Below are 131781 nucleotides of genomic sequence, written 5' to 3'. Positions count from 1 at the left end.
AAGAGAAGAGAAGAGAAAGAGAAGAGAAGAGAAAGAGAAGAGAAGAGAAGAGAACAGAGAAGAGAAGAGAAGGAGAGAAGAGAAGAGAAGAGAAGAGAAGAGAAGAGAGAGAGAAGAGAAGAGAAAGAGAAGAGAAGAGAAGAGAAGAGAAGAGAAGAGGAAGAGAAGAGAAGAGAAGAGAAGAGAAGAGAAGAGAAGAGAAGAGAAGAGAAGAGAAGAGAAGAGAAGAGAAGAGAAGAGAAGAGAAGAGAAGAGAAGAGAAGAGAAGAGAGAGAAGAGAAGAGAAGAGAGAAGAGAAGAGAAGAGAAGAGAAGAGAAGAGAAGAGAAGAGAAGAGAAGAGAAGAGAAGAGAAGAGAAGAGAAGAGAAGAGAAGAGAAGAGAAGAGAAGAGAAGAGAAGAGAAGAGAAGAGAAGAGAAGAGAAGAGAAGAGAAGAGAGAGAAGAGAAGAGAAGAGAAGAGAAGAGAAGAGAAGAGAAGAGAAGAGAAGAGAAGAGAAGAGAAGAGAAGAGAAGAGAAGAGAAGAGTAAGAGAAGAGAGAGAGGTAAGAAAGAGAGAAGAGAAGAGAAGAGAAAGAGAAGAGAAGAGAGAAGAGAGAGAGAAGAGAAGAGAGAAGAGAGAAGAATCATATGTGTATATAGATACAGTTCAATAAACCAAATTATCCTGTCCAAACAAACCATCCATCAGATTCCTCTTAACATTATCTCCAGTTTTATAGCCTCTCATTGCATTTCACTATCACTCTCCAGTCCACGTGTCCAAGTTTCAAATTGAAGGTGCAGCTTGTAAAACAAGCTGAAAGTACTATGGACAAAGTGTGCAGCGATGTTTGGCTGACTTTATTCCCACTCTCACACAGATTTCCAGTTAATATGGAGGGGAAAAAAAAACATTACAAGCAAAGCTTGCAATATTCAGAAACTGAAATTATGTTACCACCTTTTCTGTTAAAGACTGCTGTTGGCAGAGAGGAATCACACCTGTATGTGTTGAACCCTCCTGTAAACCATTAATGAAGAATAAAACCCTTCTACAGCTCCAATGATTACAAGCTACAAAACACCTCTATTGACTAATCAGAAAGCAGAACTGTGCTAAAGGTACAAACTGGTTAGCTCATGGGAAAGCTCCCCTATCAGCAGCAAAAGCTCACAAACTGAAATCAATGTAGCTAAGTCCAGTGTGTAAACCAAAACGTGAGGCCACAACTGAACAGCAAAGTCAGCAATTGACTGAAGTCCAGGCTGGTCCTGAGTATCTGGATGCTGTCGCTGAATGCTTTATGCTGAAGGAATCACTCTTTTACACATTCCTCTCAACAAAACTAGGTCTTCAATCCTGTGAATCATAACAATTTGGGCAAAAGGAGTATCTCTGTGGATGAGTATACTTGCTTGAGTAGCCAACAGCTTTCACCTCAATCCCAGCCTGAGACCTGAGAGCCATGTGCTGCATTTCTGAGTCTCTGAAAGTTCTGTAAATAAGCAACAGCTCCACAATTCAGAAGCACATACAGAAGAAGGTTATATTACCTGGGGTGTATCAAAGAGGGATTTAATTTAGTCTAACCAATGCTACTTTTATAGAATAGAATAGAATTAGACCAGGTTGGAAAGGTCCTTTGAGATCATCAACTCCAGCCTACCATCCAACACTATGTAATCAACTAAACCATGGCACCAAGCGCCCCATCCAGTCTCTTCTTAAACACCTCCAGTGATGGTGACTCCTCCACCTCCCTGGGCAGCACATTCCAATGGCCAATCTCTTCTTTCTATGAAGAACTTCTTCCTAACATCCAGCCTAAACCTCCCCTGGTGCAGCTTGAGACTGTGTCCTCTTGTTCTGGTGCTGGTTGCCTTGGAGAAGAGACCAACCCCCACCTGGCTACAACCTATATCTACATACACACACATAATTCTGAACAGTTAATAACATTAGCCCCTAACTTGGCAAACAACATGGTTTATGTGGATTAAGTTAAAGGCTGACCAAATCATGGCGTGTGAGCACATCCAACTGGCAAGCAATTCAATGTGCCTTGAACAGGTGAGAAACTTCTCATGTGTTTTAGTCACATAAAAGCTGAGTAGACTCATTCAGTAAGCAGTTGGAGAAACAAATGAGTAAATTGCATACCTTAATTCATCTGTCCCTAATTTAGGCATGGCACCACCAGAAGGTGGTCTACCTCACCTGTCCTTGGACACCTATTCAAAGATGTCATAAAACACCAGATGAAAATTTCCCTGCCTCACCATGGACTTTCAGGTGGGAGCAGAGCCAACCAGTTTAGATAAGACAGCCTAACTTATCAGTGTTTTCTCCAGGCTATAAATAACTCTCAGTGCTGGCATCCAGAAATAGGAAAACAACTCTTCTTGGCAGTGAGGCACATGGGAACGGAATAATTAGCCCTGGGTGATCAGAAGTCACTCTTCACAGAGGAGGCTGGTTGTTGCATGTCAATTTGATGGTGTGATAGCTTGTAGATGTTAGTAGCAGCCTGCATCATTTAAAGGAACCTAAACATGGCTGAGAGTTGAGTTTCCAAATAGCTGGGAATAGAGGAACAGGTAGTTATGACAGGCAGTGGAAATACAAGGGAAGGATTGAGGTAACCAGGGGACACTGGAGAACTAGGGGAAAGTTGAAAATGGGAGGTTGAGCTCTTGGCTGAGGAGGATGCATTGAGTGCATGGCAGTGGTGAGCAAGAAAATTGCCACAGAGAGATATTAGAGCTGGAACCATAGAACCAGACAGTTGTGGTTGCATTCCTTAAAACAGACAACTGTTATTCCCCTGCAGTAATGTCACAGTAGGTAATACCTTACACTTGGATTGCGCTGAAGCTTGTGAACAGATGAAATGAACTTTCAACAACCTATTGGGGATTTTTTTTTTTTTTTCCCTTCAAAATACATTATTGTGTATCAGCAAAATTCCTGCCTGCTACAATAAACCATCACAAAATGCCAGACTTCACTACAGAAAGACACAAAATACAAAATCTCACCTGAAACCTCTTGGTTTAAATAGTTCAGCTGGATTTGAAGGATAGAATAGAATAGAATAGAATAGATAGAATAGAATAGATAGAATAGAATAGAATAGAATAGAATAGAATAGAATAGAATAGAATTAGAATAGACCAAACCAGGTTGCAAGAGACCTTCAAGATCATTGCGTCCAACCTATCACCCAACACCATCTAATCAACTAAAACCATGGCACTAAACACCCCATCCAGTCTCTTCCTAAACACCTCCAGTGATGGTGACTCCACTACTTCCCCAGGCAGCACATTCCAATGGGCAATCACTCTCTCTATGAAGAATTACTTCCTAACATCCTAGCCTGAACCTCCCCTGGTGCAGCTTGAGACTGTGTCCTCTTGTTCTGGTGCTGGCTGCCTGGGAGAAGGGACCAACCCCAACCTGGCTACAACCTCCCTTCAGGTAGTTGTAGAGAGCAATGAGGTCTTCCCTGAGCCTCCTCTTCCTCCAGGCTAAACAACCCCAGCTCCCTCAGCCTCTCCTCACAGGGCTGTGCTCCAAGCCCCTCCCCAGCTTTGTTGCCCTTCTCTGGACAAGTTCCAGCAACTCAACATCTTTCCTAAACTGAGGGGCCCAGAACTGGACACAGGACTCAAGATGTGGCCTGACCAGTGCAGTGTACAGGGGCAAAATTACCTCCCTGCTCCTGCTGGCCACACTGTTCCTGATACATTCCGGGATGCTATTGACTCTCTTGGCCACACTGCAGGCTCATGTTCAGCCCACCACCATCCAGCACCCCCAGGTCCCTCTCCGCTTCCCAAACACATCCAGTGGCTAAGAGGGTATTGATTTCAATATCAATAACATGAATAAACAAGCAAACAAAACCCCATACTTCCATTTAATTATGGAGCAGCAAAACTAATTGTAATACTTATCTTGGTTCTAAACCCAAACCTGCTCTTCTGGTAATGGTACTTTGAATGCTACTGGACATTGTGCTCAGATGGGGAATGCAAGAAAAGCTCTCCCCATCCATAGCCAAGCTTGCTAAAATTAGCAGCACCCCAAGGAAATGGAAATCATTCTCTCTCCTCCATGCAGATGCCAACTGCAAAAGCAAACATACTTAAATCTTTTCCTCTCAACCTCATCTTTAGCTGCATTTCCTCCCCTATTATCTAAAGAAGACACAGGCTTTGTTTACTTACCTGGCTCCAGACCACCTGCAGAAGAAGCCAAGTTAGGAGAGCAGGCACAGAAAACCAGCCCATGTTGTTCCCCTGACAGGAGTGGCATGGAAAGAATTTGAGATCAACTTGGTATTTAAGGCAGTAAAGATCATAAATCAAAACCTTTGTCCTTTCATCAACTATTAACTTCCCTACCTCACCTTCTTACCTGCCTTACTGCCCAGTAAGCGAAGTCCATCATCACTGTGTTACGATAACTAACATATTCACAGGATCACCAAGGTTGGAAGAGACCTCAAAGATCATCAAGTCCAACCTGGCACCACAGACCTCATGACTAGACCATGGCACCAAGTGCCACGTCCAATCCCCTCTTCTTTATGTTTAAGCATTGCAGTGAGAAGCAGCAACACTGGACACAAGTTGACACACAGGATGCAACGGACACAAGAAAACAGGGATGCAGAGGAAACAGACAACTTGAAATGCAGGGAATTCCATTTTAACTAAGAAAACTTTTCACATATCCTAACTAGACAAACTCCAGAGGTGCCCTCCCACCACAGCCATCCTGTGATTCAGTGAATAAAACACAGAATACAGAGTACAGAATTAACCAGGTTGGAGAAGACCTTTGAGATCATCAAGTCCAGCCTATCACCCAAAGTATCTAATCAACTCAACCATGGCACTAAGTGCCTCATCCAGCCTCTTTTTAAACACCTCCAGTGATGGTGACTCCACCACCTCCCTGGGCAGCACATTCCAATGGCCAATCTCTCTTTCTGAGAAGAACTTCTTCCTAACATCCAGCCTAAACCTCCCCTGGTGCAGCTTGAGACTGTGTCCTCCTGTTCCCTTTCTGAACACCTGACTTGGCGAGACAATATATTAATGAATATGTATTAATAGACAGCATGTGGAAGTGAGAAATGTGTGTACTTAAAAAAAACCCCAAATCTGTCAGCCGCACCTTTTCAGTACCTTGCTTTCAGAGAGGGCCATGTCACTTCCCTTTGTCTGTGTCTGATGCAATAGGATCCTTCTGGACTATTTAAAAACTCCATATAGAATCACTTTTTTAATGTACTGACCGTGGTGCTGTCACCACCTGTGACACTTTATCTTTATTGATGATCTGGATGAGGGCATTGAGTCCATCATCAGTAAATTTGCTGATGACACCAAGCTAGGGGCAGGAGTTGATCTGCTAGAGGGTAGAGAGGCTCTGCAGAGAGACCTCGACAGGCTGGACAGATGGGCAGAATCCAACAGCATGAGATCACACATCCAAGTGCCAGGTTCTGCACATTGGCCACAACAACCCCATGCAGTGCTACAGGCTGGGGGCAGAGTGGCTGAGAGCAGCCAGGCAAAGAGGGACCTGGGGGGTACTGGTCGATGGCAGGCTGAACATGAGCCTGCAGTGTGCCCAGGCAGCCAAGAGGGCCAATGGCATCCTGGCCTGCATCAGGAACAGTGTGGCCAGCAGGAGCAGGGAGGTCATTCTGCCCCTGTATACTGCACTGGTTAGGCCACACCTTGAGTCCTGTGTCCAGTTCTGGGCCCCTCAGTTTAGGAAGGAGGTTGACTTGCTGGAACGAGTCCAGAGAAGGGCAACTAAGTTGGTGAGGGGTTTGGAACACAGCCCTGTGAGGAAAGACTGAGGGAGCTGGGGCTGCTTAGCATGAAGAAGAGGAGACTCAGGGGTGACCTTATCACTCTCTACAACTACCTGAAGGGAGGTTGTAGACAGGCGGATGATGGTCTCTTCTCCCAGGTAGCCAGTACCAGAACAAGAGAACACAGTCTCAGGCTGCGCCAGGGGAGGTTCAGGTTGGATGTTAGGAAGAAGTTCTATACAGAGAGAGTGATTGCCCCTTGGAATGGGCTGCCTGGGGAGGTGGTGGAGTCGCCGTCATTGAAGGTGTTCAGAAGGAGACTTGATGGGGTGCTTGGTGCCATGGGTTAGCTGTTTGGGTGGGTTGGATTGGTTGATGGGTTGGACATGATGATCTTGAAGGTCTCTTCCAACCTGGTTTGGTTTATTCTAATAATTCTAACTTCAGTGTCCTCCTCTTCTACCTATGGGTTGCCAGAGAGTGCTCAAAGTGCCACAGTTTCTTCTCACACTTAAAATGAAGCTAATTCTGGCAACTGCATGATCACACTTGACTAACAGTTCACTTTCCTAGAGCAATTACCTGATTAGGATGCCATAAAAAGACTAGAAATGGCATTTAGATTCTGCATGGTAAATATTAGATCAGGATTAATAACATTTGCCATACTATTTCAGGTATTAGAGCTGATAAGAAAGAACAGGCTGATCCTAAGTAATGAGGATGCCTGATCTACTTCCTGCTACTTGTTTGATTGCTGATCCATTCAGAAGTGGCAGCTGTAGATAGTGTTGGTCTTAGAATGCTGGGGCTTGCTCATAAAAGTAACAGTGGATGTTGTAACCCTCTCCCACCAATAATGATCATAGAATCATAGAATCAACCAGGTTGGAAAAGACCTCAGAGATCATCAAGTCCAACCTATTACCCAACACCTGAAAACTAAACCATGGCTCCAAGTTTCACATCCAGTCCTTTGTTGAACACCTCCAGGGACAGTGACTCCACCACCTCCCTGGGCAGCACATGCCAATGGCCACATACTCTTTCTGGGAAGAACTTTCGCCTCACCTCCAGCCTAAACTTCCCCTGGCACAGCTTGAGACTGTGTCCTCTTCTTCTGGTGCTGGTTGCCTGGGAGAAGAGACCAACCCCCTCCCGGCTACAACCTCCCTTCAGGTAGTTGTAGAGAGCAAGAAGGTCTCCCCTGAGCCTCCTCTTCTCCAGGCTAAACAGCCCCAGCTCCCTCAGCCTCTCCTCGCAGGGCTGTGCTCAAGGCCTCTCCCCAGCCTTGTTGCCCTTCTCTGGACACGTTCAAGTGCCTCAATGTCCTTCTTAAACTGAGGGGCCCAGAACTGTACACAGGACTCAAGGTGTGGCCTAGCCAGTGCTGAGTACAAGGGCAGAATGGTTTCCCTGCTCCTGCTGGCCACACTATTTCTGATATTGTCCACGATGCCTGGGAGGTGGTGGAAGCCTGATCCCTGGAAGTTTTTAAGGCCAGGCTGGATGTGGCTCTGAGCAACCTGATCTAGTGTGGGGTGTCCCTGCCCATGGCAGTGGGTTGGAACTAGATGATCCTTGAGGTCCCTTCCAACCCTGACAATTCCATGATTCTAATGGCCTTCTTAGATTGTATCTTTATTCTACAATTACCAGGGCATAAAGCAGCCAAAAGTAACTCTCACCCTTTCTTGACACAGTCAGGGGCCTGTGGGATTCACAGGATCATACTTCCATTGCCAATTTGATCTGTGGGTACAGTCCACCTGTGGCTTGCCTACAAGGTCTGTGTTTGAGGAAAAGTAGAAACATTAAACACAAAGCAGAAGAAGCAGGTCTTTGGCTGGTTGATTGCTCTTTCCTTCCTTCCTTACAGTTCTTTCCCTTGAACATGTGGCACAACTTTTATGGGTACAGAGTTATCCAATGATCCCTGAGTAACTATAAGGGATACCTGCAAAATCTGAGCTTTTGCCAGTTAGTTCTGTTTCTTTCCCCACAGAACCACATGCTCCCATACTGTTAGTAGAAGCAATGGAAAGGAAAGGCAGGAGAAGCTGATGTGGAGCTTGCTGCAGGTCTGTTGCAGTGACCACTCGGCACTCCAGACAGATGGGGAGCACCATGGAGCAGACTGTGTGTTCCCTGGGGCAGGCACCATGCCTTTTGTCTGCCCAGTGTCACCACTGCCCGTGGGCACAGCTGCAGCACAGAGAGCAGCAACACTGCAGTGCTTATCCCCTGCCTTGCTGCAGAGCTAGGAATATTCATCAGGAGTTGTCCAATGCAGATGGGAAGCAACACCTGCTCTGCTCTTCTGCATAAAGATAGATCTGTGAACAACAGGCACAGAGTCATAGAACTGTTTTGGCTGGAAAAAAAGACAGAAATGGGAGGAAAGAGACTGGGACAAATGAATGAAGTCCAGGAGGGCAGGAATGCTCTTTTCAAAAGCCAGAGGATCTTAATTTCAGAATGCAATGCCAGCTCACTCCTGAGAACCACAGAAGCAGTTAAAAATAGCCCTATCCATACAGACCTTTTCTAGCATTTTTGGCAGGTAGTTTCCTGTTTGGGTGGGTTTGTTGATCTCCTGTATCTCAGCACAGATGCTTTGATAATGTGCAGATCACAGAGTGCTCAGTGAACAACTCTGATTCATGGTTGCTAGTTGACATTTGGGTGAATCTGACTAATGAGGAGTTCCAGTGTCAGCTGCAAGTGATATGAGTTCATTCACTAATCTTGAGCAGCGCTGGCTTGTAGAGCATTACGGAGCTCACTTAGCAGTGCTCATAGAGCAAATGTTAAGGAGTAGGAGGATATTCAAATGCTGCATTATCCTCAGCACATTGTTCCTGTGTCTCAGACTTCCTGCATTGTCTTGCACAAATTAGTTTCAGTTATCTCTTAGCTGGGGATAACACTGCAATAGTGTGTCCTTGGCTAAGGAGACAGAAAGCACCAGTGAGGATAAGGGCTGCCAGGCAAACCTGCAAGATAAGAAGCCCTCAATCGAACCCAAAATATTTTGAGCTGAACAAATGTTTCAAGTTAGGAAACTCCAATGTTTACAAACTGAGCAGGAGTCATATGGAAAGTGAAAATGACAACACATCTTCAGTTTCCTCTCACTGCTTAGCTACAGGTAAAATAAAGAGGCAAAGAGCAGAAGCTTGGGTGCATAACATCCCAGCCCTTCCTACCCACTGTCACATCAAGTGTGAACTGCAACCATTAGCACAGAATGCCAGGTTGGAAGGGACCCCAAGGATCATCTGGTCCAACCTTTCTAGATGATAGTGTAGTTGAAATGGTAACTATGAATCAGATTGCAGTGTAAAACACACTATGACTGCTGTGTGGCTACCAAAGCAGCTGAAGCTGGCCACTACAAAACCATACTGCAGGGATACTTGGTTTTCTCTCAGATGATGGAGCCTTAGCTGGGACACCTTGAGTACTCTGTCCAGTTCTGAGCCCTTCAATTTAAGAAGGACATTGAGACCCTTGAATGTGTCCAGAGAAGGGCAGTGAGGCTGGGGAGAGGCCTTGAGCACAGCCCTGCAAGGAGAGGCTGAGGGAGCTGGGGTTGTTTAGCCTGGAGAAGAGGAGGCTCAGGGGAGACCTTATTGCTCTCTACAACTACCTGAAGGGAGGTTGTAGCCAGGTGGGGGTTGGTCTCTTCTCCCAGGCAAGCAGCACCAGAACAAGAGGACACATTCTCAAGCTGTGCCAGGGGAAGTTTAGGCTGGAGGTGAGGAGAAAGTTCTTCCCAGAGAGAGTTGTTAGCCATTAGAATGTGCTGCCCAGGGAGGTGGTGGATTGGATGTGGCACTTGGTGCCATGGTTTAGTAGTCATAAGGTGTTGGGTGACAGGTTGGACTTGATGATCTTTGAGGTCTTTTTCAACCTTATTGATTCTATGATTCTATGACAATGTCTTCATTCCAGAAGTCTGCAGCAACTCCAAACTATTGTGTGTGCTGCCAGAGAACAACTTCAAACACCTAAGAATACAAAGGGACATTGAAGCATACCTGTATTGGTACCTCGTGGACCTCATCGTGGGTTGGATTAGGCAGGTCGTTGATGAGTGCAGCTTCAGAAAGGAAGTCCAAACCCGGCGATAACCCCGCTGCTCCTTACCGCAGAATGCAACAGTCCTCAGATGCCCTCCTGCGACTCCCGTGTGCACTACAGCGCCTTGCAATTACAGACGACCTCTAAGGATGTGTTTGGGGAGGAAAAGGTCTTCATGCAAATGGAGTTTGCATGAACGTGTCACATTTTATGGTCACTCATGAACTGGAGAGCACTCAGCTCTTCCTAGAGTGGAGTCCTGGGACAAGCCAGATGATCAAGCACAGCAGCAGATTTGGAAGTTTGAGGTTTTAAAGGAAGTGAGAAATATTCTTTCTGCAGATTAGAGTGCCCCCAGTCAATATGTTAACCCCTAAAGCATACTTAAGATTTACCCCGTTTTATGAACCATCTGCATAGAAATCCTACACCTGACAGTGCCTGGGAGCGCAGCTGCTCAGCGCAGCAGCAGCCTGGGAGACCTCAGCGCTAACCCAACAGCGTTCAGCGCCCTCTTGTGGCTTCCCTTGGGAAAGAAGGAAAACCCATCAAAGAAACTGCTGCAGTTTGGTCTCAAAACTCAGGTGGCATATAAACCACACCCTGCATGACACTAGTGCCACAGCAGTCACCTTGGAGAGGAAAAAAAAGCCACCACCTTCCTACTGTCTTCTGTCTATTCTTGAACAAACAGAGACCTAAATGCAAGGCTTCCTGAGAAACAAATCCCTGGTACCATTAAAGAAGCAGTCTGCATGGGATGTTCATGAGTGCAAACATCATCCTAATCATTCCAACCCAAACAAAGACCTTTTCTCCCCCTAAAGAACACAATAAAGCAAAAGCTTTACAAAGCACTTAAGAGTTTAAAAGTCTCTCCAACTGTTAAACAATCTGAGAAATAAAAACTCCTCCAGAGAAGTGAACGTGGCAGCCCACCTCTGGAAATCACAGAATCATATCATGCACTGGGTTGGAAGGGACCTCTAGGGGTCTTCTAGTCCAGCCCCTTTGCAGTAAGCAGGGACATCCCCAACTAGATCAAGTTGCTCAGAACCCCACCAAGCCTGACCCTGGAAGTCTCCAGGGATGGGGCCTCCACCACCTCCCTGGGCAACCTGTCCTAGTGTTCCACCACCCTCGTGGTAAAGAACTTCTTCCTAAGGTCAAATCTAAATCTACCCTTCTCTAGTTTCAAACCAGTGCCCCTTGTCCTATTGCTACAAGCCCTTGTAAACAGTCTCTCCTAAGCTTTCTTGTAAGCCTCCTTCAAGAGCTAGAAGGCTGCTCACTCACCCTGGAACCTTACCTTCTCCCGGCTGAGCAGCCCCAACTCTCTCAGCCTGTCTTCACAGCAGAGGTGCTCCAGCCCTTTGATCATTTTTGTGGGACTCCTCTGGACTCTCTCAAACATGTCTGTGTCCTTCTTGTGTCAAGGGCTCCAGAGCTGGACACAGTATTCCAGGCGAGGTCTCACCACAGCTGGCCATACTTGGTTTGATGTAGTCCAGCATGCCATTTGCCTTCTGAGCTCTAAGAGCACGTTGCTGGCTCATGTCCAGCTTTTTGTCCATCAATACCCCCAAGTCCTTTACTGCAGAGCTGCTCTCAATCTCATGACCCCTCAGCCTGTGCTGATAATAAGGATTGTCCCAACCCAGGGGCAGAACCTTGCACAAATGATTAAATATTTACCCCTGAGGCATGTATCAGTCCTGAGATACTGAGGGCACAGCCAGAGGAACTTACAAACCAGCCAGAGTATGAATCAGTACTTGGTAGCCAAGTAATATAATCTTAGCTAATTAAGTAATTACTTTAAAGGACAAAAGGGGAGTGGAAGGGAAACAGAGAGTAAACACATGACCATTGCTATAAGGAAAAACATCCGGAGGAAAACAGGTTAGGTAGTGGAACAGATTGCCCAGGGAGGCTGTGGATGCCTCACTGTTTGAAGGCACCAGTGCCAGGTAGATGGGGTTTTGAGCAACCTGGGCTAGTGAAAGATGCTCCTGCCCATGGCAGGGTGGTTGGACTACATGATCTTTAAAGTCCCTACCAAGCCAAACCATTCTGTAATTCTATGGAGAGACACAGAAACACAAGAGTAGAGAAGGAATGCAAAGTACCAGTGAGGAGCACCTTCCCCAGTGAGCAGGTGCCCTCACAACCTGAAGCATTTTCATCAACTCCAATATCCTGTCACTAAGCTCACCCTGCTGGTCCAACAGTGCAACCAGCCCCAGCTTACTGACAACAGGATGCTGCTTCTCTACTGTTGCATGGGACAGAAACATGAACATGGAAGGTAGAAAAGAAGCCAAAGTTTTGGCCAACCCACCATCTTTCCTGCTTCATGGGAAGATCTGAAAATGTGACAGAAGGCGACTTCAGCTCATGAATGGAGCACGAGCCACCAGTCAAGGGCTCCAGCAGCACACACACCACTCTAAGCATTCAAACTGAGCATGCACTGAAGTTTAGAAAGCATCTGGAAAGGAAGAAGTGGCATCCAGGAGACTGATCTCTTTATTATGCAACAAAGACAAACAGAAAATAAAATACTTTAATAGGAGGAGGGGGAGGGGAAAATAGAAGGTACAATCCAAACAGAACATTGAAACCAAACACAACGCAACGTGAACACGAAAAGACAGTGGAACAGCCATCCCCTGGTGGTGATTGCACCTTTCCAGTGCAAGCACCACCCACCACAAGCACACAGCTTGTTGTGCATGTCTCAGCTTCAGTGAGAAAGATCACGACCAGCAGCAGCAGCAGCTTTGAACAGAATGTTTCCTTTCCAGTCAACGCTCACCTCCTGAATGCAAAAAGTTTTGTATGAAAGGTAGGGGGGGGAGGGGAAACAAAACTCTTAAGCAAGGCAGCACCTGCCAATACAGATTGTAACATATGGAAATAAGGAGGATAAACATTTTGCAAGGGCTTGGGGTTCTTTTTGTTGGTGATATTGCAGCCGTACACACCTGTTGCTTCGAAACGCGTATTCAAGTCTCCCAACGCTTAAACAGGACGAAAATGCTCAGCAACTACACATCAAGTGGTGACTAATTATTGCTATAGAAAAAAATATCTGTTTCCCAGAGCTTCAAAAGAGATGTCATTTCGTTTGCAACTCTCCAGACAGACAGGTTCAAGTAATAGAAAGAACTACTTCCAGTGTCCATGAGGTGTTTGGAATCTGTATTGGCTGTAAGCATTTATTGCCCAGATCATATAAATATTTTATTGAATCAAGTAGGGGGGGGAAAAAAAAGAGTTAACTAAACTCACATCTAGCTATTAAATCCTTCAGGAAAGGTAATGCAGTCAGAAAGTCACCATGGCATGTGGTTTCAGTTTGAAAGGCTAAAACTGCAGCATGGGGCTACCTTGGAATTCCTTCCTAAGGGCACCATTCCGGAGTTTGCTTTAGAGAGCAAAAAGTCACAATCCAAAGAAGCCTTTCAGTTGGATCAGTGAACCACTCCCATCAGTTTGTGGTCACACGAGCACTAGAGCTGACACAGGAGTGAGAATACACAGACAGAACCTGGGGGCAGAGAGGGAAGCTGGAGTACAAGACGGAAGCGTGGCCTGTTGTTAAAATGCTGTATTGAGCCAGGAACAAAATGCAAGGTGGGAAGTTGTTATGGAATGGAGAAAATCCTTAGACATTTCTGCAATAGCCAGCTTGTTCTGTGCTTCAGCCAGCTGTGCCTTCAGGCATGTCTTACATGCTTAAAATCTAAACACAAGATAGAAATGTCAAGTTACAGGGTAGAGTGGTTTAGTTCCACTAGCGGACGTGCAGAACCAAGACTCAGTCCTGACTCCCATTGCACTGCAGAAGGAGGCACTTCAACCTCACCACTCTGGGACTATGGAATATCCCAGCATTGAAAGAAGAACTTCTCTTTGGAGAGCAAATGGGAGCCAGGGCAGAAGAAGTAGATTGTACTTCAGCTGCACAGCTGATGTTATTACACACAAATTATCAAGCAGGTCTGAAATGACCGGAAATGTTTTCCACCATGTATGCAGGACCCAGCATCTGACAATGGGAGATGAGTGACATTTGATGAGGAATCAGTCCTAAAATGCATACATTCAGAACAGCCTCTCTTTAAACCTCCAAAATGCAAGCTTTATCCACTGCTGTGCAATGGGTAGGCCATGCAGCTCATCTCCACTAGGATTTAAGTAAATAAAACCCTCAGAGTTTTTACTTCTAGTTTTCACACACAGGTTTTCCATTTCAAGGCAAATTGCATTATTGCTCTGTTTTCTCTGATTTTAATGATGGTCTTCTTGGGCACATTGAAATCTACAACAGAAACCTCTTAGAATATGCTCTTAACTACTTCAGAGCAAGCTTTTCCTCTCAGGTGTTTTTTCAAGCCTTTGGGTGCAGATGTCCAAGGTTATAAAGAGTCTTACAAAACAAGATCATTTCTGAGTGTCAGTAGGTTTGAAACCAATTAGTTCTCTAGTTAGCCAGCCTTCCAGGAAAAACAGGACAGATGGAAACTAGGGATTCCAAATGCAAGAACAGAAGCTTCCAAAAAGCTCCAACAAAAGGGAAAAACTAGATGGTGTCACATAGAGGGGGAAAAAAAGCATCCCTCCAGCATGTCACCTGGGACTGCTCAGAACATATCTCATCTTCCTTAGTAGTTGGGAGCACAGGGAAAGCTCCTCAGCCATCACTTTAGCAAGCAAGCATCCTATTTCAGTTATGCTCCAAAGTGGGGGGAAAAAATAGATGTAATTACTGCTAGGCAATAGCATTGTTCTTGCCCAATGCAAAATGAAAAGAAACAACCCCTGCGCTGCAGGCTGATCTACAGGAAACAAAGATGTTTGTTTCTGGAGTTGTTATTTTCATTCCTCTGATTGTAATGGTAAAAACCAAATCACAACAAACAAAACTTTGTCCTTAGGCTGGAAGGTGGGGGGGAAAAAACCTATCACCATTTCAGAGGTATCATTGCAGATGACAGCTGAACTTAAAGGAACTCAACAGTGCAACAGAGCATCTCTGCATGTCCTTCTGCAGATACTGTCAAAGCTGGTGTTGGTGAATTAAAATGTGGTTAATAAAAGGAATGGTATCATTACAGAGTAGTAAAAGTTAAGTCTGTCAAGACACCAGTGAGATGTTCCAAAAAAGGTCCCTAATTCCACAGGGAGAGCTCTCAGTCAAGATGTCAAGTTTGAGTTTCAGCAAAATCATTTGTGAACAGTCCTTAGGAGAACAGAGAAAAGGCAAGCCTGCAAAGTGGTCGCTGAATACATTTCTATCAACAGGCAACTTCAGATCACCACCAGAATTCATGCAACTTTTCTCTCAGGTAATCAGTAAGATGAAGGGGGGACTACACTTTAGAAGTTCACATGACAGGATTCTTGAACTGCATTTTGGTACTGGGCTTCTTCATCGAGCTGAAGATTCTAAACAAAATGAAAACAACATCAAGATGGACAAATGCAGCACAGTCCTTACCTTAATCATTCATTTCCCACATCTTTACATAAGAATTGGCACCCAAGATGAAGGCTTTGCGTCTTTCTGTGTGCCAGCTGCTTGTTTATGTTGCACAGTGTGTTTTATTTAAGCAAGTACCAAGAGATACGTGAGACAGAAGCAGCAGATGAGTGGGACAAGGCTCATTAAGCAGGAGGGTCCACCTCCTCTCCCTGGCTCAATTACACTACAGAAGAGCCAGCTCAGGGAGCTGAGTGTGTCATGCCTTTCTTGTCACAGGGCTTCAGCCAGCCATAACATCCTCCATTAATAACACCAAACTGATCCTCAGACAACAGTCATCACAGATTGCTGAGAACATACTGCTTCAAATGAGGAAGCAAACACATCCCAGAAGATGGGTGGTTGAACCCTGCTACTTCTGAAGAGCTATCTCCAAGTTGTTAACATGGCAGAGCAATGCAATACACCTCTGGCAGCTTCCCCAAATCAGAATTCCAATCATCAGCTTTACACCCTCAAACAAGCAAGGTGCACCCATGTTGAAGAGCTTAATCATCTCTATCAGTCACCTGGCTCTTCAAGCCCTTGTCACAGATCACCCAACACAAACTACAACATGCAGCATCTTTGCCATCTTTAAGCAGTGAGGTTGCCTCTGCCTCAGATACTGTGTTGGCCCCACACAAAGCTCAAGCAGTCTGGCAAACTGTGGAAACTACCACACAAGCTCTGATCCCACAGGCAGATCTTACAATTCACCCCCTGACTACACCTGTTTATGCAGCTCTGCACCCACTCCAAGGTCATTTACTCAAAGTGAGCCTGAAAGAAGGCAACCAGAACAATGATTTAAAGGCACACCTCTATTTCACACTGCAACTTCTCTCTCAGTGTACTGGAAGAGAAGCTGCAGCAGCAATACCAGCTAGTCAAGCTGCACTTTTGAGTCCTGAGAATGATGATTTCACCCTTTCTGCCACAAAAGGTCAAAAATGTCAATAAAGCAGAGGAGCATGGATTTCATTTCCCCCAGAAGCAGCAGTAATAAACTGTTCTGGAGGAATAAATAGTGCAGATTAAGAACCCTAAACTTAAGCTCTAGTCCAAACCGATGACTTAACTGTTGACAACACCTATTTCCTGTAGCACTTCATGTTGACAGCAGAAAGTTTAAGAGCAGACAGCTTTACTTCTGAGCTCTGCACAGGGCAGGAACACAGCATGTACAGAGCACAAGAAGTTTGGTGTAGGTTTTTTATTTGCCTTTATAGACTATGTTACCATTTATCCCCCTCACCCCTCAAAGAAGAAAAAGCTTACCACGAATTCTCCGTAGTCAAACCGGTGTCTGAGGTTTAGATGGCTAACAAGATTTCTAGTGACCTGGTTAGTGTCTGCCCAAGGAAGAGATACACAAATGGGACAGATCTGAATTTGGAAGGGAGAGAGAGAGAATTAAATGGTTATTGGCAATGCAGGCTGCATTAAAGACATGTTCTGCAGGAATAACTGGTCTACTACTCAACAGCTACCAAACTACAGTGGAGATGTTCATATAAAACCATAGCTCTAAGTGTTCCTCTCCTCAGTTGTGCAACATTCAGGATTACATTTCAACTTGCCAAATTTTTATAAGTGTTTCTCTCAGGTGTGGAGGGTTAGCATGCCTGGCATTCTTTTTGTCAATCTCTGTTGCTTAAAATCTAGACAAGAAAATGATTCCTGCATCCTACTTATTGTTTGGGAGAACCTTCACACAACTGAGGTGGTCAAGTAAGTTGGAAGAAAAATTAGCACACCTTACACAGAAGAAAAGAACAGGAAAATAACCTTAGATTACTTATCTCAGGTTACTTTTCAAGGAACTGTAGGCTTCACAGGAAACAACAGCTAGATTACAAATGAGATGCTGTAGAAACAGATCTGATTTACTAAATGAAGAAGAGTGCCAGGCTCCAAACCTGAGCTTGGTTCACATCCAGATAAATGAAACAGCTACATCTGAAATGCCTTAGAACCAACAAGAAGGTTCTGAAGGGGGCCTACAGGAAGGCTGGGGAAGGACTTCTCAGGATCTCAGGTAGTGATAGGACTAGGGGGAATGGAATGAAGCTGGAGGTGGGGAGATTCAGGCTGGAGGTGAGGTGAGAGTGGTGAAGCCTTGGAATGGGTTGTCCAGGGAGGTGGTCGAGGCCCTGTCCCTGGAGGTGTTTAAGACCAAGCTGGATGGGGCTCTGGCCAGCCTGATCTAGTGTGGGGTGTCCCTGCCCATGGCAGGGGGGTTGGAATTAGATGATCCTTGTGGTCCCTTCCAACCCTGAATGATACTATGATACTAAGAAGCAGGACAGGAAACACTTTCACATGGAAGTCACTCCTCAAGTTTAATGTGCTGCATTAACTATGTTGTCTTTCTCAGCCTGCAGTGATTGTTGTAGATAAAGAGTAGCTACCTTGAGAATTGTTCACATAATGGAAGTAGCACACGTAAGTGACTCTACTTACTACAGGAACTATGTGGTAAAGATGTCTGTTGTTACAGTGATCCAGCAAGCGCTGTCTGGTAAAATTGGCTTCCTGACACAGAGGGCATTTGAAGGTTGGGTGTCCACTGCAAAGAGAAATACAGAGCATTGAATAGAACAGACTTTCAGAAGCAGTGCTACAGAAAGCTTCATTCACCTGTCACCTTGTCATTGTTTTCCTTTCTTTTAAGTAACAAAAGAACCCTCACTGACACAGCAGTGGATCTAATGTTCTTCCAGTGCTACTCCAAGCTGCAATTTGAAAGCACATTTATTGTCTGCACACCTAAATGCACCCTTCTGAGACTTGGGATTTAGGAAGGTCTTCTGTTCCAACTGCATCCTGTTCTTACTTACTGGTAACATCATTTAGTGCAAATTCTTGAGGGAAGTACTGAAATAAAACCCAATTCTGAGGTACAGATACAAACAGAAGAAACTACAGGGTGTGTGGGGGGTTTATTACAGCTTGTTGCAGGTGCTCACCTGGGGTCTTTTTAAGTTAGTAAAAGCTTACAGTATGACTGTGTGGGGATTCATTTGAATAGTAATTGTATATAAAAAAAATAAGCAGCCTACCTTGCTTCTCCTTGAAGGATTTGATTATTGGCCATCTCTCCATTACCAGGTATTGCATCGCTCCTGCTACTTTAAATAAAGGAGGGGGAAAAAAAAAAGTTACAATTGGTATTATTTTGGTACACTAGCAGTGTTTTTAAACATTTAACAGGAGGAGGAGGAGAAGGGGAGGAAATCCATTAAGGCCTATGAATTTCAAAGCAAAACATACAAAGACACATCTTGACTCTCACAACTCTTCCTTTGGATCAAGGTATGTCTCAGTAGTTAAGTTACCATGGTGACTCTCCGCCAATACTACACCACTTTATAGGAACACAGCCAACATGGCATTTAATTCAGCCAACAAGCATGGTAGGAGAGATGACAGCCAAGCAGCTCAAAATGCATCATGAATTACATGCAAAGTGCTACTTGTCTTACATGTGTTTTGACCTAGAACTGTGCAAGCAGGCACTGAACGAGGGGGTCGAGGCCCCGTCCCTGGAGGTGTTTAAGAGCAGGCTGGATGAGGCTCTGGCCAGGCTGATCTAGTGTGGGGTGTCCCTACCCACGGCAGGAGGGTTGGAACTAGATGATCCTTGTGGTCCCTTCCAACCCTGACTGATACTATGAAATAATTTACAACTTTCAACTATAGCAAGGTAAGATTTAGTATGACCAGGGAAGTAATTATCCCCCTATACCAAACGCTGCTGAGGCCACACTTAACTACTGTTTTCAGTTTGGGGGCTTTCACTACAAAAAAGAAATTGAGGTGCTGAAGTGCATCCAGAGAAGGGCAACAAAGCCAGTGAAGGGTCTGGAGAACAGGACTGGTGAGGAGCAGCTGAAGGAACTGGGGGTTTTTAGTCTGGAGAAGAGGAGGCTGAGGGGGAGACCTCATTGCTCTCTACAACACCGTGAAAGGAGTTTGGAGCCAGGTGGTGTTGGTGTTTTCTCCCTAGTAACAAATGATAGGACAAGAGGAAATGGCCTCAAGGTTTAGGTTAGCTATTAGAACGAACTTCTTCCCTGAAAGGGTTCTCAATCCCTGGAACAGGCTGCCCATGGAGGTGGTTGAATCCCCATCCCTGGAGGTGTTTAAAAGAGGCAGAGATGTGGTGCTGGAGGACATGGCTTAGCACCAGACTTGGTAGAGTTAAGAGTATGGCTGGATTTCATCTTAAAGGTCTTTTCCAACCTAAACAATTCTATGATTTTATAAATTTCCTTATGCTGAGCAGAAAATAAACTATTTCCTAAGTGACAGACAGGAACACTTTAGAAAGTAAACTTTACTATACGTGCACCTCTAGCCAAGCCAGAAGCTGCTGCTCAGACACGCTGACCATCCTAAGAGCTTGAACATTTACACTCCCAAATCTGGTCATAGTACATATTTTTTTATACTTCTGCAATATTTCAGCACAGGTTTCTGCTGTGGCATCACAGGTTTCTACTGTGGCATAGCCAGTAACTAGTGATATAACAATATCCTGACCACTTTGGTGGAAAATCGCTGCTGCAGCGAGTTGTGGTAACAGCTTGAATTTCCACTTTCAGCATTTTGATGGGTTGGAAACCAAACACAGAGGAGGTTGGAAACCAAACACAGAGAAGTTCAGACTGCTAAAACCAGAAAAGAAGAAAAAAAACATTGAAAAAAAAAAAATATGTCAAAAGAAAGTAAATACAGGGTCAGGCTATATGTAATAAAGCCTTATGAAACTAATGTGTGAACAAAGGTCTTCAGAAATAAGCAAAAATCCCCAACCAAGCCAACTAGAGCAGTGAGAAGGCATGAAAAACAAAGTTCTTTAGCTTTACTGCCTGAAAAACAAATGGAAAGTGTCATTTTTATTGTATGGTGTGAAGCATAATGGAGTTCCTTGTATGGGAGAGCAGTTCAAAACAAATTCAATCAGAAAGCAAAAACTCGCACGGAAATGTTTTGAAACAGGACACCCACTAAAACAGACTTGGGAAAGGAGAGGGGGAATAAAAAGAGGGAGGAAAATGAAAAGCCAAGGAAGGGAACTTCCCTGGGGCCAAATATTACGAAATAGGTTACAAAATGAGCTGCTCAAATGCTGCTGAGGCAAGAAAAGTGAGCGACAAATACTGCACACTTTCTTAAAGAGAGTCCCTGGAAGACATTTCAAACCATCAGGCAGAAAGGTTTCCTTCTGTTTGCTAAAGAGTAAAGGGAAGGACCTGGAAAAACTGTTGCTTTTTGGAAGCACTAAAAAAAAATCAAGCAGCATGCCCTGGGAAGAAAAAAAAATCCTCTCCTGGAGTAGGGTGGGGAAAGAAGATGATGCACTGTTTATACACAAAGCACCCTGATTACCTGTTCCCTGTTGAATCTTGGGAAATCTGTAAGTTTGGAATAACAGAAGAAACACCATATTCGTCCTGATACTTCTTACAGGTTTTATAATGCTGTCTCATCCAGGAAAACCTAACCTGTAAATGAAAGGCCAAGTTACTGAAACGATACAGTCCAGGGACAGAAGGAAGAGCTCATTCTGCCAACAGAAAGCAATGCATGCAGGAATTACACAGACATCATATGCGGCAGAAACCAGAACTTGTGTCTCCCCTCCCCGACAGAAATCTTCACTTCCTTTCTTCAGAGAGCCTCTGTCACACTGTGAGACTGAAGAACGTTCCCACTCCCCAAAACCTCAACAGCCAGGCACCTTAAGGCTTGCTCAGGGGTGAAAACAAGTGAGTAAGCTTCATTTAACTGAAACAAAGTCACAGGAACTACACCTCCCACATCCAGGATCAATAACTGATGAGCTACAACAGAGAAGAGCCATGAGGATGGGATAAGCACCACTGCTCCTTCAGTGTTCTCTGGCTTGCAGTTACCTTGTGCAGGGCAAAACCTTTTTGGATTAGGTGTGTTCTGAGACTATTTAACTACTCTTTGAGAGGGGAGGAGCAAAAAAGGAGAGGGGAGGGGGGAAAAGGGTGAATGAACACCACCTTAAGGTTGTCTGTCCACCTTAAATGCAAAGACAATGAGCTGCTTGGTGCTTTATCAGAAGACAGCTGTGCTGGACATGCCCCAGATCAGAATTTCAGGTCCAACAGCACTGTCAGAAAGTGCTCACAGATTGAACAAGATCACATCTCACACATCTGTGCCTACACTGCATTAAAATTCTTCTGGGGATTTGTTTGGTTCTTCCTTCCAGTTACCAGCTTGCTACCATTCCCTTTTCCCTGCTTTTCATCCTAGTGAATCATGTGGAACAAAGCAAGCAGCTTGGCTTTCCACTAGTGCTCAACTTCGCACTGGCAGACCTAAGTGCCAAATGGAAGGACACAAACATGGAGACTAGATCAAATTGCATCAAATCCAGCTAAACAAAATGAAACAAAAGAAGAAAGATTCCTCTTGATTTCAGTGGGGTCAAAACTTCATCCAATGTTGTGAAAATAATGACTCCTTTAAGGAGGGAATGGTAACAGAGGAATGGGGCAGGAAGAAATTAGATATGATTGGCTGTACACTTGAGGTAATCAAAATGGGTCCTTTTGGTTTAAAATTAAAACTTTACACTAGCTCCAAGAACTTCAATTTACTTAGAGAAAGTTTCTGAGGTTTTCCATTGATCTTCAACGGTGTCAGCTGCCTATTTTTCCCAGTTTGACAGCTCTCCACTCAAAAAGTCCTTACAGACAACACAAGCTCCTCTTTCAGTTTACACCTGTTAGGCATATCTAGCAGGGACTGCAGGCCTAGTATATGCATGTGCCACATGAAGCCAAGTTCACTACAGGCTCCTTAGCCTCAAAACAAGAATGACACACACTGCAAGTGTGTCTGGTCAAAAAGAAGGAACAAAAGGAAAAAAAGCATGGAACTTTTGGTAAAGTTTTACTCTACCTGCTTCTCACAGCATCTACAGCCCCCAGAAGCTTTCTTCATACTGTTTTCAACATCTAGAGCCCTTTTGGGATATGTTCTTTCTTTTTTAGTCACGCTCCCCCGGCAGAGAGGACAATGTGTTCCACTTTCTCTGATAGCTGTCAAGAAGCACTTCCTGCAAAACCTAAATTAAAAAAGTTACCACAAACACAGGTTAGCAAAGTGAAGAGAGTTGGATGCTTTGTCCTAGAAGAGAGATGGGTAATTATTAGAAAGAAAAAAAAAAACACCAACCCAAACCAAACACCATATAATCAGGCTGATAGTCTATTAAACGCAAACAAATATCAGCAAAATGAAAACACGCTGCTTTCAAAGGAGAATATGGAAATCAGGGGGATTTGGCAAGGCAGTTTAGGTTAAAATCTTGCTATTTACTGAGCAGTATTGCTGAGCTGTACACTGGATTGATCATTAATGAGATATTAAATGCTGCAGCAGGCACGTGATAGGGGAAAAGCTTATCAGAGTAATTCCTGTTTATTGTCCTTAAGCAGAGCCAAAAATACTGCAAAGCTTCACTTAGCTCTGCCTTCCCACAGCTCAGCAGCTTTTGCACTTCTCCTCGCTCGCTTCCCTCATGTGCCAAGTGCCAAAGCTACTTTGCTTTTCCTACAAAGTAGAACCAATGTTCCTCTGACAAACGCAGAGCAGCTGCGCTGGAAAAAAAAGAGAGCTACACGACGGTCCCGACAGGAAACTACAGAGCGGAGAGCAGACTTGGGTTAGACGGGCAGGATGTTTTCCCCGCCTGTGAAACTCGGCCTCCACCGATCAGCCGAGCGGGGGGGCTGGCTCCAAGAGGTGGCTTTCCTAACAGACCGGTCCTACAAAAGAAAGAGGCGAGGGAAGGCTGCGGGCAGCAGCTTGCATCCAGCCCCCCGCTAAGTCCCCGGGGCAGGGGCTGGTCCCGGGTGCCGCTGCGGCCGGCTGCAGGCCGAGGGTCTGTGAGCCGCGGAAGGGGGGGGGGGGGGGCAGAGAAGTCAAAGGCAGGGAGGCGGCGGAGGCGAGGTCAGGGGGCTGGGGGCGCGGGGGGCAGAGATACCCACACGTGCTGGCAGTTGGCGGTCCTCACGGGCGTTTTGAACACCTCCTGGCAAACCGGGCAGTAAAAATCATCCTCGCTGAAGCACGCCGCCGCCGCTCCTTCGGCCATGGCAACACGTCAGGGCCTCTCCGTGAGGATCGAGGACGAGAAGCGAGCTCCGCCCTGACGAGCTGCGCCCCGCTCAACTCCCGCGGGCCCGCCACGGGACGCGGCCAGGGGCTGCGGGCGCCGGGGACCCGGCAGAAGATGGCGGGTGGGCACCTGGCACAGGTGGGAGGCCGGGACTGCGGCGGAGGCAGCGGGGGAGCGGGCCCGGCCTGAGCACCGCACGTCCCGCCCCTCTCCTCCCTCCTCCCCTCCTCCCTCCTTCCTTCCCCGGGCCGGGAAGCGCTCCCGCCCCGAGCTCTACCTGCCAGCGCCCGGGGAACGCAGCCAGCAGCGGCCCAGCCGCAGCTCCGGCCGGGCTCCCGGCGGCACCCACCCCCCTGCTGCCGTCGCCGCCGCTCTCCTGGGGGAAGGCAGGGGCGGGACCGGGGCCTGCGTTTCCATGGCGATCGCCTCCCGGCCCGGCGGGACTGCTACGACACAGAAAGGCGGCCTCCGCTCCGCCCTGCCCAGGAGGTTTCCCCGCTCCGCCTCTCCGGAGGTTTGCGGGGCCTGGTGCCTCCTCTTCCGTAGGAGCCTAGGGCGGGTAGGGCTCAGGGCCTGCTGTGGCGGCAGGCGGCTGCCGGCCAAGGCCAAGGCCAAGGCGGGGCTCCTGGGGTCGCGAAGCCGGCCCGAGGCGTCCGGCGTTGGCCTCCGGCCCTGGAGGAGAGGGTTCCAGGCTCCTCAGCACCAGCAACCTTGCTGAGCTGTCCTCCAGGTCATTGATGAAGATCTTGGAACAAGTCTGGACCCCATACTGACTCCTGGGGAACCCTGTGAGCTACAGGCCTCCAACTGTGCTGCTTATCACAACCCTCTGAGCTCCATCGTGTAGCCAGTTCTCAATCCACCTCACTGTCCTCTTGTCTGACCTGCACTTCGTAAGCTTCCCTATGAGGATGTTACTGCAGACAGTGTCCAAAGCCTTGCTGAAGTCAAGGTAGCCAGCATCCACTGCTTTCTTGGCTACCCAGCCAGTCGTGCCATCATAGATGGCTATCAGATTGGGCAAGCATGATTTCCCCTTGAAGAATCCATGCTGACCACTCCTAATAACCTTTTCCTCCATATGCCTAGAGATGCCTTTCAGGATGAGCTGTTCCATCACTTTTCCAGGGATGGAGGTGAGGCTAACTGGCCTGTGGTCCCCTGGGTCCTCCTTCCTGCCCTCTCCATACTGTTGGCAGTATGCTAAAAGGAAGAATTACAGAAGCCTCAGTTCAGATGCTGCTCAACCACCCTGTGATAATCGCTGGAGAGAGGCAGCATGACCTTCAGCCTCAGCACATGAGAGACTGGAAGAAATAAGCTCCCACGTCTTCCTGTATGCTTTCAGCAAAGCATGTCCTTATGCCTCCACTTCTCAATCTGTAAAAGGAGAGCAGTTTTTAATCACTAAATAAGGCTGCTGTGAAGTTTAATAACTGCAGATAAAGAGGGTAACCTCTTTTGAAGGCAGAAGTTAAAGAAAAGCAAAGTTTTATCACTAAAGGACCATTAGAGGTCCATTTGAACTTTGTTTTGGAGACAATCGATTGATAGCTTTTGGCAGGGGGAGAAATTGCACAGGTGACCTCAGGGAGGTAAACTACAGGAAGGTGTGTGTGCAGGCATTCATGTTCTTGGCAACCTCATTGTAAATCTTGATCCTTTAATAAAGCTGTGACCTTGGAGTTGACAACTAGTATGCCACAGAGCAATATATAGCATGGCACCGGCCTTGTAAATCTTCAGTAGTTCTTGCCATTGCCACAGGCAGTATGTAAAGAGAAATCAAGCAGCTGGAGTTTATGAAACACTTTTATTAGAAGGAAAACATTTTAAATCAGACTTTTTAGATTAAATGAAACCAATGGCCCTGCCAACTTTTTATTCCTTGTGATATAAATGCGTTTGTGAAATGAGACCTCAGCAGTGAAAACCTGTGGAACTGCTCATAAAATCTGGCCCTTTGCAGGGGGCAGCTGCTGCTGGGGAGGCACAGTTTAGGTCATCTTTGCACAGCTAGTGTACAACTTTGTACCCAAACTACTTTTTGTACAACTATTATTTTAGTCACTTTCTTGACAACGCTGCTGCTGCCAGAACAGCACAGCTCCTTGCCAGTGCAAAAGGAGCAGGGGTTTGTTCTGTGGGAGCAGTCAAAGATGGAGGTGAACAGAAGAGGAACAAGAGTAGGCCATTTAATTGCAGGAGGTTCAGAAGGTGCCCTGTAAGAAGGGAAGGACATCCTTTGTTCTTGCCAGCTGTATCATTACCAACAAGACTAAGGACAGCACTCTGATGGCTTATTTCATACATATAAAATGTTCTCTATCCATTTTTCAGGTGTGCAGGAAGCCATAAAACCAGGAGCTTTTTTCCCCTACATTTTTTTACTACTTTGTTCTGGCAGACTAGGGTGGTTTGTTTTTTTTTCAGTCACTCAAATGTTCCCACAACTCCCAGCAGCAGCATCCATTTTTTTCTGACTGAGGAGTTGTCATTCCCAAGGACAGATGTCAAAGAGGGAAATGACTTTCTCAGCCACATGAAACACTGAATCTTTCTCTGCCCCAGAAGGAAACACTTTCTGATTCCATGAAAAACTAGTAAGGATCTAAAGTCCTTTGTTAGAATCATAGAACTATCTTAGTTGAAAAATACATTTAAGATCACCTAGTCAACCATTATCTAACTCTAGCCAGTCTGGTAAAGCTTCTCAGCACCTCTGCCTCTTAAACCCCTCCAGGGATGGGGATGCAGCCACCTCTCTAGGCAGCCTCTTCCAGTGTTTGAGAACCCTTTCAGTGAAAAGGTTTCTTGTAATATCCAACCAAACCCTCCACTGGTACAACTTGAGGCCATTTCCTCTTGTTACAAAGGAGAAGAGACTGACCCCCACTTGGCTCCAACCTCCTTTCAGGGAGCTGTAGAGAGCAATGAGGTCTCCCTTCAGCCTCCTCTTGTCCAAACTAAACAACCCTGTTCCCTCAGCCGCTCCTTCCCTGTTTTCCAGGCCCTTTACGAACTTCATTGCCCTTCTCTGGACCAGTTCCAACCCCTCAATGTCCTTCTGATTAACATGTTACCATGGGACTAAAGCTACTTTAATCACTTCCTCTATGTATGACCATGAATTCTCATTTCTTGCAGATCCAACTGCATCTTGGAAAGACACTGTGTTCCACCACACACTACCAAACTGCAGATACTTTTTGTAACTGCTGTAGAAGGATACAAGTTCGCTCACAAGACACTGTCCAGAGGGCAGGTTTCTTTGTTTCTCTTTTACAATAAACACAACAGTCACTACTTGCTGTCTTTTCAAGACAGCTTTCACTTGCCTGCCTTGCTAATTTTCAGTATTACCCTGCACTGCAAATGGAAACTTTGCTGCAGTCTCTGACAGTAGGTAGCATGCCTGAGACTGTTTTGAGGGGGAACTGGAAGAAATGGCTTCCAGTTTATTTAGTGCTGTAGCAGCTGAAATGCTGCTGTTTGTTATTGATCTGCAGCACTGCATTGTCATCATCAATGACTTCTGCACAAGACAGAAGAGAGCTGCAAGGAAGCAGAACAGGCTTCAGTTGAAGTCAGTGTATCTGCATATACTGAACCAGCAGCAAGTTCAGGACTGGTGACTGGTGGAGAATCTGAACGTTTTCTTTTATCCTCACAAAAAAATAACCCCAAGCCAACCCCAAATGATGTATTTTCAATGGCACTGAAATTTAATGTTTAAAAAAATTAATCATTTTAAATCAAAACAATGCTTACAAAAAATTAAAAGCAGGTTATTAGCACCCTGTTATTAAGTGCAAAAGTCAACATTTTCATGACCACGTTTATCCACAGCAAAAGTTCCTCCGCTCTTCTGCAGCAGTCCTTATGAGCTGTTTGGATGATTGACATGGACATAGTCTAAGAATGACCCACCTAGAACATTTTCAACAAGAACTTCTCCAACACTGTTTATGTCCTGAAAGGAAAAAAGGAGAGAATTACATTGACTATCAAGATAGTAATTCATAATTTAAAGATCTAATTTTGACTGCTTCAGTTACCAGTGAACAAAACACTGGTTTCAGTGGGTTTACATCTATGTGAAGTTTAACAGTTTCACTGCCTAACTTGCTGTTCTTTAGGGGTAAACATTGTACCACAAAGGAAGGTAAATCAGTCTGAAGCCTGAAATAAATGAGGGTGTCAAATGCTCAATTCAGTGAATATGCAATTTGCACCACTATAATATCCAGTGCGGAGTCTAGCACTATCTCCTTTCTTCCTCCTCCGTCAGCCGGTAACTGGGGGAGATGTCTCCTGGCTTTGGGCCTGGCTAGGCCCAAGGCCACAGGGGGATGGGCAGTCTCAGATCTGGCCAGCTGAGACTAGCCTAGCAGTGGGAGGGGGAAGAAGGAGCCCTGGGGGTCTTGGGTGTACCCTCAGGTGGGGATGGGATCTGTCTGGGTCTGCTTTGGGATTTTTCTTTGTCACTGTATTTTTGCTTTTCTGTAAAAGTTCACTGCTTTCTATTTAAACTTTCCACCACCTTTGCAATCCGTTTGTCTGAGTGTTTATTGTTGCCAGGGGTGGGGAAGGGGGCTGCCTCAACCCAGCACAATGTCCTGTTACCATGTATAGAAATAAATACCAAAGTCCTAGCTATACTTTCTGAAGCTGTATATGTCAGCTATCATTAAAGTGCTATCATACAGAGGTCTGCTTCTGCCATGTGTCCCTGGAGGTGTTCAAGAGGGGACTGGACATGGCACTTGGTGCCATGGTTTAGTAGTCATGAGGTGTTGGGTGACAGGTTGGACTTGATAATCCTTGAGGTCTTTTCCAACCTTATTAGAATAAACCAAACCAGGTTGGAAGAGACCTTCAAGATCATCATGTCCAACCTATCATCCAGCACCACCCAACCAACTAACCCATGCAACCAAGCACCCTGTCAAGTCTCCTCCTGAACACCTCCAGCGATGGCGACTCCACCACCTCCCCAGACAGCCCATTCCAATGGGCAATCACTCTCTCTGTGTAAAACTTCCTCCTGACCTCCAGCCTGAACCTCCCCTGGTGCAGCCCGAGACTGTGTCCTCTTGTTCTGGTACTGTGCATGAATTATAGGTTCAGATGACTAAGATGGTTCTTCACCCCTGCCCACCATTTGGACATCATTTTCTTCAGTAGTTTTACACCATTTGAAAACAAAAATGCTTTATACCTTTGGCATCTTGTCAGGATGGGTTACAAACACCAACACAGGAAAGCACTAGCTAATACTCTTGAGAAGGATGTTAATGCTTGTGCTGCATTTTCTATTGTACAGTTCACTTAGACAGCAAACAGCTGCAGCATATTTCAGAGGCACAACTGTGTCTTCTTGGGCTCTTACAGAATAAAAAGAGGTTGCTGAAACTTTTAAAGTACCTAAGTTTCCATTTGAGGATCTTTAGGTCATCTATTAACACGAGACAGATTCATAGATTTGTATAATGGTTTGGGCTGCAAGGGACCTTGAGGATTATCCAGTTCCAACCTCTCTGGCATTGACAGGGACACCTTCCATCAGACCAGATTACTCAAGGCCTCATCCAACCTGGACTTCAACAGGGAGGGGGCCTCCACAACCTCCCTGTGCAACCTGTTCCAATGTCTCACCACTCTCACTGTAAAGAAGTTCTTTCTAATATCCAGTTTAAATCTGCAGTCCTCTTCCTATTCAGAAGTGACATAGTGGAGGACCTTTCCCTGGTCCCACCATGGGACAACAACAGAAATGAGGATAGAAACCATAAGCTGATGCCTCTGAGTACCAGACAGTGCACTTTCTGTATACATCTACCACACTTCGTTACTCTGGTGCAGTTACCTGCTCAATTCTTTTCATGACTCCTTGATGGACAAACGTGTTGAAGAAGATACACATAAAGAACACTAGTCAAATACTTCACAAGTAGCACTACTCACTATGTAGTCTTCATAATGGAGCATATGTCTGACTTGAAGATGCCTCATAAAATTGCTGCTGAAATAGCTTGGATCTCTCCCAGGTGTTAAACAACAAATTGGACAACACTATAAATAAATGGAAGGATGTACTCAGTATCCATTTGGTTATCATTCAAATAATAAACTAATAACAGATAATCCACTTGTCTGTCATTCAAGCCACCATTTGGGTAATAAAGTGCCACAAGAAACTTGTAAGAATTCCCTATGTGCTTACAAGTGTCATCAAAAGAAAAGCTTAATTACTTCCTGTGTTCTCTAATATAAAAGTTGCACTTGCTGCAACATTTATTTCTTCAAGCAACAGCATGAGAACACTGTGTATGCTCAAAGATAATTATTATGGACTGCACCATGTGTAACTATACTATGTGTAGACTAAAAACCAGCTTTATGACACTTTAGGGTAATGAACAGCATGGTAAATCCTCTCTCTGTCTTTCTTGGAACTGAAAGGCTGTGTGTTCACTCTAAGTGTGAAATGAAAAGGCTGAAACACCCATGTCAAATCACAGATACTCCTGATAGCCTGAAACAGTTACCCAAAGCATTTCAGAATTAAAGGGAAGGGTCAGAGTGTTGGTAGCTAAACCACAAACCACACCTTTCAGCATGTTCCCTCTCTTTGCTTTGTGTTAATGATGTAGTGTGTACAATTTACAAACCAACTAAACCAGTTATGAAACCAGGATGGCTTTCATTGTTTCTCCTTACACTTTGTACATTATTGGTAGGCAAAGGTAGCTCTGAATATCCTTTCCCCCCCTCCCCCCTTTTTTTTTAATACTAGGTTTCAAAGAAATGTGCAACAGAGTCTGGATAATGCACATTGCTCCCAAGTCTCCCAGGATCAGCTCTGAATTGAGCAAAGGATTTAATGATTTTCTAAGTTTTCAGGTTTAATTCTGCCCTACAACTGCACAACACAGCTGGTTATTAATTTGACTCAAGTGGAGAAAATAAGAGCTGATAGACTGATAGGTGTGGTTAAAATTACTGACAATTATTTTAGTTGACCAAAATAAATTCAGACTCTAATCTGAAGAAAAAAAATAATAGAAGGTGTGGGGGAAATGTTGCAGGTTAAAGCATTAACTCAGAGTGAACACAGCAGTGAATGCTTCCTTGCATTTATTCACAGCTCTGGCTCCACAGTAACTGACCCAATCACGGTTAAAGTGGTGAAAACTAACACTGACCTGCAGTGTAAAAGGGAATGGAGTGCTGAGTTTTCCCCATCCTACCTGCTGCAGAAAGCAGGAGTGTTGGCTGATTTGCCTACAAGTCCTTCAGTCCATAATCTCTCAAAAACATCTCTTCTGTGAGATGTGGGAATCATGTTAAATGCCTCAGCAAAGAACAAGCAGGGAAGTAAATTATGCTTGTTGAGATCTGAGTCTGCAACCTATGGACCCCAGACCTATAAATAGGGTCACAGCAAGACTTTGCAGCCTCTGTGGACCTCCAGAATGAAGCCATTTATGTGGTGTTAACTTAAAGGAAATAATTAACCCTCTCAGTGACAGACTCCTATAAGGCCACATAAGCAGTTCTCAAATTATAACCTCAAGCCCCAGAGGAGAATACACTGCAAACACTGCACATAAATCTGAGCTATGGCAGTAGAAATAACGTGTGGGATTTAAAAGCAAGCAAGTCACTGAAGCTGAAAGTGCTCATTGTCTTGGCTGGTAAGTAACTTCTTGTATCCATCACAATACCTCCTATACCATTTTCAGTGCTTCTGCCAGCACCCACAATGGCAGGAGAGCTAAGATTTTAAATATTTTGTGCATATATACACATGGGGATAAGATGTGGCTATGGGCACCTTCTTCCTCCACTGTTAAAACCAATCACTTAAGGCATTTTCTCTTTGTTATCTCCTGTCAGTAATGCCTGCTAAAATTCATCAGTTTAACATATGAATTCAGTAAAATATATACTTATGTACAATACCACTGCTCTCCTTTCCAATCTGTGGTAAGTTAGACAGTGATCCATTAGCTCATCCTCAGCTACTTGGCACTGGCAGTAGGGACAGGAATACCTGGGAATAGAAGGTAGCGTATAGTTAGTGGGTGTAGATACAACAGATACATCTTTAGTACTACAAGCAATAAAAGGAGTATTTAGATTTCTCTGGCCAGATGTCATTAGGAACTTCTTTTGCCATAGCTAATATGCAGCATGGGTGTATGACATGTACCTGTGTGTGATCTATGCGGTGCTGGCAAAAGGTCACCTTGCTAATGGATACAGCAAGCACCGCATGGAACCGTGCCAGCACGTCAGGATATTGATCCAGAAAAGCACTCTTAACATCACCATGACCTTAGAGAAGAATGGATGAAAATACTGAACACAATCACTACAGGCATTTGATAAAAGCATCATTTAAATGCTCTGATTCACTTGGAGCATGCGTGACCAAACTACCAATTCTCAGGAGCCCTCATTAAGCATCGGCACTTTCTTGCAGAGGATTCCTATTTAGTTTTCAGCACAGTGCATGGTCTTGTTGCACAGTGGAAACTCTGCTTTCAAGGTTAGTGCAGCTTTCAAATGTGCCTGTGTAAATGTTCATGTTTTTCTGAGCATGAAAAGAAGAATAGCTGAGAAGGAGAAAGGTCTTCTGAGCAAGCAATCTGCTCAGTAAAGGATTCATGCTGAATTCTGAGACAGAATCAAGTGTCAACTGAAAAGGGGGGGGAGGGAAGTCAGAAAATCCTTCTATCTTTTACTTCACTCTGTCAGGATAACAAACTCAAAAGTGCTTTTGCAATGTCATAATCACCAAGGTCTACCTTGTTACAGCATCTCCAGGCTCCTGTATAGGTCCATAGTTTTCTATGTATTTCTCGCATGTTCTTAAGTGAGCTCTCATTTGACTCAAGCAAACCTAAGGAATAAGGAGGAGCAGCTTGATATGTTTTATACACTGACACATTCATGCTCACTTCAAAGCTTTATTACAACTTCATGGCTATACCTAGGGAAACATGTGCATCTCCTACTACCAGCTCAGTTCCTTGTTACTGGCTCAGTATTGCTCTAACGCATTCTGTAATAACAACATTCAACTTATGAAAACAAAGCCAACTGGAGTGAAATGATTCCTGGTTCATGGTTATTTTATTTGTCCCTTATGCTGGCTTTTAATATCTTGCAATGAAATCTGGGAGGCAAAAGGGAAACGTTTCTAGTTTGGGGAGGGAGACCCTGCCAGTTCACATCTTGCTCTGTTTTTAATAGTGAAGACCTAGAGCAACCCTGCTAAAAACCAAAATGATCCAATGGGAGGCCTCAGTGAAGTCATCAGCAAAACTTTTTCACAGATTCATTAAAGATAAAATTTGAGGTTTATATTGCTGCTGCTGCTACTGGCCATACCATTTCCTTCAGGTCAGAAACTCCATATCACAAACCTGATGAAGTACAATCATGAGGAAGTTTTATGACAAGAAACAAATTGAAATGATATGAAGCCACCATGTTGAGAGATTAAAATATTATTTGCATAGAAACAGTGCAGATACATTAATATTACTTGTAGTTTGTTCTATGTTCTTAACCTTTAAACATTGTTGACTGGTTCTGGTGAATCCTGGGAAGAGATTTAATGCTTTCCTGTCTCAGCTGTCTGTGCTATGGCTCCACTGCAACGATCACCCTGACTGCAGATGCAGCAGAATGAAAGTGCTCAGGCTGCAGTCTCTTAATTGCAATTTCTGCTTCTCAAGTCAAAACTGCAGATGAAGTTAAGTTTATCCTAACAAAGCAATCCATGCACTGGCGTGACTGAGACAACACAGGAGCACCTGCTGGGGTAGTCTGCCAGGTACCAGAAACAACATACAAAGGCATCTTGATGCTAGAATGCTTTAAAACCTCTCTCCTTCTCAACCTACCTTAGTGGCCTCACTGATGGCTTTACTCCAGAAACACAGCCAACACTCTCTATGGCCATAAGAGAGATGACAAACTCCTGCAGATAGCCATAACCAGGTCACTGGGCAGCAACAAGCAGTACTGCCAAGTACTTCAGCTCTGCCAAGTTCTGAGAAGCCTACCTGAGCCACATATAGCTCAGCACTTCTGAGCACACCTGGTACAGCTGGGTTCCTTCTGCAGGACCTTATTCAAAAAACAGCCCAGACTTTAAATTCAATATTTAGCTGCTGTTAATATCAAGGTGGTGCAGTTCATGTGTTTCATTATTGCTTTCAAGCACACCTTTTCCAAACAGTAAAAAGGTAAAGAACTAATAGTGTTAACCACAAACAAACTTCTTTTCTTCCTGCTGTTTTTTATGTTCTCTGTAATTCCCCACGAGGCTGCAAATAACAGTCTTTCTAAAGTTCACACACACACTTGCTTGTCCTTATTTCATTGTAACACTGCTGCTGCTAGGCAAGAAAGATTTAAGGGTATTGCTTGACAGTTAGCAAGGCAGGAGAAATTACAAAAGCTAGATGTGAATCTATTCAGAGGAAAAATGAGAGGGAGCCAGATCTAAACTGTACAATTTCCTCCCACAAAAACAACACAGGTATGAAATATGAGGGGAGAGCAGGACTGGAGAATGCTCATTATACAGAAAGAGGCACAGAGTAAATCTCTCAAACACAGGAGAAAATGCTTGGGTTTACACAAGTTTTCATTGTCAAGTATTTAAATTCAGTCTTGGTTAACTTTTTTCCCTATTCCTACATGCCCTGTTCTCCACCACAAGAGAACACACTGGACAGATGGGCAGAGTCCAATGGGATGGCATTCAACAAGTCCAAGTGCCGAGTGCTGCACTTTGGCTACGGCAATCCCATGCAGAGCTACAGGCTGGGGTCGGAGTGGCTGAGAGCTCCCAAACAGAGAGGGACAGCCACCTGAATATGAGCCAGCAGTGTGCCCAGGGGGCCAAGGAGGCCAATGGCATCCTGGCATGCATCAAGAATAGTGTGGCCAGCAGGAGCAGGGAAGTCATTGTGCCCTGTACTCTGCACTGGTTAGGCCGCACCTTGAGTTCTGTGTCCAGTTCTGGGCTCCTCAGTTTAAGAAGGACATTGAGACACTTGAACGTGTCCAGAGAAGGGCAACAAGGCTGGGGAGAGGCCTTGAGCACAAGCCCTATGAGGAGAGGCTGAGGGAGCTGGGATTGTTTAGCCTGGAGAAGAGGAGGCTCAGGGGTGACCTCATTGCCCTCTACAACTACCTGAGGGGTGGTTGTGGCCAGGAAGGGGTTGGTCTCTTCTCCCAGGAAACCAGCACCAGAACAAGGGGACACAGCCTCAAGCTGTGTCAGGGGAGGTTTAGACTCGAGGTGAGGAGGAAGTTCTTCACTGAGCGACTCATTGGTCATTGGAATGTGCTGCCCAGGGAGGTGGTTGAGTCACCATCCCTGGAGGCGTTCAAGAGGAGATTGGATGTGGCACTTGGTGCCATGGTCTAGTCATGGGGTCTGTGTTGATAGGTTGGACTCGATGATCCTCGATGTCCTTTCCAACCTAAGTTATACTGTGATACTGTAACACCACCCTGTTCTCTCACCGAAGCCAAGGCAGGGAATCAAGAAGATTCAGCTCCCATAGGTTTAGGCTTGAGCTTAATGTTTTCTCTGGCACTGGCAGGGTGTTTTAGAGCTCTTTTAGATAGGGAACCTGATAAATCACAAAAACCTATCCTTCCATCGTCATGCTGGTGGAGTTTCTCTGTTTAGACACGCCCTTAAAAAGGGATCTTAATAGAGTTACTCTTGTGCGTGGATAGAGGAATTATTTAGTAGCTTGTGTTCAAGGCTGCAAACCTGTGTTTCACATTCTGTGCAATTCTGGAACGTGCTCTCCATTTTCTTGGCAATATCAGTGGCTGGAATTCCTTCAGAAGGCAGATAAGCACGGCAGTAAGGGCACGTCCACGCATTATTCTTTAGACTTGCAGAAATACAGGAATGACAGAATCTACACAGGGAAAGAAACAAAACCAAATGTGACAATCCTCCCCGCCCCCAACAGGCAAACTATAAAACAATTAAGCAGAACTTTACACCACAGGACATCCCAAGGGTAACACTGCAGGATGTTTGTTCTTAGGATATATTGTTCAGAAGAGTGTGGGTGTTGGTCCTGCAGCCCCACTTGTGTTAGGCAGAGATCTGAAAAGCTGAGCTTCCTGGTAGCACTGAAGCACATGGCTGTGAGAGCAGAAGCAAGAAACTAGGAACTCGTCCCCCATGGGCCAGGCAAAGCCTCCCCCAGTCCTTGATTTGAAAACCTGCCATCACAGCAAAGATTCTTTAATTCCTGCAGGATTGCTGCTGGACGATATCGCAGATATGCATGCTGATAATTTAGTGCAAGCCTTCCTGAGCACATTAACTGGAGAATACTCCATGCCACTCCTATGAGAGACAACTATCCCGGCTGTAAAGAGGGGAATTCTCCAGTACGAGATGAAGTCAGCAGTCTGAAAGTGCAAGGCTGTTGTGCGATAAGTGGCTCTCTGATCCAGCCACCTCGGGGTTTGGGTTGGGCAAAGGCACACCTACCTCTGGGAACGTCTTAGCCACTTCACTTCTCTGGGTTTAGTAATAAAAGCAGATTGAATTAGTGGTCACTGCAGCTGCTTTTGAAAGTTTTTTTGTCAGTTAAGGACAGATAAGCTTTGGTAAATCTTCCTGTAGAGATGTAAAACATTACTGCCTTTCACTATCTGAGACCACCGCAAAGTCCCAGTGTTAATGGGACAGAAGATGACCTTCGGAGTAAATTACGACTCCCCATCGAGTTCAGATAGGGATCTGAAGGGCAGAGTGAGAGCCTGGGGCTGCAAGGAAGTAGAAAGGAACGGCTGCAGACTGACTGACAGCCCCTCTGGCTTTGGAGGAGCTAGCAGAAGCTGTTATGCCAGACTGCAGCTCACAGTGAGCACGTTGTGCAGCCTGGTGCACAGACGGCAAAGACATAAAGGCGAGGAGGTAGCAAAAGCCCTTGCACCTCTGCAATAAATTTCCACTTTATTAGAAACCTTTATTAGAATAAACCAAACCAGGTTGGAAGAGACCTTCAAGATCATCGTGTCCAACCCACCAACCAATCCAACCCACCCAAACAGCTAACCCATGGCACCAAGCAACCCATCAAGTCTCCTCCTGAACACCTTCAATGACGGCGACTCCACCACCTCCCCGGGCAGCACATTCCAATGGGCAATCACTCTTTCTGTATAGAACTTCTTCCTAACATCCAACCTGAACCTCCCCTGGCGCAGCCTGAGACTGTGTCCTCTTGTTCTGGTACTGGCTGCCTGGGAGAAGAGACCATCATCCGCCTGTCTACAACCTCCCTTCAGGTAGTTGTAGAGAGTGATAAGGTCTCCCCTGAGTCTCCTCTTCTCCAGGCTGAGCAACCCCAGCTCCCTCAGTCTTTCCTCATAGGGCTGTGTTCCAAACCCCTCACCAACTTTGTTGCTCTTCTCTGGACTCGTTCCAGCAAGTCAACATCCTTCCTTGTGTCCCACTGCCAAACCTCTCAGCCTTTCAGGAGAAGCAGCAGGAGCGAAAACATGTCTGAAGCCTCAGCTGCATGAATGGAAACTATCACTTAAGTAAATTGCTGACTTTGTACTCCAACGGGCAAGGAGCAGGGACATCTGGTTTGCCAGTCCTGCCTGGAGATTTAAATGCAGTGGCTTCCAGGAAAGAGGCACCTAAACCCACGAATCACTGGAGTCGTGGTTGGCAGATCACTCACACCAGTGCTGGCTGGTGGTCATGCTGTTACCAATTTAGGATGCTGCTACTCACACCGTGCTGTGCTACCCCTCTGTTGAACCACACAATCGTTTAGGTTGGAAAATACCTTTAAAATCATCGAGTCCTGCCATATACTAAATGTTACCCACTTTTCCTTCTGTCTCCTCTCCCAACCCTCCAGCCCAGCAGAAGGTATCACATGCTTATCTCTCAGATGCTTCTACTCAGTCTGTCATTTTAGTGCAAACCTACTAGCTTTGCCACTTGCTAAAATGCTAACTTTTGCACCAGATAGGCTAACTCGTGAGTCCACATTGCCCCTGCCAGCTCTGCTCTGTAGACAGCATCTCCAGCAGAGAAGTGGAGGTGGAAACTGAGGCAAAGCCTTAAAGCCACTATAAAACAGCTTGCCAAGCTGGCCACTGCACTCTGAACCATTTCTAACATACTTAGCAGCCTGTGATCGATCTCTAGGAGGATTTCAGATGTAATCTCTTCTTTGGAACCTTCTCAGTACATAGGTCCACAGAGCCATGTAAAATACAATCAAAGCCTAAGTCAGACAGAAGGTGGTGTTTTGCAGGTACTTCACAGAAGCAAAAATCATCACACAAAGTGCAAAGAGACTACAGCCAAGATCAAGCATCTCCCTGTCCAAAGATAAACTGAATTGTTACACAGAGTTTGCCCTCGGGCAGGTTTTAACTTGGATTATTCCTGTACTTTAGACAGGGTTGATAAGGTTCCTTTGTTTCCCTCACAAACGGAAGAGACTTCTATAAATAACCCTGTCCAAGGGTCACACGTGCTGTCCCACAGCCTTCCCCTTGTAATGTCACTGGACAAAAAAACCCCAGATCATCCTTTGCCAGTTTGTTCACCTTCTCCCTGAAACTGTCAGTTTGCAGGAAAAAGAGGTAACATAAAGGATACAAGGTCTGGCAAGAACAACTACACTCACACACACACAGAGCCTTTGGCTGTGAGGGATTTGTTCTATTGACTATAAAAATGATTTACAAGAATTTCAGGTTCAACAACCACCACCACCCTGCCCTTGACTCAGTTTATCGCTGCTTTATTTGCTCAGTCCATATCTAAACAGGGCAAACAAACAAACAAATACAGCAGTTCAGGCAGGTGAAATAAGGCCTAAGCATCTCAGAGTATTGACCTTGAACATGGCTAAAGTTTTTTTCCTTCTTCTTCTCCTCCATCTCTAGTCAGAAGCTGTGTGACACTTCTCACATCGAACAAAAGCTAACACACCTGTTCTTGAAGATACCCAGGGTGCTGTGAACAGCTGCAGTTTTAGATACACATGTATATGTGCACATCATTTTCCATGATCTGTGACCTGGAATAAATACAAAACAAATCTCCCCAGGTGAATAGCAGGAAAGGCACAGCTGCTTAGCTGGATTTCTGTTTAAAAGGAACAAAAGACAAAGTTGACTGTTGCTTCAGGGGGCCAACAAGTGGTCCTGGAAACTAAGAAGGGACTCAGAAGCATGCTAGGAAGGGGAGATTTTAGGGCATTCTTTTTTTTTCTAGAATCATCCTAAACAGTGGTTTAACCACACTTCTGACTGCTGTTATCACTTGGAGGATGCAGGTGCCAGGTGCCATGTTTATAAAGGGAGTCACTAGCAGATGGTTCACATTTGTTCCTCCATTTTCCACCTGTATCCATTGCTCTGTGCTGATTTCAGGGGGGACTTTTATGCTGTGCTTGCATCTGGAGAAGATTCAGATTAGGGGCAATACTTCTATCATGGCTCACATTACATTTGTGCTGAAGGCAACTATTACTCACTCGGGATGTGAGCCAGAAGCACACACTCACTCTAGAGCCACTGGTTTATGCACTGAGCTTTTAAGTGGTCCAGAATAACTGACCTTACCTAAAACTGCTGTCCTTTAAAGTTGCTATGGCCTTCTCCCAAAGCAGCTATCCCAAGATTGGCCTTCTGGCATATCCTAACCTCAAACAAATTTAGCTGGGATGAATCGAGATGTATTTCTCAGTATTTAACAGTAAAATAAAACTAGAGCACAGATGTCACAGCTTCTCCATACAGTCAGCAGAGAAACAGAGACAACTTGAGGTAACTGACTGCTAAACGGGCGGCTCTAGAGCTGCTTTACCCATGCCCATCGCCCCGTGCAGACGCAGGACTGCGGCTCCACCCTCATCTACACCTAAAGCACCGACTAAACACTATCATTTCCCATCGTTTTCAGTCACTTCAAGGCGGATTTTCCTAGCCCCTGGCGTCCGCACCACAAACTTCTCCCATTGCCAGACCCCACATCCCGACTTCCCACCTGCCTCCCCCGGGAAAAGCCCCGGGGGGCCTGGGCTGGGCTGTCCCGCCGGCCCCGGGCACTTACAGGTGTCCGCAGGGTGTGCGGACGGGCCGGTGCAGCACCTCCAGGCACACGGCGCACTCGAAGGAAAGGGCAGACGGCGGGACCGGGGCCGCCGTACGGGACAGCACCGAGCCCATGGCAGAGCGCAGCCGAGCCAAGCCAAGCCAAGGCGAACCGAGTGAAGTCGAGCCGAGCCGAACTGAGCCACAGGGAAGCCCTCGCCGAGCACCGCCCCGACTCGGGAGGGGAGCCCGCGGCGCCCCCACCTGGCCCTGCCTCACCGGCGGGGCAGAGCTCCCGGGAAGCGGTTGGCCAGTCTCCCCCGGGCTGGGAAAGCGGCAGAAACGCGCACACACTGGTTTTTAACAGGAGCTCACTTCCCTAAAAGCAGGGGGCGGTGGGGTGGGGAAGGGGCTGGGGGTCTCCAGGAGGTAGGCGTGACCCTGAATATTTTTAACCCCCCCAAAACGTCAAACAAACGCAGCGTGATTTGTTGGTGGCTCCCTGAAATGCGCACCCGCGAAACGCTACTATCTTCAAGAGAGGTGGGTTAGCCTTGAGGAACTCAGAAGTTGTTAAAAAGCAACAAAACGTGTTTCTATAAGAAATGTTACGCTGGAAATGTCTCTGGATTGTTTAGCCTTACTCTGGCGAGGCCGAGCAACCTTGCTGCCCTCTAGGCAACCCGAGGGGAGGTTGTGGTGAGGTGGGCGTTGGTCTTTTCTCCCCAACGACTGGTAATGGAACAGGAGGAAATAGCCTTAGCTTGCACCAAGGGAGGTTTAAGTGGATACTAGGAAATATTTCTTTAGTGAAAGAGTGGTCATGCATTGGAATAGGCTGCCCAGGAAGGTGATGGAGTCACCGTCCCTGGAGATATTTAAAAGAGGCAGAGATGCAGTGCTGAGGGACATGGTTTAGCACCAGACTTGGCAGAGTTCAGAGAATGGTTGGGCTCAATGATCTTAAAGGTATTTTCCATCTAAAATGATTCTGTGATTCAAATATGGCCCATTTCTGAGTAGGAAGTAAAAAGGGAAACGCAGTAGATTTGGCAGCTCCAAGATGTAAGCATCAGCAAGTTTGACATCTTTCAGTTTGCATCTGGCCTGCAGGAGAACCAGCAACCTTCTGTCAAAGTGCTTTTCTTGGAAATTTCCATCACAGGCTTGGCTTTGGAGGAAAAAATCACCAGTTTCTGGACCCAAATTCCACAGTGATGATTATCTCATATAAACAGCTTTGACAGTCGTGTTATTAACTTGCCAAATCAAATGTGTAATGATAACAGAAGGACAGTGATATTTCCTGTGCTATTTACTCATGCTACTCCCCTAATGAATAATAAAAGCAGATTTAAGAAGAATTGTACCTCATCATAGGTAAACCCCCACAAAAACCAGGACAATCATATACAGCATCCTTACAGAAACTACAACAAAGTGTGTTCTGGCATATGTGAAATCTTGTCAGTCAGAATCAAATGAATTGATTTCCTCTGTCAGTTATTCCTTGTAGTAAATCACAAGGGAAATATTAAACCCATGGCCCTGTCTGAACTCTAATTTTGTCTGCTGCTGCCTTATGTTTGGTGTCACTTGGTTGAGATTTAGATCACAGTTGTACCCAGTCTTAAGTTCTTTGCATATCATTGCATTAATAATATAATGTGCTAAAATGTAAGATAATTAAATGCAAAGGTTGTAAAAGAAAAATCAATCAGGGCCTAAAACTGCAGGGTTTTTCTGGCAAATCACACACTCATTTAAGATCTGATTTAATGCAAGTATGACTAATGTATGGCAAACATTAAATCATGGAAGAGAAAAAGTAAAATGCTTTTTAAGAAAGCATAAAAGCCCCCACCTAAGCCCCTAAGTGCCTGTCAATAATATGTGAAAATAAACCCAGCACTGTCATCACTGATGTATGGAGAATGGGTGTCTCATGAAGACAGCACTAAAAGTGCATTAGAGATCTTAGGAAATACTACTAATAATGTGCCAGTACTGAGTAGATGGCACACCCAGAGACCTGATTGTGGTGGGAAGGATTAGAATCATAGTATCATAGTATCATTCAGGGTTGGAAGGGACCACAAGGATCATCTAGTTCCAACCCCCCTGCCATGGGCAGGGACACCCCACACTAGATCAGGCTGGACAGAGCCTCATCCAGCCTGGTCTTAAACACCTCCAGGGACAGGGCCTCGACCACCTCCCTGGACAACCCATTCCAGGGTTTCACCACTCTCATGGGGAAGAACCTCCTCCTCACATCTAGCCTGAATCTCCCCACCTCCAGCTTCATTCTATTCCCCCTAGTCCTATCACTACCTGAGATCCTGAGCAGTCCCTCCCCAGCCTTCCTGTAGGCCCCCTTCAGATATTGGAAGGCCACAATTAGGTCACCTCGGAGCCTCCTCTTCTGCAGACTGAACAGCCCCAACTCCTTCAGTCTGTCCTCACAGGAGAGGTGCTCCAGCCCTCTGATCATCCTTGTGGCCCTTCTCTGGACACCTTCCAGCACCTCCACATCCCTCTTGTAATAGGGACTCCAGAACTGGACACTGTACTCCAGGTGGGGTCTCACCTGGGCTGAGTAGAGGGGGAGGATCACCTCCCTCGACCTGCTAGCCACACTTCTCCTGATACAGCCCAGGATCTGACTGGCTTTGTGGGCTGCAAGTGCACACTGAGAGCTCATGTTGAGCTTCTTGTCCAGCAGCACCCCCAAGTCTCTCTCCTCAGTGCTGCTTTCCAGCCAGTCACTGCCCAGCCTGTATTTGTGCCTGGGATTGCCTCGACCCGGATGCAGGATCCTGCACTTGCTCTTATTGAACTTCATGAGGTTGGCTTGTGCCCACCTCTCCAGCCTGTCAAGGTCCCTCTGGATGGCCTGCCTTCCCTCCAGCGTGCTCACAAGGCTGGAAGCTTGTGGTGATGTGAAGATTGGTGCTCACAACCAATGACACTGAGTAGACAGAGTACAGGCTCAGCCAGGATCCGTTACATGTGCACAGATTCAGGGCTGAGCAGGCATCCACAGATGTGTATTTACTTAGATACACACATAGTATCATAGTATCAGTCAGGGTTGGAAGGGACCACAAGGATCATCTAGTTCCAACCCCCCTGCCATGGGCAGGGACACCCCACACTAGATCAGGCTGGCCAGAGCCTCATCCAGCCTGGTCATACAGATACACTGTCCACATCTGCTTGGTTAGTTTCCTGGGGGGGGGAAAAATAACTAAGACATAAAAATATCTAAGAATGTATTAGAGGAGAAACTTAACAGGGTTAATGAAAACCAGGGTGTGTCAGAAGACTTCATCACGTGGTAAGTGTTCCACAGTATTGTAAATATTAAAACCCCTTTCTGGAAAAGGAAGGAAAGACAATAGTCAGAAGTAGATAGCAATCACAAGTATGTCAATAACAATTACCAAACAAAGCCAAAGAAAATCCAAGCCTAGTAAAAGCAGAGACAATAGAAGGAAATCTAAAGTTTAAACAAAAGAAGGCGAAACAGCAGCTAAAACAGGAGAGTGCTAATGGTGCAGACAAGGGCTCAACACTCAGCTACAGTATTTGGCAAGAAGCAAAAGGATGTTTACATCTGATTAGGGCTCTGGATAATTCACCAGCACAAAACAACAATGCAGGTATTAAGCCACATTAAGTAGGAATAAGTATGCTAAAGGGAAGGCAGAAAGAACTTTCACTCAATATTCCTAGAAGAGTTGGCTGGGTTTTCTGTCCTACTATCAATAATTGTTAATAACTCTTGAGCATACAATGGAAGTCCTTCAATGCTGGGCTGAAATGACCTGGTTGGCCTCAACAGTTGTAAGATGTAAAAGATGAAGTCCACTTAATAAAAGTAAATTGATGCTCACTGACATGGTTTCCCACTCTCAAAAGGGAGATACCAGAGCCTGCACGGTTGTCAGGCTGCACTGCAGTTGCCTTGAGATGTGAATTTCAGTTTCAGAGAGCTCCCTTAATGTCTTCACCTATTTGCCTGCTTTCAACGAAGCTGTTAGATGGGATAGTAATCTCTGACAACGATATTAATTCAGTACAGCTTTCTAAAACCTTAATGTCTTAACCTTTGGTAGAGTGAGTCACAAAATTAAGTAATTGGGTAAGGTTAATTGAAGTGGACACATCCTGCCTGGTGACAGCATGTGTTGCCAAGAAGCTGGCTTTATAAAATCGATGTGTAATCTCTAACTTCTGCTTGTACCTTGAGGAACTAAAGATGTTCCCCCAGGGAAAATTCAATTAAAAAGACAGGCCCTACAAGCACAGATACCTTTACTGGTCAGAATCAGAAGGTTTAAAATATTTGTGTCATTATGAAATGACTTTGCTTCCATGCTCCTTTGATGGAAAAGTGGCAATGAGAAAAACCAATGGATGAAATTCATTTTATTTTGTTATCAACTTGTATGAAAATAATCTGTCTAAAGCCAAATAACTTAAAACACTTCCTTTGGCATTTAGATTTTCCTGTTCCTCATATTGGCCTCAGTTCTGATCCTATCTGTAGCAGTGGCTTCCAAAGACTCACCAACCATTCCCCTGCAGCCTCCCCTTCTGCCTACCCTTCACTTACCCTCTAACTATTAAAGCTCTGTCCCTGTTATGTGAGATTTGGATCTAATTCTTTTTCCTTGCAGCATCGCCCTTTCATCTCCAGCTTTGTGTGATTTTTTCCCCTACAATCCTGGGCTGCATCAGGAGAAGTGTGGCTAGCAGGTCGAGGGAGGTGATCCTCCCCTTCTACTCAGCCCTGGTGAGACCCCACCTGCAGTACTGTGTCCAGTTCTGGAGCCCCTATTACAAGAGGGATGTGGAGGTGCAGGAACGTGTCCAGAGAAGGGCTACAAGGATGATCAGAGGGCTGGAGCACCTCTCCTATGAGGACAGACTGAAGGATTTGGGGCTGTTCAGTCTGCAGAAGAGAAGGCTCCGAGGTGACCCAATTGTGGCCTTCCAGTATCTGAAAGGGGCCTTCAGGAAGGCTGGGGAAGGACTTCTCAGGATCTCAGGTAGTGATAGGACTAGGGGGAATGGAATGAAGCTGGAGGTGGGGAGATTCAGGCTGGAGGTGAGGAGGATGTTCTTCACCATGAGAGTGGTGAAACCCTGGAATGGGTTGTCCAGGGAGGTGGTCGAGGCCCCATCCCTGGGGGTGTTTAAGCCCAGGCTGGATGAGGCTCTGGGCAGCCTGATCTAGTGTGGGGTGTCCCTGCCCATGGCAGGGGTTGGAACTAGATGATCCTTGTGGTCCCTTCCAACCCTGAATGATACTATGATACTATGATACAATGTTTCTTTGCCAGCTAGAAGCCCTGTATGCAGACTTAGCTTCCTAGATTTTTCTATTCCTTTTTCATGTACTATTGCCTGACCAGTAGCACTCACTGCTTTCCAGATCAATGTGAAGAGGAAATTATTTGCAAGAAATAAATTGGTTTATGCTTGTGTGAATTTTCAGTTTTCTGTGAACCCACACTGCATTTTCCCCTGAAGAAACTTCCCCCAGAAAGGGATTATCAGGCCTGAGCTCATGGCATTTGCCTAGTTCTAAACATCTATCAAAGCAAAACATACATTTTTTCCCCTCTGCAATATTTAGTAGCCCTTGGATCACATTTCCAGGACTCACTCCTGAAAAATAGCAAGCTGCATGGCATATTGAGATTTTTTTTTCCCTATCTGCCTACATTGAATTAATAAACTAATTTTTCATTCATACAGGAAATTGCTGACCCAGCTGATGTAGATGAGTGAATGAACACTAATTTCTGAATGACAGAATTTGTTAGTGAAGACAATCAGATATTATTTCCAAGATTCTGTTTGGTTTGTGTGGTCAGGTTTTGGTGTGTGTGGTGTAGGAGCTACAGGGGTGGCTCCCGTGAGAAGCTGCTTAGAAGCTTTCCCCTTCATACAACAGAACCAATGTCAGCTAGCTCCAAGATGGACCTGCTGCAGGCCAAGGCCGAGCTCATCAGTGACGGTGCTACCATACTTACAAAGGGGGGAAAGTTACTGTGAAAGTGCAATTACAGCACTGGAGAGAGGGTTGACAGTATGTGAGAGAACTCTGCAGACACCAAGGTCAATGGAGCAGCGATTCCTCTGAAGCCCATGGCAACGACCACGGTGAAGCACTTTTGTCTCCCTGCAGCCCATTGAGGTCCACAGCGGATCAGGTATCCAGCCCTTAGCGGACCCCACACTGGAACAGGAGTGATACCTGAAGGATGCTATGACCCCGCGGGAAGTCCACGCTGGAGCAGGCTCCTGGCAGGACCTGCAGAACCATGGCGAGAGGAGCCAGCGCTGGAGATGGTTTGCTGGCAGGAGTGTGACCTCTCGACCCTGTAGACGATCCACACTGCAGCAGCAGCCTGTTCCTTACGTATTCCACTCCGTGGAAGGGACCCAAACTGGAGCAGTTCGTGAAGTGCTTCCGCCGGACGAAACGCCGGCCCCAGTATGGGCGTGTGCGGCGAGGCGAGCGGCCCGCCCGGCGCTGCGGCTGCCACCCCGGGCACTGAGCCACGGCCCCGGCAGGGCGAGCACCGTGCCCCAAACACCACTGCAGAACAACTTCCCCGCGTCAAAAGGACCCCCAGGGACAGCTGCCCACCACGTCAGCCAGGCGGAAAGCACCGGTGACAGCTCCCCATGTTAGCCCACACAACACAGCGGGGACTCCGCAGCCACCCGGACCGCACCTGGCCACCTCCTCACAACCGCTTCCGGCCGTGCGCGGCCCGCCCCGTTCGGCCAATCACATGAGCGAGCGCGGGGGCTGCCGGGAGCGGGCGCTACCCGAGGGGCTCAGGCGCAACATGGCGGCGCGGGCCGGTTGCTGAGCGCTCGGTGGCTGCGGCGTCGGGGTGAGCTGCTGAAGCGGGAGTCGTAGGGAGGCAGCGGCAGGCCGCCGGGGAAGGGGGGAAACCGGCCGGGCCAGGCGGAGAAGAGCGGAAGAAGGTGGCGGGGCCAGCTGGGGCCCCAGGACGGCGGAGGCGATGGCCCAGTGCGTGCAGTCGGTGCAGGAGTTCATCCAGGACTCGTTCGTGCCCTTGGTGGCCGCGCTGTGCAGCGAGGAGGCGGAGAAGCTCACCCGCAAGAACAACCTGAGCTTCGCCGAGCTGGTGAAGCCCTTCTGCCGCCTCACTTCGGAAGGTCGGTGCCGGGAGCGGAGTGGGGCGGGCGGCTTGTTTACACGGCGCGGGGAAGGCGGTGCCGCCGTTCCCTTTCACCCAGCCGTGGGGGCGAGGGGTCCGGCCCGGCCTGCCAGAGCCACTGTCGCAGCCCTGCTGCCCGGCGAAGCTGAGCTGAGCGCATCCGGGAGGCGAGACGCGTTCCCTGGGGCCGTGGCGGCGGCCGCTGAGTCGGTGCTCTGCAGCTGTGACAGCCCTTGCGGAGGCACCCGTTTGCCGGGGTTGCCTCAGGTGCCTGCTAAGCCTGCTTAATTTTACTCACTCTGTTAGTCTCTGTGCGACTTGGGAAGTTAGGCTTCTCCTGGAGACAGAGCACGCTGCTGAAGGGAGAAGTGTCAGCAACCCTACCTCTTGCAAACACATGTTTTTCTTTCTTTAATACGACTTTACTGCTACCTGACTAATGCTTGTGTCTGACTGCTGCTGTGGATCTTGCTGAATCTCATTCTTGTGGTAAAGCTGTTAGTGAAGCACCCAGGTGTTGAAAACATGGTCAGTCTTTCAGAAATATGAATTGTAATTGCAGTTGCCAGTTTGACTTTCTCTCACCTGTATTTTTGTCTGATATACTTCTTTTTTTGGTTGATGTTTCTGTGAGTAAGACCTGTGCAGAGAGAAGAGCAGAGTTGAGTGGGTTATGTGGCATAGGTGGAATGAGCGTGGAGCCAAGCTGGAGATGGACCACAGAAGAGAAACAATAGGGTTCTTTAATTGTAGTGCTTTAACTTACTATTTGAAACTTAAGAAAAAGCTGTTTGCCTTTTTTTTTCCCCCCTATGTTTTCCGAGCCACAGTTCATCAGAATATTATGCAGGACAGCAGCTGGAATAGAACTGTCCATCAGAGTTGCATTGCAGTGACACTTGTCAGATTTGGTTTCTGGCAGACACCTAGCTCAGACTTCCATCTCCTCATATCATGGGTTGAAGAAAAGGCAAGAAAATGAAGCTAGATTTATGCACTGCTGCCTAAAAAAATGCCACCGACTTAAAAGCCTAGTATGTGTTAAAAATCTGCCTTAATTCTGTGGTGAGTCTTAAGAGCTTATTAACATAATTTGTTTATAAATGTTTAGAAACACTTAGGAGCTGTGTGAGAATACAGCAGAGATAAAAATAATCAACGCAGAAGGCTCACATCCTTGGAGTGCTGAAGTTACTTAAATATCTCTGGGTTCTTGGGTGAAAGGCTTTCAACATGCATCTAGCAAACAAAAGCAGGCAGGCTGTTTAAAATCTGGGGAATGCTTAGTTCTGTTGTGGCTAACTTGTAGCTGGTTTTGTTGCAACTACTGTTGGCAGCTGTGGAACTTGCAAACCTGAGTTGTCCTCGGTGTTCCCCTTGTGAGTGCAGACCTCAGCAGCATGTTGATGCTTAGGAACTAAACTTGTCTTCACCATCTTCTACTGAAGAGGTTGGTTATGGCTGACGATTAGATTCCCTCCCTTGATATAGTGTAATTTCTTAAGAGCCTGGTGCTGACTCAGTTTCTACATCCTACTACCAACTTCTGATGGAAAGCTCCCCTCATTGATTTTCATCATTTCAGAGTAATTTTTGATGTTTCTTAATTGATCTTCTCCCGGCTCTGACACTTATAAATGAGCACCCACATGAACTGCATCTAAACCCCCATGATAGTTTGAAATTCCTGGGTTTGCAGCTGTCAGCAGCGTGATGTAGCTTTGAGAAGGGATGTCCTTGCTGTTCTGTGTAGGCTGCCTACCTCTGACGGTCTGAGCCGTCCTGTTCATGTCCTGAACTGAAGGTCAGAGAAGGAAGAAGCTGAAGCTTCTACAGTGGGGTTTTGTTACTGCACCATTTTCTTTGTATTCCAACAGGCTGCAAGCCTGACTGCAGTTCTTCAAGTGTGACTTCCTCTTCTAGCTTCATGGAAAAAGCCCTCACTGGATGCCATATGTAACCTCTTGTGGTGAAAGCCAGCATGCATGGGGGTAGGGAAGGCAGTGCTAGGCATTTTCTTCAGGCAGAAGAGTAGTTCAGTGCAGTAAAATCTGCCAGGAGTTTTGTGTAGCAGTAAGCAGTTCATCTAGCTCCAGAAGTTGTGGAGCTCTGTGGCAGGGACACATGCTTGTTGGAGTCTGCACACACTGCTGCATAATGACACTGTTAGCTGTAGCCTGTGCAGAAGACCTGGAAGCACAGGATAAGTTATTAAATTGTTCTGTGTTCTGGTTTGACCAGTTTTTTTCCCCATGGTGTTTTTCATGTCCACTTAAGAGGAAGAGAGGCCTGATCAGTGATCTGGTCATGGTACAGCAGAATGTATGTACATGCATGTGCCTCCACAACTGGGAGTTTCACTGCTTGTGATTGTTTTGATGGCTTTGCTTTCAAGCAGTTTGTCTTTAGGGAGCATGAAGTGCTGTCTTTTTATTAATACTCCTGTCTTCACTGGGTCTTTCATTCAATTTGTAATGTAAAATTGGGTTGATTGGTATTTAATCTCTTTAGAAATAAGCTGTCCCTTGTGCAAAACTTAGCTGCATCTGTTATTTCCTCCTCTATAATTTTAAGAGCTTGATCACTGGTTTCCTACTGCATTTTTGGAGTCCTGTTAGAATACAGATTGTTCTCTCAAGTTTAGGATTTACATAACTTAGGAGCCTGCTGAAGGCTTTGTGTTCATCGCTGTTCTTGCTTAGAGAAGCAGTGCTGTTAGGAAATGAAACTCCTTGTTTATGTGCAAAACAGTGCTGGGACACAGGAACTAAGCTGAGCTTTCTACTGTCTCTGTATTAGTTGTCCTTCATTCCTTAACCTATCTGAAGACACAGAACACTGCTGCGTTCTTCCAAGTAGTGTTAGACCTTGTGCTGCTCTTGGTTTCTTCATGCAGAGAGACCAGATTATAGCCAATTTAAAATAGAACCCCACAAAGATACATAGTTTAGATATAGGGAGAGGCCTCTGCACTAATGAGCATTATTCTCTCCATCTACCTTTCAGCAACTTGCTAAAGTTGGTGTGGCCACAAATCCCTTGGAGTACAACGAATTGTTGATGGTAGGAAATCCTGAGCACAGGTTCAGAGTGCTCTGTATTGTAACTTTCAGCATCTTTGCTTGTGTGACTTATGTTTTTGAAGGAGAAAAAAAAAGTGAGAGAACAACCTTATTGTCATGTTAGATCTTGACTTTAGAGGAAACCAAAAGCACTCCCAACCTTACACATTTCTTTTTCTTTAATAAAGGAATCCAAAAGAATATTGTAGCTTTGATACATTCATTCCTGCTCTCAAAGTGACAGTGTAACCATTGTGTTTGGTGGTAGCTACTGATGCCCAACTTGACAAAGGTATACATTGTGTAGGTAGGTTTTCTTGGCAATTGCATCCTGATTTAAGGAATCTTTGGAATGGGTTGTCCAGGGAGGTGGTCGAGGCCCTGTCCCTGGAGGTGTTTAAGACCAGGCTGGATGAGACTCTGGCCAGCCTGATCTAGTGTGGGGTGTCCCTGCCCAAGGCAGTGGGGTTGGAACTAGATGATCCTTTTGGTCCCTTCCAACCCTGAATGATACTATGATACTATGAACTAATACTGGCTTGGTGGGAGGGAGGATGACAAAGCACACTTCAGCTAGCAAGTGTCACTTTAAGGTAGCTTTGGTTACTCTGTTTTATATCCTAAAACCCAAGGGGTGCTGCAGGAAAGCTGCAGAGGGACTATTGGTAAGGGTATGTGGTGATAGGGCAAGGGGCAATGGTCTTAAACGAGACCAGGGTAGATTTAGATGGGCCATTAAGAAGTTCTTTACTATACTGGAACAGGTTGCCCAGGGAAGTTGTGGATGCCTCATCCCTGGAAGTGTTTAAGACCAGGCTGGATGAGGCTTTGTGCAGCCTGGCCTGGTGGGAGATGGGCCTGCCCATGGCAGGGGGATTGGAACTAGATGATCTTTAAGGTCCCTTCCAACTCAAACCATTCTATGGTATTTTAAAAAAAAGGGAAGAGTTTTTGATAACTTAGTCTAAGCCTTAAATATATGCTGGAAGTAAGGAGCTATGATGGCAGCTCTGCATTTATTTGAGCTTAGTTTGCTGTTATGAGTTCCTTGTTCATGAAAATATTCAGATGTTGACTAAAAATACTCAACTTCTGATGAGAAAGACCTTGCTCTAATATATGCTACTACTCCCACATTTGGCAGAATGCTTTCTGAAATGATCTCATGAGCACTGGAAGGAAATGTGTAACACTAGAATTATTTATTAGGGATTAAAGCAAGAGCTTTGTGGGGTTCTAAATATCTCCTTTATGGCATTGCACAGGGGCCAGAAATGTCACCTGCATTCTATATGGAAGAGTGTTTGCTCTGCACTGTCATGGCTAGTATTTGAGGAGAGACATCAAGAATGAACTTTAGTGCTATAGCTGCACTGGTAAAAGGCCAACTGGTGTCTCAGTTGTTCTTCCTTTCCACTTCCCTTACACCTGATCTTTCCAGTAATCGTGTGGCAGAAGGGTTGATAACCTACATGATAAGATGGAAAAAAAACCTAATCCCCTTAAGCTTTCTGGTGGAAATGCTGAACTGGATGAATTCAGTTTAGTTCTCTAGTTCACTATTGTGGTCAGTCTGAAACTTACAGCTGAAAAATCCAGCAGTTCTTGAGGTGGTTTTATGCAGGATCAGTTCTCTAAACTGCTTCACTGTGTTTTCCCATGAGCTGGCTGAAGGCTGTGAGTGAATGGTTGACTGAGGAGGGTAAAACTATGCCAGTCTGGGTTCATAAGCCCTATGAGGAGAGGCTGAGGGAGCTGGGAGTGCTTAGCCTGGAGAAGAGGAGGCTCAGGGGAGCCCTTATTGCTGTCTACAACTCCCTGAAGGGAGGTTGTAGCCAGGTGGGGGTTGGTCTCTTCTCCCAGGCAGCCAGCACCAGAACAAGAGGACACCAGCACAAGTCTCAAGCTGCACCGGGGGGGGGGGGGGTTAGGCTGGATGTTAGGAAGAAGTTCTTCATAGAAAGAGAGATTGCCCATTGGAATGTGCTGCCCAGGGAGGTGGTGGAGTTGCCATCACTGGAGGTGTTTAGGGAGAGCCTGGATGGGGTGCTTGGTGCCATGGGTTAGTTGATTAGTGTTGGATGATAGATTGGACTCGATGATCTGAAAGGTCCATTCCATTCCAGCTTTAACAGATAAAGTGGACTGTGAGCACATTGTGTGATCTGCCTCAGGCTGTGTAGCTGTTACTTCTGAGAAGATGTGGAGTGGTCTCCAGGCCAGAGTGGGACAGAAGGCTCAGTTTTAAACCTTCACAGTGTGAATCTTGTGTTTAGTTGCAAGATGAGATGAACAAGAATTTTCCTTTCTGCTGCCCTTTATGAGCTACACAATGATTTGTGAAAGGAATCACAGAATCTACCAGGTCTGATGAGACCTCCCAAGATCAAGCTCAACCAATGAGAGTTGAGGGCTGTGCTGTGACAGGGGCACTGGGTGGCACCCAGTGTCTTTAGTAGCAATACTCAGTGTGTCCTACCTGCACTTAGGGTCTGGCTTGCTCGGTGGTGCTTGTGGTTTGAAAGAGGAGAAAATGACATGAAAAATGAACTGCAGTGCCTGTTGAAAATGGCTTGAATACTTTTTAAAAGAAACAGATGGCTTGAGGGAACAAGTTTCACAAAGGTTCTACAAAGTGAGTTCTGTGCTTCCCAGTCACATGAAGCTCTAATTATTGCTTATGGCAGAATGTGACTTTGTAAAATACAGAAGAGATTGCAGTCCTATCAAATTGTAGTGACAAGATTACACAGAGATAGACCTTAGGTTGAGAGATGGGACAGGACATGCAAATTTTTTATATATATATACACACCAAACAGACAAACAAAAGGAAGGAAAAAACCCAACCAACCAAACCCCACCACCAAAAAAACCCCAACAAAACAAACAAACAAAGGAAACATCAACCCCAAAAGCACAAAACCCAGACCAACCAAACAGCAACAAAAAAGACCCAGCAACCCAACCAAACCCCAACAAAACCTACCCAACCCTTTAGATTTCTTGTAGTTAGTTTTACTTTTCAGGAGACTGAGACTTTTCTTAATAAACCCAACAGAACCACCAAAACAAAAGCAGGGACTCAGGGAACAAAAGCAATCCTATATCACTAAAGAAAAAGTGGAATTTGCCTGGATGGTTTGGGTTGGAAGAGACCTCCAGAGGTCATGTAGACCAACTGCCCTGCAGTGAGCAGGGACATCCTCCATGAGATGTGGTTGCTCAGAGCCTTGTCAAGCCTGACCTTGAGTATCTCCAGGGATGGGGCCTCAACTACTTCCCTGGGCAACCTGTTGCAGTGTTTCACCACCCTCGTGGTAAAGAACTTCTTCCTAATGTCAAATGGTAAATAACTTGTTCCTAACATCCAACCTAAATCTCCTCTAATTTCAAATCATTGCCTCTCATCCTGTCACTGCAGGCCTTTATAAACAGTCCCTCTGCAGCTTTCTTGTAAGCCCCCTTCAGGTACTGGAAGGCTGCTATTAGGTCTCTCTGGAGCCTTCTCCTCTTCAGGCTGAGCAACCCCAGCTCCCTCAGCCTATCCTCATAGGAGAGGTGTTCCAGTACTTTGTTACTCTGGATATATTTATAAGCTACAATCCTGTGCTACATTTTCTCATCCTGCCTTGGTGAGCCCAGTGTTGAACATAAAGTAATTTTTCCTTCTTGCCTTATCCCCCCCCTCTATTTTTATCCTCAAGTATTGTGGACTGTGACCTAAAATTGATGATCGTAAAGCAAGTAATCTTTAAGGAAAAGGAAGAATCTGGGAGAAATGCTAATTCATGGTGAACTATTTTGACTCTGTTGGGTTCCTCAACAGAAGCTGTTTCTTTTTTCTTTTGTAGTTCACATGAGAGATCCTAATAATCAGCTTCACATAATTAAGAATCTGAAGATTGCTGTCAACAACATTATTACTCGCCCGCCTCAGCCCGCTGCCATTCGAAAACTCCTCAGTGATGTTGTGTTTTTCACTCAGCCTGCTGAAGGACTAGTAGCCAATGTGATCACAGCTGGAGATTATGACCTCAACATTAGTGGTATGTAATGGTTTTGTGACTTTCATAACTTAAACTGGAATTTTACTCTAGGGTTTCTAACCTTGCTTTCAGTTCTTGGCAGGTGTTAAAATTACTCTGAGAGCTGATCAGCTGAGTCATTGTTTCTGCTGCACTTCCAGCTTTACCAGAGTGTTGGGTTTATGTTAGGCTAGAAGAATGGTTGAACTTATTTCTTAATATTTCTTAGCATTGTAGGTCTCCTGAGCTTACAGACTCATAGACTGGTTTGGGTTGGAAGGAGCCTTAAAAGATGGCCTTAACTTGGGTTAAATCATCATGATACTTTAATGTAGCAAATGTTTGTGCTTTGCTCAATGTCATGCCATCAGGGGAGGAATTTTATAGAACTGACACACTGACTGGTTACACTTGGCTGCATACATATCAGAACTCATTTATAATGTTGACAGTAATGTATAGCTCTATGTTGAAGTTAGTCCTCCTGGTGTCTTTTGTTGTTTCCTTCTACTTGTTGCTTAATACACAGACTTCATAAAGTTGTCATTAAAAAGTTTGAGGAAAAGATGTTTTGAGGCAAGGGGTGTGTGCTTCCTTCTGGGTTGTTTTGTTGTGGGTTGATTTTTTTTTTGCCATGAAACTCACTGTCAAAATGGCTAGAGTATTCTAAAAATGTTTCTTCAGATCTCCAAGGGATAAGGCATTGTGAATAACACTAATTGAGACCTTATCTTGAGAGCTGAGAAGATTAAACTCTTCCCAATTAAGACCCTAATCCATCAAAGCCTTTGAGTACATGCTTAATTCAAACTATGTATGCATTGCCCTATTTAAACACGAGTTGAAACTTCATGAGGATTAGCAGTTGATGTTGTTGTAGTTTCTTGATGGTTTCTATGTTGATGATGGAAAACCAGCATTATTCTGCATCTTTGATATCTAATTTAGAAGCCTGATACCTAATTGAGAAGCCACATCCTCGGCTTGAGCCTGGAAATTGTGATTTTTGAGAGCTATTGGAAACTGCAACATTTTCATTTAGCTTTGAAATTGGTGAAATTGCCATGGTTTCAGTGAAGAGACTTTTCCATAACATCTCTAATGATCTCCATTTAGAAGTGAAGTTTTGCAAGGAGGGAAGAATGATAGAGCCTGTATCAAGCCATGCTTTGTAGTTGTGGAAGTTAGTAAGTCTCCTTTTGTTTTGCTTGCTGCTGGAGCCTTAGATGTACAAATTATGCTTGATTCTCCTGTCTCTGTGAGTAGGTTCATACAGGACAAAGTCATCTAACAACTTTGTAGTTGTGTGGTGCCTTGTTTTGGGGCTTTTGCACAAAACACTGGCTCAGTGTTTCTTGGTAATGAGGCTTGGATCCCATTACACCATAGGAGGGTGTGAGGAAGTCCTTAGCTTGTCAGGTAGAGTTCCTTTTCTGCTTAGAAAACTAGCTTTTTCTTTTCAACTTTTAGAGCATTTTATTTGAAACCAGTGGAAGACTTCATTCCTGGCAACAAAGCAAATCTTTTGGCACATGAATATAAACCACTCTAATCTGCTCTTTAGTTTGCTCCTTTATCTTTTGGTGAATTAGTGTTTTAGGATGTATTCACTTTAGTCTTTAATGATGATGAAGTGCAGTGTGTTTTGAAGGAGGACACAAACATTGTTTAAGAAGCTGATGAGTAAGTGTTTCCAACACTGGGATCACGATCCTGCTCATTTGTTAGAAACGTTTTGGAACTGCTGTGGTGAATTGTTTAATTGTTTGTAATCCTTCTTTGTTGCAGCTGTTGTTTTAATTAGTCTCATAGTTTTCCATAATCTTCTGCTGAGAGACCTAGTTGGTTGCTGAAAGGGTGCTTATGTTCAGCCATGCCTGCTTCTCCCATTAAAGACTTTGTTGCTGTTGTTGTTGTTTCTTTTCTCACAGAAATTTTCAGCAGGATCACTTCCTTGACTGTTTGTTCAGGGCTGCATAATTCTGCTGCTGGCATGCAGCAGTGCAGGAATGTGAATGGAGATAAGGGAGAATGGTGGGGAAACCAGTTTCAGCAGCTAATGTCTTCAGTTAACTGTAGTACTATAGGCTGAGAAATCTCAGATATTTCTGTCACTGCATTTTCCACTGAAAAAAAGTAGACATCATATCTAAACCTAACTCAATTTTTTTACTACTTTATAGATTTCCATTTTGATTCAAGCCCAGAATTTGGGCTGAACCCGAAATTAGTATTGAATCCTGTTAAAGTATGCTGTCAAATGTTGAGGAGTCTGAAATGTTGATGATTAAGGTTAGCTGGAATCAAATGTCTTCAGTCCCTGGTGGGCCTGCACAGTATGGATTTTCTAGTTCATGGTACCAGAGCATAAAAGCCAACAGTTTGTTTGCCTTTTAGTGTAATAATATCATGTTTTTTCTATCAGATCGCTCAGTTAAAGCTAGTGTTCCTTGGTACAATAATTGGAAAGAGACTCTGATGGAACTCAACACATCCACCTTTTATTCAGGTATTTTTTTTTTGTGGTTGGTGCCAATTTACCAAATTGCCCTTGATTCCTTTTCCATGTGCTCCATCCACCTTTCCTTACCATCTGCTGCAACTGTTTAGCACTTCTCCTGGCGTAGATGTGTGTTCCTCCATTTATTTATTTCCCCCTCTCCCCCCCCCAAATGAAACATTGTTGGTGATGGTCATTTGATTTTTTTTTTCCTTCTAGTTGCATTTCTACTCCTCTTAATCTAAATCATTTGGTCAATAAGTGCAGAGTGGTGGTGGGAGATGATCTGATGCTATAAAAGCTCTGTCTTGTTTGATCCTATGGAGCTGTGTAATGTCACTGTTCTGTATCTCAAGTGTAAATACTTTCTGTTCCTCTAGAAAACTTCCTTCTTGGGAGGTGGTGGTGCTTTTCAAACTGGAGCTGATATGCTGACTGTACTTAAAGCACATGTCTCTCTGCTATATTGGCATTTTCTGGAGTATGATTCTCTTCAAAACCTTTCTAATAAGTTTTCACCTAGTTTTTAAGAACCCTGTTGCTGCCAAAATGCATTGGTTATTGACCTCTCAGTTTACAGGGATGCTTTGTGTTGAGCTAGATTTTGATGGTTTTCAGATTTAGATATTAACAAGTTGATGTTATGCCTTTGGTTAGTCACAGCCAACCTTTCAGCAGTGCCTGTTGAGATGCTGCTAGATGCCTTCCTTTCTGAGCATGCTGGAGTACTGCAATCAGTGAAATTCATCTTGGTCAGTCATAGACTTGTAGTTTCACAGAATGGTTTAGGTTGCAAGGGACCTTAAGACACCTAGTTCCAACCCTCCTGCTGTGATCAGGGACAGCTTCCACTAGCCCAGGTTGCTCAAGGCTTCATTCATTCTGGCCTTGAACATCTCCAGGGAGGGAGTTTCCATGACGTCCCTGGGCAACCTGTTCCAGTCTCTCTCCACTCTCCCTGTAAGAATTTCTTCCTAATACCCACTCTAAATCCTCAAGTTTAAAGCCATTGTCCCTCATCCTAGCTTTACAAGCCCTTGTAAAAAATCTCTCCCTAGATTTCATGTAGGCCTCCTTAAGGTACCGGAAGGCTGATGTAAGGTCTTTAGGGAGCTGAACAGCCCCAACTCTTTTAGCCTGTCCCTGTAAGAGAGGTGCTTCAGCCCTCTGATCAACTTTGTGACCCTCCTCTGGATCCAGTCAGGTAGCTAAAAGTACAAAACTTCATGAATTAGGCTTCTCAATCTGGAGCTATTATATACAAATATTACTTACCATGATTATTACAGTATTTTTTAGTTTCTGAATGCATTAACAAATTTGCCTAAGCTTCTGTCCTGGAAATGTCCTGCAGGAGAAATACAAACCATAGAGGTTTGTGTACCTGAAAGACACAGTTGCTGTGCACTGCTGTAATATGAGTTACTACCTCTGTAAAAATGCTTTCAAATACTGACTGGTGCATGTTTATTATTCTAAGTGTCTACTATCAATGATTTACAGCCCTGTAAACGTTCTGGAGTGAATCCTGATATGCTGTATTGTGTAAAGGGAATCCAGTTGCCTTTGTAGCCACTTCCAAGGTTCTTAATAAGGCTGAATGAGAAAAGACAGCTGGGGGGGGGAAAAAACCCAAACCCAGCAAAACAAAGCAGTGTTTCTCTGTGAGAGCTTAACTTCTTTTGGCCATAATTCAGCTGTAAAACAGAAATGGAATACTGAAATCTGAGCTTGACACTCAAATGCAGTTGAAATTTCTAGCTTAAGTGGTTTACTGTAGTTTGGTTTGAACCTGAGTTACTCCAAGGCTTTGCTCCACTTGTGAAAAATATCCCTGTGAGTAATGTTCTCATGGTTTGTTTTAAAAACAAGCTGTATTTTCCTTAATTTAAATAGCTGTCATATTCACATGGAGGACTTAGTGAAGCCAAGAGGTCTTCACACCCCAGCTGAGTGCTCAGACAGTAGTTGCTAGAAAGGCTATAATCCAAAGCTGGAATTTCACCTCCCATCAATCTTTTCCATGTGAGATGTGCTGGATGCTAGGCTGAGCTCAGTTTCAAAGTGTGGCTATATCTGACTTAAGTGTGGAGGAAGCTGGATTAAGATGATCTGCCAATGTAAGATTAAACAAAATGCATTTAACATAACACTAAGAGATAATTCCAACATAAATATGAAGTCAGGTTCTTAAAGCAACCTAAGAAATCAAGATGGAGAAGTTTGGGGTTTTGTTTTGGGTTTTTGGTGGATTTTTTGGGGAGGGGATAGGGTTGGGGAGTGCAAACCTGCAAAGCATTAGAAATTCTGTAAGCTAAATCAAGGAATGTGTTTACTTGGGGTCATATAAAGCAAATACATGCCTTCAGCATTTCTTATTAATGCTTTTTTTCCCCTGTACTACCTACTGTTTTCTAGGTTTCAGGTGAGTTTACACTGAATTCCAGCTAGCTTCAGTGTGAAATCAGGTTATTGGAAGTGGGCTGATTTTGCTGTGGGGCCTTTTTTCCATTCAAAGGAGTTGCAGAATTGAGATGGCATAAAACAAGCCTGAAAGAAGAAATAAAGCTTCATTGCTGACTGATAGTTGGAGTGGAAAGCAGCAAGCAAGATTTGTACTTTCACATATTCCATGGATGTCCCAGACTGACTTTGTTTCCCTTGATTTGATTCTCTTGGACAAATGAAAGCCCTATTGTAAAGGGGCATTTGAAGATGGCAGGTTCACATTATAAGGCATTAGTGGCACAGCTCTGATCAGAGCTTTTAGCTTTCTGGATCTCTGCTTTGCCAGCTGACAGCTGAACTGTTTGTTTTGGCAGGGCAGAGGAAGGGGGCTACTGTCAAGCCAAGTCACACTTGCAGAAAGCTTTAGAAAAACTGGCAGGCTAGGGTTTTGTTAATCCTTAGCTCCTCCACATACTCAAAAACTAATTTTGCTTCTCAGTCAGTTCTTGCATCCCCAGCTGAGGCAAATTCAGTGACTGTTAGAAGGATTTTCATTTGGTTGGTTGGTTTTTTTTCCCAAGTGCATGTACATAAAGCTCTGGTAAGGAGAAGGTACTCTAACAAGGACAAAATACATGTGAGCCTACAATATTGAGGAATTTGGTGCCTAAGATACTGTTCAGTTGCACAGAATTTGATTCAGGGTATTCCTGCTCCTCCCACTCGTGTGTTCTTTAGATGCTTTCTCCTTAGACTGTTCCCTCTTCTTCCCCCTGCCATGCAAACCTCCTCAGAGTTTGCAAGCCTCACTTCTAGGTGTAGTCTTTCACATTCCCTTGTCATAAGTGAGTAAACAGAAGTTTTGCTGAAGATTAATCCTATGTCATTGTGTATTCCAGCTACCACTCCTTGGTTTGAGTCTTACAGAGAGTGCTTTCTTCAGTCCATGCCTGCATCGGATCATGAGTTCTTGAACCACTATGTTGCATGTATCCTTTGGGTGTTGCAGATCTCTGGTGAAGGCTGATGATGCAACTGGCTGCAGAAACATAATGTAGGAGGCTTTGAAGTTCTGCAATAACTCTTTTTGCCTTTATGATTTGAAATGTATCTTTTTTTTCAATGTGTTTAGCTGTCCAGACTCCTTCCCCCCACCCTTATGAAATGTTTGCTTTGTGCCTTTGTGGTTTTATTAAAAACACACTTGGTGTCAAACTGAACTAACTGCAAGCTAGCACTATAAACTGACCTTCCTCATCCTAAACAGCTTTCTGGCTCTTTAGGTTGACTGGGCCTTATGTACAGCAGAGACTTAAGTGTTTGGGGTGAACCTGCTGCTTCCTCTAGCTTTTTCTAGCAGATGGAAGGGGAAAGTTGGATCAGGTGTTTTGGAAAATTGGTGAACTTGGAGTGATTTTGGACCAAAAAGTCTGGAAAGAGGCCTAAGTGCTGTAACTTCCCCCCAGACTTAAGCAAAATGTATTTGTCTACTGTGAAAACAAAACCATGCACTGTTCCATGAGGTTTCATGTTACCTGTTCTATTCCTAACTCTTTGCTGTACTTTATCAGTTCAGTGTGGTGGAACACGTATGTGGGTAGCCATTAGAGAGAGATCTTTGTGCAGAGCTAACTTGGCAAAATATTGGTCCTGGCCTTAGAATGTTACTGAAATTCAGAAGTCAAAGTTACAACTTGCTTACTGGCTGCTATGAATTAGTATCTTTGATTCTGTGAACAGCTGTCACAGAGGAGAATGTTCCTTATTAATGGTTGTGTAGTTGCATTGAGGTAAATCTGAACCCTTCTGCTTTTTGCTCAGATGTTGCTGTCTTCATGAATATTGGCCATTATTGTTCCTCAGGTGATGAAGTCCTAACTCTCCTTCAGAGGTGAAAACTAAGGGAAACTGGGGCTGAATTCCCAGCATAGGTTTGTTGGGAACTGAACAGTTACATCTAAAATCTTAAATGAGCTCTTAGCTATTCTATATTGGCTTAAACTTGGATCCAGTGTCACAACTGGCGTGAACTCCTGTTTCATCTCAAGTTACAGATGTTGGTTAACTGATCATTCTGATTATTAAACTGATCATTAAAGTCTGCACCAAGACTTTAGGCCAAATACTTCTGTGGTAGTGTGTTTGTCAGGCTTAAACCTTGTACTCATCCCTCTTCTTTGGTACCCTTGCCATTTTATTATGTGATCAGTGGTTGTTGCTGGGTTCTTGTGGTGCAAGTCCTTAACTGGAATTTAGGTATGCTTGTAGTATCTTCTAGTGAACCAGAGCCTGTGGAGCAATTTCTGAAGCTGTCTCAAGAGCAACATCGAATTCAGCATAGTAATGAATATTTGTATCCCAAGTGGTTTATACCAAACACGCTCAAGTATTACGTGTTGCTGCATGATGTGAGCACAGGAGAAGAGCAAAGGTGAGTTGTCAGCCTTCAGTGACCTTACAGGTTAACTCTTTGAAATATTTGTGTTTATAAAGTCTATTGAGGTTAGACATACAGCAAGAATCCCTTAATTAGTGTGCTGACTATCAAGGCAAATTTGCTTAGGTATTATTTCTAGATCTATTTCATTTATTCATGTGAAAAAATCAATCCTAGCTTCTTGGGATAGAGGCTTTCTTTGCTAGTTTGCTGAACAAAGCTGGGGAGGGGTTTGGAGCACAAGCCCTATGAGGAGAGGCTGAGGGAGCTGGGGTTGCTTAGCCTGGAGAAGGGGAGGCACAATCAGAATGGTTTGAGTTAGAAGAGACCTTAAAGATCATCTCGTTCCAACTCTCCTGCCATGGGCAGGGACACCTCCCACCAGACCAGATTGCTCTGTGCACCAGAACAAGAGGACACAGTCTCAAGCTGTGCCAGGGGAGGTTTAGGCTGGATGTTAGGAGGAAGTTCTTCACAGAAAGAGGTATTTGCCATTGGCATGGGCTGCCTGGGGAGGTGGTGGAGTCTCCATCACTGGAAGTGTTTAAGAGGAGACTGGATGGGGCACTTAGTGCCATGATTTAGTTGATCAGATGGTGTTGGGTGATAGGTTGGACTCAATGATCTCAAAGGTCTTTTCCAACCTGTTTAATTCTATTCTATCTGATTCTCAAAGATTCTCCCTTTCACTCTTGCATAAAGGAGTGCTTTGAAAAACAGGAGAATTTCCCTTCTAATCCCTGTGGATAATAGCTTATAAGAGTTTGTTGCAGTACTATTTAAAACAGGATTGACTTGCTATTGAGAGAGGGTAAATACTGTTTTGTTTTTCCAGAGCTGACTCCATTTATGAAGAGATGAAGCAGAGGTATGGAACTCAGGGCTGCTATTTACTGAAAATCAATTCTCGGGTGTCCAACAGAGGAACAGATGAACAGATACCAGATCCTTGGAGTCAGTACCTTCAGAAAAACACTATCCAGAATCAGGTATTGTGGTATTCTGAAAGTCACTTGTAAGTTGCATATCAAAGCCCATTTTAGCTGTGTTAAATTTTGCCTTAGTGTTATGTGTGTTTCTCCAGAATGGGCTAACAGGCAGGCAGGATGCTTCCAACAAAGCTTTTTGTGAGGGCATAAAGTAACTCTCTCAAAGAGCTGTCCTCTGTGCTGCTGTAATTGACAGTGAGGAGCACTGGATACTGTCAGGAATGCTAATTGACTTGTGCTTTGTGCATTGACAAGAGCAAGTCACCTCAGAAATGCCCTATTCATAGTAACTTTCTACTTTCATTTTGATAAATCTTCTTTAGTCTTAAAATGACTTTTTTTCCAGATCTCTCTCTTCCACTGAACAGTGTGGGGGGGTGTTTTGTGGAACACTGTGTGGTTTTTCTGCTAACTTCTTTGCAGGCCAGTCTGGTCTGTCATCTGCTGTGATGGGAAATGATAGTGTGTGTTAGCTCAGACTCCTGAGTTCAATTTGCTATGTCAGGCCCCAAAATATTCTTCCTTGAGTTTGCTTTTGACTGGCCTGCAGGGTTAACCACATCTGATTAAAAGGGTGGTTTGTGAAATCATAGTTCTGTACCAAATCTAGCTGACACTGGAGAGTCAAAACCTCTCATATTCTGTAAGCACCAGTAAATTATGTTCCACCATAGACTAACTGAATGTTTCTGTCCCATGTCAACTGTCCAGCCTGGATGATTCTAGTTTGTTGCTCAGGAGTTGCTTTAGGGAGCTATTTTTACTATGGCAGGCAATGCAGTGTAGGAGTTGGAATTGCCTGCTTTTAGTTGACAGGGAAGCTATTTGAGCAAGCCAGAAGATTGTTGCTCTATTTATTGACTATTAATTTTCACCCTTAAACAGGACAGGTTCTTAGAGCCCCAAAACTACTTAAGAAATAGACATGTGAGAGCAAACACTGTTAGTAGAGTTGACAACACATTGTTGATTTACTTTTGTCTGTGCACTTTAGTACTCTTTAAAGTTGTAACTTCTCTTTTTGTCCTTTTTTCCTGACAGGATTGCTGTGAAGATGGTCCTTATACTCTCATTTCAAACAAAAGCACTGATCATTTGATACCAGATGGTTTAGACAGTGAAATTAAAGGTACTTCTATAACTGGGATCAAAACATTGAGGCGACAGCATTTATACAGCTGTCTTGTGTCTTGGACAGTAATCATTTGAGTGATTTGTTAGGAAATTCAAAGAAATCACTTTTTAAATGCACAAAGATAATTTGTGGACACAAGTTTGCATTAAAACACTGTGCTGATGATCTCCAGGATTGGTGGGAATTAGCAGATGCACCTGTAATGAGATGACTGCTGAGGTATGGGGCTTGCCTGTTGCAAGAGTAAGGTTATTGTCAGCTAACTGACAATTAATAAGCAGTAACCATAATAAAAGTTCTGGATAGTTGCTCTCATGTAGCTTAGAAGCTGAGGTTGGTTGGTTTGTTTTCCTTGCTTTTGGTTTTATGTCTGGAAATGGCAAAGCAGTGACTCGCCAAGTTGGCTGGAAGTGCTTGCCTTGCAGTTGAGCTTGTGGATGGCAGAGGACGGGAACTCAAATGGAGTGCAAATTAATGCATGGCATTTTTTAACCTTCTTTTAAGGCAGCTCTGGAGGATTGAGATGAGACACATCATGAAATGGGAAAGAAATGGCCTGACTCAGCTCAGATTTTTCATACCTGACTTGAAAGGCATGAAGGGACCTGGTGTATGTAGGAGAGCCTGCAGCTGCCTGTAATAGAGCTTTCCAGGGCTTTGCAGGCTGGATGTAGTCTGCAAGCTCCCATGTGAACTTTACATACCCAGCTTTACATTTCATGAATCAAATGCATTGAGGGTCTGCTTGCACAGTTCAGCTGTGCTCAGTGCTAGCTGGAGCTGGATGCAGCAAGTTGGTTTTCCTATAGGAAGGAAATAATAAAGAAGGAAGACTTTAAAGTCTTAGCACAAAATAGTGTCTTGGTCTGGTTGAGATAGCTAGATTCAGTAGTGGTCAGCAGCCCCTCTTACTGAACTAAGAGGACCTCAAATGAGGTTGGTTTACATCATGACTGCCTGGAAGGATATGGGCAGAGTCCAAGAGCATGAGATTTAACACATCCAAGTGCCGGGTTCTGCACATTGGCCACAACAACCCCATGCAGTGCTACAGGCTGGGGTCAGAGTGGCTGGAGAGTGGCCTGGCAGAGAGGGACCTGGGGGTACTGGTTGATGGTAGGCTGAACATGAGCCTGCAGTGTGCCCAGGCAGCCAGGAGGGCCAATGGCATCCTGGTCTGCATCAAGAACAGTGTGGCCAGCAGGAGCAGGGAGGTCATTCTGCCCCTGTACTCAGCACTGGTTAGGCCACACCTTGAGTCCTGTGTCCAGTTCTGGGCCCCTCAGTTTAAGAAGGATGTTGATTTGCTGGAATGTGTCCAGAGAAGGGCAACAAAGCTGGTGAGGGGTCTGGAGCACAAGCCCTATGAGGAGAGGCTGAGGGAGCTGGGCTTGCTTAGCCTGGAGAAGAGGAGACTCAGGGGAGACCTTATTGCTATCTACAACTACCTGATGGGAGGTTGTAGCCAGGTGAGGGTTGGCCTCTTCTCCCAGACAGCCAGCACCAGAACAAGAGGACACAGTCTCAAGCTGTGCCAGTGGAGGTTTAGGAGAAAGTTCTTCCCAGAAAGAGAGATTGGCCATTGGAATGTGCTGCCCAGGGAGGTGGTGGAATTACTGTCAGTGGAGGTGCTTAGGAAGAGCCTGGATGGGGTGCTCAGTGATATGGTTTAATTGATTAGATGGTGTTGGATGATAGATTGGACTCGATGATCTTAAAGGTCTTTTCCGATCTGGTTAATTCTCTTCTCTTCTGTTTAGCCATACTGTAGCTCCTGAGATTCTCTGAGCTTTCTGAACAGTTTCAGGAATGATGTAATACTTGGGTTGTGCTCTGCTGCTGTCTGCTCAGCATTGGACTGAAGTGGGGGTTAAAGGGTGAATATATTTGTTTAGTACTAAGTAAGGAAAATTTAGAAGTGGGTTAATAAAGACATTTAAAACCCAAAATGTTTAAAGAACTTTATACTTCCTGGGGTTTTTGTTCACTCTTTCAACAGATGGCCTGTCAAATAACTTTAAGACTCACCCCCTTCAACTGGATCTGCCCAGTGCCAGTTTGGATAGCACTGATTGCACAAAGGCTGCTGCATCACTGCAGGACTCAAAGAAATCCAATTCTGGGACACCTCATGGGGCTTGTTTAACACTCACTGACCACGATCGGATTAGGCAGTTCATACAGGAATTCACCTTTAGAGGACTTCTGCCCCATATTGAGAAGACAATTCGGCAGCTCAATGATCAGGTCAGTTGACTCTTCAACCCTTTGTGCCATAAGAATTGAAAGCAGTTGGGGTGTAAATCCAGTTACCCCAAAATCTCTCTTGCAATTATGACTTCCTTCTTCATCTTGTGATTCAGCGACCCTGCTGCAAACTGGAAGTAAGTTTTAAGAGAACTAGCTGAAGTTTTCTTGCTTGATTTGTGTTGGCAGAACTTCATAGTATCAGTCAGGGTTGGAAGGGACCACAAGGATCATCTAGTTCCAACCCCCCTGCCATGGGCAGGGACACCCCACACTAGATCAGGCTGGCCAGAGCCTCGTCCAGCCTGGGCTTAAACACCTCGAGGCACAGCGCCCCAACCACGTCCCTGGACAACGCATTCCAGGGTTTCCCCACTCTCACGGTGAAGAACTTAATCCTCACCTCCAGCCTGAATCTCCCCACCTCCAGCTTCATTCCATTCCCCCTAGTCCTATCACTACCTGAGATCCTGAGCAGTCCCTCCCCAGCCTTCCTGTAGGCCCCCTTCAGATACTGGAAGGCCACAATTAGGTCACCTCAGAGCCTTCTCTTCTCTAGGCTGAACAGTGCAAGGTGGCTTCTTGGTGAAAGCCTGTCTGAACTGTTACCAGGAATATCTGGCCTTTACTCCTGTCATCTCAATGTTGTGTGCTTCTGGATGATTCTGGCATGGGGAACAAAAAGTGCAGCATTAGAATGCAGAACTAAAGTTAAGAAAAGGAGTTTTCATCAATAGTTGTCTGCAAAAGGGCTGCATATTCAACTGCTGCTTCTTGGCAGGGGCAGAAATCATGCAGGTCTGTTTGGACCTCTGCAGTTTCTGCAACTGAATGTTGTTCTTGCCAATGAGGGCTTTTTGAAATGTGATAATTAATATCATAGAACACACTGGGTTGGAAAGGACCTTTTAAAGGTCATCCAGTCCAAGGAGGGACATCTCCAACTGGATCAGGGTGCCCAGAGCGCCGTCATGCTTGACTTTGAATGTCTTCAGGTGTGCCTACGGTGAGTTCAGGATGTGCTGTAAAGTTCTTTCCATCATAAGATCTTTTCTTTTATCAAAGTGTTTCACTTTTGCATGGTTGTAAGCAGCTGGAGAGATGGATTGGCAATCAATCATTGTCTTAGTAGAATTAATCCATTGGATTAGTACAATCAAATGCATTTAGCATTAGACTTGTACCCAACATTAGTCTGTTAGCTGAATTCTGTATTTTGATTGAGTTTTCCGTCCAGGTTGTAGGTTTAAGTAGGAGTTTTGATATTAAGTGTCATCTACTACAAAGAACAGTCTCCTGGAATTGACTTTTGGGAGTTTGTACATGCTGGCCACGTTTGCACTAGGAATGTTTCATGGAGAAAGATAGAAAAGGTGCCTACACCTTTCCAGTGCAGGAAACAGCCTTACATAGAGGATGTAAGAAGGATTCTTAGTCATGGTAAAAACCCAATATGTTAAGGTCTTAAAGCTAGCTTCAGGAAGAGCTGTAGTTTGCCTTAGGGCTTGAGAATGGGACCTCGACAGGCTGAACAGATGGGCAGAATCCAACGGCATGAGATTGAACACATCCAAGTGCCAGGCTCTGCACATTGGCCACAGCAACCCCAGGCAGTGCTACAGGCTGGGGTCAGAGTGGCTGGAGAGCAGCCAGGCAGAGAGGGACCTAGGGGTGCTGGTTGATGGTAGGCTGAACATGAGCCTGCAGTGTGCCCAGGCAGCCAGGAGGGCCAATGGCATCCTGGCCTGCATCAGGAACAGTGTGGCCAGCAGGAGCAGGGAAGTCATTGTGCCCCTCTACTCTGCACTGGTTAGGCCACACCTTGAGTCCTGTGTCCAGTTCTGGGCCCCTCAGTTTAGGAAGGAGGTTGACTTGCTGGAATGTGTCCAGAGAAGGGCAACAAAGTTGGTGAGGGGCTTGGAACACAAGCCCTATGAGGGGAGGCTGAGGGAGCTGGGGTTGCTTAGCTTAGAGAAGAGGAGACTCAGGGGTGACCTTATTGCTGTCTACAACTACCTGAAGGGAGATTGTAGCCAGGAGGAGGTTGGTCTCTTCTCCCAGGCAGCCAGTACCAGAACAAGAGGACACAGTCTCAGGCTGCACCAGGGGAGGTTCAGGCTGGAGGTCAGGAGGAAGTTTTAAACAGAGAGAGTGATTGCCCATTGGAATGGGCTGACCAGGGAGGTGGTGGAGTCGCTGTTGCTGGAGGTGTTCAGGAGACTTGACAGGGTGCTTGGTTGCATAGTTTAGTTGGTTGGGTGGTGTTGGATGATAGGTTGGACACAATGATCTTGAAGCTCTCTTCCAACCTGGTTTATTCTATTCTATTCCTTGTGGAAGTTTCCATGTCAGTGGGAACTACCTAAAAGAACAAAGCTGTGTAACCTTGCTTGCAGGTATGACTAGTGCCCTTGGAATTGATATCACGTAGTAATGCTTCATGTGGGTGGTGATAGTTAGTTCTTCCTTCAAGTATCATCTTTGTCCAGATTTTAGGTTGAACTAATGCCAGAAATGAGATATTCTGTTAGATTTCAAACAGACACATCAAATGTCTTGGTTCTTAGGATGGAGATATCTGCAGTTTATAACAGCAATAGTGAACCTCAGCTGCCTGAAATGGAATAAATGCGTGTATTGCCACTTGTAGAAAGGTGCTCTTGGTTATTTGATTGTTATAATTATTTCTGTTTTATGGTGTTTAGGAAGCTTGGATTTTTGTGTTAGTTTGACTTCTGTTGGTGTGCCTCTTGTAGTGCTCTAATTGAGTGTCTTTTGGCAGTTGATATCCAGGAAAGGATTGAGTCGATCGCTGTTTTCTGCTACGAAAAAATGGTTTAGTGGCAGCAAGGTTCCAGAGAAAAGCATAAATGAACTGAAGAATACTTCTGGTTTGCTGTAAGTAATTGCAGTCCTGTCCTTTATATCTGAGCTGTAGCTCACTTCTATGTGATGATGTTCTGCAAAGTCAACTAAATCACCAATACTGTGAAAGCCTTTAATTGGAGAGGTAATGAGAAGTGCTGTGGCTAAATGTGTACAATAATAGAAGAACTTGGAGAGAAAGAGGATAAACTCTATCTTCCTGTGGTATTTATAGTGAAGTTTAAGTTACAAAGACTGCATGTTTTTAAGAGTGGTAGTAATAAAAAGAAGCTGTGATCTGCCATGAGGAATGCTTTAAAATTAATACAGGCTTTTTCTTTTCTCATTTAAGCCAATCCCCATTGTTTATGTAGCTAGAGCTAATAGGAACTGTAATTCATTTACTGCAGTTAAGTATATTTCCTTTGCAAGTGTGTTTGAGTGCTAAATCAAGGGGAAATTCCTACTTGTTGCACCTCTATTTTACACTAAAACTGGATTTCAAGTTTTACCAAAACCTTCCTTCTGTATGCTTTGTCATTTCCCTCTGTGACCAAGGATATTTAGTCATGAAAAGCATTCTGTTCCACTGTCATATTTTAACCACAGAAGTCTAATTAGCTCTTGGACACTACCCACCCAGAGTGAATGTCCCTGACACTTCCATACAGCTTTAAATTTGTATGTTGTGTCTCTTTGGATTCCTAAGCTAAAAGGGTGTGAATTTCAACTTCCTGTATTTGTCAGCATGGCCTTCTCCCCACAAAGTTTGACTAAACAGTGTTTGTGAAAATATTAATGAAGTGATTCTTGCAGAGGACAGGAACTTGCCCAGTGCTTTGGCTTAAAAGCAGAGTTATTCAGTGGATTTTTTTCCTTTCAGGAGACAGGAGGAGAGATAACTACAGCTCAGTGAACAGTTAATCTTACTGTTTCTTTCCCCTGCAGCTCTGTTCAGCACTAACAGTTAATCTTCCTGAGCAGTTTCAGTGCGAGCTGCATGCTTTTTTTCCAGTATTTCTTGGCTAAGAGGAATGCTTGTTTTGAATGTCAGTGGAACAGTGAATCTTGTTAACCAGAACTGGTGTGAAACCAGGTCCATGTGGGTGAGGGGAAACGGCTTTGCTTTGACCTAGGTGGTTTTTGGGTAGGGCTGAAGCAATGCAGTTTTCATTCCTCCTTTGTGAATAGAAATTAAAATGAGAGGGGATGACTTTACAAGAGCTTGCCTTGCTGTATTTAGTCAAATTATGACTTTTGAATTGAACTATTTGTATTTGTAGGTATCCACCAGAAGCACCAGAGCTTCAGATACGGAAGATGGCAGACTTGTGCTTTTTGGTGCAACACTATGAGCTTGCATACAGCTGTTACCATACAGCAAAGAAAGACTTCCTAAATGATCAGGCAATGCTTTATGCAGCTGGAGCACTGGTTGGTACTTCATATAACATAAGCATTCTGTGAACTTTTCCTCATAATCTCTAATATTTGTCTGAAGGTAACAATATGCAATCTCTTCTTTCCACCTTGAAATGTATAAGGGTCTTCCCAAATCTGCTGCATATATCTAGCAAATCCTGAAGTGTTCTCAAATCTGTTGGCTCTTGTTTCATCAAGTGGGGAAAAAAGTGACTAAAAATGGAGGGGATGGCTCTTAAAATATGCAGTTTGGTAAGGAGAATACTTAGAATGCAACCTCCAGCAGAGTGGATCTTTACATTTGTAGTCTTCAGAACTCAAAATCCAGTGTGAAATCATTTTATAGTTTCTCTTTTAGACTTTGGCAAAATACTTGCTTGCCAGAATAGAATATAGAATAGAATAGAATAAACCAGGTTGGAAGAGACTTCAAGATGATTGTGTCCAACCCATCAACCAATCCAACCCACCTAAACAACTAACCCATGGCACCAAGTACCCCATCAAGTCTCCTCCTGAAGACCTCCAATGATGGTGACTCCACCACCTCCCTGGGCAGCCCATTCCAATGGGCAATCACTCTCTCTGTCAAAACTTTCACTAAATATAGTATTGTACCCTGTGTTTTTAAGACTCTTGAAGGATATGGTTTGAGTATGTCACTGCTGAACTTCACTGTCAACACATTCATTAATTTCTCCTAGAACAGCTCCATCACTAAAATAATTTTCAACATGGTGGTGGGAACACTTGGGAAAATCCAGAGGCTTGTTTTAAAAGTTTTTTGGATGGTGTTTTGTAGCCTTTAGCCTAGTTGAGTTGAGAAAATTTGAAACTTGACTTTGTAGAGCCATGGAAGCATTCTTGTAGGCTCTGCATTCTTGTAGGCTGTGCCATCTTGATGTAAATTACAGAAGCCTGTTTTTGTGGCACAGACAGTTGCTCTGTATTTGGAGAGCCTGAAAAAGTTGCCTTAATTTCTTAACCATAGGATTAATTTCTTTGTTGTCACCCCCACCATCACCCAGTGTGGACCATTGGCACTCACCAGTGATGAGAGGAGGATCCCTCAGCCCAGATGGGCTCAGCTTGGGGCTTCTGCCTTTCCTGGTGGGGGTTAAATAGGGGAGTGGGTGGGGAGGGCCAAGTAGCCACACCTGGGGTGGGAGGAGACTCCAGTAGAGCCCAGGTGCTCTGGGATTTGAGGGGAAAAAGGGGGTGAGTGACTTCTAGGGTGTCAGGTAATGATAGGACTGGGGGGAATGGGGAAATGGGTAGATTCAGATGGGATGTTATGAAGTACCATCAGGGTGGTGAGAGGCTGGAACAGGTTGCCCAGAGAGGTTTGTAGAGGTCTTGATTATGAATTGCTTTACAGCCTACAAGTCTTAGTCATTGCTGCAGGAAAGCTTTGCTATCCCATAAAGAAATAAGATTTTAGAGTACATACAGTAAAGCTTTCTTGGAAGCTGAGACTGTAACTTCATTTAAGCAACACTCAGAAAACAGTTCTCATCTCAAAAGAGATGGTGATGCTACTTTATCAGGAAGTTTGTTCCTGCAAAAGGAAATTATCAGCAGCACTGAATCACTGCTTCTGCCTAGTGTACAATCAACTGAAAACACTTCAGTATGTGTAGCTCTCTTCCTGCTGTCTGGTTAATTACAAGCAAATTCATAAGTAGGCTATTGTGTTAAAGCTCTTATCAGCTGCAGTGTGTTGGGTATGCTTTTATGTGCCAGTAACTGCTTAGATGAAGATCTTGAAGTAGTAGCTGTTGCAACCTGTCCCCAGTATTTGCTGAGAACCTGCAGTGACAGTAGTGATTTCTCTTGTAGGAAATGGCAGCAGTGTCAGCTTTTCTTCAGCCTGGAGCTCCCAGACCATATCCTGCTCATTATATGGAAACAGCAATTCAGACCTATCGAGACATCTGCAAGTATGTTGGTTACTTTCATACTGATCCAGTCAAAGTTGGAAGACCTGTTGGTTTAATGTCTTCCTCTGCACATGCCAGACAGCTAAAAGATGACAGAATGATGGTGACCTTTTTGAAGAGTATCATAGAATGGCTTAGGTTGGAAGGGACCTCAGACATTGTCTGCTCCCTGCCATGGGCAGGAATGCCTCCCAACTAGACTTGGCTGCTCAAGGCCTCATCCAGCTTGGCCTTGAACACCTCCAGGGAGGAAGCATCCACAACATCCTGGGCAACCTATTCCAGAGTCCCACCACCCTCATACTGAAGAACTTCTTCCTAAGATCCAGTCTAAACCTATTCCCCCTCAGCTTAACACCATTCTCCCTTGTTCTATTGCTAGACACCCTTACGAAAAGTCCTTCTGCAGCCTTCCTGTGGGATCCCTTCAGGTATTGGAAGGCAGCCATAAGGTCCCCCTTCTCTTTTCTAGGTTGATCCACCCTAGCTCCCTCAGCCTATCCTCATAGCAGAGGTGCTTCAGCCCTCTGATCATCTTTGTGGCCCTCCTCTGGACTCACTCCAACAGCTCTGTGTCCTCCTTATGCTGGGGACACCAGAACTGGATGCAATATGTGAGGTGGAGGTCTCACAAGAGCAGAATAAAAGGGCAGAATTGCCTCTCTTGACTGGCTGGCCACATTCCTTTCAATGCAGCTGAGGATGTGATTTCCTTTCTGGGCTGCATTGTTAGTTTATCTAAGGTAACCTGGAAGGGGAACTGTGCCATTCTTAAGAGTGCTGATTAAACTTGTGTTGGATTTACTGCTGGACTCTTGGACTTCTTGTTTATCAGAGCATTTAGCTGATTGGAGCATTTTAGCTACTGTTCTTCTAAATAGGATGCTGTCCTCCCAAGTGCCCTCAAGCTTTGATTTTTGGAAGCTGGTGTTCAGTAGGCCAGGATGCTTAATGTGCCAGGCTGCATGTGGTTGTTTTGCAGGGAATGAACTTCCCTGTTTTTGACTTGAAGGCTAAAAAGCAGAACATCAGCCTGTTGAGAGACAGAGATAACTTGTCAGATTTGAGGTGAAAAGTCTTCAGTGGTTTCTTTTGATAAATATTTACTAACACCTTTTTGGTTTTGGTTTTAGGAACATGGTCCTGGCTGAACGCTGCGTGCTGCTGAGTGCTGAGATCTTAAAAAGTCAAAGCAAATACTCAGAGGCAGCTGCTCTTCTGATCCGTTTGACCAGTGAGGTAAAACACTTGGTACCTTCTTCCACTCCTGCCCTGTCTTTACTTATCCAAGCACTTGGGGGTTACCCTTCTGCTCCTTGGCCTATGGTATTTTCTAGCCAAAGATAGCAAATGAGCTGGTTTAAAGCATGAAGAAAACTGTTGACACTGCAAATGAAAACAAACTAGTACTTGATAATCAAGTGACTTGCTTGACTTCTTTAAATGTCCTAAATATGCATTTGTTATCTTTAGCTTTATAAAGAATTTCCTTGACATCTGCTTAGCTCTTGCATGACATACAAGGGCTCAGGTCCAGCCAACATGGATTTAGGAAGGGCAGGTCCTGCCTCTCCAACCTGATCTCCTTCTATGATCAGGTGACTGTCTGGTGGCTGTGAGGAGGGCTGTGGATGTGGTCTACCTGGACTTCAGGAAGGCCTTTGACACTGTCCCCCACAGCAAACTGCTGGCTAAGCTGTCATCTCATGGCTTGGACAGCAGCACTCTGAGCTGGGTTAGGAAGTGGCTGGAGGGCCGAGCCCAGAGAGTCGGGGTGAATGGTGCCACAGCCAGCTGGCAGCCAGTCACCAGTGACGTTCCCCAGGGATCAGTGCTGGTCCCCATCCTCTTTAACATCTTTATTGATGATCTGGATGAGGGGATTGAGTCAGTCATCAGCAAATTTGCAGATGACACCAAGTTGGGAGCAGGTGTTGCTCTGTTAGAGGGCTGAAGAGCTCTGCAGAGGGACCTTGACCAACTGGACAGATGGGCGGAGTCCAACATGATGGCATTCAACAAATCCAAGTGCCAGGTGCTGCACTTTGGCCACAACCACCATGGTTTAGTCATGGGGTCTGTAGTAACAGGTTGGACTTGATGATCTTTGAGGTCTCTTCCAACCTTGGTGATTCTGTAATACTTTCAACTTAAGAACTCATGGGTTAAAAGCATTAGCATGGCTTGCCAGAGCCATAATGGATACTTGCCTACATATAATCAGAAGTTCTCTGTAGTTTAAGTAACTAAGGCATCAGTGGAGCTCAGCTGTTATGAATCATTAGAATCATACTGTGTAAGTGAAAGCTAGTCTGAACACTTCTCTAATATTAATTGGTGGAAATTAAGCATAGAATTAGCTTCTAACAGCCCAGAAAGTGTCTTGCTTGAAAAGGAGTGAAATAGATGTAATACCAGTAGTAGTATAGCATCTTCTGTGTAGCTTGGAGGAAAGTAACTGGCACTTAGTTCTGGCTTTGTGGTCAGCTGCACCAAATGTGATGCATCTGAGAATTTTCCTGGGAGAGATTAAGCATGGAATGAATTTGCTTAGTTGTGTAAGTTTCTTTCTCAAGTGTCTTTGTAGCTTCATTCTTGCTCTTTCAAATTAAACTTGCTACTAGAATTTGCATGAGCAGTGTAGATGATTTAAAGCAAGGATTATTTGCTCTGTGCAAATGTTTTACAACTTATATGTAGCATACTTGTGGTGTCTCTGGGCAGTTGCAAGGATAGTCACAGGATAGTGTGGAGGTGTCTCAGTGTATTTGTAGAGTCCATCACTGAATGGAGATCACCTGTGGTAAAGTCAAGTAGATTTTGTTCAGATTGGTTAAAGCAATAGGGCTGTGTCTGGACATGAAGGGTGTGATAAGTAATTTTACCTTGTTAAGAAATCATCCTGGTTCTTGTGACACAAACTCAACAGGTTCCTTCTGTTATTCCTTCATTATCTTAAAGCTCTTATTTTCTGTTTCTAGCCATAATACCTGCAGGGGAATGGAAGGGGAAAAGATAGCAAAAGTGCTTTAGAGGGAATGGTGTTAGAAACTGTAGCCTGGGGTAATCTAAAAAGCAGAAAATAGTTATTTTGTCACTCAGACTCAAATAGGTTGATACATAGAAGCTCTCCCCTGGAAAAAACTGTCAGTGTATTTGGTATCTAACAGAGAGAAAAGCACTTCTTGTCTTTTCTTTTACATACATAAAATGTGTACATCTTCGCCTTCACAGGACTGTCACAGCTTGCTGTCCCTGTTAGCATGCAAATAAGGCCACTGTTACCTTTGGATTTAACTTTGAGGCTGATTTCCCTTTTTGCTTTTAAACAGGATTCCGATCTCCGCAGCGCACTTCTGCTGGAGCAGGCAGCCCATTGCTTTATAAACATGAAAAGCCCCATGGTTAGGAAGTTTGCATTTCATATGATACTGGCTGGCCATAGGTTTAGTAAAGCAGGCCAGGTAAGTATTGTCTTTCAGCATGGGAATTATGCTTGGTGTTTGAAAACCACTTCAAATATGTCATTAGTCTGGAAAAAGATGATTGATTCTGACACTTCTGTGTTAGAAGTGTGCAGCTGTGTGATCCTTCTGAATAGGACCTCTGCATTGATCAGCTTTGTCTTCTGTCTGAAAGAATGCTGAAGATCTTTGGCTTCAAACTTCAGTGACATGTGTGTTCAGTTATGGGTTTCAGTTTCATACATAGTGAAATATAAGGCTTTTTATTTGGGTGAAGAAGTATTCTTACTCCTGAGCTCTAAGAGTGAGCTGCAGGACTTAAGGATTTGTTAAATTCTTAATTTCATAGAATAATGGCAAAATTCAGGCATATTTTTCCTGCTGCCTGAACCACATGCTTTTTAGTGGAGTTGCAGGTGTCTGAATAGTTACTGCAAGACAGAGTAAAGCATCTCTTTCTGACTGCTTAGGCTTAAATAGCAATTAAACCAATACAGATCAGATGTTTACTTTCATTCAAATTCCTGGGCAGGCAGCTTTAACTGTGGTAAATGAACTCAAGGTTTGTTGGACATAAAGCACACAAGTGATTTCTGCCTCAGTTGTGGGACTGATGCCCTGTGTTTGGGGGGGGGGGGGGGGGGATTGTTCTCCCACCCCACCCAATCTAATGTTTATTTGGTAAGGTTTTTCTGGGTTTTCTTCTGTAAGTATCAAAGCAAATCATGTATTCTTGCCTTCTGGATTGAGAGTCTCAGATGTGAAGGATAGGAGGAGTATTTTCCCCCCCTTCTTGGTTTTCTTCATAGAAACTACTAAAAGGAGCTATCTGCAGTAGTTTCCCTGCCTGTTTTTGACAGGACAATACTGAGAGGGAACTATTGGTCAGAGTTTTTTTTCCCTTTGTTCTTCTATATTTCACTCCTTTGCATGCATTTTGTGAAGCTTTGACTTTGTGTCCATGTGACAGCTCTCTTGCTTGTGTCTAATTCTTGTAGGGCAACACAGAGCATTATTGCAAAAGTAGTCTTCTCTTTTATTTGTGCTTTGAACTTACTGCCTGTTACACTAGTCTTGGAAAGCATGAGCTGTATCTGCAGGCTTGGCTCTGTATTGTCTGAACCAACACTTCTGTGCTTCATTTGGGGTTGACTAGGATGCTCAGAGGTGTAGTTCTGCAGGCATTACTTTTGGCATAGTGGAGAGGGCTGGTAAAACCTTTCTGACTTCAGTCTTCCTGATGCTGCAGTGACAATGAGTGGTGAATGGGATTGTTTGAGAAACTAAGTGCCCTCTTGTTTTCTTGCAGAAAAGACATGCCTTACGTTGCTACTGCCAAGCCATGCAGGTTTACAAAGGGAAAGGCTGGTCCCTCGCCGAAGATCACATTAACTTCACCATTGGGCGCCAGTCCTTCACGCTCTGTCAGCTTGACAATGCTGTGTCTGCCTTCAGGCATATCTTGATCAATGACAGCAAACAGCCCCCAGCACAGCAAGGGGCTTTCTTAAGAGAATATCTTTATGTTTATAAGGTAAATGACTCTTCATTGTTTTTATTCCTTGAGCAGTTTGCCCAGCTGGCCAAGAAGGCCAATGTCATCCTGGCCTGTATCAGCAACAGTGTGGCCAGCAGGAGCAGGGAGGTCATTGTGCCCCTGTACACTGCCCTGGTTAGGCCACACCTTGAGTCCTGTGTCCAGTTCTGGGCTCCTCAGTTTAAGAAGGATGTTGACTTGCTGGAATGTGTCCAGAGAAGGGCAACAAGGCTGGTGAAGGGTTTGGAGCACAGCCCTATGAGGAGAGGCTGAGGGAGCTGGGGTTGCTTAGTCTGGAAAAGAGGAGGCTCAGAGGAGACCTTCTTGCTCTCTAAAACTACCTGAAGGGAGGTTGATAGCCAGGAGGGTGTTGGTTTCTTCTCCCAGGCAATCAGCACCAGAACAAGAAGATGCAGTCTCAAGCTGCACCAGGGGAAGTTTAGGCTGGAGGTGAGGAGAAAGTTCTTCACAGAGAGATTTGTTAGCTGTTGGTATGTGCTGCCCAGGGAGGTGGTGGAGTCACCATCCCTGGAGGTATTCCAAAAAGGTTTGGATATGGCACTTGGTGCCACGGTTTAATAGTCCTGAAGTGTTGGATGGCAGGTTGGACTTTGATCTTTGAGGTCTTTCCCAACCTTATTAATTCTATGATTAAAGGGCCGGGTTATAAGAATTATTTTTCCTCTTCCATAAAGATTTCATGAACTTCAAACTTTCTTGGAGAAATATTGCATCAGACTGTCAAAGCAGAAGAAACTGTCAAAACAGTTAGTTGAAATGATGCATTCCATCTTAAAAATACTACCTGGTCACTGGTTATGTACAGCATGGGCACTGTGTATTTGCACACTGACATGACCTTGTTTTCCTCCTCTACCCCAGAACGTAACCCAGCTGTCACCTGACGGTCCCTTACCACAGCTTCCTTTACCATACATCAACAGCTCAGCAACCCGTGTTTTCTTTGGGCATGATAGAAGACCAGCAGAAGGTTAGAAAATTCTATGTAAAGGCACTGAAGTGCTTTATTTATGGAGTCAAAACACCTGCAGCAGTTGGTGTCAGGAAAAAAATACATCAAATGTAAAATTGCTGTGACAAGGTAGCTGCTTAAAGAAGACATCAAAAGAAAAGCTTAAGCTTAGTTCCTACTTGCTAGATGGTTTTAGGCTTTCTCTGTAAATATGAGGTTTGTCTGTGCAGGAGTGTTGATATACAGGTTGCATTCCAGCTGGAAAGCTGCAATGCAAGTGAAAGGGATCTTTAATGCTTTAGCAAATGCTGGACACCTGTGGTAAAATGAACTATAAAGCTAACTTTCTCCTGGATGGAATGTTTGTAGCACTGATTTCCTGCATGTGAAGTAGCTGAGTGGAAATTCTGGCATAAACCAGGGCTGTACTGTGGGGCTGTAGTCTGCCGTAAAGTAAAAACCTGTAAGCTGAGTATAGCGTGTGGCATGAGAAAATCCTGGAGTTCCACAATTTGCAGAAGGAAGTATACTCCAGTTCTGCTCAGTGTTGTCTGTCTGGTGTGCTTTCCAAAATGTCTTGCAATTCACTGACTTAGTGACTCTCATTTTTAGTTACAATTGAGAACTTAACATATTTTAGCCATACTTAAATGCCCGGTGCAGCCCCCGGCTGCTGCTTTCCTCATCTTCTAAGACTGCCTTACTCGTCCTAGGTGAAAAGCAGGCAGCTACTCATGTAAGTCTGGATCAGGAGTATGACTCCGAGTCATCCCAGCAGTGGAAGGAGCTTGAGGAGCAGGTTGTTTCTGTGGTAAACAAAGGGACAATACCTTCAAACTTTCAACCAACACAATTCTGCCTAAGTCGCTACTCGGATAACTCCAGATTTCCACTTGCTGTGATAGAAGGTAAAGTCAAGATTTAAACACTTCAGAAATCAAGTGAGTTAGGTGAATCTGTATGAAACTTTATGGTGTTGCAGATTGAAATCAATGTTCCTGAGCAATTTGCTTGCATTTGAATGCTTTGAGTTAGGTGAAGCTTTAGTTGGTGGGAGGCATAACCTGGAGACATTCAAGGTTCAGGCATTAGGAAGAGGCTCTTTACTGTGAGGGTGGTGGGACACTGGAACTGGTTGCCCATGGAGAAGATGGAATACATTCAAGGTCAGGCTTGATGGGGCTCTGAGCAGGCTGAAGTTGGGGATGTCCCTGCTCAGTGCAGGGGCATTGGACTAGATGACCTTCAAAGGTCCCTTCCAAGCCACTGCATTCCATGGTTCTCTTTTCTTGCCCTTTCTGAACAGAGCCAATAACTGTAGAAGTGTCCTTCCGAAACCCTCTGAAAGTTCCACTTCTTTTAACTGACCTCTCATTGCTGTGGAAGTTTCAACCTAAAGACTTCAATGCAAAGCATGGTGGAGAAACAAAAGAGCTGGTAAGGAAAGTTTCATCCTTTTTCAACCAAAACAAAGAAGGAAACATAATTTACTGTGCTAGAAATGCAGTGTTTTGGATACCTTTGAGAAACTACTTACTGCTGTTTAAGACTTCAACTAATACTGCCAAAACTTCCCTCCAAAGGACTGTTTGCACATTGATGTTTTCAAGGTTTGAATATGTTCTGATACTGAATACTAAAGTAAATTCTTCAATAATTTGGTTTGCTGGCCAAAGGCATTTGGAACATAGGGATCAAAGATGGAGTGGAACATCTCCCTTCTGAAGAAAGACTGGGGAAGGTGGGTGGTCTTAGCTTGGAGAAGAGGAGACCAAGGGGTGACCTCATTCATGTTTATAAAGATATGAAGGGCAGTGTTGGGAGGATGGAGCCAGGCTCTGCTCAGTGATGTCCAATGATAGGACAAGGGGCAAAGGGTGCAGTCTGGAGCAGAGGCGGTTCCACATGAACATAAGGAAAAACTTTTTCACTGTGAGGGTGACAGAGCTCTTTAGCAGGCTGCCCAGAGAGGTTGTGCAGTCTCTTTCTCTGGAGATATTCAAAACCTTCCTGCATGCATTCCTGTGCCTTAATCTAGGTGATCCTGCTCTGGCAGAGTGGTTGGACTAGATGACCATGCAGAGCTACAGGCTGGGGTCAGAGTGGCTGGAGAGCAGCCAGGTGGAGAGGGACCTGGGGGCACTGGTTGATGGTAGGCTGAACATGAGCCTGCAGTGTGCCCAGGCAGCCAAGAGGGCCAATGGCATCCTGGCCTGCATCAAGAACAGTGTGGCCAGCAGGAGCAGGGAGGTCATTCTGCCCCTGTACACTGCACTGGTTAGGCTGCACCTTGAGTACTGTGTCCAGTTCTGGGCCCCTCAGTTTAGGAAAGAGGTTGACTTGCTGGAACGAGTCCAGAGAAGGGCAACAAAGTTGGTGAGGGGTTTGGAACACAAGCCCAATGAGGAAAGACTGAGGGAGCTGGGGGTTGCTCAGCCTGGAGAAGAGGAGACTCAGGGGTGACCTTATCACTCTCTACAACTACCTGAAGGGAGGTTGTAGACAGGCAGAGGTTGGTCTCTTCTCCCAGGCAGCCAGTACCAGAACAAGAGGACACAGTCTCAGGCTGCACCAGGGGAGGTTTAGGTTGGATGTTAGGAAGAAGTTCTATGCAGAGAGAGTGATTGCCCATTGGAATGGGCTGCCCGGGGAGGTGGTGGAGTCACCATCACTGGAGGTGTTCAGGAGGAGACTTGATGGGGTGCTTGGTGCCATGGGTTAGTTGTTTAGGTGGGTTGGATTGGTTGATGGGTTGGACACGATGATCTTGAAGGTCTCTTCCAACCTGGTTTATTCTATGTAATTCTATGTAATCTTACAAGGTCCCTTCCAACCCGTAACATTCTGTGATTCTTTGATCTCTAAAGGTGTTGTAAAGGTTTGCCATAGTTATAAATGTTTCACATAACTAAGCCTGTAGTAACCATACACTTTCCCTTCTGTTCTTCTCCAAACTCCTACTTTAATGATAGAATAAATACTTCTGTATCAGTGAAATTGACTTGGAATTGTTCCTGTTTGTAGTAGTAAACCTTGAATTTCTCTCTGAAGGAAATGGTTATTGAGCTCTCTAGCTGCTGCTTTAATTCAGAAGGCTTGAGAAGCTGGGCATATAGCACCTGCTGGTCCTAACTGTCTGCAATTTGAAATTTGTGTAGTTTTTGTTGTTGTGTTTTGTTCCTGGAAAGGTGTAGGCAGTAGTATTTATAGCACTTTTTCTGCCTAGGATTAATAGCATTTAAAACCTGTTTGTTATTTTCAGGGAGCATGCAATGATGATACGATAGGAACTGAAGCAATAGCAGAGTTTTTAATTAACAGTGAGGAGACAAAAGTGGTAAGTACTGCACTTTGTTCTCAAAATAGTCTCTTTGGTGTTGATCTTTAGGGTGGAGTTCAGACTTGTTATGATCTGAACTTAATACTGAAGTTACAAAAGACATTACTGGTACATGAAGTACTGGAACTTTGGAGTCTCATCAGTGTGTATGAATATCTGAAGGGAGGATGTGACAGGAGGCAGTGGGCACCAACACACACAAGAGGCTGCATCTGAACAGCAGGATACAGTTGTTTGTTGATGGGGTTTTGGGGTTTGTTTGCTGGGATGGCACAGTCTGCCCAGAGAAATTCTGTAGTTATCCTTGAAGATACAAAAAGCCATTTGGAGCTGGTCCTGGGCAGCTTGCTCAAGTGGGAGCTGGTCCTGGGCAGCTTGCTCAAGTGGCCCTCCTTGAACAGGCAGGTTGGACAGGATGACCTCCAGAGGGCCTTTCCACCTTCAACCATCCTGTGATTCTGCCTTTGTTAGTTTAATTTTAGTTACAGTTCAGGATTCTTTTGTGATGTAATGAGCATGTCTCAAGTGGGACTGGTTTGATAGATTCTGTCTTTGTAAAATTTGGAATCCAGTGGAGGCCTACTAGTTGTACCCAGTTACATCTGACATAACTATGAAGTAAATGTAGCTGTGAGTGTCTTTAGCAACTGGATATTTAAATGTAATACTCCTTTTTTTCCTAGTAGCAACAACAACAAAAATTTAACATATCTCCACAGGCAAGACTAAAGCTCTTTCCCCATCAAACAGGGGAGCTACATATTCTGGGAGTCGTTTATAATCTTGGCACTGTTCAGGGTGCTGTGACATTAGATGGGATAGATCCTTCTGTTGGATTACAGACAGGTGAGTGAGTGGTGTTACTCCCTTAAATCTTGTGTCTCTGGAAGGGGCAGACATGGCTTCTGCAGAGTGGAACTGGATTCTTGTATTTAATAGTTGATTATCGTAGCACAAGGCCCTCCTTCAGGTACGGATGTGGAAACAAGGGTAACAACTGGGACAGGAAAATGATGGATTGGCATCTGTAGCAATTCCATGAGAGAGGAAGTAACCTCTGCCAAACCCTTACTTACTGATCCTTTTAAATCTGTAGAAAGTCTGAAACCATTTTTCTAAAAGCCCCCCAAATTTAGATGCTCTCTTTCTGTGCCATGTTGATTTATAACAACTTTCTCTGACTCTTTTGACATGCCTTTTGCTGCTGTGGTTTTTCACCTTGTTAGCTTTTAATTTTCACCTGAAAGTCTCACTTAGGTTCTTTGCATAGATCCCCAAATTTAAATTTGGCTCCTATACTTGTGTGTTGGGATTTTTCCCCCCCACAGCAACTTCTGTCTTCATTCTCTTTTCTTTGTCTTAACATCTAAATGACTTATTGATTGCATATTAATTGCACGTTGATCTGGTTTGAGTCATTAATCTGAACCTCAAGGAAAATTCAGTTGAGGAAATGGGGATTTGAAATTGTCTCAAAGGAAAAAAACAAACCTTGCTTAGCTGTCTATGAAATGGAAACCTGTAGAATAAGAACACTTTGGAGACTGGTGGTTTTTAAAGGAAATAAAAATGGTTTGGGTGACTTTTCCAGCTTGGCAGAAATTGGGAAAGGAAATAAATACATCAGCTTCATGCTCTGCCTTCTCCTCTCTTATAATCAAACTATTAAAGGGTAAAGTCCATCACAATGGATAACTGGCTGGCTGAACTCACACTGCCTTGTGTCACAGTAAGCTATGAGTAGTCCTTTGTCAGTCATGCAGCTTGATCAATGAACACTGCACGTGTGCCGTAACTGGTGAATCGAGATGATTTATGAGACTGAGCAGGCAGCTGTAGATCATGGCTCAGGGGAAAAAAAATATTTAAACAATCTTAACAATTGTTTCAGGGAAGTTTGTTGCCAATGGCTTATCTGTGAGAGGAAGACAAGACTTAGAAATCCAAGGGCCTCGACTTAATAACACAAAGGAGGAAAAAACCTCTATTAAATATGGACCTGATCGGCGTTTAGACCCCATTATTACAGAGGAAATGCCTTTGTTGGAGGTATGTAGCTGCTTTCTGCTGGTGGTGTTAAGCAAATAGCTGAATTTACAGCTCATCAATGGGATTGTGACAATCAAGTCTTAGACTTTGTTAATGCCTGAATCTTTCCGTTAATTTCTGATCTGTTAGTGCCGAACTTGGGTGGGTTTTGAGTTCAAGTGAAACTTGAAGCTTCCAAATGAATATCCTTCTGAAGTTCTTATATTCCCTTTAGAGTTTTAGTTGGCAACAGCTTTTGTAGCCAGATATCAAGCTGAGGGAGAACAGGCAAGGAATTTTTTCACTGTTTGCTTAATGTTCATCTTCAAGTTGGTTAACATAGTGATTTTTCCTTACTAAAGTGGTTTAGCTGGTTAGTACCCACACTCTATAGACTAGATTATTTCAGCTGGAAGGGACCTACAGTGATCAGCCAATCCAACTGCCTGAGCAGTTTAGGGCTGGCCAAGTTTAAATTTGTCCAAATGCCTCTTAAACACTGATAAGCTTGGGACATCAACCTCCTCTCAGTTCCAGTGTTTGACCACCCTCTCAGTAAAGAAACGCTTTCTAGTGTTCAGTTTAAGTCACCTCTGGCACAGCATTGAACCATTCCAGGCTCTTTTGGGTGATACCTAGTGATAGGATAGGGCAATGGACTTAATCACAGGAAATTCTATCTCAACCTGAGAACTTCTTCATTGTGAGGGTCACAGAGCACTGGAACAGGCTGCACAGAGAGCTTGTGGAGTCTCCTTCTCTGGAGATCTTCAAAACCCATCTAGATGCATTCCTGTGTGACCTGTCTTAAGTGGTCATGCTTTGCAGGGCTATTGGACATGATCTTTAGAGGTCCCTTCCGACCCCTGGCATTGTGTGATTCTATGATTCCCATGAGTTCTATCACTGGACAGCAGGGAGAAGGGATCAGCTCTTTCCTCTCCACATCCCTCCTCAGGAAGCTATGGAGAGCCATATGGTTTAAACACGTTGGTGGTTGTTTTAGTGCACATTTGTGACTTGGCCTAATGCTCAAGCTTTTCTCCTCTTCTCTCCCATACAGGTGTTCTTTATCAATTTTCCTACAGGACTTCTCTGTGGGGAAATCAGAAAGGCCTATGTAGAGTTTGTGAACGTAAGCAAGTGTCCTCTGACCGCGTTGAAGGTCGTGTCCAAGCATCCAGAGTTTTTTACCTTTGGTGGAAACACTGCTGTCCTAACACCACTGAGTCCTTCAGCTTCTGAGAACTGTAGTGCTTACAAGACTGTTGTGACAGATCCTACCTCTGTGCGTACAGCACTGCTGTCTTCAGCTTCTTCTGTAGACTTTGGGCTCGGCACAGGAGCCCAGCCTGAAGTCATAAACGTCCCACTTCCCGACGCTGTTCTTCTTCCCGGGGCTTCAGTGCAGCTGCCAATGTGGTTACGGGGACCAGATGAAGAGGGTGTTCATGAAATTAACTTCTTGTTTTACTATGAAAGTATTAAAAGACACTCAAAAATGTGGTAAGTTTCTATCTGCTTTTGTTCTGTCATACACAGTAGACATTACAATGTCAGCATAAACTCCTGCCGAATTTCTTCTCCTTGCTGTGCTGATGTTGACGTGTTTAGTTATCTGCTACTCTAAGCAAGGATTTTAATGTACTCTGATCTGCTTTGTACAGTCTACACTGCTTCCATCAAAGAGGCAATTATTAAAATAATTGAATAGAAGAGTGCTGTTAATACAAACTGTTTGTACTTGGCACATCTTTGAGGCACAGGGGTGGAAAAAGCTTGACTTAAAATTGTTTCTGCGCACTATAAAACAAAATGTTGTCTACTTCGAGCAGAAGCTTTTGTTCTTAGTCAAAATATGGTCAGTACTTGTACTATGATGAAGGCTGTTCAGTGGAGGAGTTAAATGCCAAGTTTGACTTGCTGTTAAGTTTCTTTTTGGACCATCTTGAGACAGTGGACAGTCAAGTTTGATACCACAAGCTAACAAGTAGTGCTTTCTTTGAACTGTGCTTGAAAGGTAGCAAGCTTACTTTTGATGACAGATTCTGGACAGCAGTGCTGGTTGTTCAGGATGTCTTTCTTTTTCTTTTCCTTTCTTTCTTCCTTTTCTCCTCCTTCCTAGTCATAGAGTATTAAGGCACACTGCAGTTATTTGCACTAGCCGCTCTCTGCATATTCGAGCAACTGTCTGCAGAAGTAATGCACTTGAAGATGAAGAAGGCAGAGGGGACAACATGTTGGTGTTTGTGGATGTAGAAAATATCAATACTGTAAGTACTTGTTTTATATTCTAATGCTCTTCTAAAGCTCAGCAGATGTGTGTCACCAGTAGAACCAGAACTGAAGTAAAAGACCTTTTAAAACTACTTTGCAAGCAGTGAGTAAACCTTGTGTATTTAATCACTCCACTTACTGTTGGAAAGACTACCAACATGAAATTATATCTTAACTCCTTGGAAGTCTTCTGTAACTGTCTCACTCCTAAGCAAACTAGTTCAGAGTGTTTCTCCTTGTAGGAAGATTTGCTCCAAAGTCCTGCATGTTTTTGCTAACTTTCAAGGCAGAGAACCTGAGACAACTTGTGCCTCTCTGCCTTCCAGTGAAACCCCTGGTGTGGTAATGTGAAGTTAACATTGAAGCTGCAGCTTGAAGAAGGCTTCTGTGTTTACTACCTAACTCAGAAAGACAGTTTTGCAAATACAATACAAATACAGATATGCCTGCTGTGGGTTAGGTGAAAATACTTCAGTTTTTCATGCCATGCTGATTGAAATTTCCTCCTGTTGTTCGTAAAGCTGCTCCTGTTGCTTGCAGCCAGAAAGCAAGGTAGTGGGATCCTCTGTTTCATAGATCCTTAGCTACTAGTGGAATCACTGTGCTGATTTGTCCTCTTGATTTAAAGGTACACTCTGTTTTTCCTTCAGACAGAGAAGTGAATATTGCCCAGTCCTCTGAGGAGGAGGGAATGTTTATAAAAGTGCTTACCAAGTTAACAGGTGACGTGGTGTGAGATGTAACTTTCCACCACCACCACCTCGCTCTTTTCCAGAAGGAAAACCAACCTCATAAGCTGCTTTTTTTTGCATACATACACATTGACAACAAAATATCAAACACCACACAAAGTCCTTCAATTGCTGGCATGAGTGACCTAGCAATGATCCTAAAATATTCTTAACCTAGGTTGCCTTGCAGGCTGTGTTGAGTGGAGTTACAAGCCTAGCTGTCTTAATTCAAAATACTACCTTGGGGGTATTTTCCTGTTTCATCTTCATGTGGCTCTGATTACTGGAATTGGAAGTTGCTGTGAACAGGGACTGTTTTGTGTTAGAGTGGGTCTTAACTCTCCTTAGTACTCTGTTATGGATGATGAGAATAATGAGTTGAAAGAAGATTCTAACAGGGCCAGCTTGTAGTCAGCACATCCTGTGCAATGTTGAACATCACAGCTGTGAGTGTTCTTGTCTGACATTAACTTTTGCTTCTTCCATAGAGTGAGACTGGTGTGAAAGAATTCCATATAGTGCAAGTTTCAAGCAATAGCAAGCACTGGAGGCTTCAGAAGTCTGTCAATGTCTCTGAAGACAAAGGTGTGTGTCTTTATCACCCAAAGGTCTAGCTTCTGACTGGTGAGCAGATGAAAGAGCCTTGCAAGGAGTTGAATTTGGTTTTCAGAACAATTTAATTTCTGAACACTTTGTCCCTTTCAGACAGTCTCCAGCCCTTCCTCTCCTGGTGCTTCAAGAAAAATATATTTACATGTGACTTTTAGACTAGTTTTACAAATGGGCTTCCCTTAGAGGTAAATTATTTCTGTGATGTAGAGAAATCTGTGACTGGGTCGACTAACAGTTTGCTTCATGAGAATTACATTTCTATATTCCTTTACTTCTAGTTAATTTATATCAGTGTTAAATTTAATTGGTGGACAGAATATCTGCCAAGTGCTCCATTCAGTTATTAGAAAAACATCAAAATGGCTCTTGCTCTGTCCAGCCTTAGCTGATACAAGCTGCTGGTCATAGAATCAATAGGATTGGAAAAGACCTCAAAGATCATCAAGTCCAACCTGTCACCCAACACCTCAGGACCACTAAACCATGGCTTCAAGTGCCAGCTCCCTGGGCAGCCTGTTCCAATGGCTAACAACTCTCTCTGGGAAGAACTTTCTCCTCACCTTGAGCCTAAACCTCCCCTGGCACAGCTTGAGACTGTGTCCTCTTGTTCTGGTGCTGCTTGCCTGGGAGAAGAGACCAACCCCCACCTGGCTACAACCTCCCTTCAGGTAGTTGTAGACAGCAATAAGGTCTCCCCTGAGCCTCCTCTTCTCCAGGCTAAACAATCCCAGCTCCCTCAGCCTCTCCTCGTAGGGCTTGTGCTTGAGGCCTCTCTTGGAAAAGGCAAAGAAGGGTTGTTATTTTAACTGACAAATGTGATCTTTACTTGTATGCTGACATTTTATATACTTAAAAATTATCCTAGATGTATATTCCTCTGGTATTAATACTGAGGATGAACCAGATAAACTGAATTGTCTTCTTACCTCCTTTCTCTGTGTCATCTTTATGTATTAAAGGTCACTTACTGCCCTAGGTGTAGGTGGAAAAGGTCAGCAGAAGTTCTACCTTCTTTACTACCATGCAGTTTCCCTGCTTGATTAGTTGTGCTTCTTGAGTATCATCCAGAGTGTTTATTTGTGAAGGGTAAAGGCTGACTTCTGGCTAATGAGGAAGGGAGGAAAACAAACTCTTACAACCTTTTTCTTTCAGATACTAAACTTGCTAGCAGAGAGCGAGCAAAGTTGTGCTTTAAAGCAGTGAGATGCAAAAACTCAGAAGGTGAGTTTTCTGCTGAAGCAAGTAGTGTTTGGATGCTGCATGCTGAAGCTGTGACTTCTCATGATGCTGAAACGTTGTCTTCTCTTTTAATCCCTTAGAAAATTACACGTTTGCAGACATTGTCTTTGGAAACGAGCAGGTAGGTGAGCTGGGGTGGCTGCATGCTTTGCTCTGTGCAAAGGTAGCCCTGCCACATGCAAGTGTCCCAGCTGGAATCCCTTTGTGAAACTGAAATACAGGAGCAGTGCTTCCATAGTTGGGAAGTTGACTTTTGCACATCAAAAACTACTGGCCTTCTAGGTCGGCTTGCTTTATTTACAGAGAGAAGGTGAGGTAGTGTCAGCTAGGGGATAGCCTGGAATTTCAAGGCCCCAGCTCCAAAGCTGAATTACTTTGGGAGTGCATTGTGATGCTCACTATTTTGCCAATGTTTTTCCTTCCTTTCCATCTCTTCAGAGCAGTTGTTTTGAGTATTCTCCAGTCCTTGAGCTCCCTAGCAGAGATCTGTGGGGGGAGGGTTCCCCCAGCTCCCTAGCAGAGATCTGTGGGGGGAGGGTTCCCCAGCTCCCTAGCAGAGATCTGTTCTGTGGGGAGGAGGGTTCCCCCAGCTCCCTAGCAGAGATCTGGGGGGGGGGAGGGTTCCCCCAGCTGCCTAGCAGAGATCTGTGGGGGGGGAGGGTTCCCCCAGCTGCCTAGCAGAGATCTGTTCTGTGGGGGGGAGGGTTCCCCCAGCTCCCTAGCAGAGATCTGGGGGGGAGGGTTCCCCCAGCTCCCTAGCAGAGATCTGTTCTGTGGGGGGGAGGGTTCCCCCAGCTGCCTAGCAGAGATCTGTGGATTTTCCTTTTTTCTTCCTAATTACATTTTCAGTAAGATGAAGTTAAAAATTCTCATTACAGCTCCTCTGAAAATAATCTGGAATTTCAGAGCTACTGCTGCAGATTGCAGCCAGTTCAGGGAGTCTGTTTCTATGCATTTTCTTGAAGGTTCTGGACTACCATGCTCTCTTAATCTTTTTTTAAGCATACACTTATTTTTTGAAGAAGGATCCTTTTGGCAAACAATCTTGGCCCAGGGAATGCTTTCCCAACCCTTGAAGGGAAGTAGGCCACTCGTGTCAGTAATCCACATTACCATAGTAGATTTAGTTTGCTGGATGTCAGGATGCTTAATTTATGCCAAGGGCACATTTTCCACATGTGCATGCAGCTTTTAAAAGCCAAGGAAGACCTACTCACTGCCATCTCATTTGATAGGAAGAAAAAATGTTATTAGGACTATAAATTGAGGTGAATGATTCCTCTTTTTGCTTTAAAAGTTGGATGAGCTGCATGAACTTCATCTTTCTTGCAAGAAAATAGTCTCAAGTGCAGGGATGTGGAGATGGACCTCCCTTCTGTGCCCAGTTCTGGGCCTCTTAGTTTAAGAAAGATGTTGAGTTGCTGGAATGTGTCCAGAGAAGGGCAACAAAGCTGGGGAGGGGTTTGGAGCACAGCCCTGTGAGGAGAGGCTGAGGGAGTTGGGGTTGCTTTGCCTGGAGAAGAGGAGGCTCAGGGGAGAGCTTATTGCTCTCTACAACTGCCTGAAGGGAGGTTTTAGCCAGGAGGGGGTTAGTTTCTTCTCCTAGGTAACCTGGACAGAGCAAGAGGACACAGTCTCAAGCTGTGCCAGGGGAGGTTTAGGCTGGATGTTAGGAAGAAGTTCTTCATAGAGAGAGAGATTGGCCATTGGAATGTGCTGCCCAGAGTGGTGGTGGAGTCACCATCACTGGAAGTGTTTAAAAAGAGACTGGATGAGGCACTCAGTACCATGGTTTAGTTGAGTAGATGATGTTGGGTGATGGGTTGGACTTGATGATCTCAAAGGTCTTTTCCAACCTGGTTAGTTTTGTATTCTTTATTCTAAATAGCAGAATGCTTTTGGAGTAACTAATGCAATGATTAGCAGCTCTGCAACAGTATATTCTGGGAGAGTTAACATTTTTTGAAGGGGAGGGATTAGAAAGCTAAAGTTTCTTACTTCACCTGCTGCCTTTGAGTATTATTAGAATAGAATAGAGTAAGCCAGGTTGCTGTCAGTCGTCAAGCTTTTGGCATTGGAAAAGCTCAACACAAAGGATGAGAATTGTGACAAACAGCACAGTTCTGGCTGTGGCATTTATCATGGGGAATAAAATGTACAGTCTGTCATCTGCTGTTGCTAGCAAAATGTATGTTCCTGACTTAGAATTATTTATCCAGCTGTCTTGAGGAAGATACTTGTAAGCAATAATGACTTGCATGTGAGTTGGTTTGTGAGCAAGTTGGGTGCTTCAGCTCTCTCCACTACACTTGATGTATCACAGTAGGCTTTCTGGTGGCAATAACCAAATCCTAAAGCTTGGTATTTCTAGTTTTAGGCAAATTATAGACTCATAGAATGGCTTAGGTTGGAAGGCACCTCAGAGATCACCTGCTCCAATCTCTCTGCCATGGGCAGGGTCACCTCTCAACTAGACTCAGCCACTCAAGGCCTCATCCGACTTGGCCTTGAACACTCCCAGAAAAGAGGTAGCCACAACCTCACTGGACAACCTTTTCCAGAGTCTCATCCTTCTCATACTGAAGAAACTATTTCTCTACCTTAGAAATCTCATTAGTCAGGAGTGACCTTCTAATAGGGCAAGCACAGACACCAAGGGGTGACACTGTGTCAGTTTGCAAGGGGAAACAGAGCAAGATGATGGAGCTGCCGCACTGTGGTGCAGGGCTGTGTTAGAGCAAGTGAAGTCAGCTTGCATCCTCTTCTCAAAGCCCTTTCTTGCCTTTTCTCATTTTCTTGCAGATAATAAGTTCAGCCAGTCCTTGTGCAGACTTTTTCTTTCAAAGCTTGTTCTCTGAATTTAAAAGAACACATGTGCAATCTCATCCTCACGCACCTCAAAGGGCTGCCAAGCAATCATTTGACGAGACAGTCAGATTGATACAAAGATGCAACGAAGTCGATCTGAACGTTGTGGTGCTGTGGAAGGTAAGTATGGCTGTGTGTCTTTGTTGCCATTTGGCCATGAAATATGGCTGTTAGAATATGATTTCATGTGGAATCCTGAACACTGGTATAGATCTCTTTCTTGAAAGCTGGTGAATGAACTCAAATTGTGTCCAGAAGTCACCATCTTAATAGCTGTCACTGTAATAAGTAGGCTGAGGTGGCTTTACATTACTCTGTATGCACCCAGTTCTTATAAATTCTCCTTTCAAAAGAGCAAAACCTGAAATCTTAAACCAAGAGTTCTGCTAATGCTTGCTTTTATCCTAGAACTGGAAGAGTGACTCAGTCTGTTTTGCAGAAGAGGATCTCACTTACCTGAATGCAAATACAAAGTAGTGGAAGCTGGCAGGCTAAACTTCAGCAGTTGCCCCTGCTTGCAAAACGAAAAGCATGCACAGAAGTCATGCTAGCCTGTAGATTTTGAACAGTACATCATCTTCCACATCAGTTATGAGGAAAGTCAGCAGTTCTGTGGTTTGAGGCTCATGATGTTTTCTGCTCTGCTAATGTCTTTATGTTGTATTGTGTAGGCCTATGTGGTGGAAGACAACAAACAGCTTATTTTGGAGGGCCAGCATCATGTTGCCCTTAACACAGTTGGGAAGGAGGCTCTGTCCTTTCCTCAGAAGCAGGTAATCCAGTGTGATGTTTTCCTTTACAACTGCCTCTTTCCCAAAAGAGACTTGATGAGTTTTCTGTCTGGTGTTCACTGGTACTGAAAACCAGGAAAGCTTAAGATCTGACATCTGAAGATGACACTTTCACACCACACACCATAAAAAAGCTTTTGCACACGTGGGCTTAAGCTGTGCTGAGCAATACTAGACTGTGTTGATCTAATGACAGCTGCTCCCTCTGGTATTATCTTTAACGTCTTAAGGTGTGTGTGGAACAGCAGATCACACTGTAGGCATCAAAAGTTAGGTGGGAGAACAGTGGACTTCTGAGGTCTGGTTCTAGCAAATGGGTGGGAAGAGATGAGATGGGGATGAGTGACATCTGCATCCTAAAATAAATGAGTGAACATGCTAGGGGCAGATACTTGTATTGCTTTCTGACTGCACTGGAACTCTGGTGGTCTGCATTAAGTTCAGTTTTAAACTTAAACGAATGAATCCAGCCACCAGCAACATGGAGGATCCCAATGCACCCTCAGTTTGTTTTGAGCAGCATTAACCTTCTCTGTCTATAATCTACTTAATTGCAGTTGTAATAGTATTAATTGATGAGAAAGATGCTGCACTGATTATTGTACTCACTTTCTTCAGTGTAAGGAGCATTCCTTCGAAGCCTTCTGTTGGAAGCAGAAAGGCATCTGCATTGTGGTGCAGTTGAAATCTGCTGTAAGGATAATGGTGGTTGTTTATAATAAGTCTATGGAGTCTGTGTCCTCCTGATAACCAAAGCCCAGATTTCACTTGCATTTTAAAAGCCTCTAACCTCAGGACTGCTAAGGATTGAGAAATCCCACGTGGCCATGTACAGCATGAGGTGTGGTGTAAGAAATGAAACCATCTGAGACTTTGCAGCAGTTTACTTCATTCATTCCACATTGAACATTTAAAAGTATCCCCCAGTAAGATGAAATAAGGCTAGGTAGAGAAAATAACACACACAATCTATTCAGGATTGCATGTGGTCTTTGTTGACAGGTTGGACTTGATGATCTTTGAGGTCTCTTCCAACCTTGGTGGTTCTGTGTAATTGTCTTGCCTCTTGCATTAAAGTTCCACCAACAGTGAAAAGCTGAAGGGGCAGAAAATCTTAACCCAAAACATAACTTCTGACTGAACATTTTCAATGAATACTTTTGAGACTTCCTATAACTCTCAAGTGATTTGTCCTGGAGATCTCTATCTATTCTCTAGGTCATGAATAGGGCTGGAAACTCCAAACTGGCGCTGAATGTCTGATGTGCCAGTGTAGCACTTGTTTTCTGTGGTCTAGACAGCAGAGGGAGATGGAGATGCATGCTTTTTACCAGCACAGGTTGCTTATCAGTTCTTAGATGATAAAGGGCTGCTCAGATCTGAATAAGTTTGCTTGCAGACTCTGAAGAGGGATAAGAGCCAGCTCCTTTGTTTTATTCTGTTTCCCTCCTTCAATTTCTTTCTTCTTGACTTGAACTGCTTCTGCTTCATGCTGTAGCAGACAGCAAAGGAATCATAGTATCAGGCAGGGTTGGAAGGGACCACAAGGATCACCTAGTTCCAACCCCCCTGCCATGGGCAGGGACACCCCACACTAGATCAGGCTGGCCAGAGCCCCATCCAGCCTGGTCTTAAACACCTCCAGGGATGGGGCCTTGACCACCTCCCTGGACAACCCATTCCAGGGCTTCACCACTCTCATGTTTGTGACTCTGGCAATACAGCCATCCTCAACCAAGAGCAATCTCACAGTGCACAAGGAGAAACACAAACAACATAATGTCTGCACTTTTTTGTGTGTGTGGTCTGAGAAAGAGACTCAAATCTTAGTGGAATTCATCAAATAATTACACAAAGCAAATCAAGGTAGCTTACAGGCTGTGTCAGGGGAAGTTCAGACTCAAGATAAGGGGAAAATTCTTCACTGGGAGGGTTGTTAGCCATTGGAATGGGCTGACCAGGGAGGTGGTGGAGTCACCATCCTTGGAGGTGTTCAAGAGGGGATTGGACGTGACACTTGGTGCCATGGTCTAGTAGGCATGAGGTCTTGGGTGGCAGGTTGAACTTGATGATCCTTGAGGTCTTTTCCAACCTTGTTGATTCTGTGATTCTATTTTGGTTACATTCTGTGTACTGGTTGGCTTCTGCTTTGTCAGTTATCTCAGACTAATTCTTTGCAGGGTTTTAAGGATTTAGTTTGGCTTTGTAGAAGCTTGTAGAACTGTTTAGGAAAATAAAGCTGGAGTGAAGCACTGTAGTAGAGGAGCAGTAGATCTGTATTCATCGTGCTTCTCAGGTTCTTCCAGCAGTTGCTGGTAGATTGGTAGTTAGATTCACTGATAGAAAGTCATCTTTATCATATGTCTGAGATGTTGGCCTGCTGCTTGAGATACAAGGACAGGTGGTTACTTCTGTGCTTGGCTCATTGTGGATCACGTAGTGCACACAACAGGGACGTGGATGGACAGCAGGATGCAATTATTCCTGTATCACAGGAGTGTAACTTGCAATAGCATCTGCTATAATCAAGGTAAAACCTCTGCTTTTCTGCACACAAACTGGTGGGGCATAGGGGAGGCTTCAAGTCTCTCTCTGGGTAAAATTTATCTATGTATCCACACAAAAAGAAGGAAAATTACAACAAAATTCTATACAACCTTTACTTGATTGCTCAAATGCAGGTGCAGCCTTTCCTTCTCTTGACTCTTCAGAGTAGATTGTTGAATTCTAAGCTTGTTTATTCTCCCCAAGACAATGATAACTACAGCTTGGAAGTTTATTGGTTTTCCTGTCATTGAGTACAGGATTATTTGTTCCTGTTTACACTACAGGCTTTTTTTTAACCTAACTAAACTGCTTTGAGCTTAGGTTACTGGACACAGACTTAGCAGGTGATGTGTAAACTACTGACATCTTTTATGTCCTGGAAGTTGGGAACTGTGACACACAATATGTTGAAAGAAGACTTGATATTGACTCTGTTAAAGCATTTATTTGTTTTATAGAGAAAGCTAGCTGAATAATATGGAAAGCATTTCTCTTCCTGCCTCCTTTCCCTGGTATTTTTGACAAAATGGCCTTTTGGCCATTTCTAGGGGGGTGGAAAAAAAAGCCAAGTAGTTAATTTCCTTGAATCAGAAGCATAAAAGGTTCTATAAAGTGATACATTATAGTCATCAGCAGCCATCTGAGGAATAAATCACACGAGGTGTTAAAGTGAACAGATGTGCCAGCAAGAGCTGCTGGAGTGCAAGCAGTAAAAGCCTCCCTGATGAAAATCAGCTGGGTATTTGTGACTAATGGTTGTTCTTCTTTGGCAATGCTGTGGGTTCTGGTTCTCTCCTGAAGCTTGCTTTCAGGAACTATTTTGTTTTAACTGAAGGTCAGCTTGATTGCATCCGAAGTGCAGCTGTTCAGTCTCCTGTTCTTGACCCCTCTGCCTTATCTTAGCAAAAGGGCAAAATCTTCAAATACTTTGAACATCCATTCACAGTCAGGGCTGTTGATCAATCTTAGTTCTTATTGCTGTCTCCCATGTTCTTCTAATCCTAAAGGTCTCTTCCAATCAGAATGATTCTAGGAATTCAATCCAAAAGATCCCAAAGGAAAAGCACAATGCAGTATGATGGGGTGGAGGTAGTAGCTTGAGGCTAGGACATTTGCCACACTTGTGATGGGCAAAGACTCCACACTACTGGAGGGTGAGAAGCAGCCTGCTAGAGGTGTGCTGGCATGTTGAGAATACCCACACTTCTGAAACCTTGTGAGTGTACACAGTGCTTTGACTGAAGTCTAGATGAGATCAAGGTTCCATGAGTGTGGTCAGCATGGCTTTTTTAAGCTGCTGTCCCCATTCTTCCTGTTTTCATGGCACTCTCATAACATGTAAGGTGGATACCTCCCACGCAGAATTAGTGTACTTCAGGACTTCCTCTGTGCTTCTGTGTTGCTCCTTCAGTCCTGTGGATTAAAGCAGTGCTAGCCCAAAGCAAAATCCATACAATCCATACAGTGTGGCTACAGGCCTTCAGGAATACTCCAGGAGTATTTTCTTGAGTGCATCCTGGAGTCATTTCTGTAGTTAGGACCTAGAATGAATATAGATGAGTCACATGGTGAAGGAAACCAACTTAAAACCGAGGTTTTAAAAGGGAAGTTCTCTGTTTGAAAACGGGAGAGGGAGAAAGACGCATCACTTGGGTTCTGTATGGTTCACTCCTACTCAGTGGCTTTCCTGTGTTCTGCTTTTGCTCATGCTTGGTGTTGCTCAAGGGTTTCCTGTTTAGGTTCCCTTCTGTGCTCTACACGTTGGTCCCTCGTGCCTGACTGAGCATCTTAACAGTCCTTTTGGATGTGTGTAACTTGTGATTTAGGGAGGAAATGTGCTTGGGAATCAAACTGGGGGGGGGGGGGGTTGGTTGGTTGTTTCTGGCTTAAGAGCACATTGAGACAGTCATTGACAAGATCAGGTTGGAAACTGCAGACTTTCAGTTTAACACTATGTAGAAATATCCTTTAAATTGATAGTGAGAAGATGCCATCATCTCCATCCATCTGATGGAGAGGGAGAACTTCTTGGTGAGAAAGTGCGTTCTGAGAGGTTAAGGAATGTGTTGTGGTCTATGACCTCTGACATATGATGCTTTGATCATTCCATGCATCTTTTGCATCATCTGTCCCTCTAGCAGTATGTGGGGATGAGACCTTCAGTTTGCAGCATCACCATTTTTTGAAGGCAGTGTCTTGGCCATTGGTGTGGCCTTCATGTGTATGGTACATGATGCTTCTTGTCTATTGGAACCCATGGCACTTCAGGAGGCTTTGCAAGGAACCATAGTGAGTCAACAAGCAGAGACTTGAGCTGTCAGAACTTTGAGCTTTGCCTTTTAAAAGGCAATGCTCCACTTGAGCTGGAATGCTAGTAGCTCAGCAACAAAGAACCACCTGTTTTGATTCTTGGGTTTGTTTTGCTTGCTGTGTATTTTGAAGGGATGGTGAAGGTGCCCAAGCAGCTATGGGCATCTTTGTTTTGTTTGGAGTCTTGATCTGTTTCCCAAATTCTAGAGGAGGGCAGGAGTTTCATGCATCTTTGAAGCTAGCATTTCCTATTAGCCCCCTGAGCCATGTGCACAGCTTGGTTACCATTCAGAAGTGCTTAGCTCTCCCCTGAAGCATTAGATAAGAGGACCTTCTACTAAATGCTGTGTCTGAGCCTTTGTTCTAGGTCCAGAGTTACAAAAGCCCTAGACTTTGAGCAGCTGAACTTGGAGACACCCAGACATCTGCTCTGAATCTGAGACCCAGAGGCTGGCTGCAATTAATGCTTAGCTCTGTGATGGTAACTGGGTAACCTTTCTGCTTTCCAGTCCTTCTGTAGAGGTGTAATATCAGAACTGAAGGTTTGAAATATTAACCCCACTCTGCACTTTCACCAGTAAATGTGCCTGCTGCATTTCATGATGTGCTTTGTCTGTTTGTAGAGATAATCCTTCGTGTTTGTCTTTTGTAGGGATTTAAAAAGGTACTCGGGAGTTCTGATTGGGAGGACTTGGAACAGGTAATGGACTCTAGGGCAAACTGCAGTGTGTAGGACACTGATCTGTGGTTGGAGAGGCACTGAAGAATTGGTTGGACTGAAATTTGGAGGGGAAAGCTCACTTTAAAATGAAAACCTGTAGCCTCACCTCTGGAGGCCAGTGTGTTTCGTGCTGTCAAGTTTCATCACCTTAGGTACCCACAGGGTAGGGTGGAAATAGCAAATAAATTCATCAGCTGCAATGTATTTCTGTGTTGCTCTGAAATGTCTTTGGGCTTTTTCCTTGCTTTTTAAAAGCACCCTTCACTTCCTTTCAAGAGGGAAGAACTGCAAGCTTAAACCATTGGAAGTTTTCCTGGTATTACCAGCACAGGCCAACGCTGACTGAGATGCTCATACCTGTTACAGAATGCTCAGTGTCTTATTTTGAGTCAGGTTTTGGTGCTTGTAGCATTTCTTTTGAACCCCAAAGGTACAATCCATCACCCTTAAGCAATAGATATTACTTTGCTACCCTGTGCTGACTTACTGGTGGCTTTTACAAATCTTCTTTCTCTTGCTTTTAGCAGTTGTCACATTGACTGCTCAAAGTCTTTATTTTAAAGGTGGACTTTTTGAACCTATTCTGCAAAAGGGAATAAAGGAAAACAAATTGCTGTTTGCAAAGCAGATTACATGCTGTAGGACAGAGGTGCTGTAGTGCTGGCCCAAATGCAGCCTGCTTGCCTCATCTGTTGGTGTATCTTTCTGTATCTGATTTATTCCTCTTCAGAGATTGATTAGGATCAATCCCAAGTAATGTGGCAGTCTGTGACTTGGGCTTTCAGCTGGGGGCAAAGGTAACTCTGATAGAGCTTGCTAGACAGTTTTTAAGACACTCTGCATTGTTAAATCCTTCTGTCATCCTTAGCATGTTCCTAGAAACTTCTGCATTCCTTACTTTGGATCTATTTTGGGAGACCTGGCTGCTGGCTTTCCTGTTGTGAACTTCTCAGGGCAGGTGATGGATTTTGACTTAGGCGCAGCTGCTGAATAGGGAACTGGGTAAAGCTGTCCCCTAATTCTTAGAAACAAACCCAAACCCAAGCACTTGCAAACCACAGCCACAGCAGCATGCCTTTGTGAAACTTGCACAGTGTTTCCATAAGCAGCTTTGAGATGTTGCCATCTTTTGAGACAGATAAATAAGTTGCCCGAGTTCCTTCGGTAAGACACAAACACAAAGCATACTGGAATAAAACTGAGCTTTGTGATGTCTTAGGCTCAGTTTCCCTGGATGTATGGAAAATTGTAGCTTCTGTGACTGAATTTCTTGTGTTGTGGTGTTGCACAGTACCTTATGCCCGTTTAAATGTCACTCTGAATTTGTGTTTCAGGAATTGCCAGAAATGGTTCTCCTGAAGTTTTTTCGGCCAGAAAGCACACCAGCACCTGCCAGGCCAACACCAGAACAGCTTTCCAATCTTATCAAGACAAGTCTTCATTATCCAGAGTCTTTCAATCATTCTTTTCATCAAAAAAGGTTTGTGAAACATTTTGCTATAGAATAGAATAGAATTAACCAGGTTGGAAGAGACCTTTGAGATCATCAAGTCCAACCTATCACCCAGCACCATCTAATCAACTAAACCATGGCACTGAGCACCCCATCCAGTCTCTTCCTAAACACCTCCAGTGATGGTGACTCCACCACCTCCCTGGGCAGCACATCCCAATGGGCAATCACTCTTTCTATGAAGAATTTCTTCCTAACATTCAGCCTTAGCCTCCCCTGGCACATCTTGAGACTGTGTCCTCTTGTTCTGGTGCTGGTTGCCTGGGAGAAGAGACCAACCCCCACCTGTCTACAACCTTCCTTCAGGTAGTTGTAGAGAGCAATAAGGTCTCCCCTGAGCCTCCTCTTCTCCAGGCTAAGCAATCCCAGCTCCTTCAGCCTCTCCTCACAGGGCTTGTGCTCCAAACCCCTCACCAACTTTGTTGCCCTTCTCTGGACGTGTTCTTGAATCATAGAGTGGCTTAGCTGGGAAGGGACCTCAGAGATCATCTACTCCAAGCCCCCTGCCATGGGCTGGGACACCTCTTAACTAGGCTTGGTTGCCCAAGGCCTAATCCAACCTAGCCTTGAACACCTCCATTCTTAATTTGATGCAAATCACTTGCTGCCTGCATAGAACTGTTTCAGATGCAGTAGTTTGTGTTCCTGCCTGTGAATATCTTGAAGTCTTTCTTGCTACAGCATTATTTATGAAAACTATCCTGGTCATTGTGCACAAGCAGAATATCTGCCAGAACTCTATTACCTTTGTACAGGGTAAAGGCTTAAGTTAACAGCAAACTTCTATGTGCAACTCTTTGGGCACTGTACTGGCTAAAACTTTCAGATGGATGCCAGCAATTTCTCCCCAGGGCAGTGCAGAAGGAAAGCATCTACACAAAGCATGCTGACCAGTGCTTCAGAGTATGTTACCCCACTCTGAACTAAGGTACTTCTCATGCTCTCATTGCTCTTTCTCAACTGGACAAAGGGAAGTGCTAACTTCATTTGTCTCAGCTGAACCACTGCCCTTTGCCTCAACAAAGAGAGAGTTTGGAAGAAACTTTGGAAAGAGAACCATTGGAATGTGCTGTCCAGGGAGGTGGTGGAGTCACTGTCCCTGGAGGTGTTCAAGAGGAGACTGGACATGGCACTTGGTGCCATGGTTTAGTAGTCATGAGGTGTTGGGTGACTGGTTGGACTTGATGATCCTTGAGGTCTTCTCCAACCTTGTTGATTCTAATTCTAACAGTTTTTGTTACAAAAGCTCTGGTCAGTGTAAGTGATGTTATTGCTGTGTGCTCTGACTGGTGCATAATGGATGACTGCATGTTAGTTTTATGTTGCTTGGAAGTAACCTGTTGAAGAGCATAATGAAGCTTATCCAGAGTAAGACTTTTTGCTTTACTGTGGAATTATTTCTCTTTGCAGCCTGTGTCTGGTACCTGTCACTCTCCTGCTTTCCAATTGTTCCCAGGCTGTTGTAGATGTAATGATTGATTTGAGGCATAAAACAACAAGGTAATGTGGGAATGGGAATAAAAAATGCATATCTTCTTTTCAGAACCTTTCCTAGTTTTGGGGAGTCTTGTAATGTTTGAACTGTATCAAAGACCTAGACTAGTTCATTTTCTCCAGCAGTAGCTTCTTTGGAGCGAAAAAAAAGGAAGAGGATAAAAGCTTGATGTGGTCAAATGGGAGTCTTCAGCCAGTGCTCAGTTTTGCTTCTGACTGTTGCTGAGGCAAGACCTTGAATTGTGACTCTCAAGTGGTTAAACTCTGCAGATCTTTCCTAGGAAAGTGGAAGTGCTTTTGAACCAGTGAAACCTGAGCTTCAGCAACATTACCTAGACAGAGCTGTGCTTATATAGATTGCAACTGTTACCCTTTCAAGGGGTACCCTTTCAAGCTTTGTCTTGCCAGAAAAACCTGAATCCCTTAAAGAGCAGGGTGGTGGTGTGGGAAACACATCAAGCACAACGCATTTGGGGAGGGCAGTGACTTGATCACTGCAGTCATTAAAAAAGACTCAGCAGCTTCCAAGTTGTCATCGAAGACAACTGAGGATGGGCACTGTCCCATCCAAAATGGCCAGAACAGTAACATAAGCTTCCAGTTCCTGCCTTTTGGAAAGAAGCTTTTGGCAAGCATGAACAAGCATCTCTTTGTAAGGGGCAGTGATGGACACAGTGTGTTCTGGCTGCTTGGGAAAACGTGATGCTGAGGGAATTGTGTGAGCTGCTAACACAGAGAAATAAATCCATTATCCTCTCTTTCAGCCCAGAAGCACTCGAAATCCATGGGTCTTTCACATGGCTTGGGCAGACCCAGTACAGGCTCCAACTGAAAAGCCAGGAGGTGTACAGCCTGCAGCTGAAAGCTTGCTTCGTGCACACAGGTGTCTACAATCTGGGAACCCCCAGAGTATTTGCCAAGCTAGCGGACCAAGCGACTCTCTTTGAAACGAGTCAGCAGAACTCCATGCCCGCACTGATCATCATCAATAATATCTGACCACTTCCTGGAGGGGGGGGAGAAAAAAAAGATCACCAACTAAATGACAACAACAAATGGGATTCTTTTCTTCTGTTGCTGGTTGACATTTTGCTGCAGTGTTTGGGAATAGCACCTCCAACACCTAACTTGTTACTAAAGGTTGTGTAGGAAAGCAAATAGTAAACTCCTCAGACTCCTTTGTCAGTTTGTTTCTCCATGCAACGCACGTTGGACTGAAAATATAAGTTTCTCCTTTTATAATGTATTTCTTCTCTCTGGTAATTAAGGTCTCCATAACACAAAATGCTCCTCACCTCCCAATCCCAACACGTTTCGGTGTCCTGTGCCCTGGCGAAACGACGACGTGGCTGCTGTTACAACTTCCAGCATGGTGTGTTTAATATATTGTGGCTCTATTAGGATGTGGTTCAGGAAGAGGAAACCCTCACTGGCTTCTTCCTGTCTGAAGCCATTAATCGTGGTAAATCCCAACCCTAATGTGAAGTTCAATACGGTGTCTCAAACCCACTTCTGTTTCTCAGTTCTGCAGTTCGAAGCTCTTTGTGTTGAGCTTTCAGGTTTATGGAAGCCTCTCAAGGTTTACATCCAAGCCCCACCTGAGGTGTTGCAAAAATCTCTTCAACCAGTTTGGAGTCTCTCTCTTTTTCTTTTTGTCCTCGTTCATCTCACCACAGAATGCACTATTACACAACCATGGGATTGTCATTGAAATTGTCACTTGCTTTGTTATGTAACTATAACAATTGATCTGTTTTAAAACAAAGACAAAACAAATCTACTCCAGATTTTCAGGAAATGTATTATATTTATAACAAATGTACTGTAAATAGAATAAAACAGACACCATATTCATGATGGACTTGCGGCCTGGTTTTCCCCCCCCCCCCCCCTTCCTTTTTATGCAGCTGCGGTGATCTCCAGGTGTAGATACATTCTGGACTGAGGCCTTGAGCAACCTGGGCTAGTGGAAGGGGAGGGTTGGAACTAGATGATCTTTAAGGTCTCCTTCAATCCCAACCATTCACAGGATGTCAGAGGACACTCTGCTAGAGCAGGACCATATAATCTAGTGCAGGTCACACAAGAGTGCATCCAGAGAGGTCTTGGAAGTCTCCAGAGAAGGAGACCCCACGACCTCTCTGGGCAGCCAGTTGCAGTGCTCTGTGACCTTACACTAAAGAAGTTCCTCATGTTGGAGTAGAACTTCCTGTGCTGTAGTTTACAGCTATTGCCTCTTGTCCAAGTGAGCAGAGGCTGTCCCTTCCTCCTTGACACCCAGCCCTCAGCTATTTATAAACATTGAGTAAATCCCCTCAAAAGCTGTCTTCAGTATCTACTGAGCTGCAGTTGTTGTACACCCAAGTGTCATCCAGCCTAGGCATCAGAAGTCAGATCCCTGAATTGCACTGGATATAGTATAGGCTCCTCAATGCTTTTAGAATAGAATAAACCAGGTTGGAAGAGACCTTCAAGAGTTGGATGCAATGATCTTGAAGGTCTCTTCCAGTCTGGTCTGGTCTGGTCTATTCTATTCTATTCTGGTCTATTCTATTCTATTCTCCAACACCACCTAATCAACTAACCCATGCAACCAAGCACCCTGTCAAGTCTCCTCCTGAACACCTCCAGTGATGGTGACTCCACCACCTCCCCAGGCAGCCCATTCCAGTGGGCAATCACTCTCTCTGTGTAAAACTTCCTCCTGACCTCCAGCCTGAACCTCCCCTGGCACAGCCTGAGACTGTGTCCTCTTGTTCTGGTGCTGGCTGCCTGGGAGAAGAGACCAACCTCTGCCTGTCTACAACCTCCCTTCTGGTAGTTGTAGACAGCAACTCTGGGGAGACCAGGCTTGATTTCTGAGTGTAAAGGTATCTGCAGTCATAGAAACCCACTTCAGCCTTTCTTCATGTGCACATTGCCCTTATTTCAGTCACTTGAAATCTTCATGTTTGCTGTCCTTTTTAAAATCACCCCTGGGTAATTGCATGACCAACAGCGCAGAGAGGGAAGAGCAGGCTGGAACAGGAGGTAATCATTTTCTCCACACTTCTGTTATGAAAACCCACGAATGCTGATTAAATGTATTCCAGGAGTGAGCGACTTCCTGTTGCCACTTTAATCAAGATTTATTGACTCTGCATTTCTGGCAGTTTACAGGAGGTAAAGCATTAATTTGTAAAGCCTCACTCAGCTAATGAGTTCTGCTAATTGGCTTTGGTGGTAGCTGGAAAAAGTCAAAAATCAACATGCTTTTTGAAGAGAGCAGTTTATGAATCAATTCAGCTGGATGCTTGCAAATGTTTATTCCTTTGGCTTTGCCTCTCTGAGTTAGAGTAGATGTGGGGTTCACCTCCTGATAGTTGTGGCATGGTTCCTCACCCTCTCACTACAGATTTCTACTTGCTGAAGGAAACAACTCTGAAAGGAGGTTGGAGGAGGTGGGGTTGGTCTCTTGTCCCTAGTAACAAGTGCTAGGACAAGGGGAAGTAGCCTCAATTTGCACCAGGATGCTGACTTGCTGGAACATGTCCAGAGAAGGGCAACAAAGTTGGTGAGGGGTTTGGAGCACAGCCCTATGAGGGGAGGCTGAGGGAGCTGGGGTTGTTTAGCCTGGAGAAGAGGAGGCTCAGGGGAGACCTTATTGCTGTCTAAAACTACCTGAAGGGAGGTTGTAGACAGGTGGGGGCTGGTCTCTTCTCCCAGGCAAGCAGCACCAGAACAAGAGGACACAGTCTCAAGCTGCACCAGGGGAGGTTTAGACTGGAGCTTAGGAAGAAATTCTTCATAGAGAGAGTGATTGCCCATTGGAATGGGCTGCCTGGGGAGGTGGTGGAGTCACCATCATTGGAGGTGTTCAGGAGGAGACTGGATGGGGCCCTTGGTTGCATGGATTAATTGATTCGATGGTGTTGGATGATGGGTTGGATGTGATGATCTTGCAGGTCTCTTCCAACCTTGTTCTGTTCTATTCTATCCTATTCCTATTCTATTCCTATTCTATTCTTTCCTATTCTATTCTATGTTGGATTTTGAAAGAAACTTCTTCACTGGAAGGGTTCTCAAATATTACAACAGGCAGGTTGAATCCCCATCTCTGTGTGGTGCTGTGGGCACGGTTTAGCACCAGATGTTGTAGATGAGAGAATGGTGCAAGCATCTGCCCTTCCACTGATCTCATGGAACAGTCTTAGAGCCAGCTGTGGGACCAACCCAACTGCCTTAGCATCCTCAGGAGCAGATCATCTTGAGTACCATTATGCAGCATGTGCAGGGCAACCAGGTGCCACATTGCCCTCTCCAGCTACCTGAAAGGAAGATGTAGTAAGGTGGGTGTTGGTCTCTTCTTCCTAGTAACATGGGGTATCATAGTATCATTCAGGGTTGGAAGGGACCAGAAGGATCATCTAGTTCCAACCCCCCTGCCATGGGTAGAATAAGAGGAAATGGCCTCAGGTTGCACCCTGAAAGGGTGGTCACCAGCTGGTGATCTGGGCTTCTCCCTGGACCAGAGCCTTACTGTAATCAATATATTCTGTTCCAGATGTAAAGTATCTGGGACCAATCCTGTCCCCCCTGCGCTGCAGTGGCTGCATTGTTATTGCCAATTACACTCTGTAGGTACTCATGGATTTTAATCTTATTGTTTTATGAACTGCAACTAATTAATCCTCTCCTTCCTCTCAGCTGAACAGACACTATTGAGGATCATCTGCATTTCTGTTTCAGATGGAGGCCCACAGCAGAGATTTCAGGAGACTTGTCACTGTAATTAGTGGAGTCAAGGTGCTGGAAATTGCTCTCCCATCACTTGGAATCTGGGAACAGCTTTGGCTACGCATCTGTTCTTTGGAGGAGTCACACCATAAAATTAATAGCTGTGAGCTGAAATGAGGATGAGCCTTGTTGTCTTTTGTCTGATGTGTCTCACTCGCTGAAGAGGGTCAGGGCCAACCTATTCCATTGACAGAGAGACACTGGCAGACACTGGCTGTCAGTCAGTGGTTGAGATTTAGTTCAGAGAGACTGGCAGAAGTTGTCCTGAGTGCTGAAACATTTTCCTTTTCAATTATCCCATTTCTCTGCTGTGACACTCTGCTTCCCAGCAGGCTGCATGCTGAGATGAGGCCGGTGCTGAATGCTGATGCCCTGCTGCTCAGGGAAAATGATGGGGTTTATAGGGGTAATTTTTCCACTTCTGCATGCATGAACACAGGCAGCTTCTCCATGGGCTGTGGTCACAGTCAGTGTCCTCTCTGATGTACAGGAGCGACTAAGCTGTTTTAAAACACTAGCTAAGTCCACACCTTAAAAACGCTTTTCATTCACTCTCCAATCCATGGTTCCTGCACTGCAGCTCACAACAGCTGGGTTTTAAACACCTTTCTACATCAGGCCAACCCCAAACAGCCCTAATTGCTTGGCAAGGGGGTTCCATATACCCTGGCTGTATCTCCAGTAGAGAGAGACAGGAAGCTGAAAGACAAAACCAGATCTAAAAACTTTTGCAGGGAAAGTTTAGTCTACCTCGAAGGTAGCATGAAGCACTCTGCACAGCTTGATGCAGGTGATTTGCCCTCCCCAAAGAGTATTCTTTTCAGTTCTTACCTCCCAATTGCAAGTGGATTTTTTCCCTACAAAACCCTATAGAATCAATGAGGTTGGAAAAGTCCTCAGAGATCAAGTCCAACCTGTCACCCAACACCTCAGGACTACTAAACCATGGCACCAAGTGCCACGTCCAATCCCCTCTTGAACACCTCCAAGGACAGTGACTCCACCACCTCCCTGGGCAGCACATTCCAATGACCAACAACTCTTTCTGTGAAGAACTTTCTCCTCACCTCCAGCCTAAACTTCCCCTGGCTTGAGTCTGTGTTCTCTTGTTCTGGTGCTGATTGCCTGGGAGAAGAGATGAACCCCCACCTGGCTACAACCTCCCTTCAGGGAGTTGTCAACCCTGTGTCAGGATATCTGGAGAGTTTTGCCATGCAGGGCTCTTCTCAGTTTGCATGGAGCAGTGACATTGCAGCATCTGCTCTGAATGTGGATTTTCCAGGTGAATTTCACCTGCCTTGCCAGCTGGCTGCTTTGTGAAGCAGAGAGAATCCTACAGCAGCTTTATGCCCCCATGCTGCCAGCACCATGGTGCTGCCTGCCCAGCAGATTGGAATAAACAGCACTGGCAGCTCAACCAGCTGTGACCATGCCAATGGAAGTGAGGTGTTCAAACCACAAGGCAGAGTGATCTCCCAGATCATACACTGCTCCAGCATGGGCACCCTCCCACAGGACACAGTCCTCCATGAACTTCTCCAGCTGGAGTCCTTCCCATGGGCTGCAGTTCTTCACAAACTGCTCCAGAGTGGGTGCCCTCTGTGGGGTGCAGACCTGCAGTAAGGAAGGACTCCAGCGAGGGTTCCCCACAGCGTCAGCAGTCCTGTCAGCCAACCTGCTTAGGCATGGACTCTTTTCTTTCCATGAGTCCACAGGTCTTGCCAGTAGCCTGTTCCAGCATGGGCTTCCCACAGTGTCCCAGCCTCCTTCAGGTGCATCCAGCTGCTCAGCTGCAGGTGGGTGTCTGCTGCACTATGGCCCTCCATGAACTGCAGGGGACAGCCTGCCCTCCCCACTGGCTACACCATGAGCTGCTGGGGAATCCAGTGCCTGGAGCAGCTCCTCCTCCTCCTTCACAGACCTTACTGTCTGCTGAAGTGTTTCTCTCACATATTCTCACTCATCTCTCCTGCTTCTGTTCCACAGCAGTGTTGGTTTGGGTTTTATGTGGGGTTTATTTATTTGTTGTGGTTGTTGTTGGCTTTGGGTTTGGGTGGGGTGTGTGTGTTTGTTTGGTAGTGGTGGCTTGTTTGTTTTGCTTTGGTTTGGGGAGTTCCCCCCTCCCCTTTCCTAAACACATTTTGCCACAGGTGCTACCACTGCTGCTGCTGGGCTTAACCTTGGACAGCAGTGGGTGCATGGTGGAGCTGGCTGGCATTGGCTCTGTTGGACACAGGGAAAGCTTCTAGCAGCTTCTTACAGAAGCCAGCTCTGGAGCTTTCCTGCCATCAAAACCCTGCCAGCAAACCCAATACTTAGGCCTACAGAGAGCTTATTCAAGCCCAGACATTCATATCAGAGATGGAAGTGAAAGATGGGACCAATAGGATGTGAATTTCCCTTTGTGGTGGGTTTTGAGAATGCATTTCCAGTAACTGTGTAATTCTCAGGGGAATAAAACTTGCTCATTTTTTTTCCTGGAGCTGGGGACTAGAAAATTATGAAGGCTTCAGATCCAAGTTCAAATGGTTGGTTTACCTGGAAATAAAACATGGGAAAGCTTCCAGTCTCTCAACAATTCATTCCTCTGCCAAGAATGTTGGCAGGGAGGAAGGTAGAATCCGAAAGATGTCTGGAAATCACTTTTTCACTGGTAACCTGCCTAACTTTTAACCTTGAAGTTAATGGAAGTTGACAGTCCTCCATGAGGCACTTTGATTTAAAAATCTCCAGCTGGGGAATATCTAGTGGGGATTTTTCAAGAGTGGTAGCTGGCAAGGGAGAGGAAATGTTCTAATTTCCATTGGGTTCCTTGCACTACACCTTTGTCTGAGCCTTCTGATGTGTAAGCTGAAGTGAAGAGATCACCAATTCATCTTAAAGTCCCACTGCCCTTTTCCAGAGGTGAGGAGATCTAGGACTCAGACTCTCCTGGAAGCACAATAAGCAGGCCCAGTGAACAGACACGAGTGCAAGAAGTCAGGAGCAGAAGCCAGCCTTCCACAGGCAAAGGCTTTGCAAACTAAATGTAGGTGAATTGTAGAGAAATGGATAGAAATGGGTAGTGCCTAGCTCTTTTTTCTTCTCCAGCAGAGCTTCTGATGTCAGGATGGGATACACTGCCACAGGTCTTGGTGGGTGGTGTAAGGAAATAGGAGAGACTAAATCCTCTGGGGTAGAGAATCACAGAACCACAGCATGCTAGGGGTTGGATCATTGAGTCCAGCCTCCTGCCAGAGCAGGATCACCCAGGGCAGGTCACACAGGAATGCATCCAAGTGGGTTTTGAAAGTCTCCAGAGAAAGAGACTCCACAACCTCTCTGGGCAGCCTGCTCCAGGGCTCTGTCACCCTCACAGTGAAAAGGTTTTACCTTATGTGCACATGGAACCTCCTCTGCTCCAGCTTGCACCCTTTTCCCCTTGTCCTGTCACTGGACATCAATCAGAGCCAGAGCTACATCCTCTTGGCACTCACCCTTCACATCTGTATAAACGTGAATGAGGTCACCTCTCAGGCTCCTCTGTCCAAGCTCAAGAGCCCCAGCTCCCTCAGCCTTTCCTCAGCAAGAAGATGTTCCTCTCCATTCAGCTTCTCTGTGGCTCTGTATTGGACCCTTTCAAGCAGTTCCCTGAGGTCCTTCTTGAATTGAGAGGCCCAAAACTGGACACAATATTTCAGATGCAAAGTAAAAGGGGAGCCATGATGACCTTTTTCTTAAGCAGTGAAAAAAACACCCCAGCAGGTCAGTTTGGGAATCAGTAGCATGTTTTGTAATCAGTTTCTGTGTGTTAGAATGTGTTGACCTTTCTCTTCAAGGAAGATTAACTCATGGTTGTGGTTTTTCCCCCTTCTCATTTATAACAATATCTTTGAGACTAAACAATACTTGCAAGGTATTTGACCAGGGACCAAATGTTTGTTCTTTACCTAAAATGAGGGGATCCAGCTGCTGTAGGAATACAGAGCCATCATAATAAGAATGGATTCTTTCTTTTCTCCAGTGCTATGAAGATTTGAGGCAGGTTCTTTTAAACTAAAGCAGTGCTACTGGAGCTGAATGTCTGGGCTCAGCTCCAACAGCTTAGACTCCAACCCCCTGCTAATGCTGCTCAGCTGGTAAAACTAGTTATTACTGTGCTCTGTTCTAGTGAGTGCCACTGGATTAAGTGTTTCTTGGAACCTCAGCAGTGTCCTTGCAGCTTTGCTGACCGGAGAGCCTGCAGACTGCACCACCAGGACGCAACCAGCTTTAAGCCATAATGCAGGTGGTTGTGATACCCTGGTCCTGAGTCTGAGCTGCTAACTCCATCCAAGGTTTACCTTAAGCTGGGTTTTTCTGCTTCCATGACTCTTTTTAACCAAGATGGCTTCTTCTACACTGCATTCCCACTGTGGCTTTTTGGGGGGTAGTTGGTAGTGTATAGTGGACAAGATTTCTTAGTATCATAGTATCAGTCAGGGTTGGAAGGGACCACAAGGATCATCTAGTTCCAACCCCCCTGCCATCTTTCTCTAACATTTCTTAGTACAGGTGTGTATTCCCAGTCACACCAGAACTGGAGCTTCTCCAATGGTTCTTCTGGAGTCCCAAGCATGTATATTACAATAGGGATGTGCTTGAGAAATGTGATCATCACCAGGGGAGCAATGGCTGATTGTAGCTGTTGTGATTAACACTGCTTTGCCAGCCGGGGTGGCATTCAATGAGCAGCAACTTCGAAGGGCAGGGCTTTGTATGGTTACAAATCATCACATAATACCTTTTGAATTTGTACAGAAGCCACATGAAATCTATGAATGCCTCCAGGCTAAGGTAGAATAGAATAGAACAGAACAGAACAGAACAGAACAGAATAGAATAGAATAGACTAGACTAGACTAGACTAGACTAGAATAGAATAGAATAGAATAGAATAGAATAGAATAGAATAGAATAGACCAGGTTGGAAAAGACCTTTGAGATCATCGAGCCCAACTTATCACCCAACACCATCTAATCAACTAAACCATGGCACTGAGCACCCCATCCAGTCTCTTCCTAAACACCTCCAGTGAGGGTGACTCCACCACCTCCCTGGGCAGCACATTCCAATGGCCAATCTCTCTTTCTATGAGGAGTTTCTTCCTAACATCCAGCCTAAACTTCCCCTGGTGCAGCTTGAGACTGTGTCCTCTTGTTCTGGTGCTGGTTGCCTGGGAGAAGAGACCAACCCCCTCCTGGCTACAACCCCCCTTCAGGTAGTTGTAGACAGCAATAAGGTCTCCCCTGAGCCTCCTCTTCTCCAGGCTAAGCAGCCCCAGCTCCCTCAGCCTCTCCTCATAGGGCTTATGCTCCAAACCCCTCAGAAAGGATGGCCTGCATCAACACACCTGGAAAAGAACTGGAGACCCCAGTGGAAGCTGGTTGGAAGGCTAGGCAAAGAAATACAATTTCAAATTCCAAACTTTATGTTAATCTCCTGGTAACTCTTTTAATCTTGAATCTATTTAATGAGGGAAGTTTTTGGGTTTGCTTGGAGGCGACGCTGAGGTGCTTTGTGCAGTGCAAATTTGTTCAGCTAGCTCCAAGAGCTTGAGTTTGCTGGAATGGCCACACTGTGTGATGCCATATGGACATATCATCACAGGTCCTAAGAGAGGTATAGTTAGGTTAATTAGTTCATGCTTTCACCATTTGTGCTGCAAAATGTGCTTCCAGCTTAGACCACAGTTGTGCTGGTGCCCTTTGCCTTCTGCTACATTGTGCTCATGCACTGCACACATGCTCAGATGGAAAGCAAACTCCATCCAGGAGATGCATCTCATCCAGAGGACCACCAGGGGAAATTGTTCAGCTGTGCTTGGCTTTGGCCAGTAGCAAAATATATAATGAGAACAGGGCTCACACCACAGATCAGTAGGGCTCACACCACAGATCTGTACCTTTCACTGTCATCCAAAGCCAAGGATTAGTTTGATTCTGCTGGTTTAGTGATCAGCCAGATACAGAAGCTTTTTATCTAGGACTCTGTTACATTAAAATGAACCAACTCATTAGGATCCCAAATGGGCCTTACCCAAAGGTCAGTTTGAATTGACTTCAGTGAACTGGACACAAAGTCAGCCCAGAAGCCTTTATCTAATGGTTTTATGTCTCTTCCTCATCTAAAAAAGTCTCTTTATTAATATTTTTTGTTATTCCCTGGCAGCTCAACTGATCATTATCAGCCAAATGTCAGACACTGGCCACAATAAAGCCACCTGCAGCACAGGGAGGTTAATTTCTGGTTGAGTAACATCTTCTTCCTTTGCCTGCAAGTTGTTTTCACGTCAAGATGGCTACAATTTGCAATGCATGTTGTACAAAGTGCATTAAAAGCTGCTGACCTGTCTGGCAGGAAATCTTGCTCTGCTCTGCCTCCATGTATGGATGCAACTCATTGATACTTGATTCATGGCTCTGGAGGCTTCTTAGGGCTGGCTAATACCAGAGCAAGGCTTGTACACAGCGCTTTCAATCTTGCATTAGTAACTCATCTCAGTGAAGTAATTATGTGTAATGGCATAATTACCCGTTACAGCTGTTTGACTTACTGGCAATTACACTAATTAAACTACTGTTATGCACAACCATAACTTAGTTTAAGACAAGGAAACCATAGAATGATCCCTCTTGAGGGTGTCTACGCAGGCAGTGACACTGTGGTTGAACAGAAAGTGAGATGTTGCTCCTCCATCTTTTCTAGCACCTGTTGCACAGTTTTTAACAGGTGACAAGATGCAGAATTGAAACATAAACTGTGTCATAATCCTAAACAAAATACAAGGCTCTGGAAGGAAAATAAACACTCTTGCTGGAGAGCACTTGTCACACTGACTAGCAGGAAAGAGAACACCTTGCAGGCAAATAATCAAACTTGAGTTTATTATGAACATGTCTCAGTGGTGGACAAAGCTAAATGTGGATTGAGCTCAGTACCTGCTGGTATGTTTTACTACTTTACTTTTATGTTTTAGAGAGATAGAGAGAGAGAGAGAGAGGGAGAGAGAGAGAAATGATAGAGATGATAGAGATAGAGATGATATAGAGATAGATGATAGAGATAGAGATGATAGAGAAAGAGATAGAGAGGTGACAGAGATTAAGATAGATGATAGAGATAGAGATAAGTATGGAGATATTATAGTGATAGATGATGGAGATAGAGATGACAGAGATTGTGATAGATGATAAAGAGATGATAGAGATAGAGATAGATGATAGAGATAGAGATGATAGAGATAGGTATGGAGATATGATAGTGATAGATGATGGATATAGAGATGACAGAGATTGTGATAGATGATAAAGAGATGATAGAGATAGACATGATAGATGATAGAGATGATAGATGATAGAGATAGAGATAGAGGTAGAGGTAGAGGTAGAGAGATATGATAGAGATAGAGATGGAGATATAATTGATGAGAGAGAGATGGAGATATGATAGAGAGAGATGATAGAGATAGATGGTGGAGATAGAGATGATAAAGAGACAGAGATGGAGATAGAGATGACAGAGAGAGATGGAGAGATGATAGAGAGATATGATAGAGATAGAGATGATAGAGAAGAGATAGAGATTGAGAGATGAGAGAGATATGGAGAGATGAGAGAGAGAGAGATGATAGAGATGATAGAGATGATAAAGAGATGGAGATGGAGATAGAGATGATGGATCTGGAGAGATGATAGAGAGATATGGTAGAGATAGAGATGACAGAGAAAGAGATAGAGATGATGGAGATAGAGGTAGAGAGAGAGTTGATAGAGATAGAGATAGGTAGAGAAACTGTTCTTCAGCTTACTTTACACTGTAAGATTGCTGCCAGAACAGGCTGGGCTCACCCCAGCGTATGGTACACGTGGGCTCTTAGAAATATTTGGACTTCATTATCCTGGCTTTGAAAATCAAGAATCCATATTAATCCTTGCTGGCATCCTGGCCTGCTGGGGCGTATTCAGAGAGGTTCAGTGACTAGTCATGGGATTGCTGGGAGATCTAACCACAAGAAAAGTATCTTACAGTTACTGACTGCACAGATCCACTTTGGGCTGCACTGCACTGTGTTTTCTCAGAGCGAAAAGCTGGATCTGTGAATCAACTTACAAAGACTATCTTAAAAAGCTTCCCAAGAACAGGGTTTTTTGGCTTCTTCCCTGCTTGGGAAGCTCTCTCTAACTAGGGGTTGAAAGACATGCTTCTATAGTGCAGATGACCTCTTCATCTTGGTGCTGAGGAGACAGCTCAGAGAGTTCACAAAGGGAATCATGATCTTCGCCTTCCTTGACAGAGCAAAGGAGAAAACTACTTTAAACCTAGAGCCTGCTTGGGGATGAAAAGAGCTTCATAGAAAGGATGAGAGAGTTTCTTTGGTCAAAGAGTCTCTTTTGCTGCAAAGCTTTTCTTACATTGGGATTTAAACACCATATGAGGGCCTAACCAGTGTCTGTACTGTGTGTACTGTCTGTACATCCACTTCCATCTTTGTTTGACTACATGGCCGCCAGAAGTGTGGAAGAAAAGCTTCCAACAGCTTCGAGAAATTAACTCTTCTAGCAGCCCACACCTTGGATTCACCTCAGGCTGGCCACATGGAATGCAATTGCTGCTTCCCAGGCAGCTTCCAGTCACACCACTAACTCAGGTTATTTTATGCTGTGTGCAGCTCTTGTGTTAGGCAGACAGCAAATCTCAGAAGATTAAAGACATTGAGGAGCTGTCCCAACGGCATGTTTGTTCAAAACTACAATCCTCTTGCTGCATGGTTGTTGCAAACAGTTAGTGCAGCCCAGGGAACAATTTGTGTTCTCCTGAGACAATACTGAGACTCAAACCCACTACATCATAGCCAGCCTCAAAGCAAGAACAACAGAATGTGTGACTTCTTTTGCAAAGCTCTCACAGCAGGTTTGGCACAAGGAAGACCCAGAACTGGCACAACTCTTTCTTCTAACTCCTATTTTGACATGTCTTTGATAAACAAACCCTTCTCTGGGAGACATCAGGGACTTGACTGGCTGTTCTATTACTCCAGAAGCTGAAACAGCTTGGATCCATCTCTATTGGAGATCCATAAAGGCAGAAAGCAATCAACTACACTAAAATTAAACTTGCTAATTTCTTGAGCCATGAGCAATTGTTTTAGCACCATTGAAAACATTTTATTGCATAAGTGCTATTGGCAGAGCAGCTGCAAATCTGACACAAAATTCTCCATGAGCATTCAGGACTGGATTTGTAAAATCTGACCTTACTAGAAATGCTGCAGTGTTAGAGCAATGCAAATGTGACACCAAGCCCTGCCACTGGTTTGAACAGCAGTCATACAGTTCAGCCCATAGAATCATGGAATCAACCAGGTTGGAAAAGACTTCAGAGATCATCAGGTCCAACCTATTACCTAATACCTAACACCTCTTGACAACTAAACCATGGCTTCAAGTGCCACATTCAACCCTTTATTGAACACTTCCAAAGACAGTGACTCCACCACCTCCCTGGGCAGCACATTCCAAAGGCTAACAACTCTTTCTGTGAAGAACTTTCTCCTCACCTCCAGCCTAAACTTCCCCTGCCACAGCTTGAGACTGTGTCCTCTTGTTCTGCCACTGATTGCCTGGGAGAAGAAACCAACCCCCACCTGTCTACAACCTCCTTTCAGGTAGTTGTAGAGAGCAATAAAGTCTTCCCTGAGCCTCCTCTTCTCCAGGCTAAACACCCCCAGCTCCCTCAGGCTCTCCTCACAGGGCTGTGCTCCAGACCTCACCCCAGCCTCACTGACCTTCTCTGGACACGTTCAAGTGTCTCAGTGTCCTTCTTAAATTGAGGAGCCCAGAACTGGACACAGTACTCAAGGTGTGGCAAAATGTTTTACCGAGCTGGCTCGTGGTTCTGACTCTGCAGTGTATTTTCTGGACCGCTAGGCAAAGGCCAGCACGTTTCAAGTTATAGTTACTCCTTTGCATGCAGTTAAGTTTAACAATACACAATGGAATTAAATAATTAACACTAAAACATCAATTTACTCACATTAAAGCCCTTATTAGCAATTCATTCCCATATAAAGCAGGAATTTCCTCCTTGTCATTAAATTTCACGTTCCTGGTACCCTTTTATATTTCCCCTCAAATGGTGTGGAACACATAGCTTTAATGGGACTATAATTAGCCTCTCTCACATGGCTTGAATTCAGTCATATACAGTGAGAATGAATATTTTCTACCAATGTACAACGCTCTGCAGCTTGACCAACACAGAAATCTTTTGTTTTGCTAGAGGAACCTACTACCAGCAGCTCTTTGAAATCACCTTTCTGTGCATGACAGATTTATTTCTCAAAGCACTCCATCGTGCAGTCAATGTTTAAACATGAGAATCATTCCATTCAAGCCAACACCTCAATTAGCACGTGCCCAAGAGCTTGCTCTGAATGTCATTTTAATTAGCAGAGCAGCACACACAGGAGTTTGCCTTGCTGGTTGCATCTCAGCTCTTCCTCAGCTCCACTGCAGGCAGAGCTTTGAACTGGCCTGTGGCTGTTGAACGAATCTGGCATCGCCTGGGTGTGATAAAAGGAAACACTCACACGGTGAGCTTGCTCTCCTGGTTGACATCATGTCTATCAGACAGGGAGAAGATGTCAATCACAGTATCACAGGACATTAAAGGTTAGAAGTGACCTCCAAAGATCATCAAGTCCAACCCTCCCTGCCAAAACAGCATCACCAAGGGTAGACTGCACAGGTATGAATCCAGGTGGGTTTGAAAGTCTCCAGAGAAGGAGACTCCACAACCTCTCTGGGCAGCCTGTTCCAGTGCTCCATCACCCTCACTGTAAAGAAGTTTCTCCTCTTCTATGTTCAAGCTTGAACCTGTTTTTTCTTGTCTTATTAGCGTGCACTACTGAAAAGAGCTTGGCCCCCTTCACCTGACACCCACCCCTCATATATTTATGCACATTGATGAGATCCCCTCTCAGTCTTCTCTCCTCAAGACTAAACAGCCCCAGGGATCTCAGTCTCTCTTCACAGGGGAGATGCTCAAGTCCCCTAATCATCTTTGTGGATGGAGCAAACAGGATGGATGCCCTGGAGCAGGCTGACCAGAAGGGTTGTGGAGTCTGCTCTGGAGACTTTCAAGACCTACCTGGATGTGTTTTGGTGTGACCTGCCCTAGGTGATCCTGCTTTGGCAGGGGGATTGGACTAGCTGCTCTCCAGAGGTTCCTTCCCACCCCTATCATTCTGATTCTATGGGCATCCACAGTAGGCATAGATTTTTCTTGGATACATATTTCTGTGGAGCCCTGCTCCTGAAGTTTTAACACATTACCGAACATACTCTTCCTCATGAAAATGTCTTCAAGCTCCAGCTGCCATGTGTGCCTCCTGGCAAGTGTTGCTGTTGTAGTGCCCACCAGCTGCAACAGGCTTATTTGTGGATTAGCTGTGTCTCAGCTGTAAAATTAATTCAGGAGCACAGCCTGCTGTTCCAAAGGAGACTGCAACAGAAGGAAATGTTGTTTCCCTGAGTTTGTCTTTAAAAGATTTGTATAATTGGTTAATGCTGTTTTGTCTTCTTGTGGGCTGTGGTTGTTTTTTTTGGAGACAATCAATCAATACTTTGTCATGTGTAGCTTTTATTTGCTATTTTCAGTACATTGCAGCATACAAACAGCAAAGTCAGACGATCATGTCCTCCGGAGCTCAAGGAACCAGAGAGCCCTAATTAACTGATCTCATTGTGGTAGCAGTTTTAGCAATTAATTCTGAGCTACAGCTCCATGAACCAAGGCCTTCAGTTTTCAGCTTTCTGGATTTTTAAGAATTTAAATCACTTTTTGCAGAATAAATGTATATCTTTCGCTCTTTCCCCACTCTCAGTTAAATAGAAGACAAATGGCCCAATGCCTGGAGCAATTCCTTTGCACTCAGGTGCTGCAGGCTTGGTTCTTTCTCCCAGCCTCTCTGCCTGACTCTAAGGAGACCCACAAGATCATAGGATTGCTTTGGTTGGAAAAGACCTTTAGGATCATGGAGTTCAACCATACTCACTCTACAAAGTCTGGTGCTAAACCATCTTCCTCAGCACCACATCTCTGCAGCTTCTTTTAAATGCCTTCAGGGACTGGGGATTCAACCACCTCCCTGGGCAGTATTTTGCAGTGTTTGAGAACCCTTTCAGTGAAGAAATTTCTTCTAATATCCAACTTAAACCTCCCCTGATGCAACTTGAAGCCAGTTCTTCTCATCCTAGCACTCATTACTAAGGAAGAGACCAACACCCATCTCTCTAGAGCCTCAAGGCAGTTGAGACTTCCTCTATGGATAACTTCTTAATGCACTAGATATAACCTTTAGGAAACAGAAAGCTTCTTAATGCACTAGACATAACCTTCAGGAAACACTGAGTCTGCCCCCAGTTTGTCAGGTGTTGCTCTCAGCTGGAAAGCAGCTTTCTGCTAAAGGCAGCTCTCTGCCAAAGGCAGAGAAGGGCTTTTCAGTCTGGAAGTACCTTGGGCCAGTTTCAGTGCCAAGTCCAGACAGATTCAAAACACTTTGGGCTTACAGAGTTGAACACTTTGGTGCTCTGTGGGTACCACCAGGCTGAAGCTGCAGTGTTGATGGCTTGTTCAGTCTGGAAGGAGATGCTGTGCTTCAGCCTGTGTGCACCAGGGGCTTGCCGTCAGTTGGGTGAGATCAAGCTGCTCAGTGGCACAACACAGCCTGCTGCCAGGCAGCAAATGCTTTCCTGCAGCTGAAGCAGTGGAAAGCTATGCTTTTAAAACAAACAAGGCTGATTGTTGTCTCTTGGCAGAGCCAATTTAGTGCCAAATAACAACAGCTGAGGTCTTTAGATGGCTTGAGATTGCCACTGGGCAAACTACTTCCTTTCCATTCTGTGAGTGGTCAAACCAGCTTCTCATGCAAGCTTCCAGGAAAATAGAAGACAAGTGCTTAGCAAAGGAGAGAAGCTGCACTAAGAGGGCTCTTCTTTTCCTGTTGTTATGATAGGGGTAATCTTTACAGATGCAGAAGCCACGTGTATGATGGTTTTAGAGGTACTTCCATGGCTCTCAGGTAAGTTTGCCTTTGGCCAGCTGACAAATGTTGTATTTCTTCCTATAACTCTTCTTCCATTTGTCTTATAGCCTGTACCAGCACTCTCCCAGAGTGAATCTCACCTTCTAACCACTTCTCTGTTGTGATGTTTCCAGGTCCTTCCTAGCACATTGTGTCTTTGACTTAATCCAAAGAGTTATCATTTTTAGCAAAGCTGCTCACACCTGCATCTGATCCAGCCTGACAACCTTTATGGCTGCAGAACCCTGAGCAGCACTCAGCTCCACTAGGATTAATCCACATTGATTCTTCCCTGCTGTCCTATGGAAAAGCAAATCACTGCATAGCTACTCTATGCCTTCTTTCAGTGAGCTGCTACAACTGATCACTTGAAAGTGACCAGAGAACTGCTACATTGCCTTCCAGAAGCAGAAGTACAGAAGGAGGAAAGAGTGGGGATGGTCTGCCTAGTGTATGTATAGGGGGCCATATGCATCTGATGGAGCTGGGGAGGTTGAGATCATTATCCGGAGAGACAAGATGACACTCAAAGCTCTTTGTATAAGCCATAAGTTAAGGAAGGATGCGAAGGAGTGGAAGGAGGGAGAAATAATGCAGTTCCAGTAGGCTGCAAAGGAGTGGCACGAGCTGTAGTCTTTAGTTCCTTTAAAAAGAGTAGTGTGGCTGCCCAGGTGGCAACTTAATGGTTTCTAGCAACTCAATTAAAACAACCTTAATGGTGAAGCCAAAGTATGAGCTAAACTTCCTCCCTGCCCTGTCCTTGCTATTTTGTGCCATCTTTCCATTTCCTCTTAGATGGCTTAGTTTCCTCAGTCTCCTCCTATCCAACCACGGTGCATTTACCACTATGAGTCAACTAAGTGGAGGAGACCTACTCTTAGCCTGGTTTGGGTTCCTAATACTCGAGTGAGCCCCAGTCCCTTGGGCTGCAGCAGTTACATTATGATCACCTACAACAGGGCTCAGTTTAACAACAGAAGAGAATGCTCCCAGGTGAGTCATTAGAACCAGCCACCTTTTCATGTGCTCATTAACTGCAAGTAATAACAAATGTGGCAATTATATGTGCAGCCCAAGACACTTGACTGGGTCTCACTTGCACAGGAGGAAGATGAAAGGTCATAAAGCTTTCAGACATGTGCCCTCACCTACACTTTATGTAAAATAAACCAGGGAAAACTGATTTATACTCTGGAGTCTCCCTCAAGCTCTTGCCCAAGCCTTTAAATCACCCTGCACTGAAAACCTCTCACTTTCTCTGGCTAGCATTGACAACATGGGAAAACCCTGCTGTGCTAAAGACCCAGATTTCTGATCTCAGGCTGTGGCTTCTGGTGACACAGCTGTGTCTGCCAGGAGTGGTGAGAAACACCACTGCTGTCTGCAGTGCTCTGACTGGATGGTGTTGGCCTAAACCCTGAGCTTGTATCAGCTTGCCAGCAAAAGAATGCTTCCACCCACTGTGCTTATAACAAGGCTGAGCTCTCTTGGAGATCTTTACAGTATCACTTAGGTTGGAAAGGACCTCGAGGATCATCGAGTCCAACCTATCAACACAGACCCCATGACTAGACCATGGCACCAAGTGCCACGTCCAATCTCCTCTTGAACACCTCCAGGGTCGGTGACTCCACCACCTCCCTGGGCAGCACCTTCCAATGACGAATGACTCGCTCGGTGAAGAACTTTTTCCTCACCTTGAGTCTAAACCTCCCCTGGTGCAGCTTGAGACTGTGTCCCCTTGTTCTGGTGCTGGTTGCCTGGGAGAAGAGGCCAACCCCTTCCTGGCTACAACCACCTCTACCTCTTGTAGAGGTAGAAGAGATAAATGTATGAAAAATCCATTTTCCTGGAAATACTGCCTGCCCACAGCTACATCAGAAGCATCTCTGTAACAGGGGTGTTAAAATGGCTCCAACCAGAGCAATCTGGATGCATTGAAGGAACCCATGTGTATCAGAGTCCTATATAAACCCTTAGCTTTAATTATGTGTAGATGAAAAGGGGGAAAAACCCAATATTTTGTAGGCTCCTCCAATTGTTAGATAAAGCCCTGAATTACACTAACAGAGAGTTTCTCTTCCAGAAAAGAATGAACCTTTTGTCTGCCTGTGGCTCATGATTATTGCTTGAGATAATGATTGTCCTTTTAAACAGCTCCACTCTAATGGCTTTTGTAAATTCAAAGTGTGATATTGCTGAGACTGAAGTGTCTGGGGTGTAATTATTTTGCTGCCAACATTAAATTGACAAAAGGGTGACAAAGGAAAACATAAAACCGTGCCACAATTCTGCTATCTTTCATAGGAAAATGATGTAATTCATCTCTCTGATTCTCATTTAGCTTCTGGTAACTGCTGCTAGGAGGATAATTTAATCCCAGGAATTTTTCAGTAGCATTATGAATGCTGTATCAAAGAGAAGCTATGGCTTGAAGGAGAATTTAAGCCAATTAGCTTTGCTGGTCTCCAACTGCATTGGTGTGAGTCTGTCAGGTTAGGCTCTGTCTTGCCTCATTGAAAGGCTGGGAGACAAAACCAGTTCTCTCTATCTGGAGGACTGCTTTTTCTTTCCTGTATTCAGACTTGCTGTCCCTTTGTCCACTTTGCAAATGGCATGAGAAACATTTTTTGTGGAGTGGAATCTCACTTCTGTCACTCTTCCTGCCATGTGTTCCATGACTGAGCAGAATGCCTTCCCTCTGAAGCACATTCTGGCTCTCCAGCCTTGCTGCATCCAAATGCATCATGCTAATGAATGTATTTATCCTCAACAGCCCTGCATTCTACAGCTCCCTCTGCTCTGCAGATGGCAGTTTGAGGTATAGAAATAGTAAGGGTTAGATCTACCAAAGGAACTTGATGTTGATGTGTTTTAGCAGCCATATCAACCCCCCTTTTTGAGTCTCCACTCACACATTACCAGCTTGAGGTAACACTTCTACAGGAGGAGAGTTTGGGGAACTTAATGATTGCAATACTGAGCAGATTTGACTGGAAAATATTCATCTTGTACCACAGGGACTTCAGAGTGAAATGAATAAGGATTGAAAGTAAGAGGAAAAAGCAGAAAATATCCAAGGGAAAGATTATGGCAATGAGATGATTTTGTCCCTGTCTTCATCCTCTTCACTTTTGAACCTGGGTACCTGCTGTTCTACTGTCAAGTGTATATTCTAGGCTACCACACTCGCATCAAAACACTAACAAGCAGAGAAAGAACTCCAAGGATCAAGAGAACGAGGAGGCCATGAGAAGACAATCCACCTCCAGCAAGTCAAAACTCCAAATTCCATCCTATGGCGCCCTTGGCTGTGCCCAATCCTCCTCCACTGGTGGCACCATGTACTGATGTTTAGTTGCTCTGACATGCATAACTTGAAAAGACTTTGAGCTCTTATTTTTACCAAGAAACTTCTGTAGAGTGTTGCTTGCTGTGACTGAAGGGAGGTTGTAGCCAGGAAGGGGTTGGTCTCTTTTACCAGGCAACCAGCACCAGAACAAGGGGACACAGTCTCAAGCTGTGCCAGGGGAGGTTTAGACTTGAGGTGAGGAGAAAGTTCTTCACTGAGTGAGTTGTTCATCATTGGAATGTGCTGCCCAGGGAGGTGGTGGAGTCACCGTCCCTGGAGGCATTCAAGAGGAGATTGGATGTGGCACTTGGTGCCATGGTCTAGTCATGGGGTCTGTGTTGATAGGTTGGACTCGATGATCCTCGAGGTCTCTTCCAAACTTAGTTATACTGTGATACTGTGACTGCTCACTGAAGTAGTGTAATGGTCACCAAAGTTGCATGGTATTGCCCTTGTGCTTTCCTGGGGTGCCTGACAGAATGAAATCATAGAATCAATAAGGTTGGAAAAGACCTCAGAGATCATCAAGTCCAACCTGTCACCCAACACCTCCTGACTGCTAAACCATGGCACCAAGTGCCACATCCTTTTTGGAACACCTCCAGGGATGGTGACTCCACCACCTCCCTGGGCAGCACATTCCAATGGCTAACAACTCTCTCTGTGAAGAACTTTCTCCTCACCTCGAGCCTAAACTTCCCCTGGCACAGTTTGAGACTGTGTCCTCTTGTTCCGGTGCATGATGAATAGTACATTTTCCAGTATGGATTTTCATAGCTGGAATGTATGAAGTCTTTGACATTCTGTGAATTCAGAGTGGCTGAGCATTTAGCAGCACTCAGCAGACAATGTGATGTATGAATTGCTTTAGCTCTTCATCACTCAGCTCCAGCGTTTCTTTTCTGACAGAAGATTGGAACATGGAATTAGCTGCAGCTGCAGTGAGTAGAGATTGCAGCAGAGTAACAATTTGGTTTTAAATGGAGACTCAGGAGCCAGATAGGTAACATTTAAGGTAGAAAACTGCCTAATTTCAAAGAAATTATTTGGTGTGTTAGAATGACATCTAGTGACTAGTTCAGGTTCTAATGCTGAGTTATAAAGCTAGACTCCAAGAAGCTACTTTATTCTTCTGGTACTTTCTTTGCTGCCCCCTAATGAAAGGCATAAAGACAAAGAATCACAAACTGTACCCAGAGACAATAAATCCTGAAAGAAAATCAAGCCAAATTAGGTTTAAATGCAAACAGTGAATTGGTGTAAGGGGGGGGGGGGGAGAGGGGGAAGCAATAAAATACTTCATGTTTCTAAGACCTTGGGAATTTGAAATTAGGATTGCATCCCACTCTTCAAAATTACTTTCTTGGTCAGGAAATAATCTGCCATTTCTCTTTTTTAATATATAGAATATATCCAGGGCAGGGGGAAATTGTTAAAGGTCGCTTAAAATAGACTCCTGATCAGGAAGGGAAATTCACCGGCATTGTGACAACAGATTTTGACACAGGTCCAAAGCCTCTTTTATTGAATGATAATCAGCAGTCCTTTTCCATTCAACATAATCAGGCACTGACTCACTGAGCAGGGGACAACATGGAAAGAGTTCGTGAGATATGGCTGAGGGAGCTGGGGTTGCTTAGCCTGGAGAAGAGGAGGCTCAGGGGTGACCTCATTGCCCTCTACAACTACCTGAAAGGGAGGTTGTAGCCAGGTGGGGGCTGGTCTCTTCTCCCAGGCAACCAGCACCAGGACAAGAGGACACAGGCTCAAGCTGTGCCAGGGGAGGTTCTGACTGGATGTTAGGAAGAAATTCTTCACAGAGAGAGTTATTGCCCTTTGGGATGTGCTGCCTGGCGAGGTGGTGGAGTCACTGTCATTGGAGCTGTTTCGGAGGAGACTTGACAGGGTGCTTGGTTGCATGGTTTAGTTGATTAGATGGTATTGGATGATGGGTTGGACACTATGATCTTGCAGGTCTCTTCCAACCTATTCTATTCTATTCTATTCTATTCTATTCTATTCTATTCTATTCTATTCTATTCTATTCTATTCTATTCTATTCTATTCTCAACAGTCCTTTTCCATTGAACATAATCAGGCACTGACTCACTGAGCAGGGGGCAACATGGAAAGAGTTCATGAGATATCTCATGCACATTTCACATTAAGAGGAGAACATCTGTATTTAGTCAATGCTAACAAGATGCAAGCATTAAATTGTAAATCCCTCCCCCCCCCCCCCCCCCCCCCCCCCAATACTGGAGACAGAGCTACACATTCTTGAGAGTGGAAATTTGAGGGAGAAATAGGATGGTAGAGAGATAAAAAGTAATTTCTATCTCTAAAAGTAGAGACTAAAAATAATTTTTAATCTGCCTGAAGCTTCATTAATCTATTATTTCACAACTGGCTGAAAAGGATTGAACTGTGCTTTTCTCACTAAAAGCTGCAAATGCATTCATCATATGAAAGATTTCTTTCCAGTCACATTTCTTCCTCTGAACACAAACCAAACCAGTGGTAGAAGTCCCATCCCTGGAGGTTTTTAAGGCCAGGCTGGATGTGGCTCTGAGCAACCTGATCTAGTATGAGGTGTCCCTGCCTATGGTGGGGGGCGGAGGTGGAACTGGATGACTCTTGAGGTCACTTCCAACCCTAACAATTCTCTGATTCTAAATAAGGAGAGTTCTTCCTTTGTAGGACAGGGCACCTGCACTGAGCCACAGATTATTTCTGCTGATGCTCAGCTTCTTTTTAAGACAAAAAGCTGACTCTCTAATTATAGTGTTTAAAAGCAAATAGTGAGAATAGGATGGACAGGTAATCATTACATGTTTATCTACCTGAGTCTAGAAAGGATTGAAACAGTTATAGTGAGGACAAACATCAGTCACAATAAGCTGAAGTTCACAGTTTAGTGTTTCAGTGCTCATTAAAGCAGGGAGGGAAAGAATATTTGAGGGAGGTGACATTTGAGAGGTTTAGGCTGGATATTAGAAGAAACTTCTTCACTGAAAGGGTTCTCAAAGGCTGCAACAGGCTCCCCAGGGTGGTGGTTGAATCCCGATCCCTGGAGGTGTTTAAAAGAGGCAGAGGTGTGGTGCTGAGGGACATGGCTTAGCACCAGCCTTGGTAATTAGAGAAAGGTTCTACTTGACCTTAAGGGTCCTTTCCAACTCAAACTATTCTGTGATTCTATTTTCTGATACCTGTGCATAGAGCACTTGAGCTGCAGTGAAAATGTCTTGGGGCTAAATATGTAAGGCCTAGGAAAATATGCTGGAGTTAGAAGATTGTGAGGATTGGGTTTGTATTCCCCAGTTTCTCATTATTTCAGGTAGTGTTATATTAACCCTCAAACTTTGAAGCATTCAGGTCGTGCGATAAACCTCACTTAATCTCTTGCTATTACTTTAACCTGAGGAGATATTACCCATCTGGTCACTGGCGTTGGTACTGGCACACCTTCAGCTTCATATCTGAGCTTGGTCAGTGCTACCATCACTGCCTTGTCTGCTCAGCACTTTCTGGCTAGATTTATCAAAGAATACTTTTTGGAACCCAGGCATCTAAAGTTCTTGGGGAAACATGCAGTTTTGGGAGTTCCATTTTGTCTCAAGGTCCTAACTGCCTGACACTGGAAAGGCTTGGATGGTTTGGGGCATCCTTAGGAAAGCTCAGGTATCTAGTGACTGTCTTTATGCACTGTTAGGGTTAGGCAGTGTGTGAGCAAATGGGTGTCTACACTCCGATATAGCTGCTAGAGCAGGTTGACAGTAAGTTCCTTGGGCAGACCTAATCCTTACTAATTCTAATTGGATGGTTTGGGGCATCCTTAGGAAAGCTCGGGTATCTAGTGACCGTCTTTATGCACTCTTAGGGTTAGGCAGTGTGTGAGCAAATGGGTGTCTATACTCTGATATAGCTGCTAGAGCAGGTTGACAGTAAGTTCCTTGGGCAGACCTAATCCTTACTAATTCTAATTGGATGGTTTGGGGCATCCTTAGGAAAACTCGGGTATCTAGTGACTGTCTTTATGCACTGTTAGGGTTAGGCAGTGTGTGAGCAAATGGGTGTCTGCACTCTGATACAGCTGCTAGAACAGGTAAGTTCCTTTGGCAGACCTAATCCTTACTAATTCTATACCTCAAATTCCCATCTGCAGAGTGGAGGGAGCTGCGAAATGCAGGGGTATTGAGCATAAATATCTTCATTATCACGGTACACTTAGATGCAGCAAGGCTGGAGAGCCAACATGTGCTTCAGAGGGAAGGCATTCTGCATAATCAGTGCACACAAAACCTTTTTTTCATCCTTATTCACTTCCTAAGTGACAGCAATGAACACTGCAATGTAAGAGAGACAAAGAATTTACAAGTGAATAGGCAGGAACAGAGAAAATGAGATCTGAACTGGAAGCCTGGAAGGAATATATTGGGGATTGTCTGTATTTTGATGTTTGGTTTGATTCACTCAGTGTGGGCATTGCTTACAAGAGAACCAGCCAGAGAAAAGGTCAGAAAATGTCAGTGTCAGATAATATGGGTCTGGTCTGACAGGCTTTCAGAGGAAAAACTGTACTCTGTGTTAGGGTTGTGGGCAGAAAACCCCTCGAATTTTCACTTAAAACATCCTGGGTTAAGTTTCCACTCTGCAAACCTAAAGCTGAACTTCACTGGAGCAGAGGTGGAAATTGTTAGCCATGGGAGATTGAGAACTGATGATACAGACACTGACAGGGAATCAGGAGTTTTCCTAAAGCGCTTTTTAATGCTTACTACACACTGATTGCCAGACATTTCGTTCTCCAAAAGCCTAATTAGCCTACACAAATTCTAAACGGCCTGTTCAGCTGGGTGTTTGCATGCAGGGGATGGCTTCTGTAGGGCTGTCACTAGGAAAGAAACCACAAAGAAATGATGTAGAGCCAGACTATGAGAATACAGAGACAAAAGGACACCATGCTGGACCTGAGGATGGCACTTATGGCTGGACTTGATGTTAGAGGTTTATTTCCAACCTTCATGCTTCTAGGAGTTTGTTTATTCACCTAGCTGATTTCTGGCCAGGCTGGTCCTTCAGCTCACTGCAGTGCTCAGCATTGCAGTGATAACCAATCCAACATTGTCTCACACTCCCTTTTACAGCAAGAACTCTTTTAAAGAAAAGTGAAATCTGGAAATATGTGCAATCACTAAAGTCTTTTGAGGAATTAACCTCCAGCTAATCACTGTCTATGATTACTGCAGCAAAAAACAATGCTGCTCAGGAATGGTAGAGGTTGGAAGGGACCTCTGGAGATCATCTGGTCCAACCCCCCTGCTAAAGCAGGGTCACCCAGAGTAGGTAGCACAGGAACATGTCCAGGTGGGTTTTGAAAATCTCCAGAGGAGACTCCCCAGCCTCTCTGGGCAGCCTGCTCTGACACCCTCAACGTAAAGAAGTTTCTCCTTAAGCTCAAGTGAAACTTCCTGTGTTCTACTTTGGACCCATTGCCCCCTGATCTGTCACCAGGCACCACTGAAAAAAGAAACCTGATCAAGCTGGAGATGTCCCTGCTGGCTGTGGGGGAGTTGGACTTAGATGACCTTTAAAGGTCCAACCCAGTGCATTCTATGGTTCCACGAAGTGAGTGTGCCTTTAAGCTTGTGTAGCCTGACAAAGAGAAAACTGAGCCTTGATGTTAGTCATCATCCCTTCTGTAGGAAAGAGTGCTGTGGTTAATGCACACTGTCAAAACAGGTTCTGCACAGGGGGCAATGTGACTGAGAGAAGAGAGGCTCACAGGCTATTTTCTTTCACTATTCTAAATTGATTAGCTTGGGGTTTATGGTTTGGTTGGTTTGGTTGGATTGGTTTGTTGGTTTGGTTGGTTTGTTTGGCTGGTTGACTTGTTTGGTTTGGTTGTTTGGTTGGCTGGTTGGATTATTTGGTTTGGCTGGTTGGCTTGTTTGGTTTGGTTGGCTGGTTGGTTTGGTTGGCTGGTTGGTTTGGCTGGCTGGTTTGTTTGGCTGGTTGGCTTGTTTGGTTTGGTTGGCTGGTTGGCTTGTTTGGTTTGGTTGTTTGGTTGGCTGGTTGGATTATTTGGTTTGGCTGGTTGGCTTGTTTGGTTTGGTTGGCTGGTTGGTTTGGTTGGCTGGTTTGTTTGGCTGGTTGGCTTGTTTGGCTGGTTGGCTTGTTTGGTTTGGTTGTTTGGCTTGTTTGGCTGGTTGGCTTGTTTGGTTTGGTTGGCTGGTTGGCTTGTTTGGTTTGGTTGGTTTGGTTGGCTGGCTGGTTTGGTTGGCTGGTTTGTTTAGCTGGTTGGCTTGGTTGGTTTGGTTGGCTGGTTTGTTTGGCTGGTTGGCTTGTTTGGTTTGGTTGTTTGGCTGGTTGGCTTGGTTGGTTTGGTTGTTTGGTTGGTTGGCTTGGTTGGTTTGGTTGTTTGGTTTGTTTGGCTAGTTGGCTTGGTTGGTTTAGTTGGCTAGTTGATTTTTTTTGGGTGGTTTGGCTGGTTGGTCTGGTTGGCTGGTTGGCTTGACTGGTTTGGTTGGCTAGTTGATTTTTTTGGGGTGGTTTGGCTGGTTGGTTTGGTTGGTAGATTTGGTTGGCTATTTGGTTGGTTGGGTTGGTTGGTTTTTCTCAGACACAAATCACTAATTTACTGGGATCTAGAGAGAGCAGAATATATCCAGAAGGTTGATGTTTATAAATGCTGTTAGCAGTCTGGCAATGACATAAGGGGTGGGTCTCTGCTCTCTGCAGTGCCCTGCTGAAATCAGCTGGACTCTGTGTGGGTGCACAAAGCTAAAATTAGGGGGCTTTGACTGTCACAAAGAGCGAATGAGTGGGTGGGTTTGTCCCAGTTACCTCCAGCTAGTTCTTGATACGCATTTCCTTTATCCAGAATCTGGGGCAAACCTCCTCTCTGCACACTTCCTGGCAGTTCAGGTCAAACATTATTTTGCTGTATGTTTGGACCTCCTTGCATTGCCAGGGTTTTTCTGTTCTTTATTTTTTCCTTTAATAAGCTGAAAGGAAATTAATGGCCTGGACCATTTTTGTTCAGTGAGCACGGAACACATTTATTGCAAGGACATTGGACTAAAGTAAAATATTGCTAATATGCTGGGCTTATCATATATATTAAAGGCATTTACATATTTTTCATCTCTCTAAAAGGAGAACAAGATGAGTTCCACAGTGCTGCAGTACTGCAAAACTATTCTGCTTGACCGGCAGGCAAGCTGCCTGGCTGCAGCTGCCTTAAATCATGAATTTCCATTTGCTTTGCTCAGGTGAGAGCCAGGCAGAAACTTTCAGTGAAGTTAGCAAGAACAAATCCTGTAACAGGCATCACACACTAAGCTGTACAGGATGTTCAGCATCTCGAGCAGTTTGAAGCAATTAATATTCATTCAGAGATACATAAAACGGCTTGAGCTGAAATGGATATTAAAGATCACTGAGTTCCAATCCCCTGCCATGGGCAAGGACACCCTCCACTAGCCCAGGTTGCTCAAGGCCTCATCCAACGTGGTCTTGAACACCTCCAGGGAGGAAGCATCCACAGCTTCCCTGGGCAAACTGTTCCAGTGTCTCACCACCCTCGCTGTAAAGACTCTTTCTAAATTCCAGAATGGAATAGAATAGAATAGAATGGAATAGAATAGAATAGAATGGAATAGAATAGAATAGAATGGAATAGACCAGGTTGGAAGAGACCTTCAAGATTGTCACATCCAACCCATCATCCAACACCATCTAATCAACTGAACCATGGCACCAAGCAATAACCAGTCTAAATCTACCTTCTTCCAGCTTCAATCCATTCTCTCTCACCCTATCAATACAAGCCCTTGTAAAAAGTCCCCCTCCAGCTTTCTTGTGGGTACTGGAAGGCTGCTATCAGTTCTCCCTGGACTATGTGACTTGCAAGTCCCCATGTCAAAGGAAAATGCTATGGTCTAGTCATGGGGTCTGTGTTGATAGGTTGGATTCGATGATCCTCGAGGTCCTTTCCAACCTTAGTGATACTGTGATACTGTGAAAATACTCTAATTGAATCTCTTGAGCAAACATCTGTCTTTATCAAGTTCAGCATGTCAGTTAACTGCAGCTATACTGTAAGCAGCCCCTCCACTGAGTCGCTCCTCGAGCTTCCTCATTTTCAGCTCTTGAGACAGGCCCAAGAACAGGTTTTCTGTGAGTGTAATTCAGGGTTTCTCAGTGTGCTTGTGCCTGGGTGCACAGCGAATGTGTAAGAGGGAGTTAAACTTCTGTCCTCCATATTTTTTTCTTTCCTCCTTCAGCCTGTCCAGGTATAACACTGTGGGATTTCTTAACTGCAGTCCAGATGGACGGCACGTCACTCTCCTTGAACAGTGGTCAGCTCTCCCCATCTGATATTGAAGTCAGATTGGTTTTATTGAAAAGCAGTGAGGTCCCCAGTGCCTGGGAATTGAACATGTTTTATTGCAATGTAATGACTGAGAGCAATCTTGGGGCAAGATTGCAGCATTTAGATGTAATCAAGATCCATGAGCTAGCTACTTGAAGACAATCATGGCAGCTGGCATCTTCCCTTAAATCTGATTGTGGAATCAGCTCTTGTGCTGCCTTTGACTGATGACGGGCACCAAATGAGAAAACTTCAGCTCAGGAGTATTGATTCTGTTGTGTGCTGTGGGTATAATGGAGATAAAACTAGATCCCTCTGCTTTGGAAAGTGGGATGAACTGCTCTGAATGCAATGCTCCTGCTTTCCTTGGCAAAGAGGAATGTACAATTACTAAAACAAGCAGCACCTTGCACTGCTCTCTCTTTCTAATAGTCCTGTAATTCCTGTTTGGACTGAGTAACACTTTTGCTGCTGTCTCCTATCTACCTAGACAGGATCAGAAGGTATTTCCCTGCAGTGCAGAGTGCACAGCTGCTGCTCACTCCCTGCTCTAATGGAGTGGGAAAGAAAGGAAGATGCATCCTTTTTATTTTTCATTTGAAATTGGGAGTAATTCCACAGAAATTAATGGAGCTCCCTGGCACAAGATGGATGTGAAAGAAGAGCCTGGCTCAGAGGTTATAAATTTAGGATAAGTGAAATTCAGAGAGAGAGAGAGATATTTGTGCAGTAAGAAGCTATATAAAAATAAAATGTATTCTGTTTGACTGGCTGAGAACAAAAATGAATCAAAAAATTAATGAATACTGCCGACTAAGAAATAACTTCTGCTTCAGTGCCTCTTCCTGCCTCTTCTTCTGCTACTTTCATACTGGTTGAGGTTATTGGCAAACCTAACTGATTTCATTTCCATTTTCCTGCAAGTCATTAACCCCTTCAGATATAAATGATAATAGCCCTGAACCTGGAAGGAAAGAACATACCAAGGATTTATTTGCTATACACTCTGAATCTAACTCATTAAAAGGGAACCACAATATTCTAATTAAGTGTGGGGGTTATTTTTTTCTTCTGTTTTGGCAAATTCCTGAGGTAGTCTGAGGTGATTCTGTAGCTGTATTGTTGTGGTGTGTGTCAGGTGTTGCGCTCCCCCTAATAACCAGCACTCATCTCAGCCTGATGGGAATAGGGAAGCATAAAAGGCTGTGAATCAGTAACTCTGAAAATAGCCTTGGCCACCTCCTTCCTCCTCACCAAAAATATATATATATATAAAAGGTTGAAAAGGATGAGAACAAGGGAGAAGTAGGTGAGTGGAGAAAAGGAGCAGCTGCAAAAACCAGCCCACCTCTTCTACATTCTTTCTTGCCTGCATTAAAAGAAGTGCTCCCTGCTAATTTCATTGCATTGAGATGGTAAGGCAAGCTGTGTAAACCTAGAAAGACACAGAAAAATCCAGAAAGCCACAAAGTTTCTTTAGCTGGGATTGATTTTTTTCATTGAAAATTTTCTCTGCAGTGGACTGCTGCTATCCTCTGATAGAAAAGCAAACAGCTGAGGAATGTTCCTTGTTCCAGCCAGGTATTTAGAATCATAGAATCAGCCAGGTTGGAAAAGACCTCAGAGATCATCAAGTCCAACTCATTATCTAATCTCTGACACTTCCTGGCAACTAAACTATGGCTCCAAGTACCACACCCCATCC

At 44.6% G+C, this 131781-nt stretch overlaps 4 protein-coding genes across 8 annotated transcripts in view; 1 reads left to right on the top strand and 3 right to left on the bottom strand.

Moving 5' to 3' along the window:
* The window catches only part of MEP1B (meprin A subunit beta), a 27103-nt gene extending 22815 nt beyond the window's left edge, over positions 1-4288 (bottom strand). Inside the window, exon 1 of the mRNA XM_068158758.1 lies at positions 4213-4288. Within this exon, the coding sequence (XP_068014859.1) occupies positions 4213-4275 (63 nt within the window). The 5' untranslated portion in view covers positions 4276-4288. The remainder of the gene's footprint in view (positions 1-4212) is intronic.
* An 8120-nt stretch (positions 4289-12408) lies between these two features.
* RNF138 (ring finger protein 138) lies at positions 12409-23673 on the bottom strand. Of its 2 annotated transcripts, none has more exons than XM_068158756.1 (7): positions 23472-23673; positions 22381-22546; positions 20830-20945; positions 18498-18566; positions 17899-18004; positions 16714-16821; positions 12409-15356 (listed from the first exon to the last, which is right to left on the bottom strand). In XM_068158756.1, the coding sequence occupies exons 1-7, from the start codon at positions 23576-23578 to the stop codon at positions 15288-15290; spliced, it is 741 nt and encodes a 246-aa protein (XP_068014857.1). In that variant the 5' UTR covers positions 23579-23673; the 3' UTR covers positions 12409-15287. The 2 variants fall into 2 exon arrangements, with proteins under 2 accessions (XP_068014857.1, XP_068014858.1); XM_068158757.1 differs by having other exon boundaries at positions 18498-18563.
* Positions 23674-25396: 1723 nt separating this feature from the next.
* On the bottom strand, positions 25397-40038 carry RNF125 (ring finger protein 125). The gene is made up of 6 exons (XM_068158755.1): positions 39756-40038; positions 35415-35568; positions 32419-32513; positions 31571-31661; positions 29570-29677; positions 25397-27575 (listed from the first exon to the last, which is right to left on the bottom strand). Exons 1-6 carry the CDS (start codon positions 39869-39871, stop codon positions 27483-27485), a joined length of 657 nt encoding a protein of 218 aa, XP_068014856.1. The 5' UTR covers positions 39872-40038; the 3' UTR covers positions 25397-27482.
* A 6552-nt stretch (positions 40039-46590) lies between these two features.
* Positions 46591-102326, top strand: TRAPPC8 (trafficking protein particle complex subunit 8). Of its 4 annotated transcripts, XM_068158750.1 has the most exons (31): positions 46591-46945; positions 53864-54058; positions 56463-56546; positions 59885-59974; positions 61242-61416; positions 62258-62411; positions 63453-63540; positions 65546-65793; positions 68576-68691; positions 69942-70092; positions 71920-72020; positions 73154-73259; positions 75353-75484; positions 76794-77018; positions 77904-78012; positions 78708-78902; positions 79301-79431; positions 81257-81331; positions 82054-82180; positions 83226-83383; positions 84426-84868; positions 85488-85635; positions 86859-86955; positions 88135-88203; positions 88302-88342; positions 91024-91209; positions 91761-91862; positions 97390-97437; positions 98793-98938; positions 100382-100471; positions 101230-102326. In XM_068158750.1, exons 1-31 carry the CDS (start codon positions 46789-46791, stop codon positions 101462-101464), a joined length of 4422 nt encoding a protein of 1473 aa, XP_068014851.1. In that variant the 5' UTR covers positions 46591-46788; the 3' UTR covers positions 101465-102326. The 4 variants fall into 4 exon arrangements, with proteins under 4 accessions (XP_068014851.1, XP_068014853.1, XP_068014852.1 ...); XM_068158752.1 differs by lacking the exon at positions 56463-56546; XM_068158751.1 differs by lacking the exon at positions 97390-97437.
* Positions 102327-131781: the final 29455 nt, after the last annotated feature.

This window comes from Melanerpes formicivorus, unplaced genomic scaffold (assembly GCF_026170545.1).
Source record: "Melanerpes formicivorus ecotype bairdi unplaced genomic scaffold, bMelFor1.0.p_v2 SCAF_42, whole genome shotgun sequence".
Classification (NCBI taxonomy): domain Eukaryota; kingdom Metazoa; phylum Chordata; class Aves; order Piciformes; family Picidae; genus Melanerpes; species Melanerpes formicivorus.
Note: the sequence above shows the minus strand (reverse complement) of the source record. Positions and strands in the feature narration are given on the sequence as shown.

Bases quoted from the DNA above. Each gene is read 5' to 3' on its own strand.
- RNF138 (XM_068158756.1), bottom strand. From the start codon at position 23,578: ATGGCCGAAGGAGCGGCGGCGGCGTGCTTCAGCGAGGATGATTTTTAC. The intron at 22,547-23,471 runs GTGGGTATCTCT...TTTTTAATTTAG, and splicing joins ACCGCCAACTGCCAGCACGT to GTTTTGCAGGAAGTGCTTCT. The intron at 18,567-20,829 runs GTAATCAGGGTG...CTTTATTTAAAG, and splicing joins CAAGATTCAACAGGGAACAG to TAGCAGGAGCGATGCAATAC.
- TRAPPC8 (XM_068158750.1), top strand. From the start codon at position 46,789: ATGGCCCAGTGCGTGCAGTCGGTGCAGGAGTTCATCCAGGACTCGTTC. The intron at 59,975-61,241 runs GTATCCTTTGGG...ACTGGAATTTAG, and splicing joins CTTGAACCACTATGTTGCAT to GTATGCTTGTAGTATCTTCT. The intron at 98,939-100,381 runs GTTTGTGAAACA...TTCTCTTTGCAG, and splicing joins CATTCTTTTCATCAAAAAAG to CCTGTGTCTGGTACCTGTCA.
- RNF125 (XM_068158755.1), bottom strand. From the start codon at position 39,871: ATGGGCTCGGTGCTGTCCCGTACGGCGGCCCCGGTCCCGCCGTCTGCC. The intron at 29,678-31,570 runs GTATTGTACATA...ATTTATTTATAG, and splicing joins GATTGGAAAGGAGAGCAGTG to TGTTGTCCAATTTGTTGTTT. The intron at 27,576-29,569 runs GTGAGTAGTGCT...TTTTCCTTTCAG, and splicing joins TCCATTATGAAGACTACATA to GACATAAACAGTGTTGGAGA.